Here is a 111,842-nt window from a genome sequence, read left to right as displayed (position 1 = left end):
GGGCGGCTGAGCCAGCAGGGCCAGCTTGGCAAGCAGCCCACGCAGGGCCACACGTGACTGGCCAGGGCCACACAGACAACACCTGCCTGACACAGGCCACGGGCAGCGAGGCTCAGACACTGGAAAAGAGCCCGAGCGTGCAGATGCACATGCAGAGATGGAGACGGGCACAGATGGATGCAGTCGGGCTCAGACACGCACACCGAGGGCATAGTCTGCAGACTCGTACGAGAAGACGGAGGACACGTACACACGAAGCACCATCACGGAGCACGCATATCCAAACACACCACCCTGGAAACAGGGAGCCCGTTGTCCCCGTGTGTCCAGGACGTTTCCATTTCACCAGAGCCCCACATTCTGGAAACCCCCGGGCAGCTGGTGACCCAGGACTGGCCCCGTCCACAGACGAGGACCTGCCACACCCCTTTCTCCGGTCCTGCTTTTCAGCGGAATTGTCCTCTTAGCACCCAGGTGGTCAGAGACCCCAGGAACCCTGGGGCTGACGGGCAGGGGATGAGGGCTCCACCCTGCTCTGCGGTGTGACCTGGGGCCACTCTCTGGGCCTCTAGGTCCCCAGCAGAGAGGGTAAGAACAAAGATCTGGGGTTCCCACTTGGGTCCACCCCCAGTTCTGTCTTTACCAGCTGACTGAGCTTGGGCTGTGTCCTCACCTGTCATGAGGGCCACTCCCAGGGCAGTGGTAAAGGATGGATGGATGGATGGATGGACGGACGGACGAGTGAACACTCGTGAGGCACTTACTACGGCCGGCCTGGCATAGTACAAGCTCAGTAACGTCAGCTACTTGCACGCGTCCTACCATGGGACTGCCTCGAGGGGACCTGCCACTGAGGGGAGCCCGATACAGGGCCCTGCGCGGCCGGCCCTCTGACTCCCAGTCCAGTGCTCCTTCCGTCGCATTAACCTAGAAGCCCTCCCGTAGGGCCCGTGGGCCCCATGCCTCGTCTTCCCCAGGACGCCAGGTCTTCTTTGTCCTGTGCTGCTGACTCCCAGATGGTCCCAGCACAGTGGCCCCAGCCCCCACTACTGTGTCCTGAAGACCCCCACTGGGACCCTCTTCAGAGTCCCCAGCTTTGGGGACTGAACTCTGACCTCCATTCTTCCCACATGAATTCGGCCTGCCTAAGGGCATGGGGCCAGGCCAGCAGGCCCTGGGAGGCTGAGGCCCTGGCGTGCCTCCAGGCAGAAGCAGCAAACCTCAGCAGAAATGCCCCCGACAGGGGGACGGAGGGGAAGCAGGTCAGTGGCCTGGGAGGGGCTGGCAGCATGGGATCTGCAAGGCAAGGCGGGAGCTGCCAGCCAGAGAACAAAGGGGTCTTGGAGAGAGGGCCCAGACCCAGCTCCCACCTCTGAGAAATCCGCATGGGAGTGGGGGGTAACCAGAAATTGCCCATCCCATAGACAACTGCAGTCAGCGGATGCCAGCCGCTCTGGCCTGGACTCCAGCATCCCGGTCCTCAGGGGAGGTACCTGACGCTGAGGGGAGCCCCTTCTACAGGGAGCTCCTTGCAAAGCTGCCCCGTCCTGCGTCCTGGAGCTGTCGGGGGCTCAGGGCCTGCTGGGCTGCAGTCCTCTGCGCTTGTTTCCTGCCCAGAAGGCCCTCCCTCTTTGCCTGCTGAGGTCCCAATCTCCATCCAGAGCCCTGCGTAAGCTTGACATCACCTTCCGGGGGAAGTTCAGACACCCCAAAAGTTAAGGGCCTTGCCCTGGGCTCCCGCAGCGCCTCTCCTTCACAGCACCCGCGCAGAGTCCCAAACGAGCTGGTGCAGCCTGTGAGTTTCGGGGCCACGTCCCTTCACTGCTGAACCCCATGCGTGGCCCAGGGAATTCCCTCCAAAAAACTTGAGCGAGTGAATCTACTCATGGATCTTATGTTCCAGCCCAGACCCAACGGGAACCTTGACCGTAAGCACATGTGTGGGAGTGTAACACACACACAGGGCACCCTGGGAATGTGCTAGAACCACAGGCGGAGAACTGAGTGACGGTGTGTAGCTGCGTCCAGCCAAGAGGCCACCTTTGCCTGCCTGCCTGCCAGTGCCAGCCCAAGGGGCAGGCTGTGACTCCCCTTCTTGGCCACCCAGGCAGGGCACTGCCAACCTCCCTGACCATGGGTCACCACAATTCCATTTGGAACTCTAAGCCCGTCACTAGGCCCCCCGCCGCCCCAGCAGAGCTCCACTCTGAGACCTGAGGTACCCCCAATTCAAATGCGGTCCATATGCCCACATTTCCATCCCATTCCAGGTGCTGTCTCTACTCCCCGGAGCCCCAGACGAGGGCAAACCGACTCCCCTCATCCTCGAGCCTCCTAGACTGCTCGCTCCTTGTCTCACCGAATTTCGCACTCTGAACGGCTGCATGCGTATGTCCCTGTGAAGCTCAAACCTACGGGATCCAGCGTCCCTCCCGTCAAACTTCCCAGCACCTAGGGACTGGTGGGCTCACCTTCCCGGCCACCTCTAAGCTAGAGACCCAGCACAGTACCTCCTTCTGCTTCCGCGCCAAGATCCAGTCGGGCACCTGCCCTACTGACGCTACCAAGTGCAGCTCTCGTGCCCTGCAATGCACCCTCCACCCAGGCCACCAGCGGGATCTGTAGAAAGTGCAATCTGACCAAATCACTGTTTTCCTTAGAAGTGGTCCACGGCTCCCACCGCCTTTCAGTGGAAATGAGCACCGTGGGTCCTGCAGGATACACCAGACACAGACTCACAATCGGGAAAGCTGCCCACCAAACCCCCCTCGAAGATTCATAATGCACATGCGCTTCCTCCTCATCCTGAGCTCGAGGGCCTTCATCTCTCAGCATGCCCGCCTTCCTGCCGGCCTCCCCGGTGCCAACCCACCTACACTCTTCCTTCAACCTCGCAGGACGTCCAGGCCTCAAGCCCCTTCATTTACGCCACACCTACGAAGCCAGAAACCCGGAGTCAAACTGGCCTCTTGCTCCCTCGTCCTCCTCCCCTGCCGCTACAGCCCATCATGGAATATTGTAGGGCCAACCTGGCTGCACGAGGAGAATCATCTGGAAAGCTTGCAAAACAGCTTCCCGGGCCCTACCCCTGACTTAGACTGGGAATCTCCGGGGTTAGGGCCGGGGAGTCTGAATTTAGAGAACACTTGCCCAGGTTGCTATGATGCCTGGTTCAAGCGTTGGGGAACTAGGTGCTCGAACCCGTCGCCTTCCCGCCTCCACTACCAAGAGCACCAGGATTGCCAACGCAGGGCAACGACCCCTCCCTGTGCCCCTGGCATTGTTTGCCCCTCCTGCCCACTCTCCACGCTGAAGCAGTGCCAACTTTACCATCGGACCTAGGGCTCCTAAAATGCCATGGGACGAGGGCTCACCTCTGCTTAAAACCCTTCTAGGTGCCTTCACACCCCTGTGCGCTTAGCGGGTGACTTCCGGTCACCTCCTGTCTCACCCTCTTCAGAGGATGCGCTCCAGCCACACTAAGACGCGTGGTGCCCCCAAACACACAGCTCTGCCTTGGCACAAGCTGCTCCTTCCTCTGCCCTGCCAACGAGGGGCACCCACAGTCTCGCGATGCTGGGTTCCTGCAGAGACGGCCAGGAGGGTGTGGGGGGATGGGGCTTTCCCACTTCTCGCTCCCATCGGTTCTGCGCAGGCGTCAGAGGTAGGGTGGGATCCCCCACTGGGAGCAGACAGGGCCCGCTGGGAGTGAGAGAGCGCGGCTCCCATTCCCTGGGGGCCCCACTACCCATTTTTACTTTATATTTTGGATATTCTCAAACATCACAGAAGTCGAGACAATGGTATAATGCGTCTCCAAATCCCCACCGCCCAGCTTCCACAATTACCCCTCAGGACCAATCTTGTTTCCTCTAACCCTCTCCCACCATCCACTTTAAGAAGGGTGGCCTGGGGGGTGGCAGAAGCACCCCCACCCCCAACTGGAGGAGCGCGGTGCCTGGTCTGCACCCTGGAGACCCGGATGGCGAGCGCGCAGTAGGGGCACAGGGGCTGGGCTCCCGCCGGGCAGGGGCCAAGGAGGCGGGGCCGGGGGCGGGGCTGGAGCGCGCCGGGTGGGGGGCGCTTTCTCGGTGACTCGGGGCGCGCGCTGGGCACAGAGCGCAGTCTCGGCTGTGCAGCTCCGAGTGCGCCCGCCACCTTCCCGCCGCCGTCCCCGCCGCCACCGCCGCCAGCATGCCTAACTTCGCCGGCACCTGGAAGATGCGCAGCAGCGAGAACTTCGACGAGCTCCTGAAGGCCCTGGGTAAGCCCCGGGCCGTAGCGGGTGGGCCATGGGGACGGGGGAGACAGATCGCGGCGCATTCCGAGGCGCACCCCACCTAGGAGCGGCGAGCCGAGCCCGCGCGCGACCCGCGAGTCCGGCGCACGTTGGCCGGACGCTGGGCGCTTTCCCCGACGGCTCCGCCTTTATCTCGGGCTGGGTCATCGCGAGGAGAGATTGCTGGGGTCCGGGGAGGGTCAGGGACTTTACATTTGAGGACTCAGTGTGAGACCGGCCCCTGCCACGAATTCACTGGGTTTCTCGGAGAAAGCCACGCACCCTTTCTGAGTTTCTTATCTGGAAAATCGGGGCGAGGGCAGGGGGAGGAGCGGCTCGGTTTGGAGGCCCCTACCTGCGGTCAGAAGGCGTGGGAGGTGCCCCCAGCCCTGGGACCAGAGCAGGGCGCGCGCGTGCTTCCCGGCAGGTGTGAACGCCATGCTGCGGAAGGTGGCCGTGGCGGCTGCGTCCAAGCCGCACGTGGAGATCCGCCAGGACGGGGACCAGTTCTACATCAAGACATCCACCACTGTGCGCACCACCGAGATCAACTTCAAGGTCGGAGAAGGCTTTGAGGAGGAGACCGTGGACGGACGCAAGTGCAGGGTGAGCCCCAAGCCGGGCAGCGCGCGCCCCGCCCCGAACCGCGCAGCCACGCGCACCCGTTTCCCCCCCGTGCAGCCTGTGGCGCGCTTTCCTGGCAGGGTGTGTGCACCGGCGGTTTGCAGAGATTTGTGCAACTGGGTGCCCTGGGCTCGGGAGAAAGTCCTGCCTCTTACCCCCCAACCCCCTCCCTAAGCCGCCTCCCCAGGTGCTAACTGCCGCGCCGCGTTCCTGGCGGGGCTTCTGCAGCGCTTTGCGGTGACCCGGGCGCGGGCGGCGCGGGCGCAGGAGGTGGCAGAGCCGCCACGTTTCCTGTCGCAGGTAGATCGGCAGCTCTGGTGTCCCGCCCCTGGTCCCTGGGCTCCTGAGGACGCTGTGGGTGCAGTTTCAGCAGTCTAGAGGGCCCCCGCACCTCTCCCGCCCTCCCGCTCGCCTTCAGCCGGGTTCCTTATGGGCAAGGCGGGATCTTTTCAAAAAGCAAGGCAGATTCCGGCCGCGAAATGAACGAGGTGCTCTCTCTGAGTCCTCAAGGGCAAGAGTTTTGTATTTCTCCGTATCTCAGCCCAGGGTGAAGGCGGGGACTGAAGCAGGGAGCTGTGCCCTCCTTTTTCAGATGGGCACGTTAGCATTTGGTTGCTCTCTCTGGATTGGAATTGCAGGGCTGGTTACTGGTGTGTTTTGAGGACAGATGGAAGAACAATCGCTGCTGCTACCGCCTATTTAAAAAGTGACAAAATGTCTCTTTCGCTTCCGCCCATGTTTAAAAAATCAAAAGCTAGCAACATTCCAGAGTGAGAAACTGTTTTCACCTTTCCCCGGTGGGGGCTGTGTGATGCACAGAGTGCGATCTCTGAGCAGGGGGCTTGGGACGAGACACAGTGACGCAGCCCCCGGGAACCCGCGGGCCCTCACAGCAGGATTTGGGCCCCTGAAAGTGATGGCTGTGCTTGGAGCTGGCAGGATGGAGCCCCTATGACAACACTGACTGTTAACACACAGGAGCAGACAGCAGCAGCGTTAGAAGGCAGGGCTGGGAGGCCCAGGGGGAAGCCTGGCAACGGGCAGGGCTCAGTCTGGGGACATCCCATGGTGGCTGCTGCGGGGCGGCAATTCTGATCAAACACCCAAGGCTCGCAGGACGGCTCAGAGAGTGGGGCTCCGTCCCCGCCCTGCTTGATGACCCACCCGCGAGTTAAGTGAGGAGGCACGTCCTCCTGGGTCCCCAGCGCCCCCACCCCCTGCAGCTCTGCGTCCTGTGGACACTGGGAATGCCTCCTTTGCCTCCCACCTCCAACAGCATGAAGGCCCTTCAGATTGGATGGTTTGGTTTTTAGAAACTTTCTAGCGGGGTGTAACCTGGAAAGTGGCGGTTTTTACTCTCAGAACCGGACCCCCAGGTTTATCAGAGTGGGCCGATCAGTGCAAACAGAAGGGAAGGCGTTATCCCCAAACCCACGCACGGAGCAGAGCTCCTGACCTGACGAGGATGTGGTTACTTTTAGCCGCAGTGAAATCTCGTGGCTCTGATGTGAAGCTTCTTGCCACGAAAACCCAGTTGCTTGAGGGGTGGTCCACTGTGCCGTGCACGAATCTGCACGCTCTCAGCTTTATTCCTGCAGATGCACGGTGCTTCGCTGAGTGTGTGTGCGGGCGTGTAACACCAGGTGTATCGATGCCCATGTAATCCGTGACCAGCCCTCTGAATGTGGACGCCATAGGGCGCAGCGGAGAGGCTCTGGGCGCGCTGACAGGGCACATACATTGTTTCCTCGGGGCTGTTGTGTCTGTGCCCGCTGCCAAGGTCGTAACCCATGGTTTTCCCGCCGACAGAGTTTACCCACTTGGGAGAACGAGAACAAGATCCACTGCACACAAACTCTCCTCGAGGGGGACGGCCCCAAAACCTACTGGACCCGGGAGCTGGCCAACGACGAGCTCATCCTGGTGAGGGCCCTGGACCCCGTTCCCTAGATGACGCTCGCAGTGGGCCACACAAATGTCGTCCTCCCTCGCCCATTTGGAGAGGGACACTGCCCTGGGTTAAAATGTGAGCAGAAAACCCGCGATGACAGCTTAGGTCAGAGGACATCGCTGCTCGTTGGTGGGCAGGAGACAGCAGTGGCTCCAAGGGCAGAGGAGGGGTGAGAGGCAGGCTGCACAGCTGCCACCATCCAGACCGACCCATTGTCCCTGCACTAACTTGCTGACTTGTTCTCAGCCAGCCTCCCCTCCCGGCTTGGGATGCTTGCGCTCCGTGAGGTCCCAGGGTTCATTTTGCTCCCTCCCTTCCCATTTTGCTGCCTGGGAAAGATTTCAGCAATTCTAGCACATCAGCACTGGGAGCCCTAGAGAGCATTTCTACCTCTGCACTTAGGAATTCCATTGGCCTTTGGAAGCCGGGCCAGTTGTGCTAATTTGGGAAGTGTCTGAGTGTGACGCAACATGGAGGTGTGGCCTTCAGAACGGGGACGGTGGGCTCTCCCTTAAAAATATTCAGATTAAAACATTCTGAACAGCCCTGGCCACACAACATTTACCTGGAGAGGCCAAGTTGGAACCCCCTGTAGTTTACCAGACACCTCTTCTCCCTTTACTGTAGGTGTGGGAGCAAAGGAAGACGGGGAGGGCAGGACACCCCATGTCACCCTTCCTCTGTGTTCAGAGCCGACCATGCTTTCCCTGCAGCCCCCTTCTCCCCCGCCTAGAAGAGGGAAAAGCTGTCCTGGGTAACCAGGAAACGAAACCCTTTGTGTCATCAGGCGTGTTGTATCATCTCCCCTCGTGGACTGCCTGCCTGCCCCATCCCTGCAATGTCACCTTGAAATGCTGGGATGGGAGACGGTGGGTGCACCAGGCACGACTCGCGTGTGACCTGGCATGGCCTTCCCTTCCCCAGCTATAAGATGAGGGGCTGGGCTGAAGTCTGCTCCCTGAGGTCCCTCTCAGCCCGGAAACAACACGCGGATGCTGCAGGAAGACCCTAGGCTGAGCTGCCTGTGCCTGTAGCCGAGTGTCTTCACGTGCTTCTCCTCTCGGACAGAAAGGACCGGCTTTGCTGGTGACCTGCAGAGTGTTGTTTCCAAGGCGGGAACGCCTGACGGGGTTGGGGAGCAAGTTGAGGCTGCGACATGGACATTTAGGGGCAAAATGCATATATGGTTCGCTGGTACCACAGCGAGCAAAGAGAGAGGAGGTTTTAGAGTTCTTGATTATGGCTGAGTTTGCTCTGTGAGAACGTGGGACTTTATCAAGCTCTGCAGTGTGGGGCAGCCACAGCCCGGCCCAGCTCCGCCACGACGACCATTTCCAGGGGAGGGCCACTCCCCTGGCGCGGCCGAGCACACGGGCCGCAAAGGGAGCTCTGGCTCTGGGCATCTGGCGTCTGACGCGGGCTTGTGTTTCAAGGGTTATCGTCAGGAATCCACACATAGGGAGATGCCGGCTCCACGTGACAAGAGGCAAATTAATTCTAGTGACGGTAAAATAAGCTGTCCCAGTGCCAACAGTATATTGCCCTCAGGCTGTAAGTTGCCTTCTTTTGAAAAACTGAGTATCTGCCCTCCAACCACTCTGGAACATTCTACAGTTTCTTTCCGGAGCCTCCCAGCATAGTTTGCTGGCTGAGAAGGACATTCTAAATGTGGTTGGAAACATGGCAGTTTCTCCTTGTGTCCTGAAGTCATTTGTTGGCCTGGGTGAGATGTCACTACAGGGCAGGTAAGAGGCCAGTCTCCAACGATGGCATTCCAGTTGACACTCCCCGGCTGTAGAGCTCGGAGAGTTTGGGAAAACTGACATGGTTCTGAGCGGTCCGGACGTCTGAGGGGTGAATGTCGGTGGAAACGCCCGCCCCCCGGTACACAGACCGCATGCTTTCCTCACTCATGCAGAGAAAATAGACAGGAGAACAAAGCAGGTACAACTGTGCCTCCTTAGAAGGGCAGCAGGGGTGAGCACGAATGACTTCGTGTTCCCTGGGACGGCGTCCTAGCTCACATTCTCTGACAGCATCCCATGAGCCCCTGAGGGACGCAGCAAGGATCAGAAGAGCCAGATACCTCCAAGCTCAGCCCAGGGCCCTTACCCTCTGAGAATCTGAAAGACAGGGACCCTCTGCGGGGAAGTGTCCGCCTGCACACGAACACCCACGGCAGGCCCACAGACAGGACTGCTTGCTTTTTGGGTTTGCTTTTTAACATGCATCTTGCTTTCCCTGAGAGCACGGGGAGCAGGGCTGTGGAGAACTGCTGGTCTGGGGAGAGTGGAGACAGCTTATTTACGGGCAATACCCTTTCACGGGCCAGAAGAAATCCGTCTTCCTCCATCTGTGGAATGGTTCATGTCCTCCCCACAGCAAATAAACAAAGAGCCGCAGATTTCAGCTGCAAAGAGCCTTTGGGATCATCCTGTTCAATTCTACCCTGCCCTTCCCTGCCCCCCCACCCAGCCACAAACTGTCAGGAGGGGAGCCGAGCCCCTGCTCACCCATTGCGGCTTTGTAGCTGAGACTGGTTTTCTAGCTTATGGGTAGCCTGAGTGTTACTTCTCCAGCATCTCAGACGGTCTCCAGGCTGGACAGCTGCTCCCTGAAAAGCCTCTGCACCCCTCTGAAACGATTCCATCTGGCTGGTCAGTGCTGGAACCCAGGGCTCCAGCTGCCCCACCCCTTGCTCTCTTGAAGTCATTTGAAAAGAAACAAAAACCGCTTCACAAATGGCCAATACGACATTCTCCCTTTCAGTTTAATTTCAAAAGCAAAGCCAGGAAACTTGCATTTCTTATGTCAGCATTCACAGATTCCAGAAGGAAAACTGCGTATAACATAATTCTATACCCTGGTTGCCAATATGGAGCTTAAGGGAGGAAAAAAGAAAGGAAACCCTTAGCACTTAGCATGAGCACATGGCACAGGAAATTGAATGTCTGTTTCAAAGCGTTTTTAATAGGCCAGTAAGTGGCCTTATTAGCGATATGCTTTAAACATTTGTACAGGCATCTGCCCTGATTGGGTTTCCTTCTTTTCTGCAGACATTCGGCGCCGATGACGTGGTCTGCACTAGAATTTATGTTCGGGAGTGAAGGCAGCCGGCCTGCTCCTGCTCCGGGGGTGTGATGCATGTCCCCCCAGGAACGTCACAGGTCCAGGCTGCCAGTGGACGACCCGCCCCCGTGCCGACATTAGGTGATCCCGCTTCTTTCCCCACGCCCCGCCCGTGCTGTAGTGCCTCCCCCGCCCCAGGCCGGCGCTGCAGGCCTTGGCACCTGCTCGCTTTCACTCGTCATTAAACTGGCTGGACGTCTCAGGCGTCTCCCTTCTTTGCCCTGCCTCTTGCTTCCACTCCAGTCTCTGTGTGCCTGCCGTCCTGTCCCGCGCACTGTGCCGGCCTGGGCCATGCGTCCAGCCTCTGCTTACTGCCAGGTGCCATGCTTGGCGCCCCAGCGGAGCTGGCCAGCGGGGCTCTCTCCATCTGGGTCCAGGCTGCAGCTCCAGGTGTGTCTGAACCTCAGTGTGTTGCTTTTCAATGAAATTAGTTGGCATATTGGTTCCCAGTAGGAAAGGGAGGGCACGTTCACAGGCGTAACTGGGGAGTGCTCAGAATGAAGGGACCATTCCATGGACTGGATGGAGGACGAGAGGCAACAAAGGGTGGGAGGCACTCGGACTAGCCGCCGCAGAGCCGTCAGCCCCCAGGCCTGAAGACAGGGTCACCAGCCCACAGGCGCTGCAGCCTGGGAGAGGGACCTCCCCGTGGGAGCTGTGGCAGCACAGACACACAGCCACCACCGAAACACGGCCCCGTGGACGTGTATGTGGGTGGGTGGATGGGGGGCTGTCCGGCTTGGCTTCGAACTAGGGGTGAAGGACCCTGACCTGCCACCTTTCAGTCTCTAATCTACCTATTCTGCCCATCGGCCAAACCCCGGGGGAATCTAGACGGCAAGAGAGTGGGGGCGGGGGGAAGGGTGCTGCCCACAAGAGCCACCTTCCCAGGACACAGCCAGGCAGCGAACGCGTCTAAACATGCAAGCGGACACCCTGCAGTTGCCAACTTTTACTCTTGAAAAACAGATTTCACATGAAAAATCTGGGTTTCTTTAACAGAAAACTTGGGGAATCTGGCAACCCTGGGCCTATATTCCCTCAGAGCAACAACTGGCCTGGTAGGGTCCCCCGTTTAAACACAACTACCCTCAGCTTCCCCACGGCCCCCACCACTGCCCCTGCCCCATTCAGGTTGCCTACCTGCTTGGGCATCTGCCCTGGTCATCCCATGCCCATGTGTTCTTGGCAAAGCCGGAGTCGGCTGACCAGCAGTGTTGGGGCCAGGAGGTGACCCTCAGTGCCTCACTGATGGGGCAGACACCTCAGGCCCAGGCACCAGCACCTGAAAGGAGGGAGGACACGTTTACCTGACTTCTCACACCTCCGCAGCCCAGAGCCCCACTTGAATCATGGGGGACTTCGGAGATATCTCCCCTCATCCACCAGGTGGGCAGCCTGAGGTACAGTGTATATACGGAAGGCGGAATACATCTTTGATTCTTGCCCTGTATTTACGAGTTTTTAAAGTAATGAACTGGTTCTCCTGGCACCCTTCACAAAGGAACAATGCATTTTTGTGGGCTTTTGTTTATTTTCAGTGTTTTTCTTTTTTGAACGTCACTATGAATTTGCGGATGGAGCCGTATTTGATGTGCTTCACCACATTGCAGTTATTACCCTATGGATGTTAGAAGGCGCCCGTCTTTGACCGCTGGGGGCCTCTTCAGAGCGGCCCTGTGTCTTCTGAGAGCCCCTGTCGTCTTTGAGAACTTCCTCGCCATTTGGCACATGATGCTCCAGGCTCATGTTGTACACTTGCGGCTCCGGGCAGAAGCCAGACATTTCTCCAAGGAGCCCAGTCGTTTTCGGAGGCAATGGTATTTACATTCTAGGGGCCAGGAGAGGGGTCTACTTTTGATGCTAAGATAGAACCCAAGAGGCAGCTCACACACCAAAGTTGCACTGTAGCCCTTTGTTCCCTCTCTTTTGCCCAAAGCAATGCTACATAACATTCAAATGTTACCAACACTCTGGTCAGCTATCTGAGAATGACATCTCTTCCTTGTCACTTAGAAATCTGAGCAGTTTCTAACCAGCCCCTTTTGTGGCAGGGGATGGAGGTAGAGGCGGTAACTTGGAAACTTGTCTGCAGCTCAGCACCAAGCTCGCAGGGCAACTGCTTTAAAGAGGATGTGACTTGATGGGCAACAGTCACTTCCAATCAAACCTCTCACCTCACGGGAGATGGGCTTAATGTTCCATCCTTTGGGAAGAATATTAAGCATAATTCTTGGGCAAAGAGCCAATCCTCACAAGGATTCTGCAAGCATTACACGTTACATGTTACAAGTGGGTAATTTATCTTTCTGGGAAAGTTTCCTACAGAACTTGGAGAAATTTACTTAATAAAAAAATAGATGACAGTCACAATTTTACAATTCCATTGGTTTCCACAAGGGAGGAAACTCATCAATTATAGTGAGTGAAGGGGAGGGGTTTGGGGTCTCTAAAGTGGAATTTGACCAAGGTCTCTCAGAATAGTCATACTCAGGGCAAGTGGGATTTCGGGATTCTAGCATAAAAAAAGTTGGCTTCAGAAACAATGTTTAGGAAAAACATATTGAGTCATGAACTCTTACAAAGAGCATAATGAAAAGTGAAAACTCTGAGAAAGTTTGGGGGGAAAAAATCCAATTCTCAGAAACACACAAAATAAAAAACATTTTTTTTCTCTCTTCCCTGCTCTCAGGAATAGGTTCAGAAAAACATTCAGTTCTCTAAAGACAATAAAATAAATGTGGTGGTATGCTTTGATGCAAAGGGCATGCCAGGAGACCAGAGCAGTGAGCCCCGGCTTTGCTACTACCTCGCTCTGTGGCCATGCCCCGCGTGCGTCCCCTCCCTGAGCCTTACCTGCCCACCTGTGCAGAGCAGTGGTGGCCAGATGTGGCCAGAGGCTAGGCGTATGAATGGCTGGGGAAAACCCAAAATGTCCACAGGAAATGGTTAAGTCACCGTGGCCAGGCACCTCCTGGAATTCTCTGCAGCTGTCACAGAGGTGACGGCACATATATTGACATAGAAAGATGTCCAAGCTATATTAATTTTTAAAAAAATGTGTGATGATCTTGTTTAATGGGGAAAAATAAAAACTATATGGTTAGTTTTGTCCAGGAAAAACAAACCCTAGAGGACAGGCACCAAGCTGTTGATAGCCGTTACCTCCGAGAATTGGCTGTTTTTCCTGTCATTATTTCGGTATTGGAATCCATTTAGAATGAGCATGTATTACTTTTGTAATTTACAACAAAATTTCATTTAACAAGTAAGAGATTCTGACAATCTAGGTTTGGTTCGGAGCCCAGGAAATTTTAATTTTGAACCAATGGTTACAAAGGTCTCTCCCAGCTCCAACTCTATGACCCCCCCACGAAGTTTATTTGAATTGTGACTTTGGAAGAGAAGAGAAGGACCAAATAAGAGAAATGAAGGCAGCCAGAAGGAAGGCCCAGGATCAGAAGCATGAATCCTGGTCACCAACGTACATGGCTCTGGGCAGCTTCGTGTCCCTTCATGCATGTCCCCTGTGAGAGGTACAGCAGTCCTGGGCACTGGCAGGCAGGGCAGGTATTATCAATGTCCCCATTTCACAGATGGGGACACTGAGGTTCAGAGAGGTTCAGACCTTGGAGTTTGTAAATGACAGAGTTGGGATTATGATGCTGGCTGGCTGACCCCAGAGCCACAGCTTTTCCTGCTGCCTCAGCCATTACGGACATAAGATGTTTCCTTCACTCTGATCATCGAGGATTGTGTTTATGGTTTAATGGTGTCAAATAGCTTTTCATGGAAAAGCAAGGAGGGAGGAAGCACAATGATGACACTTAATAAGGGCTCACTGTGCTTCAGGTCCTGTGCTAAGTGCTTTTCACACACCATCACCGTGAATCCCACAATAAGCCAACCAAGAAGGTACTGCTGTCACCCCCACTTCACAGGTAACAAAGCCAAGGCTCAGGGAGGTTAAATAACCTTACCCCAAATGAATGGAACTTGGTAATGGGATTGAATGCAGGTCTTATATCTGAAGAAAAGAAGCAAACAAAGGGGAGGAAAGCGGGAAGAAAGTGACAGAGAAGGGGGCGGCTCCTCGGGGCTCGTTTCTCAGGGCTGTCATCACCCCACGTACCAAGGGCTCCTGGGGGCCATTCAGAAGGAAAGCCCAAGCTCACTGCCCCGCCCAGCGCTGCGGGCTGCTGGCCAGCCTGCCTCCCTCTCACAGTACATTTCCTTTGCCTGCGTTGATAGGTATCCAGTTTCATACAAGGCTCCAAGCTCCTGGGTCTGGTTTTCATCAGGAGCTAAGAGCTGGAGTCCTTGGTGAGGCCCAGGTGGAGCCCAGCACCTTCTCTCTCCCTGAGGCCTGGAGAGGTGGCCCTGTGGGGGCGCCACTCAAGGCCCTGTGTTTGGGCAGTGTCTCCAGAGACTGGGTGAGGGGAGACAGAGTTGTACGGACCTGGCCAACAACCTCTCATTGCTCAAGCGCGGGGCTCACATCCCTCTGTACGCGTCTTGGCAGCCACGGCGAGGAGACAGTCTATGCAGCAGAGACCATTCTGTCCCCTCCCTCCCACCAGACACATCCCACCTGGGCACCTTTCCCCACCCCAGCCAGGGAGGGGAGCTTGGACACAACCCTGCCCTCGGGGAGCCGGTCTTAGGCCAGGTGAGGAGACAGACAAGGAACCACGCCTGACTGTATGACTGCCTGAGGCACAATCGTAACCCTGTGGGGTATCTCAGCTAGTTCACGGAGGAGCAGGCACCTGAACGAGGGCATACGCACGAAGAGGGAGTTTCCAGGAAGCACTGAGGCGCGGGGGAGAGGAGAGTGTGGCAGACTCCGCCAGGCCCAGCGTGGCCCACTAGTGTGAATTGCAGAAAGCAGCCCCCTCTGGGCAGACACAGAAGGTACGCCATGCTCCCTTTGTGCAGTGCACAAGCTGTGCAACTGTTCTAGGGGCCCTGGGACTGTGGAAACCACCTTTTGTCTGCCTTCCCATTTCCCTTTCACCTTCCGGGTACAGAACTCCTATTCCTTAAAATGAAGTGATTCTATGTGGTTACTGTGGGGTGAACCCTGAACCCCTCCCTACATGGTCAGTTTCAGTCATAGCCATGGTGATTGGGTCTGGGGAGGGCACGTGATCCAACCCTCTGTGGGACTGCAGCCAGCATGGGAGAGGTGTCCTCTTTTGGCTGGTTTGCTGGCTCTACAGTCAGGTAAGCCTAGCACTTTCAAGCCATCGGGTGTTACTTTTGGGAAGACTCTGCTTGAAAATGAAGCCAACACAGAAAAATGCACAGCTGAGAAATTGAGAAAAAGAGATAAAACTCTTGTATTGTTTAAACTCCAGGATGTGCTCCTAGAACATTCCAGTTACCAGAACCAGTAATTTCCCTTTTGTGTTTAATGTAGTCTGAATTTTTAATGCCTACAATCAAAAGAATTAACCATTACGGAAAGAATTGCTGGGAGTCAAGCCAACGGACACAGAGCCGTTTCTGAAAAACCAAACTGAGAAAGTTTTGGCCGGGCCGCAGGGGTTTCTAAATCAAAAGCTGGAGAGAAAGAACATGCGTGTGGGGAGTGGCTGGACCCTGTTCCCACCTCTCCCAAGTGGCGTCACTCTCTGAGCTCACTAGTGCCCCAGGAGCCAGGTGGGGCCTGAGCAGAGTGACCCTTCGTGGAGGGGCTGGTATCTGAGCTCCAGGCACAGCAGGGCAGTCTGGGGGGGTCAGCAGAGGACGGCCGCCTGGTGAATTGGTACGAAGGATGTCTTTGGGGTGCTCCTAGGGGATCTGATGGGACTTACTTCATGTAACACAATCTGCTCTTGTGCCCTGGCCCTTTGAATAATGCTGGTCCCTCAGCCGGGAGGGCCTCCCCACTTGGACCATCTGCCTTCACAATTGAGCTCAAGGGGTACCTCTCCTGGCAAACCCTCTGTGGCAGTTTTAAAGCGTGGCTGCCTTCTTTTGCCTCTCCTCCAATGAAGAGGTGGAGTCCATGACCATCCCTTGCACGTGCTCGGTCCTATGACTGCTTTGGCCAGTGGGGTACGCTGGAAATCTTGTCTGCTGCATTTCTTCAGAGGCTGACTCACAAAAGGCCAGGCAGCCTCTGTCTTGTTCACTTGGTATCCCCACTCTGGAACCCCGGAGACACCATGTAAAAAGTCCATCAACCCCGAAACCCGCACGCTGGAGAGCCACATGGAGGCAGCGTGGTCGCCAGTCCCAGCTGAGCCCATTCTTCAGCCAGCCCGGCCCACACACCCGAGTCTTCAAGCCCCTGCCCCCCACCCAGCCATGAGTCACCCGGCTGACGCCCCAGCCATCATAGAGCAGAGCCTGTCCAAATTCCTGACCCATCGATTCTGCTACAAGTGTGTTGTCTGATGCCACTGAGGTTTGGGGTGCTTTGTTCTGGAGCAAGAGACGCTAGAGCACGGTCCTGACTCCTGGGCAAACTCCAGTGCTCCTTCCCTTGGTAGTTTTTGCCCAGAGTTCTTTGTGCATCGCCCAGCAGGACCCTGGCCACACAGGGCTGTAACTGTCCCATTATATGCTTGTCTCTTCTGCCCTGACAGGACAGGGGACCATGAGCTGTCTCCTTCCTCCCCGTATTTCCAGGCCCAGGAGCTGCACTGAGCAGATGTTTGCAGATGAAACAGAGAGGATGAGAATGGCTATTTCAGGCCAGGAGAAGTCCACCCAGGCAAGCAGCCACCTGGTCCTATGGGAGTGACAAGACAGGTGAGCACACAGTGAGGCCTACAGCAAGGACGACGCGAAATGAAGCCACTGAGGTGAAGGACAACCTCAGGCTCCTTCCGTCTGTACCAACCATGGAGACTGGCGAGGGGCTGAGGCCGCCATGAGGGTGAAGAGGCCTCCGCCATCCAGAGAGGTGAGCACTGCGGCCAGGAGCCAGGACTGGGACATGCGTCTAGCAACAGAGGCACAACCGCCCCACTGGGTAACGGACCTGGTCGCTTACTGGTCATCCTGACCTGGGGTGCAGGCAGGTAGGGAGGGCTGAGCAGAGCCGCAGAGCAGCGCGCAGTTCATCTGCCAGCGACCTCGATGGCCCTGCCTGGAGGTGGGGGGGCTAAAGCAGAGAAGGCGGCTCCATTTCTCCTTCTCTTAGGAAAATTGGCCAGAACTGGGTTGGGAAAGCAGGCACGGGAATGTTAACAAAAGGGAAAGTCATGCCAACTTGCACTCGCCGCCTTGAGTGAGTGACGGAAACGCACCAAGCAAATCTGGGCCTGGGTTTCGAGCAGCAAGACCCGAGGGCAGAGCCCAGGCCCCAGGCCCCAGGCCAGACTGGCCGGTGGCCGGAATGGGTGGCCCGCGGCTCCTGTAGAGAGCTCAGCATTCTCGTCAGCTGTGATGTCTTGGGATGAGGACACCGAGCGAGGAGGAAGCGGGGCTCAGACTTGAGACCTGTTATGCGCCAGAAGCTTCAGTCGTTCACAAATTTAATCCTCATCACAACCTTTTGATGCGTGTTCGTGATCCCACCACACAGCCAAGAAATCTGAGCCTGAGAGAGTTTCAGGAAGGAACTGCTGCCGTGACCTGGGCTCCCCTGAGAGACAAGGAGGCGACACGGAGGGGCAGAGCCCTGGGCCCACACCTGTGTCCACTTGGTGGCCTGTGTTCCCGTTTGCACAGTGAGGGTTTGGCTCACGACCCCACCGGCCCTGGGTTGAATCCCACCTTTGCTACTTGCTTGCAGTGTGACCTTGGGCAAGTCACTTAACGCCTCCTGTGCTTTGGTTCCCTCTTCATAGAGTTCAAAGGAGCAGGGCTGGCCCTGGACAAATACTGAACACAGACGGTGTCAGTCCAGGGACTCACGGTCCTCCTTCTCCGTGGGCATCAGGGTGGTGGCTGGTGGTGTGCCACCAGCAGGCGCTGCTTCCTTGGGGGACAGGGGGTACAGCCCCAGTGGGAGCAGGCGGCTCGGGCTGCAAGCTGAGGCCTTCCGTCCCCCGGCAGTTCCTAAGTGGCTACAGATGTGCTGTGAGCCCGTCCAGCAGGCCAGCTGCTGCCGAGAGGAACACATCCTCACCCTCACTCGCTCCGCCACCCGCCTCCATGCAGGGAGGGGCAGGGAACGGAGGGGTTTCAAGAGGACACTTGTGAAAGACATGCACAGGAAAAATGCCGCGCTGTCTCTGGGGGTGTAATTACGGAGACTTGGGGGGAGAGATTGTGCTGGCATTTTTTTTTTCCAGGAAGATGTTTTGCAATGAAAAAATGTAACAGCTTTGCCCTTTCTGCTGTACTAAATAGGAATGTCAGGCAAGCATCTTGTGTCAAATGGGCAATATATGCTCACGGTACACAGTGTAAATGTACCAAGGGGCACCTGATACAGATGAGGTCTCCCTCCCAGCCCCCAACTCCTGGAGGCAGGGACCGTTAGGACTCCTCACGTGCCCCCGGGGTTTCTCTGCGCTTCAGCAACACTCTCACTGCGCCCTCACTGTCGTGCGAGCCCTCAGACCTGATCCTTGCCCTCCCCATGCCCTTCTCTGTGCCCAGGACGCTGACCCTCACAGGCTACTCTTTCCTAAGGTCCTGGGTCAGCTGGCTCAGGTGAGCGGAGGCATCGGGCGGAAGTTAAAGGGCAGGCGGGAAATGTCCTCACTTCCCCTCCTGTCTCGGGGGCCCCTCCAGCAGCAGCTTCACGGGGGACGGGGGACGGGTCTGCCAGGGTTCCAGGCCCCGTGGGACTCCAACCCCTGAGCACCCACAGCAGCCTATAGTTTTGTCCTTGTTTATGTGTCCGGTGGCCTCCTTGCCTCCTGGTTTCTATGCTGCTTCACCCCCCACTTGGCAGCTCAGCTCCTGCATCATTCATCCAAACAATTTCCTGAGTTAAATTCTGTCTGAAAAATCTTCCGTGGCCTCTGTTGTTCTAACTGGATGGCCCGGTTCCCTTTTTTAAAGCACTTGCTTAGCTAACAACTTGAGTGGATTCACTTACATATTTTCCCTTTTCGAGGGAACTGTGACGTTCTACGTGGTGCTGTGTCTCCTTCCTTTTTGTCTGTTTACTGACAGGCCTCGGAGGGTTGTGGGGTGCTTTCATGTCAACATCTACAGGCTGCGTTTCATTTTCTCGTGGCAACACGGGGACACGTTGTATGTGCTGCAGTCTGTCCAACCAGTGCCCACTGAGGCCTTTCCCGGATCTGCAGGATCAGTGCCGAGTCAGTACACGCACGATGGTGGCGGACGTCGCCACCTTGCCCTGCACAGAAGCTGGGCAGCACGTGGAGAGGCTTGCAGGAACCTGGACTGTCAGTGGCCCCAGTGCAGGGGCTGGGTCGCTTGTGCTCACTAGGGCATCCCCAGTGCCTGACGTGGTAGGAGACTCGCAATGAATATTTGTCGAGAGCAAGGAATAAACGGAGAGGTGCCACGGACAAGGCCAGGGCAGCGGCCTCCGGGCTTGCTGCTGGCTGTCCGATAACCCGGAACAAGTCCCGTGCATGCCCTGGTCTCAGAGCCCACACCAGCTTTTTCTGCCCAGGACCAAGGGCCTCCAATCTGGCAGAGCATCAGAATCATTGGAGAGCCTTAAAAGTGACAGATCCTGGCCTCCACCCAGGGCTGCAGGGGACTCGGAGCCACCACCCAGCGCCCCCTCAGGCTGGGGGTGCCGCTGGCAGGGGGCTCTCAGCTGTCCGCCTTCTTTTGGAAACGCCGTGGCTGGAGAGAGCAGCTTTGCCCGCAATCACATCCCTTGTCCAGGGTTAATGCATCTCATAACTGGTCAACGCGGGCAGACAAAGGCCAGGCCCCTTCCCCCGCCCAGGACAACTCTGCAGGGTCACTCCAGCTTTAGCACTGCACACAGAGTCCACTGGCACGGGATGGCGACCACGTCTTCTTCCTCTGCTAAATCCTACTTCTACCCTCCCCCTTCCTCAGGTATTGACCCCAAAGGCATTTCCTAAGGACTCTCCAAACTTGAAACTCCATCTCAGACACCCCAGACTGTGACAGAACCCTGGAATCTGTGTTTTAACACCCTCCCCCCCACCACCACCACCATGAGGTGACCTGTAGCCTCTGCTTACTCTGAAGGTTACTTTGGATGCATGAGATCTTCATCTTTTTACTTTCGTGGTGCCATAGACACCTTTCTCAGAGTAAGTACATACAATAAAATGCATTGGATTACAAGCGAAATCAATTTTATTGAAATAGGATTACCAAAATATTGTTTGAACTCTGCTGTAGCAATGTTTCTTCACTGGCCCATCAGTTGAGATCGGGAGTGTGTCTAACAACTGCCCTCGTTTTGAAGCAGCCAGCAGGAGGGCAACCCATCTCCAGATACCTGCAGCCACTGACACGGCAGGACGAGATGGGGGGGTTTCTGCTGGGACAGGACCCCAGCGCTGCTCCCACCTCTGGGGTCCGTCCCTGCACACTCACAAGGGAAGAAAACGCCGACTTTCATTTACACGTTAGGGAAAATAAAGATGTCCTTTTTACTGTCACCCGTCTACGCCCACAGGCCCCTGAATTCTACGAGCAAGTCCCTGCCCTAGTGGATCCCTTCCTTGAGGGAGTGTTCCCACTATAAGTCTCCAGGTAGCCTGTGCTGCCGGCAGGAGGGCAGATGGTTTTGAAACACAGGGTGGTACGATGGCAGGGCCTCTCTAACCTCTGCCCTTCGTGGGAGTAGAGAAAGCTGAGCCCAAGGCTCGCTGAGCAGCACAGGGAGCCCACGCCTCCGTCAGAGCAGGTCTCCAGTTACCCCCAAACAAGGCACCTAATGTCTGTCAAGCCCTCCAATGGGCTGCCTGTCCCTCCTGGTGGCAGGGCTGGAGCTTCATCTGCTTCTGACCCTGAAGCTCCCGTCCTGTGGGATAGCCCTCGGTCTAGACTCACAGCAAAGAGACTGGCCTGTTAAATTAAGGGCAAAATCCACTGAGGGCATATTAACCCCCTCAGTCCCCTGAATAACTAACTGTGATTGATGTGCCCTTACTGTGGCAGCTGATGGAATTATACGGTGGGGAGGAGGCTGGTATTTGCTGAGTGCCCCAGAGGTGCCTCAGAGAAAGACAGTGAGATTCCTGAGGAGGGCATGGGGTGGGGAGTGAGTCGCTCTCTAAAGAGGAGTCTCTCCCAGCAGATGACCAGATGACAGCAGGTGAGCTTCGCCACTAAGATGCATGCCCCATTCCCTGCCCCAGGCCATCTCACACCGAGTGATGTCAGGACAAGGGCAGTTCTATGTCCAGCCCCATCGCCTACTAGTTAGAGGACGCTGGCACATCATTCGTGTCTTTTTGCTTCAGTTTTCTCACCCCTAACACGAGGCAATAATACCACGTGGCCAGCTTCACAGGGTGATTGTAGGACTGAGAGAGGGCATGTGGGGGAAGGCTCTGAGGGTTTGTAATGCTCTGAGCTCTGGTGAAATGAGGTCGCATGTAGAGGGAAGGGCATGGGTGCTGTTGGGAGACAAGGGCTGCTGTGCACAGACGTGCGTGTCGTTCACTGTTCAAGCGAGCCTGCTTGCCAGATATCCAGTTCCCACTCCACAAGCCACTCACCCTGGCACCGGGCTGTGGGAGGCACGACTTTCTATGCCGTACCATCCCTGCCTGTCCTTGCAAACCCAGGTCACGTCAGGGGGAAGGAGGGACATGGACCTTCTGCCTGTTCTCTAATGGGCTTGTGCAGAGCTCTTAGGCTGTAATTATTTAATGGAGAAGTATCTCAACAGTCTTGTTTCTGTTGTTATCTATAAAGATAACCTTTAGAAAACAGCATGTAGGGTGTTTTTCCTCCTTTTTAACAGCTTCATCCCCAGTACAGGCAGATGCAGCCCAGACAGCAGGCTGTCCTCCGCTCAGGAGAGCTGGCTGTGACCTGGCTGTGTGGCAGGGAGATGTCACTCTTGCTCGTGGACCACAGGCAGCTGGCGCATCCAGAGCTGCCTTCACGTCTCCCTCCCGACTCCTTGAATCCCACATATATTACTATTTTCAGTATAAAAGTCCTAGTTTTGGAGGTTTGTAAAACAGCCCCTTGCTCTCTCTGGTGCCCAACACGGAGGACACAGGGGATATGGAGGTTGGGGTTCGAGAGCGGCCATGGGTCATCGAGGCTGGTGCCTTGGATCCCAGAGGCTGAGGGAATGGTGACTGCGCTGGGCTAAATAACGGTCCCCCCAAATATCCTAAACCTCGGAACCTGTGAACGTCACCTTCTACGGCAAAAGGGGTTTTGAAGACGGGTTTACGTTAAGGAGCTTGAGATAGGAAAAGTACCCTGGGTCACCCAAATGGGCCCAGGGTCATCACGAGGTCTCTACTGAACGGAGGCGGAGGCAGGTGATCAGAGCGGGTGGCAGGAGACCACGGGGTCACGAAAGCAGGGAATTGGGGGACGAGGCTGTGACACCCTGAGAAGAGGTTCGTTTGACGTGAACCCCCGAGAAGGACTTTACCTGAGGAGATGGAGTCCCCGTGGTCAACTGAGGTCCCAAATTGTGTAAATAATGAGAGTCTCGCGGCCATCGGCTGAGAGGAGCTCCTCGCGAACACGCCGGGTACCGGGAAGAACCTCTGACTGAACCCTCGGCTTTCCCGCCGTGCCTCACTTCCGGCGCTCTGTGCCCCACTTCCGGCGCTCTGCCCCTCACTTCCGGCGCTCTGTCCTCTGGTTTATACGGTCTGAGTCGCAGGCTCTAAGGGAGTTCCTGCCCGCTTCTTTGCACCTGAGGACGGCCAGGTCCAATCAGAACGGCCCCGTAACAACCGACCAGAACCGAATGCCTGCCAACAAAGGCCGCTCGGTTTGGACGCTCAGAACCGTGTAGTTCGGACACCTCGTTTATGTGAAGTAGACCTTCCTGGGGACCTAGGTGGGAACTTTGCGCCACGGTAGGCGGCCTCCCCTTTGTGTTGGCGGAACACAGTTTCAGTTGCTCCCAGAGTCTGTCTGCGGGGGTGCAGCTCCTTTTGCTGAAGTCCGTGCGTTCTATTCTTTACGGCAGTCTATAAAATTAATTTTGGTTTGCAAGGCCCTGAGCCCAGGAGTGCTGGCAGCACCGGAAGCCGGAAGAGGCCTGTCTTGCGGGGGTGGGGGGGTGTCTCAGGTCCTGCTCCCTGCATTAGAACGCAGGACGTGGTGAGGCCAACAGGAACACCCACAGAGCCATCCATGGGGGAGTCATACCGCCCTGTTCTCAGTGGCGGCTGCTTGAGACACAAAAGCATACATCCTGGAGTACATCAACAGGGGGTCTTCCTGCACCCCAGTCTCGCTGGCGGCCGGGCGAGACACAGGAAGTAGGAGCCACACGCTCTGCAATCTGCCATCCACGCCTGCGAACCAACCAACCCAACCAACCTTCTAACGTAGCCACGGGAGTTGTATTAGTGGCCAAGGGCTAACCGGTAACAGCTGGTGGCCACCCAGCCACAGCGGACGGCCATCTACTTCCCGAGCCAGCATCTTTCCATGGAATGCCGAGAGCCTGGAAACTGCTCTCTGGGGGCTCTGTCCCCACAAGGCTAGGAAAGGATTCTCCTCGGTGCTTGCAGAAGGAACCGACCCTGCTAACGCCTTGATTTTAGGCCGGTGGGACTCATTTCAGACTTCTGAACGCCAGAATGGTAAGAGAATACACTTGTGTTGTTTTAAGCCGTTAGGTTTGTGGTCATTTGTGGCAGCGGTGATCGGTCTGGTACACGGCAACCCCTCGTGACTGAAGAGGCCCCGTGCGGAGTTGGTTTGGTTTCAGGAACCCCTCGGCCAAAGCTCCGCTCCCGCTGTCTGAAGTTGCAAGGCTAATCGGAGTGATGGCCGGCTTTAGGGAACACTTCCCAGGTGCCAGGCTTGCAGCTAAGGCCTGTAACAGAAAGGTTGTCTCCCTTGAGCAGAGAGGTCCTCCATGCTGAATGGTAATTAGAATTCCTTTGGAGTATTAAGAAAAACAAGCCCCTGGGCAGCAGGGCTTCCCCCACGACTCTGTGAATCAGAATGGCAGAGGTAGAGCCAGGGGACCTGTAAGGTTCCATGGCCCCACAGCGATTCTGATGCGTCAAGGTACAAGTTTCAAAAGCCTGAAACGTAGAGCTCTCATACAAATGTCTAGTGAGCGCGTGTCAAAGATTCGTTTAGCAAAGCTGGTTCAAGTGAGAGTACTGGACGCTGAATGATCCGTAGTGAGGGGAGGAAAGAATGCTGGGGTGAGATTGCTAAACAACGTACGAAACTCAGTGATGTTCCACGGGACAGTCCATCCAGAGCCTGTGGTGTGATCTTTTCTTGAATGTCTAGAAATCATTTGCAACTTACCAGTTTTCTACAGTTCACAATTTTTACAAAGTCTAGGCCCTAATTCGTGGTAAATAAGTCAACCAAAGTGATGTCCCTGGTGTCAGGACGTCACCCTTGGGCAACCCTCAGGAAATGCTCTGGGGGACTTGTAAAGGGCACACAGTAATCCTTTTGCCTTATTTTCAAGTTTTGGGTAACATCTCTGCCTTAGGGCACGTGCCCCCGGACCAGGAAAACTTCCCATTGATTTTAGGAGTCCATTCCTGCCTTTGTCAGTCCGATATGCATTCATTGAACACTTGCTGTGTGCATGGCCCCTGAGGGTGTGGAGGACACAGTTGCTGCCCACACACATACAGTGTCCAGACAAAGGGCACACACCCAGATACGCATACTCGAGGCAGCAAGGTAAGGGCCTTAAGAAGGTCTATACAAAATGCTTGGGATGTAACAGAGGGAAGTAGAAGGGAGCCGGGCTTTGAAGGCTGGGTAAGAGAAGATGGGAATGAAAGGCCTTCCGGGCAGAGGGAACAGCGTAACATGGGCACAAGCTCAGAGGCAGGAAAGCAGCAGGTATGCGTAGACGAATGGTGAGCAGTCTCGTTTGATGATTGATGCGCAGAGCTTGTTTAGGAGATCCGTGAGAAAGATGAGGCAGGACAGGTAGTCAGGGATGGGGTCACAGAGCAGCTCGAATGCCAGATTCAGGGCTCTGGACCTCATCAGTGGACAACCCCCCGGCATTGCTGGTGTGGGGACAGAGGGGGCATGTTTAGCCTGTGGAGAAAGGACTGGACGGGAGAACAGGGTGTGGAGGGAAGAACCCCTCTGCCCCAGGATGAGTGTTTGAATGTCACAGTTTTGGGGTTAGCTCTGGGTATGACCTGGCTCTCATTTGGACTCTATCTTTTCTGCACCCACACGGAAGTCCTTCAAGTTCACCCCCTTGAAGTTCACCCTGGTTTTGAGAACAGCAGGCCAGGGACTTGGAAGAGTCTGCAGCGGGGTGCAGAAGGGACTTGGGGAGAGGAGGCCTCTTCCCCCGGGGTCAGAGTGCTGCCTGTTCTCAACCCCGCCTGCCGCAGCCAGGGGGCCAGGGCCAGGTCCTTGCGGGGCCAGCCCCTCATGTAGGATACACTGCTCAGCCAACCTGCTCACTTACCAGGATGCACCCCGAATCCAACTCCACTGTGACTCCCCCACCCTCCTCACGCCTCCATCCTGTCACCTGGAGCACGACAGCCTCTTCCCTGGTCTCCCTGCTTCTGCCCTTTCTCCAAAGGTCACAATCCTTCTCCATAGGCCCCCAGAGTGAGCTGTGACAGTACAGCATCTGCTTGAGGCACAAGCCTTGCAGTGGTTTCCTACTTTGTTTAGAATAAACCCCCTTACCATAGGTCCACATGACCCCCCACCCTTGGAATACCCGCCCCCCAGACCTTCAGGGCCTCTCTCCCTCTCACTGTCTTTAAGGACCCAACGTAAATGTTACTTCCTCCAGGAAGCCCTCCCTGACCATAACCACGCCACTCGACTCCTCATGTCTCCGTTACTTGTGTCCATGTTTATGCCCCACTGGAATGCAAGCCCCTTGAGGACAAGGTCTCTGATTTATTTCGTACTTTTGAACCCCCCAGCACCTAGAACAGTGCCTGGCACACAGGAGGAGCTTAATCAGTGTTTGCTGAAATGGAAGCGCCAGCTTATCAGTGAAGGTCACGGTCTGTAAGGCTGGGAACCCTCCTAGCATAGTCAGTCATGGGTGGTCTCCTTAGAGTTCAAAACCACGCCCAAATGCAGCCCTCCCCGTCAAGCCCACCCGCTAACAGACTTGGCAGATGCCAGAAAGTTGATCCTATTGACGCAGCAGAATTGTCATCCAGCTGCATTATACCTCGGGCCTATGATGGAAGCCCCGTCTCCCCAGCCCTCCCCGGCCCCGCTCCCCATATTTCCCCTGAGACGTCAGGGGAAGCCGTGGAGAAGTGGGACGGACTCACACACTGACTTACCTCCCTCCAGGGAGGTGTAAAATTTGCCCATAAATAAAATACTTTATTATTTAGCTCGAACGTTAAATTTCATCGGCACGTAACGCGTTTCACGATGCCAGACGCGGCCACGTCCTCAGCAGTGGGGCTCTGGAGTGCTGCCCTGGCTTGCGGAAGCCAGTCTGGGAGACGTGCTTGGCCTCCCCTTCCAAGTGGCACTGGGGATCTTGACGTTCGTGTTCACGTGGCACTTTGTGCTGATTAAACGGGAGGCGTCAGAGGTGGCAGAGAGGCTCTAAGCATGCCTCCAGCTGCTTCTGTGTGCTGCAGCTGGAAAATCAAATCCTGCAGCCAGAGCTGTTAGAACTGTCTCCTGACAGTGAGCGCCAACGCGCCCCAAAAGGTGCTGAGCAAATTCCCTGCGAAAATGCAGACTTGCGATAGCTGTTCTCCCTGTCCGCTGGCCTTTTTTCTCTTTCTTCCTTCCTCCTTTGTTCTTGGCTGTGCTCCAGAGAACGGCTGCTCAAATGTTCACGTGCGCAGGAACCACCTGGGATCTCGTTAAAATGCGGCTCGGTGGGTCTGGGTGGGGCTCCATTCTAATGAGCTCTGAGGTGAGGCTGCCAGACCACCCAGCGAGCGGCGGCAGAGCTCTAGAGCCGCACTGTCCAGTGTGACCGCCACAGCCACACCGGCTTGTTCAACTTAGAATGAATTGCAGTAGAGAATTCAGTTCCTCACTGCACCGGCCGTGTTTCAGGCGCTCACAGCCCAGTGTCGTGGGGGCCACCATCCTGGGCAGCACAGATAGAGAACGGAACTGAAGGTGTTGGAAGGGTCACCCCCAGACTGGTGTTACTGCTCCCTGCCCCCGGAGTGGCTCCTTGGGCGCTTACACATAAGCGCCATGCAGAGTAATGTGCAGTGAAGGCCTGAGGCCACTCTGTATCTTGCTCCTCCTCGGGGCTGGGCCCGCCACTGTGGGTGCAGCTTGGTCAGCGATGAGCGTGGCCGTGGCTGCTGGGAAGTGCAGGTCCCGTGGCCCAGTGATTCAGTGCCGGGTGGGGTGGGGTGTTCACAGCCCGGCCCCACTGTCTCCTGCCCTCACTCGCTTTATTTGTTAGGGGCCTGGAATGCAGAGGCAGGTTTCCAGGGAAGCTGTGGGGACCCTGAGGCCCTTTGTCTGCTGCGGCCACTTCTCTGAGCGTCTGTCTTCTTTCCACGACGAGCGGGACAGAAGGAGCTTGCCAGAGAGCCGAGTGGATCCGCACACGTTGGAGCAGTCGAGCTGTGGGGCCCACAGCCTCCTCTCAGCCTGATCCTGGCGGCCAGTGCCGGCCCAGTTCACAGCGCACGGCTCCCCAGCAGGAGGATGGGGACGCTTTCCCAGAATGCCTTTCATGTGGACCCAAAGCTGTGGCGTTCCCAGCAGGCCTGTGAGCCAGGACTGGGGCCGTTCCCCAAAGGGCAGGCGGTGCGCGCAGAGCTTGCAGGCGCAGGGCCCGGGGCCCGGAAACCCGTTTCCCTCAGAGCTCATGGCCCAACAGGCCTGGAGAGCTGCTCGGCCTTAGAGGGCTGGGCCACCTCGCTGTCTGGTAGCTGGTTGCCCCCAGCTAAGCACGAGGGACTGGCCTGGAGCTGAACCCAGGCAGCTTCATGGAGTTGACTGTGTGAAGAGGGTACTAATCACACTCACGTGAAAAAGGCAAATGAGATGCGAGGAGGGGACCTACAGAGTGTAAGGAGGGTCTGTACCAGGGGAGCTGACGGAGTCGGGGGGCAGACTTCTCTGAGGCGGTGATGCTTGAGCTGAGCGCTCAGACGTTGTAGAGGGTAAGGAGGCAAATAAGGGAGGGAAGAACACTAGGCTCAGCGACCAGCATGTGCAAAGGTCCTGGGGCGGGAGCGTGCTTGGCAGTCCACAAGGGAAGACAAAGGACTCACAGCTGAACGGCTATGAATCGGGACACAGGGAAGGAAGAGGGGGAGGGGAACCGAGGAAAAACTGTGCTTCTGCCTCTTGGGCCCCATGTTGGGCATGGAGCTCCAAGCAGTTGTAAATACCTCTGTTTCAAGGAGCTCACACTCTACTGAAACAGGAAAACTGTATAAGTTTCCTGTCAATATTCTTTGTGCGTCAGACCTCTTGCTGCTTCTCACTGCCATGCCCTGTGAGAAGTTAAGATGATGCCACACTCATCCAGTTGGAATTCCTGAAAGCTCTGACCTCTCACACACACACGTAGCCCATGTGCAGGGAAGCACGAAGGGCTCGGACTCGCTTCCCAGACAGGTCCCCGGATGACTATGGGAGAGTGAGTCCAGCCTGACTGGAAATGTCCCTTTTCTGCAGAATGCCCTGCCCTCTCCACACTGACCACTGGCTGCTTGCAAGGGGAGCTGGCATGTCCACGTGCCTCCCACGCGTTTCCTCTTGACTACACGAGTGGTTTGCATTAGTGACCAGAGTGCTTTGCTGCCTCCATTCTTTCCAGATGACTGTGGAGCTGCAGGCGAACTCCAGTGGTTCGGGCCTCCAGCCCCGCCCGCCCGGCCCCGGGAGCCCTGGCCGCTGGACTCACAGCCCCACCCTCACGCCCTTGGGAGCCCTGGACGGAAGGGGAAGAGGAGGCCCAGCGCCCACTAGTGGTGTCTTTGCTCTCGCTTTGGGTGTGGTGGCTACTTTCCTGACCCTTCAGTACGGGGTAGTGGTTGTGACAGGAACGAATCTCAGTGCAGACTCTTCACTAAACTGTAACTGACTAAATGTCACTGATGAGCCAGCCCCGTTCTAGCAGGTACTGGAAATTTAATCTCAGTCCCTTTGGGGTCCCCTCCCTGTTCTATAGGGATTGTGCCTAAGCTCTGGGAGGCTCATGGAGAAAACGGGGCGGCGGGGGCATTCAATCTGACCCTCGAGGGCCCTCACGGGCATCACCCACCAAGGCTGCCGGGTCTCGGCCAGCCATTAAGAGAACAGGTGTGGAGTCAGACTGCCCGGGGTCACGTCCCAGCCAGGCCTCACTGGCCTTGGGCCCTTAGGTAAGTTAGTTAACCCTTACAGCCTCCGTTTCCTCATCCGTAAGATGGGGACAGCAGCAGTGCTGCCTGACGTGTGTTGTGAGCTCCGAGTGAGCCCACACACGTGGGGTGCTTTAGCACAAATACCGTGTGGGGCTCATACGTACACCCCTTTAGATGGGGCTTGACGCCATTCAGCCTCCCTCCCCCGTTACCAGTGGCCTGGCTGCTCTGGTTCCCAGGACACCGGGTCATACCCAGGCCCCTCGAGCACACAGGGCCACAGGGCAATGCCGGCATCCAGCTGGACCCAGACACGTGGGGAAGCTGTCAGACCCGGGCCCGGACCCCCACCGCTTCCCCTCTGCCCCCGGCACCCTGGAAGGGGCAGAGCACAGAGGCCTTCCAGTGGCCCCAGCGTCCAGTCTCCACGTCCGTCTGCCCCGTCGGGGAGCTGGAGCCCCACCCTCACTCATCCCACCAGTATGTCAGGGCCTTGGCATTTGTGACTCTTGTTCCCTGGGCTCTGCTGTTCTCACCAAGTAGCAAGGGAGGAACACTCTGCCTGGTGAAATGGGGGAAGGGTCAAGTGCCTGAAGGAAGTGTGGGCGACTGGGGAAACGGCCCAATTAGTGTCAGGCGTTTTCCCCCCACACTGTGTCATCACCTTACTGAGGTCACAGCAGGGCCAGTGTTGGGCCGTGGGAACAGCGGTAGTGGTGCTGGGGGCCAGCTGCTGCAGTGGGGGGCAGCCCTCCACTGGACCCCACACACCCCAGAGGGAGCCGCCCAGCTCTCGGTCGCAGGCAGGAGCGCCCGAGAGTCCTGCAGCCGGTGTGTCAGGAAGGGTGTTCTCGGCACAGCTGGTCGGTGTGGCCAACCATTGCCCCCGGCACCCTGCCAGCCGCTGTGCCGGCCTCCACAGTGCTTCCTGCAGGCCAGCTCCCTCAAGCTGTTTCTGATTACACAATGGGACTTGCCCTGGCAGAAAGAGGGCAGCCGCATACATCCTAAGAGCCGGTTTCTGGGCAGACCCACTGCTTTGCTTCTCTGTTTCAGACACACGGTCCCCTTCCTGGGCCCTGAACATGCCCAGCTCGCATCCACCCCAGGGCGTTTGCACTTGCTATTCCTTCTGTGCAGACAGCTCTGTCCCAGATGCCCACATGGCTGGCTCCTCACCTCCATCAGATCTGTGACCAGCTGTCACCGTCCCAGTGAGGCCTTCCCTGGTCCTGTTCTAAATTGCTAGCCCATCTTCCTCGTTCTCCACTCCCTGCCCTGGTTTGCTTTGCTCCAAGGCATTTGGCACCGAATGTCCTGTTTCTTGTCCTTCTTCCTACTCCATGAGGGCTGGCACTTTGTCCCTGCTTTCTGAAGGAAGGAGGGGATGAAAGGGGTGTCACAGGAGCTCTCTGCCTTGTCCCCGCTGTACATAAAGCAGTGAAGCCCAGAGAGGTTAAGGGACTTCCGAGACCACACAGCGATTCAGATGGGGTCGCTGCTGCTTAATCTCTAGGGAGCTTGTTCCCTGGACACATCCTGCTTTTTCCAGCTTTCCGGTGGGTCTTGTACACACGGCCGGTTCCTGTAATTCCCTCCTTTCCATCCCAGCTATGGAGTCCCCTCACCCTGGGGACAGCTCATGGTTTCCTTCAGGAAGCCACCTGGGGTGCTGGCTGAGAGTGAGCCGTCCCTCCTGGGAGCTCCCACTGGGCTGTCCCTGCCTCATGGCGACACCTGTCAATCGGCCTTGTAGTGTGGCAGCTGTGTTCTAGGCCTTGCGAGCAGGAGGAGGGGCTTGGTGACAACTTACACCGAGAATGCAGGGCTGTCTCTCCCCGGCTTCTCTCTAGAGCTCTCATTGCTCACGTGCAGGACCTGTGTGTGATGCTTCCTGACGTTCCGCCCCACATGCAGTAAGAGGTCGTCAGCCCCTCTTGACAGAAGGGAAAACAGAAGAAACGGTAGAATGAGACGTCCAGACCCATTTCAAGTTCAGTGCTGGTGTTGTGAACAAGCAGTTAAGTTGTTCTTTCCTGCGGATTCCCCCTTTTAGCCCCTCAGCCCCCCCCAATCGGAGGGTCAGGCCCAAGTCAGAGGCTCCACCAGGGAGCCCAGCGAGGCTGGCAGGCCCTCGCACAGGGCAGGTGCACTCAGAGGGCAGGCCAGTGTCAGCAAGGAGAGGCTGGGGAGGGGCCCAGGCCCGTCTCCCCACAGCCGCTCTAAACAATTCAAGCCCCGCTCGCAGCTGAGGTGGGGGAGGCAGACCCGCTGGGCCTTCCAGCTTGCGTTTCACACTCGGAGCCTCTGGAATCCGGGAGGTGGTTACCAGCCCACTGGGGAGGGACCACCTACAGGTTCAGAGCTGAGCGGTTCCTGCTTCCCCACATGTGGTTGCGTGGATGTGGGCTCCCCAGGAGGCTGCACTTCGATGAGGAAGGAAAACAGACTCCATAGCGCACATGTCAGAAGTGCCGGGCTTGCGAGTTCTGTGATGGAGGCGGGGACACTGGGGGGGGTCCCTGAGGCAAGGCTCTTCGTGCCCAGAAGCACCCCAGCAAGTCCATCTGCAGCCTGGCTGTGATGACGGAGTCGGCTGAGTTCCAGTTTTGAAGTCACGGAGCTGGGAGAACTTGGGCTTCACCGTCAAGCTGCCTCACAGATGAGGCCCCCCCACCCCCGGCAGAGCAGAGGAAAGGTGGGTGGTGGCCTGGTGTCATCCAGGCCGGGAGGGGCTCAGCCAGGCCTAGGTCTCAGGCCCGCCCTGCCGTCCTCACGTGGGTTTGAGCCACGAGGGAGCCCAGCCAGCTCGGAGTCCTGCCCACGCCTTCCTTCCACGTCGTCTGCACAGTCAAGCCACGTGGAGCCTAGCCCCTGAGGGGTGCTAGGTTGGGTGGGGGTGACCAGGGGTGCCCTGTGTGCCGGTTACCGTGCTGGGAACTGATTGATTATGGGAGGAAACAGGAAATAGACAAGTCCACGTCAGAGCTTGGTCATTCAGCACTGCAGTCACTGATTGACAGAACAAGTCACGAGAGAATCAGCAAGGGTACAAATGACCTGAACAACAGTGTCACCACCTGACTGCCCCTTACAGGACAGCCACCTGGAAGACAGCAGACGACAGGAACGTCATGGCTGAAGCCAGCGTAGTTTCCCGGCTGCTTTGTTGAACAACAACAAAAAGGGACGTGAGGAGGTGATTGGTAAAATGGAGGAGAGGCTGGCAAAGAGTAGGTGGCAGTGCCCAGCGGCACCGCCAGGCCCACACAGTGAGTGTGTGTAACAGGCTCCTGGGCGAAACCTGGAGGTGAGCGTACGAGAAGGCTCTGTGTTCTCCTGACAGCGCTTCTGTGCATCTGCAGTTTATTCAGACTGAAAGTTCTTAAAAGATGAAAAGACCCGTCAAAAATACAAGTCCCAAGAACTTCAGAAATACGTACGTGGGAACGCTGTTAAGTCAGTGACGGTTACAACTCTTTATTTGAGGAGACCGTCAAATGGCCATGTAAGGAGCGCCGAGTGTCTCTGTGGTAGCAACACACGAGAAGCCCCTCCCGCGGATCCAGACTTCCTCGCAGCTTACCTTGTGGGGCGCACCGCACCGCCCCAAACTTCACGGATGGGGTGTTTTTTACAAATTGAAGGTAAGACCCTCCACGAGCAAAACGATTGCAGCTCGCTCTATTACGGCGGTCTGGAACCGAGCCCCGATACCTCTGCGGTCTGCCTCGACTTTAGTTTCCCTCATGTGAAGGGTGCAATGTGGTTTCTCAGTAGCATTACCTCGGCCTGTGGGAAACACATATTACGCTTTTCTCAACTTTGTACCAGTATTTTGCTAATTTAATAGTGACATTTTCAAGATCGTGTATTTTTTCAAGCAAATCTATGTGTTTTATTCATTAATAACGTATATCAATTTGTAGGTATGACCCTGAATAACACGTTCTTTCTTAATGATTATACGTAGTGACAGGTGGTATTCCAAAATTATGTTCTTCCGTGTGTATTTCTGTCTCTTCAGTCCCGATAGACAACTATATTTAAACAATGAAAAAGAAGGGCCAGCTTGTAAAACAGAAAGCTTCACGGAGCTGGGGTTTCAGGGAAAGCTCCGAGGGCTTGTCCCCGGCTTCCTGGGGTAGGCCGCGAGTTCAGGGCAGCCCCGGGGGACTAGGCTCGGGAGCAGCAGGCTGGAGGCCAGAGTGCAGCTCAGCCTTGGCCTGGCCCCGACACCAGGGTGTCACACGAGAAGGTCACACTAATGCCCTTCAGCGTTGCCAGGCTGCCGGGCTGAAGGGGGGCACGGAGGACAGGTGCCGATGGGCCTTCGCACCTGTGTCGGTTTAATCAGCTTCACAGCCGCTGCTTCCCATGCTCCTGGCAGACACCTGGTGCCCTCGGAGGAGCCAGGAAAGGGGGGGACAGCCTAGGGCAGTGGTCCACCTGCCCAGGGCAGGCAGTCTGGGGGTGGCAGGGTAGGGTGCAGGGCAAAGGAGCAGGAGAAGCTCCAGGTGGGAGCAGGAAGCCAGCAAGCTTACAGAGTGTGGGCAAGTCAAGGCCACCAGTCCCAGACAGTCGTAAAGAAGGCCAAGGTGTCCTTGGCCAAGTTTGGGGCACTGCCAGCTATCCATCGACAGTCTCGGGGCACTCAGGACTACAGACCGCCAGGGAAAGCCACAGAACTCTCAGAACACTAGCAAAGGCAGTGACAAGGCCGTGAGACGACAACCATGGTTCCAGGGACCAGCATCGTCAGCTCACCGACAGCTTGTTAGAAACGCAGGGTCTCAGGCCTGGCCCCAGGCCTGCTGAGTCAGGCTGCCGTCTAACAAGATCCCAGGGGGTCACATGTACCTCCCATTCTGACAAGGGCACCGCTGAGCTCCATCCCCGGGGCTCTTGTGTCTGAGTGTGGGTGGGTCCACGGGACAGGTAGACATGGGTGGGGAAGTGGGCTACGCAGTTCCAGACGCTGGCAACGGCTGTCCTCAGCGCTTCACGATGAATCCAGGCTACGCCCAGAAAATGTCACCAAGAAAAATAATGGCATCCCCGAGCCTGCCAACATGCCCGGCCTAGCGCGCAGAAAGCAGACTACGGAGGCAACAAGACAAACAGCCTCACGGCCACCATTCATATTCCACAGGGGACAGCTGAGCCCTGTGGATGCAGGCCAGCTCGCAGCCCTCGGCGATGTGGGCGTGATTTAGGGAGAAGCAGCTCGGGGTGGCTGCAAGCGAGCCAGAAACCTGCGGAGGGGCTCCCGAGAAGACAAAGCTGCTGAGACAGGAGGCTGCACCCGGGACCAGCATCGCATCTGCCCAGGTGACCCAGGCTCTCATTCTTTCCAGGGAGGCCAGCGGGGCAGCGCTGATGAATGACAGGACAGGAGCTGGCCTCAGGTGGCTCTAAGGCAGAGTAAGAAAGGCCTTCCCCGATGACCCCAGAAAGAATCCCTTCCTCCCCATGTCTGTGCTGGCTCCTTGGGGCGTGAGATTCTACCAGACTAGCGTCTCCATTCCCTGTACTGACCCGTAGCTGCCAGTGAAGGCTTAGTGAAGGTTTATGTGTGCCGGGCTCTGGACTACACACCCTGCGTTTAATCCTTTCAACAGTTCCATTAGGAAGGTACTACCCTGTCAGGTTTCGCTAATATTTAGGTATTGACTAAATAGTAACAGGTCGTATTGACTGTCCTACAGATGGACGCGTTGAGACTAGACGACGTTAAGTAGCTTTCCCAAAGTCAGCTGGATGGAAAGGTGGCGTGAGGAGCCCAGACCTGCTGTCCCAGCGTGTCCCCACACCTCTGTGTCTGTTATTCCGAGTGTGGTCCTCCAACCAGCAGTTTCAGTTGAGAGCTTGTTGTGCAAGAGTCTCAGCATCCCCCGATTTACACCCAGACTCTGCATTTTAACAAGACCCCCCCGGATCCGTAGGCATATTATACTCTGAGGACCACCTGGTTATAAGTGCTTCCTCCCTCGTAATGCTGCAAACCTCCTTCGCATGAGGCTCACGGCTGCTTTCAGGTACCCTCTGGGGAGCTGGGTGTCAGGGACCTAGTGGGAGCCACCAGGCTCTAGAGGGACACAAGGGACAAAAATGCGTGCCTCTGTGATTGCCACCATTAGGAGCAGGTTGGCCTGGTAGTCAGCCTTCCCACGGTGAAGTACTGTCTGCACTTCTTCCTGCAGAGCCTGAGGACTGCTTCCGAGCTCCTCTTGCCCCGGGGAGGGCGACACTCCTGCCCACCTCGCCCTCGCCCTCGCCCTCGGGGGTGTGCTGTAAGGGTGGTCAGGATGGGAAACGCCTGCAGGCTCCCAGCAGGACACAGTGCAGGGGAGTCCCTGTGGGCCAGGGTCCTGACCCCCGCCCTGCAAAGCCCCCGTGAGACCTCTCCTGGTGCTGCCCCACTCCCTCTGCTCCTCGCAGAAATCAGGCGGCATTCGTGGGCCGGTGCTGTCCTGACACGGGTACTGCACTCAGCCCTCTGGTGATTCCGCTCTTCCTGTTGGGGTGTGTACCTCTGCGGCCTTTGGGGATCAGGCCTGCTGTCACTCGTGGTCACCGATCACGGATTGGATTGTAAGGGGCCTAAGAGGTCAGTGTCGCCTGCGTGTGAGCGTTCAGGATCCTCCGGGGTGAATCCCAGCTGTGTGATGCCAGGTGAGGTTCGTAACCTCTCTGGTTCCTCTTCCTCGTTTGCAAATTGGGACTAACAACAGGCCCTAATTTACAGGGATACCGGGGATAGGAGCTGAAATACTGCATGCTGGATTCTTAGCGATGCCAGGGTTTAGTGGACACCCAGTATGCGTTAGCCTGTCACCTATGGCAGCCACCTGACAGCTTTTGAAGCCCTGACGGTGTTGCTCCTCGCACTCACCCTGAGAGGTCCCAAGGGAAGGGACCACTGCCATCGCAGCCACAGTCCCCACTCCCTGGGTGCAGGCAGGGCTGGAACCAGACCTGACTCCTTGCTTCCTGCTGTTTTCTCAGCTCCCTGAAGACTGTGACTCTAGAGGGGGCAGGTGACCAAGGAAGGTCTGGGGACCCGGGTGGCCAGGGGGCCAGGGCCTGCTGGAGCCAGGAGGTCGGCCGGCGCAGGTGGCTGTGACAGGCTGGCCGCACCTGCTGCCCAGCCAGACGGGCCAAGCTCAGCTTCTCTGCTGGGCTGAGGAGCAGACCAGCTCCTTGGGTTCCATCAACCTGGTCAAGCAGTGGGCTGGCTGTGGGCTCCTCGCTTCACACCTGCCCAGGACGAGGGTGGGCCTCCAGGCTCAGTGTTGCCCCGGCATGGGGACACTGGGCCGCGTTTGTGAGCTCCCCTGGGAAGTCCTTTCATCGCAGCAGTGAACTTGAGTGCTGCTTTGCTTTAAGAGCAGTTTGTGTCCTTGGCTAAGGTGAATTGCCAGGAGGGGTCGATCAGCAGTTCAACTTTTCAACGTCAGAAGGAGGTAGGTGGCCGACCCCGCTGTCCTCCCAGAGCCGGTGACTCCCGGTCTTTCCCTCGAGACCCCAGGATGGACGGTGCTTAGTCATGTGCTTGGTCGGCAGAACTTCTGAAGAAGGCGGCCGAAGTGTTGGAAGCACTCTTACACCTTGCTAGTGAGAATAGACACCCCACAGAGGACAGCTGGGCAGCGCCTGAGGATGTGGGACGTGTGACTTCAGTTCTTTTCCTTTATGGGAAACAGTTCCGTCTACGTACATGCCCACGCAAGGCTCAGCATGTGCACAGGAAATGCGTCCGAGGACACGTACCACAGCACATGGGTCTTCGCACAAAACAGGACAGCTCGGGTGTCCACTGATAGGAGACGGCCCAGTAGGGTAGCGTGTTTCCCCGAAAATAAGACCTACCCCAAAAATAAGCCCCAGTTAAGGTCGTCAGCCAGACGGACGCATTTAGTACATTATGACGATGTTCCAGAAGAAGATGATGTGACTGTATTTGAATAAATGCAGGTTGTTGTACATGAAAAAAGAAGACATCCCCTGAAAATACGCCCTAATGCGTCTTTTGGAGCAGAAATTAGTGTAAGACCCAGTCTTATTTGGGGGGAAACACAGTAGGTATAGTCAGAGAGCAGACTACTTCACGGCAGTTAAGGGCTGCGTGTGTCAGTAGGGATAGATCTCAAAAATGTATTGTTGAGTGAAAACAAAGTGGCTGTATGTTAAAATCCTGTTTATGTAAAGTCTTAAATAGGAAAATCAGTCCTGTGTGTTGACTCTAGGTTCATAGAAGTTTATCAATGAGACATAAAAAACAGACTGCTGGGGTTACTCTTCATCCATGAGAGAGGTGGTCCATGAGAAGGGGGACGAGCAGGGTGGCTTGTGTCTGAAGGACGAGGGGACTTTACGTTCTCTGTGGGGTTGTCATGGCAGCTGCGACGGATGTGTCTGTCGAGTTTCCTCGTCTCCTGGACCTTTGGCTGCTGACTCTGCCTCAGGCCACAGCAACCGAGCTTCTCAGGCTGCAGGGGTGACGCTGTCCAGCTGTACCCCCAGGGTCATGGCTTCTCCCAAGATCTTAGGACCTGAAACGCTCTGCAGCCGGCCTGGAGCTGGCATCCTCAGGGGCTCTCCCCTGGGGTGATTTGGCCCCCAGGGGACATTGGGCCACGTCCAAGACTTTTGGGTTGTTCCACCTGTGTATGCAGGGGGTGCTGGTGTCTAGAAGGCAGAGACCAGGGGTGCTGCTGAGCAGCCGACAGGGCACAGGACAGCCCCACAATGAGGCATCATCTGGCCCAATGTCAACCCTGCCAACGCTGGGGAACAGGCCAGCTGTGTGGCCTCAGGGAAGTCACCTAACCTCTCTGCGCTTCTGCGTCCTCATCTGCAAAATGAGTATGATAAGTATATGTACTTCGTATGGTGCTTGTGAGAATTCAGTGTTCTTTTGTTCATATTTTGCTAGTGAACACATGGAGCCAGCACTGAAGGAATTTCCCCAAGGTCAACAGCTGGTAAGCAGAGCTGGGACTCAAACCAGTTTATCTAGATTCGAAAACCTGGGGGCTGAACGTTTGTATCATGGCTCAGTCAAAGCTTATATCATTTTCCCCAGGGGTTGGCAACTGAGGGCACGGGGAGTCCCGACAGAGAGGAGCTGAGCCGCTGTCCGCCATGGGCCCATGGCCACTTCTTCCCTTGCCCCATTTCTTAGCACCCAGCACAGCGCGTGCACCCGTCCAACGGCACGTACAGCAGTAACTGTGGTCCACATGCAGTGGCCCCCGCTTCCCTAAGGGAGCAGAGTCCACATGCTGGGACCACTGAGGAGGGCTTACAAAAACGGAGATGTTTTACAAGCGTTGGGTACAAGTCACATGTTCCGGGCCGAACCACACCTTTGGGGTTTTTCATTTTCCCCTTTATACTTGTGTTCTGTCTCTGCAGATTCCAGCAAGTTGTGGGACGTGTCAGCCAAGCAGCCAAAGGGCACGTACGCAGCGGTGTCATCGGCACGGAAAAGCTCAACTATGAAGCCAGCCGGTGGGTCCCGCCAGCACCCCCAATCTCCTGTCCCCGCCCAGTGCTGTGGGCCTTCCCCAGTGTCCCGCCGCGTGGGTCGGGGACAGCAGATTGGCTGCCGCAGGGGCACAGGGCAATGGGGAGGCCGTGCTGGGAACCCAGGGCCCTGTTGAGGCCTTGCAGCTCCCGTGGCCTGGAGCAGGACGCTTGGCTGCCTGAGCCTCAGCCACCGCCTTTCAGCGTGTGCGCCTACACTGGCCCCAGGTCCCGCAACTAAGTGACAGCTTGCCCAGTCCTTCCCATCTCTGACTGTAGAATCTGGTTTCCATTCCCCTCCTCTTCCAGGGCCTCCGAGCGAGTTCCGGTGCCCTGTTTCTCTCAACAAAGCTAACTACTTCCACCTGCCTCTGTAATTCGTTCCTGGGACCAGGAAAGCCTCCTGACAGCTGGCTGCCTCGCATGTGTTGGGTGAGTGCTTGAAACGTTCACACCGAGGCCTGGGGTGGGGGGGGTTCATCACTGTCCCATAGCGGCCGCTGGCAGAGCTGGGATGCAAGTCCTGGATGAAAGTCTGACCCCATGTCCCACAAGTGGGAGCAAGGGGTCCAAGGACAATGGGCTGTGGACTCACACCCAGCACCCCGGCTGTGCGTCTCCTCTGCTCCTCGTCCCTGCAGTGGGGACAGTAACAGTCTTGCCTTCCAACCAGGAAAGACCCACGTGACCGCTGGCTGCCGGGGCTTCGCTGAGGGGGGTGGCATTGAAGCCGGTGCAGATGAGGACTAGTGTAAGGTCACACACCGAGCGAGCGGGCAGGACTCTTTCTACTTGAGGGACCTGAGACTCTTCCACCCTGGTGCACAGGAAGAGGTGGAGCCCCCCTTGTTAAAGGGGGTTGTCTGAATCAGAACTGCCCTGGGGGTGACAAGTAACCGATCCCTGACAATGGTAAAGATCAAAAATCCTGCTAACAGATATATGCAACCAATCAAAACTATAAATTAGTGTACAAGAAACATCCTGCTGCCAGATGGGTGTGGGGCACGTGGGGGCCTCCGGGATGCAGCCTCTCAGGGGGTGAGCTGACAAGACTCGTCGAAAGGGACAGTGGCACCGTGGTGGCCAGCTGTGGGCTGTGGCCTTTGAGGGTCCAGTCAGCTGGGCCGGGAGGGCGGAGGGCGGTCCTGCGGGTAAAAGGAGCCTCGCCCACCAGAGGGTGGGGTTCACGTAGACTGGATGGGGGTGTGGTGAGGGGAGCTGATGAATATTCTGAGGGGAAGCAGTTCTGTGCGTGAGAGTCGGCGCGGGGCGGGGGGAACAGCTCCTGACCGGCCCCAGCCTCCTCTCTGCTGAGGTTTTGGGTCGGCTCCCACTCTGGTGCTGGCCTCCTCTTCCTGCCTGTGCAGGCTCCCCCAAGACACATCTCAGGAGAGGAGGTGGGAATCCAGACACTCCGTTGGCCGTATCAACAGCAATGTACTTTTTTAAGAAAAACCTTTTATTTTAAAATAATTATAGACACTGAAACTTGCAAAACTAATGCAGCTGGGGAGAGGGTCCTTTGGACCCTCCTGTGGTGACATTTTAAACGTGTGCTTGGTAGTTGTAAACACGTGGGCCAGGGTCTAGTACAAGGAGACTTGGAGGTTCGCTCCATGTCCTTGCAAACCTGCTGCTCCATCTGTCCCTGAACGACCTGGTCTTTCCTTCCTCCAGAAGTCTTCGTCAGCCAAGGCCTCGGGTTAGCCTTCGCCACGTGGAATTTACTGGAAAGGAACGGAGCTGCACGTGTGTGTGTGTGTGTGTGTGTGTGTGTGTGTGTGTGTGAGAGAGAGAGAGAGACGGCTGAGCAACGGAGCCAGAGCCCAACACAGACAGCATGTGGAACTCCTGGCCAGGCCCTCAGGGTGCTGCCACGGTAAGGAACCGTGCCTTTTCTGTTTCATTTTTCCTGTCCTTTGTCATCTCTTTGCGAAACTTTTCCACATCTTCCAGCCAGAGTGGCTTTATCTTCTTCTGGCCCACACAGACAGCTGGGAAATTTGTTTCTTGGGGGTCAAGTTCTCAGCCTCTGTAGAGTCCATAATATTTACTCAGCATAGGAAACCAAGAAGTACTATGAATAAATAAATTCTGGCCCAGTTCACTTGCTTTACCAAATTCTTTGACGTTTGTTCATGCATCACCAAAATGAGGGGGAAACTGCCTCTTTTCATCTTTGACTCCTCTTCTTAGTGGGGGTGTCAGAGCAGTCCATGAGTGCACAAGGCTTTTAAAATCACCAACAAAGCTTTGAAAGGCTGGGGAGCTCACAAACCACAGCTACAAAAGGTTGTAATTAGAATGATGTGAAAAAATGTCACTTGACCTCTAGGCCCCCTTCTTTAAAAAGTGGGGCCCGTGAGGGTGGCCACTTGCTGTTCATGAATGAAAACCGGTGGTCAGGGGGCTGGAGCTCTTTGGACTTGGCCGTGAGGAACAGTCTCCCCAGCAAGCCCTCCGAAGGGGCACAGCCCAAGATCGCTTGTATCTGAACTCCCTCTGGTGCCGGTTTCGCAGACTGTGCCTGATCTGCTGTGAAGGAGTTGCTTCCTCAGCCTCTCAGAAGCCCCGGAGCTGCCCGATGGCAGTGGTTTTGCGTTTGCTATGACACCATGAACACGTTCTCCTCTTGGCGGAGACAGCTGGTTGCCCTGCGCGGTCTCCATCTCTGCCCTCGCTCCAGTGCGTGGCTCTCCGCAGCCCTTTTTCATCGGAACACCAGCGTTTTGCTCAGCAGCGTGTGGGTAATTCACTGTCACCGTCCTTAGATCCCTGGGGGCAGGGGAAAGGACACAGGCGCCGACTCCTGTTTGTTCCCAGTCAGCACAGCTGGGACTGGTCTCAGCACAGGTTTCAGCTCAGCATCCAGGAGCACTTTTCCCTCGTGTGACTGGAGCACGTCACACGGCATGTCCTGGAGGTCGTGCCGCCCCCGCCGGCCACCAGAGCAGAGCCTGTGTGGGCAGAGTTGGTGCTCTATGATGTCCGAATGTACCCTGGTGAGCTAACAGGAAAGTTGGTGACAGTGGACCCCACCTCCTCCCCGTGCTTCTCCCTCTGCGTGAGCTGGGAAGCGGAAGTCTTTCCCGGACAGACGCCCTAGTAGCAGGGATTCAGACAGGCTTGCACAGAGATGAAGGTGACGGGAGCCACAGCTCTGCTGTGTCTGCTGACTGCCTGGTGGCCCGTGTGGGACCCCAGCATCCAGTCACTGGCCTTGTGAGGACAGGTTGCAGAGCGTGTGGCACCACTGCTGTGGCCTGCAGCGGGCCCCGTGCGACCCTGGAGCTGCGGCTTTGCTGGCTGTGCCAACCATGGGGGTGTCCTGCTGGTGACAGCTGAGAATCACAGAGGCCCCCGGGGTGTAGAGCGCGCTGCACAGCTGGAGACACTGGCCGCCTGGTCACACACAGGTAGCATTCCCCTGAGGCCTCTGGCAGTCCTTCCTGCAGCCTCAGCCCGGACACTGTGTGTTCGGGTCTCCCATTAACTTCCTCGCACCTGTAGAGGCTCATTTTCTGTAAACTGGACTGCCAAGGGTGACAATCGTGAGGCTGTCACCACCTGATCGGCGCCAGCAGACAGATGGCCATGCCCCGCCCCTTTCTCCGCACAGCTCACTTCCGAACCCGAACCCGGGTCCCACACAAGTGCGTTTGGCCAGCAGAATATAAGCCACACCCCGACCTGCAAGGGGTCTTGGAAGTGTTGTCGTTTAGGGTCCAGCCCCTGCAGGTCAGAAAGGACCAGTGCGCAGTGCTGAGCAGGGGATGGCCGGAACTGGCTTCCATGTCTGATGGATGAGAACCCCTCTAGTTGCTGTGCTGAGACCAGCCCCGAAGCTGCTGCCATAACCAAGTGCTATGTCAGCCCAGGGCCGTGTGTCTTTCCTCGAGGAGCAGTGGGGCTCAGGGCACCTGTAATGTGGGGAGGGAAGGTCAGATTTCCACATCATGAACTTTAGAAGAACAGCCCCCTTAGCTGGTCCCGAAGGCCCTTCTGAGTGCGGGGTGTCTGTGGTGTCCTGAGTGGGGCCACCTCATGGGACAGATGGAGCTGGCAGGATGGCGGCTTTGAAAGGGCCACCTGGGTGTCTTAATCCGTTCTTATTGCCCTGTTCGAGGGTCCAGTTGGGCACCACATTCCGCTATTGTCCCTCCGTGTTTCATTAACCTCTGGCACCCAGGCTGCACACTCAGTCCTCCGCAGTGACTGTCTGTGTCACTGGGAAGGACAGTGCCTTGTGCTGCTGCCCCCTAGAGGCCCCTCGCCTGATAGCAGCCCAAGCTGTGCGCCCCAACGTCCCTGTGAAAATTCTGGGCACAAACCAGGGGCTCAGCTGCAGAACAGCCTGGAAGAGCTGCGAACGGAGGAGTGGTTCTAAGAGGGTTCCGCTCACACAGACCTGGGGCCGCTGGCCTGCGTTCCCTGAAGGGGCTGGGACTCCCGGCCGGAATCTGGTTTCCCGTTCCTGCTGTGTTGTCATCTCACCTATAACCCACCACGGAACCTCGGTGAGACCCAGGCCCATCTAGAAAGCCCCTGAACCAGATGGCTTCTTGTGTTCCCTCCTTGCTCTGACATTTTAAAGAGTTGATTAAGTGCAGTGTGTTTTCAATACCATCCCAAATTCCTTTCAGGTCCCCTGCAGCTTTCCCTCTCACTCTCCCCAGAGACCCCTCCTGGCCACCTGGTACCTGGGCGCTGTCTTCTGTCGTCTGCACAGAGCCCCTCCTGGGCCTACCTTTCCTGCCGGTGCCCCGTGTTTTCTGGACCTTTTTGCATCTGTCGCTGTGATCAAAACCGATCTCCGTAGTTCCATCAAGCAGTGAGTTGCTAATGAGGGATCACATCTTTCCACATCCCTGAACCTCAGTTTTTAAATCTACACAACACGGCTACTAATAATATTGATCCTCAGTGTTATTATGAAGGTGACAAATAGGTTATGCACCCATCTGGCACCATGTCTGAAGTATTCGATAGGTGGAAGACATTGTTTTTAAATGGACTCAATGCACACATTGTTTTCTCTAAAAACCTTCGATGCCCGTGTGGGCTTCTGCTCTTCCTCTGTGCTTCAGAGCCCGTGGGAATAATTCACGGAGTCCTGCATATACGTCCACACTGGATAGACTCTGGTGGTCGGCAGGATCACCCCCGCCGTCTGCGGAGATGCCCGCGCCCTGACCGCGGCACCTGCTGTAGGCTCTGTCTCTGGCAGGAGGGAATTAAGGCTGCAGATCATCGGACTGTGAGATGGGAGGTGAGCCTGCATCACCCGCTTGGCCCAGAGTCCTCCCCACCTCCTTAGATGTGAGACGGGGAGGTGGGAAAGTCAGAAAGAGATGTGATGCCAGAAACAGAGGCCGGACGGTACCGCTGCTGCTCTCACGAGCCAAGGAGTGAGTGAGAGCTGCCTCGAGAAGCTGGAAGAGGCCCAGAACTGGCCTCCCCCAACAGCCTTCAGCGCAGTGCGGCCCCGCTGGCACCTCATAGCCCAGTGAGACCCATTTCTGCCTTCTGGTCTCCGGAACTGTAAGATACTACAATTGTGTTGTTTTAAGCCACTAGGTTAGCGGTAATTTGTTAACAGCCACTGCTGGAGACTGTACAACCCCCCACATACACAGTCATTTAAGTAGTCCTTGCCATTTCTGACCACTTTACAACTGAAGAACCTGCAGCTCAGAGAAGTTAAGTAATTTGCCCCAAACTGCACAGCTAGGAAATAGCCATCAGATCTTTTGATGTAAGTTACAAACCACAAACAAACAAAAGTACAAATTGGCTTAAACTATAAAGGGGGTTATTGGCTCACACAACTGAAAACATTTCCAGAGGAAGTTCTTGTGGAGAACAGGCAAGGCTTGGCCCACAGCTGCATGATGACACCAGGGACCCATCATTCCTTTCCCTCCAGCCTCTGTTTCCACAGTCTTGGGTTTATTCTCAGGTTGTACACAGTGGACCTTACAGCTCCAAGCTCATCACTGTGGTGGTAAAAATGACTGTAGTTACAACCTCACTCTCCACAACTCCTAGAGGGAAAAAGAAGGCCTCCCTTTCTCAGGAGGCCCAGCTAACATCTTACAGTGATTTGTTGCTTCTAATTAAGTTATCCCCAATTCCTGAGCCACATACTGCGTCCAATGCTGGGTCTAGGAACGGGGAGCGGGGGACAGTTAAATTGCCAGAAAGAAAATCCAAGTCTTTTGGGCAGGAGAAACAGGAAGTGGGCATCACATATCCACAGTGCTGGCTGGGCAGATCCTGACCACAAAGCTTCTGGGTTCCAACACTCCTGTCTCCCGGTAAGATCGTTTTCTGATTCTTTGGACACATGGTCGTTGTCTTTTTACCTCTCAGCCCCTAACTCCACCCCCCAACTAAGGGACAAACCTAGACTCATCCCAATCTCTGTGTCCCCAGCCCCTAGCAGGGCCTGGCTGAGGTCAGCTGTCAGAGAAATGAGGTGGCCAATTGAAGGGGTTCTGGGGGAGGGCACAATTTAACTCCTAACAGTACTTGGAAAGTTAAGTTCCTCTGTCGTTTTATTGATGGCAGTGCTTTTTCCTGTAGGAATGGAAACACGGGCTTGCGGAGGAAGTCTTTGCTATCATACCACATTTCCAAGGATTGTGTTCTGAACTGCAAACCTGCACTGACCTTCTTAACCACCTCCTAGCAACAGACTGCGGTTTCAGTGAGTTTCTAAAAACTTCTAAAGTGTGGTGTATTCTTATCAGCGAAAAGGAAAGACTCTTACCTGCATTCCACCTGACCAGGTGGGCAGAACACACAGTTACCTGCTTGGAGTACACAATGGATCCCTTTGACTTCCTGTACTGAGGGCGGGCGGCCAACGGCTCTCACTTCACCTACGCCAGTGGCTTCCGTGGAGTGGCAGGTCTCCTTGTTTATCATGGTTTTGATTTTTGAAGATAGGCATTTCTTTGGGAACTATCAATAACCAAATAGGCTTGTCTTGTGTCGAATTAAAACTAGACTGGAAGGACACGGCAGCACTCAGGGCTTAGCTGTTGACAGGCCATACTGAGATTTAGAAAGGTGTGGGCGCCTCCACCCCACCCCTCCTAACAACTTAGACCACGTCCAACCACAAAGCTGTGGATGGGTAAAAACGTGGACTCTACAGTCCCACAGACTTGGCTTGAAACCCCGCTCTGATTTTAGATTAAGACATAGCTCAGTTACCAGAAGGGTAACTGAGTGAAATCTGGTGTCTCCTGACATGGTGCTCTAAAAAGGAACACCAATTACGTAGCATTCCTGCCAGGAGTACACAGTCTAAATGTAATCATGACGACACAGGTCTGACCAAATTAAAGGACATGCTTCAAACCAGCGGATCAGTATTCTTCAAAAATGCCGATGTGAAAGAAAACGAAGGGCAGTGAGTTGTTCCAGTTAATAGGAGACTAGAGACGTGACAGCTAAGGCAATGCTTGATCCTAGATCCGATTCTGGACTGAGGGAAAAGTTTCTAGAAAGGACAATATTGGGACAATTGACAAAATTTGAATATGGATTATAAATTAGATAATTGTACTGTAGCAAAGTTAGGTTTCCTGAATTTGATCATCGCACTGATGGCGTAAGACATTTTCCTGTTCTTAGGAGATGCATGATGATGAATTCAGGGCTGAAAGGGCATAATCTCTGTAATTGACGCTTAAGTGGTTCAAGAAGAAAACTAGAATAAGAAATAATGAGGACTGATGACTATACTTGACGATACTGTATTGATACTTCAAGTCAATCGTAGAAGTTCTCTCCACATACACACGGAAAGGTAACTATGTGAAGTCACAGATAACTAATTTTATCGTAGTAATCATTTCACAATGTTTATCAAGTTGCCACGTTGTCTACCTCAAACTTACACAATGTTGTATGTCAATTATATCTCAATTAAGCTGAAAAATAAGTGCAAACATGAGGATCTTATTATGTAATAGGTAAATATATAGAGATAAAGCAAATGTGGCAAAATGTTAATCCTAAATAAACCTAGGTGAAGTATGTAAGACAGTTTATTGTAATTTTCTCACAATTTTTCTGAATCCTTGAATTTTTTTTTCCAAAATAAAAAAACATAGTCACAAAGGAGGAGATGAACCTGACTGGACATTGCCCAGGACGCTGAAGTAGGGGTGCTGACGTGTCGCTGGGGTGCTGGAACTCTCTCCAGACATGTAACCCGAAAACAAAATATTGGGAAAACTTCCCTTTGGAGAATACCAATGTGGTTGGAAAAACAACCACTTATGATAGGGAGATGAAGTTCCCAAGGGCAAACTGAAGCATCAGTAGACAGTTCTGTCACTTTTTGGCCTCTGAGGGAAGGTCTTCTTTCTCTGCCCTTCCCCTGTGAAGTTCTCAGTCTTGCTTCTAAAAAAACCTGAATATATATATTTAAGAAATTTTTTTTTTTTAGTTTTTCAGTTACATGTGACATACAATATTAACTTCAGGTGTACAATAGTGATTAGATATTTATATACCTTACAAACTGATCATCCAGTTAAATCAAGGAATACGTAGTTTTTAAATGTTTAAAAGAGAACCAAATTGTTAGCCCTTTTTAATCTCGTACTGCCAGTTGTACAATCTTGAACAAATCACTTCATTCATTCATGCAACAAATGTTTATTTGGTACCTACTCTGTGCCAGGTACTGTTTTAGATACCGGGGACATAACAACACACGTATGGCACCTGCCCTCTTGGTGTTTATGGTCTAGTGACATGTGGCAGACATTGGAGGTTGCCAACCTTAGAAGAATTAACTCTTCCTTACTGGACCGAATTATTAATTTTGTCTGAAAAGCAATGTGTGACGGGGAGAAAGTAATGTATGCTACAGGCTGGGAGAAAATATTTGCAAAGCACGTATCTGACCAATTCCAGTGTCCAGCTTTGGAGATTTTGAATGTGAGGTGGCCGTGGGATGTGAAGGTGTCCGGTAGGTTTAACACCCCTGGGTTTAGGCGAAGGGTCTGGGTTACAGGTGGACTGGGAAGCATCAGCATATAACGGGAAACTGAAGCCAAAGCTGAGGGTGAGACAGGTCAGGGAAAATGGAGAGAGGCGCGGGGCCAGAGCTGGGGGGCATGTTCAATACCCAGAGCATTTAAGCTGGTCAGAGGAAGACGCCTGCAGAGGGGACTGAGTGGAGCGCCCTTAAGGGCAGGTAGGAGAAAACAAAGTAGTCTGAGGTCACACAAAACAATACTTAAGACAAATCACTGATGTAAGAGTACCTCTCAACGAGGGAAAAGCGCAAGGACTGAGAAGCGTGGCGTACGGCAGACCTTGAGCACTGGCATTTCTGGAAGGCGGACTGGACGGGATAAGGAGTGGGAGGGGAAGGGCGAGCACAGCCGCTCTGCAAAGCGGCTGCCCGCGGGAGATAAGGCGGTGGGGACGCGGGGGCGAGCACAGCGGAGTGATGGAGGCTGAAGCGTGATGACCCCCCAGTGGGAAGCTCCAGGAGCACAAGGACGCCGCATTCCGTCCACTGTGGCTGGAGCGCCCCCTGCGCGCCCCCCAGCCGGCCACCCTGCCCGAGCGCGCGCATGGGGGTCACGCAGCCCCGGGAACCGAGGAGCGCCCCCGCCCCACGCACAACTGGACACGGGAGGCCACCCTAAGTAACGGACCAGGGACGGTCACGACGCCGCCTCCCGGCGTAGCGACTGCGCGACGCGCGAGGACGCGCCCCCCCGCTAGCTCCGCCCTTGCTCTTTCTTTGTTTCACGTCCGGAGATTCGCGAGAGCTGTCGGCAAATATCGCGAGCACGGGCCCCCGGCGGCGGCTCTCGCGGTGTTTGCGTGAGACTGCGCTCTTCCTTCCTCCCCGGCCCCTCGGCCGCCTGCCTTCCATTCCCCTCCCGGCCTCCCCTCTTTCCCCGCGGTCCCCTCCTCGCGGGCTAATATGGTCTCCAGCGATGGACGCCCCAAGTGCAGGTCAGTTTGCGCCGGTCGCCTGGGGTCTGGAAGCTGCAGACGCGCGCTGTTCGGCGCCGTGTCCCTGCCTCTGTCGCCCGGAGTCGCTCGGCGGCGCCCGGGCCTCCGCGCCCGGGCCGCGAGAGCCCCGGGCCTGACCCTCGGGGCAGTCCGCCCACCTCCGCCTGGGGCTCCCGCCGGCTCCTTAGCGGCACTCGGGTCGCGGTGGCCCACCTCCCCGCCCTGCCCCGTTCGTAAGCGGTTAGGGCGGGGGCCAGGGTCTCCACAGCCTGTTGTTTGTTCCGCTGTCCAGCCTCGAGCCGCTCCCTCGCTTTGCTTCTCTGCAGGCGGGGTGGGAAGCGGTCAAGGCCGAACGCTGCGCCGACAGGTCCCGGACCGCGTATTGCAGCGCTGAGCCTCCTCCCCTGTCCACCGCTCTCTCTTCTCCACAAAGACGAGAGAAAACACTGTGGATTCGGGAAGTGGGCTGTGCTTTTCTCTTCTCTCGTCGGGCCTAAGGCCTGACAGTGTTGAGGGTCCCGCTCACCCACCGCAATGAGTCTGCACAAAAGATGCGAAGGTCTTTTCCCTCGGGGCTGCCTCCCCGCCGCTTCCCCGAGAACGGCAGGAGCCGGGGCACATTCATGTGAGACCCCTAGGTCTTGACTCTGTAGTTTAGCTTCGATTCGTGCAAAACCAGAGACATCTCTTTTAGGAAGAATCTGCTCATTTACCCAAACTATTAAGGTTTTTTTGGTTTGTTTATTTTGGGGAGGGTTGGTTTTGTCTATGTTGTTGAGTCCTCTGTCAGAATCTTGTCTTTTGATTCTTTTTGTTTTTTCTGTTTTAAATCCCTCCAACATAACTGGGTCATTCTCAAATTCTTTTGTTTGTCCTTATGAAGTATCCAGGACATATCTTCCCCAAACATGCCTATAAAGCATTTATCTCATTCTTATTGTTCTTTTCCAGGTGTTTATCACATCTCGGGAGTTAATTATGTTACCAGTTTTTACTTGATAAGAGTCATGGTTTAGAGCCGTACTGTCCAATTCAGGGGACACGTGATATATGACGACTTAAACTAAAATTATTTAAAATTAAATAAAATTAAAAATTCAGTCGCTGTAGCCACATTTCAAATGCTTGGTAGCCACATGTGGCTAATGGCTAACTTACTGGACAGTGTAAACAGACAATATTTTCACCATTGCAGGAAATTCTATTTGAGAAAGCTGATTTCCAGGTATTTTTACTTAGAATAAGATACTTTGTAACTTTTTAAATGAAAGTATTTTCTTTTTTCCCCAGGAGACACCTTTGAGTACCTTATTGAAACATTAAATGACAGTTCACATAAGAAGTTCTTCAATGTACCGAAACTTGGAGGCACCAAGTATGGTAATGTTGCTTAAATTTTCTTGTTTTTTTTTTTGTTTGTTTTGTTTTTTTTAAGTTTCTAACAGTAAAAATGCATTGGTGAAACTGAGCAGAAGAAATTTTAAATCTATTCCCACCATGTCGTAACACGTACACCTACAGGTATCTGTCACATTTTAAAAACTCCTCTTGGAACAACTTGTGTTTGAGAAAGATGTAAGCCCGTATCTTCTCATTTAAAAAACTTAATTAAGCAATGATTTTTTTCCCCCAAAAAAACTACTACTGCGATTTGGGGGGGGAAAAAAAAGCCTGATGATATTCTATGGCTATTAAATGTACTTTTTAATTTTTCAAGTGAACAGTGCCCACAGTTTTTTATCTGCCATCCTTTGAACAGGAATCACCAAGAGGGCCTGCTGATTTGATTTCTTCTCCAGCACTGGGCATGGCTGGCTCGGGCCTGTTCACCAACACTTTTGGCAGACTGGTGCAGGCACCTGATCAGTGTCCAAACTTTCACTGACGTCTCAGAAGAGTGAACTTGGCTGAACCCCTGGGTATTGGGTGGAAGTTTCAGCTTTATTGACCAAGTTGAGTGACTTTGTCATGTAGGCCAATGAAGGGAAGAGTGATTTATTATTTTCAGACTTTTTAGTAAAAACTACTTCAAAAGATAAATGCCAAATATATTGGAGTCAGTTTTGGAGGGAGCTTTTCTTTATCTTGGGTTTTTTCCCCTTCTTGTATTATTTAGTTTAATTAAAATTGCTTTTGTGATTTTCCTGAAGATGTTGATGGATTTGAATATTCTGGACTGCCACTATCATGTTTCCCTGAAAATAAAATCTAGCCGGACCATCAGCTCTAATGCGTCTTTTGGAGCAAAAATTAATAAAAGATCCGATCTTATTTTACTATAAGATGCTTATATAATATCATGTAATACTGGATCTTTATAGTATAACATAATATGATTTAATGTGATATAATATAATACCGGGTCTTATATAAGACTGGGTCTTATATTCATTTTTGCTCCAAAAGACGCATTAGAGCTGATTGTCCAGCTAGGTCGCATTTTCGGGGAAGCAGGGTAGCAGTATTTTCTCATACATGGTGAGAAGAGTTAGGTATTTTGGAGTATCTCAGACGACCCCCATCTTAGAATTATGTTGCCATTTAAAAACAAACAGCTCCCCAAATGAGAGTAGTTTCCTTTACCTGCCTGTGTAACTGCAGTGGTTTGTATTAGTGCTGATGTCCTCGGTCACGTTTATTTTATCCCTTCACTGATGATCAATTTGTATGAACTTTAAAAGGCGAAAAGCTGAACTGATTTTACACAAGAAAGGTTTTTTATTTCCCCTTGCTTCTCCCAAATATCTAGTGACTCTGACCTGGAACTTTCTTGACCCACATTCCATAGCTTAATAAAGTAAAAGAGCATATATAAGGTTGATTTTTAAACTGAGTATGAAAGTTCTTTCTGTGGGTAATTTGTGGAAATGTGCCTACTTGAAGATGGTTTCCCAAGTACAGGAAATCAGTCGGAAACTATCAAAACAACTGAGAAGTGCATTGAAAGAGGATGATAAATAACGTAAAAGCTAAATTATCTCTGGCAAATAACCTGTCATGGGCATCTGAACATGACTGGCTTCCAGGATGGACACCAGGTTTTTATCACCGTGATGTATACAGTAAAGAACACCTGTGAATATCCGTGCCTACAGAACAGAAATTTGGTTTTTATTTCTGTGGGGTTAAAAGCCTGCTTGTTACCACCTTCTCTCTATTTGTAAATAAAGCTGCTGCGTGTATGTAATATTTACCGTTAGACGCAGGCTTATCAGTACATAGAATTGTTGGATTGAAAGTGTGCCCTCCACCCTTTATAGACGCTTTTCTTTTTGTACTTTCCTTGTATACTCTCTGTTCCAGTCTTTACTCTTTAAGTCAGGGGTGTCCAAACTGCGGCCCGCGGGCCAACTGCGGCCCGCAATCCATTGTTAATTGGCCCGCAGCAAATTCCAAAAATATATTTAGTTTACTTACATAAACCAGGCGAGGCAATACGTACTTCACCTCGAGTGAGTGGCCCGGCTGTTGGTGTATTTTACCGCATATGGCCCTTGGTGAAAAACGTTGAAAAAAGTTTGGACACCCCAGCTTTAAGTATAAGAAACAAAGACTCACGTAACTCAGCACTCAAGTAGAGAAGATGTTCCAGTTTCCAGACATCCAAAGACAAAGGAAAACAGCACAATCAAGCCTCGTGGGAACCAGAATTTCTGAGCCAAAGGCTGTTCTGTTGTCACTTGAAGGCTGCCTGGTCTCTCTATCCCTGTTACTTTTTGAATACCCTCCAGTCTTCTGTCTCCAGCCCACTTTACTTCTTTTGGGTAATGCCCAACGTAGCCACTGCTGGCCATTTTTTGTGTGTTACAATTAGCTCGCCAGCCAGTTCACGCTGTACCTCTAGATGACTTTTTACCTGCTAGATGAATCTATTTGGTTGGGCTTATCAGGCGTCTCTTGCTGATCCAGTTATCTTGCTGGAACATGGACACGAGTCCCAGTTTTCTAATCTTATTTCTTCCTTGGACTCTGGAAAGGGCTGTGAGCGGGGCAAGGGATGAAGCAGTATGCTCGTAATGTTTGCACACAGTACGTCACTTTGTAAGGATTACCTTTCTGTGACGCTATTCCCTGTGCTCCATGTGCTCACCACCCTCCACATTTGGTCCAAGGGTCTGTTGGTTTTAACTCTGCTTCTGTTGACAAACCCTGTTCTAGATTAGGGCCTTTGGGTAGCAAAGAATAGACACCCACTAGCTCAAGTGAAGAAAGATTTGTTGTTTGACACACAGCTCCCAGACCAATGAAATGTGGCTGTATCTTAAGAAATGGGGCAGTGGACCCAAATAGAGGAAGCTCTTTATTTTCTGTCTCTGGGCTTCAGATTTCTGCCCCCCTTCTCTATTCTTCTCCCTCTACTTCATTGCAGACCAGCCTCCTCTGCCTGCTCACGTTATACGTGACCCCTGATGGCAGCCTCAGCCCCTGGCTTAGCCTGAACACCTTTCTGCTTCGGGCTGTGTCCTGACTGCAGATTCCTAAGTGATGAAGCTAATTGTCCCAGGGTATTTTTTCTCACCAGACTGTTGCTCATTGACCTGCCAGGGGACTGAGTGGCTCTTGCTTCAGGGGTGTGGCCAGGGGGGTAACGGGACACCGAGGATTGCACAGGCCATGGCAGCAAACAGCCGGTCCCAGGCTCACCAGGACTGAACGAGAAAAGGGTTTCTGCACCTTCATCCACGACAGATACGCTTCTGCTTATTTGCTTTGTTTGTCAGTGAGTGGAAAAACATCTTAGCAGGAATCTGTTTTCTCTTCTGCCTTCTTTGACTCTCTCTGTGGCATTTTCAAAAGCAAAGGTCAGAGCTCCTAGCTGGAGAAGAGTCCGTCCATCCTGATGCGGGGTGGAGACAGAAGCAGTCGGGTCCGGTGGGTGACAGGGCTTTTAGGACAGACAGTATCTTGTCTTTTCTCCAGGCTCCTGGCCGTGAGCAGCGTCCTTGGGTTTACAGGGTAGCTGCTGCAGCCGGGGCCGGCCCCGTCCTCCAGTCCCGCCTGTTTCTGAGTCTGGAATGGGAAGGTGCCCTGGGCTTTAGGCCGGTCTGCAGCTCCGAGTGTCCCCTCCTCAGTCTGGTGTGTTTCTGTCCGACTTAGTTCGTCTAAAGCAGGGGTGTCAAAACTGCGGCCTGCGGGCCAACTGCGGTCGCAATCCATTGTTAATTGGCCCGCAGCAAATTCCAAAAATATATTTAGTTTACTTACATAAACCAGGTGAGGCAATACGTACTTCACCTGAGTGAGTGGCCCGGCTCTTTGTGTATTTTACCGCATATGGCCCTTGGTAAAAAATGCTGGAAAAAGTTTGGACACCCTTGGTCTAAAGCCAGTTGTTAATGCCGAGTTCGCCTGTGGGCCATTTCTTCATTGACTCTTTAAACCTGGAATTTCCACTTTTTATCAATGACAGAACCCTTGTACATTGTCCGTTTGTCTTCACTGCATTGCTTTGTGATAGGCAGGGAGGTAGTCTTACCCGCACTTTATAGAGATGAGGAAAATGAGTGTAAGAATCTAAGTAATTTGCCAAAAGTCCCATATCTTCTAAGTGAGGAATTTGGACTTAGACGCGTATCGTCTGATTTCAGACCGATACTTTTGCCCCCTTAATGCCATTCTGTTTCCCAGCTTAATAATGGCAGTAATAAAACACTAGTGTTTATTGAGTACCTACTATATCCATTTTGTGAGATAAGTTCTGTTATTGTCCACCTGGCCAAGGTCCCACTACCAAGTACCATGGCCTGCTGAGTGGTGGAGGAGAAACGTGCACAGAAATCTGTGATTGTGAAGCCTCTGCTTGTGAATCCTGCCATACAGGGGGGCGGTAAGCTCATGTGTACAAGCTCCCTATGGGCAGCACAGACCTGGGAAGTGGCCCTGGTGGGAATTGTGGGAAACACAGAGGGGTACGTGGTGCTCAGTCCAGCAGAAATGGGAGATGGGAGCTCGGTCCTCTAAAATTCTCTGATGTTTATCTTAAGCCAAACATTTGGATTTTCATGTGATAATTTCCTGGTTTTTTGATGTTGGCAATTAAATCTTAAAATGTTAAAACTCTCTGCAGAACACACACAACGCATCAGCTGGCCAACAGTTCGTGACCTGTGCACCGAGAGGTGCCATGATGCGCAGTCTCGGGGGCAGCCTCAGGGCCTGTGGCCGGGGCTCGGCCTGCCTCGCACCGGTGCCCCTGTGTGAACTTCAGTGTCTTTCCAGAGCCCGAACCACGTGTTGGATCTTCCACCGAGTGGTTGACCAAGAGGTTATTATCAGCTTATTTCAGAAGTGTGATAACACAAGTGGTCGTACTTTCCAGGTTTAGGTTACCAGCTTGTCCGGGTTCCCACGTGTCCTTTTGATTACCTGTCCTTAGAAGAGTAGCTTTCCAGATTCATAGAACCCTAGAAATTCCTGGTTAGAAGAGCGGAATGAACCCGGCCCAGAGTCCTACTTGGTGCATATGAATCTCTCAGCAATACTCATTCGTTCGTTCATTCATTCAGTTAACATCTATTGAGTACTCACGTGTTTCTGGCAAATGAAAGACAGCTAAGATAGCATCTTGGTGCTAAAGAAAGCATCTTGTTGGGGGGGGGGGGGGGTTAGCTCAGTTGATTGGAGCGCAATGCTCACTAGGGTCGCCGGTTCGATCCCCACATGGGCCACCGTGAGCTGCACCCTCCACAACTAGATCAAAATTACTTGACTTGGAGCTGACGGGTCTTAGAAAAACACACTTAAAAATAAATACAATTTTTAAAAACAAAAAACAAACATTGTGTTTAATAACACGGACATAAACAGAATATGTAAGGACAGTGTTTTAGTATGTGTAGCAGTCTCAGTTCAGTCAGAAGGTAGAACAAGGGAAGTTTACTATAAGTAACTGTTGACTGATGCAAGTATAGCAGTGCCTCCTTATCCATGGTTTCTCTTTCACGGTTTCAATTTCAGTTACCTATGGTCAGTTGCAGCTCAAAAAAATTAAATGGAAAATTCCAGAAATAAGCAATTCATAAATTTTAAGTTGCAAGCCATTCTGAGTAGCGTGATGAAATTTTGTGCCCTCCCGCTCATTCCTTCCAGGACGGGAATCACCCTTTGTCCAGTGTCTCTTCACTGTAGCTGCTCCCTGCCCGTCGGTCACTTAGTAGCCATCTCGGTTATACCCTGAATTTTATAATGGTCTCAGAGCACGAGAGTAGTGATGCTGGCGATTCTGAGATGCCAAAGAGACGCTGTAAAGTGCTTCCTTTATGTGAAAAGGTGAAAGTTTTCAATTTAGTAAGGAAAGAAAAAAATTCATTTGCTGAGGTTGCTAAGATGCAGGATAAAAATGAATGGTCTATGCATGAAATTGCCTAATTTACAAATTCAGCTTTGTCATAGGGTGTGTCCGTGTGGGAGAAAACAGTATACATAAGGTTTGGTGCTGACTGCAGTTTCAGGCGTCCACAGGGGGCCCCGGCACGTCACTGCTATGGATAAGGGGTGTGTGACTAAGACGTAAGGGAACCACATGGCGCTGTCAGGCTGCAGGAGGCCCGAGATGCTCAGGCGGAAGGTCCAGACCTCCCTGGAGCAGCTGTGGCTCAGCCCGCCTGCTCACGAGATAGCAGACAAGTTTGCTGCTTTGACCAGACTGGAGGTGGTCTGGAGTGCAGGCCTGGGGCTGGGTGGCCAGCAGTTAGTGAGGAGGGAAGGCCCTGAGAGAACGTATTGGGGCCAGCTGGGGGCCCAGGTGGGCACTCGCAGCAGGAGCCCTGGGTAATGACTGCAGGTGGTGGTGAAGGGGAGAAGAGAACTGTCTCGGTTTTCTATCGCTGCATAACAGATGAAACCAAAGGCTGTGGCTTGCATCCGTAGTACCCCCCTGTTACCGCTCCCAGCTCGGGCTCAGGAACTCGAGAAGGGCTGAGTTGAGAAGCTGTGGTGCAGGGTCTCCCAAGATCATGGCTGGGTGTTGGGCTGCAGTCATCTGAAGGCCTGACCAGGGTGGAGGGCCCGCCTCCATGGCTGCATGGCTGGCGGGGCTTGCTCTCCGCACAAAGGCCTTTGTGACAATAGGCTGCTGGCCTCCCAGAGAGAGGCGTCCAGGGAGGAGGGTGCTGCGAAATGCTTTCATGTCCCGGCCTTGGCAGCCGCACACACCCCAGTGGCCACAGACAGCTGATCTTCAGGGTAGGAAGTCACGTGAGAGCCGGGATGTGAGGGGCACTGCCATCAGCCTGGAGGCTGGCTCCCACAGACAGACAGAGGTCCGCTGTTTCGGGGGAGAGGGTATTTGCCTCTTTCTTTGCAGTAGGCCTCTAGTAGTTACCAACTGAGACAGATTTGTAAGTTAGTGCTTCTTAAGGACAAAAGGTTCAGTTAACACTTTTTTCTTACAGCACTCTCATGTGATAATTGCTTTTTAATTTAACAACGTGCACACGACAGCGTTAAAAGCCTGTAAGACCACCAAGATTACACCAGTGACAGAAGCCCCCTGCCCCGACTTCTCTGCAGAGAACGCTGTTCTCAGTTCTCTGGGACATTTCTTTCATTTCCTCCATACAGTTAATAGGCTTGCTTATACAGCTCTTGCTTGATTTTTCTATTTTAGACTTGACTTTCTTCTCTGGAAAATGAGAATTTGGTGCTTTTCTTCTCTCCTGCATACATCCCATGTACTTCTTCCTAGTATAGTTAACGTAGTTTTTGGTTAAGTCAGAATTCAGTGTTTACGTTGTTATGACTGTAAAAGCTCTCAGACAATCTGTGCAGTAGATGGTTGCATCTCATTTCTTTTACAACTTCATATTGTTTCCTGAAATAAATAATTATCTTTTTTGTTGACTTAGTTTTCTATGCCCTTACCGGTAATTCATCTCCAAACTCTCCAAAAGAACGGAGCTCCTCCTGGTATAAGCAGGTAGTCAGTCCATTCCTCCCCCTCTTGGCAGCGCGCCCTGCACTTGGCCTGCTGCCACCTGACTGCTCGCGCTGGCGTTGGCGCAGCCCTTGTCCTGCGAGGGCCTCTGCCTCTCCCGGCTGAGGCTTGGGCCAGGTTTCCTCATTTTCTACTCCATTTACCTTCTTGTTTTATAGAACATATCCTCCGGTAGCTTCCTCAGAAAGGGTGCCTGGAAAGTGATTTTTGGGGCCTTGCCTGGTGAATTGATTGCCAGTGTGCCTGTGTCTGGTTTCTAGGTCGGCAGTTATTCTCCCTGGAACTCGGCAGGCACTGTTCTCTTGCTGTCTCACTCCTCACCCCTCTACGACATCCCAGGCACCCCGATGCCTAGTCTTTGTCTCAGATGGCCTTGCTCTGTGTAGATGCCTAGTTCCACTTTCTCTATTCTGCTCAGTCCGTTATTAATTCTCCGTGCACTGTCTTCCAGAATTTTGTTAGTTTTGCTTCTCGCCGTCTGTTCCTGTGGGTTTATAACTTAATTTTATTTCTTTGCTATTATCTTAGTGGTTTCAGGAGGAAGTGGAGATAGTTGCTGATGTTTATGTTATCCTGTTTTTCTGGAAATCTGATGAAATGCTTTTTATGAAGATACTCTTAACAAAAATTAATCCTCAGATGGTTTTTCCAGAATAATTAAAATAAAAAGTTAATCTTGTATATTTGCTTCTGTGATATTTTCCTTCTCATTATTTCCAAATGTTCCATTTAAAAATGTCCCCCTGTAATTCCTCTTTGATTGGGGGACTTCATTATGTTTCTGATTGAGGTAAGAGTGGAAACTAACATTCCTTAATACCTCCTATTTGTCATAATGACTGAGGGTTTTACATAGACAGGTGATGAGGTAAGGTGTTCTTCACACCCCTCCCATAAAACCCAGTCCATATTCAGTTTTCTCTGGTTGTCTCAAAAATACATTACTACAGTTGGTTTGTTCAAATAGGATCACATGTAGCATTTGGTTGGTATGTCTCTGAAGTCTCTTATGAAAATCGGTAATACCCTCCTCTCTCCTTTTTCCATGTCATTCATGTCGAAGAAACCGGCTTTTTTATTCTGGTTTGGCTGATTGCTTCTTCGTGATTTCACTTGGCTGTCCCCTGTATTTCCTGTTAACGGGAAGTTAGGCTAGGTGTTTGATTAGATTCAGCTTTACTTACGGGTGTATGTATTTTTGCAAGAACACCTCGTGGTTGGTGCTTATATATCTGGTGCCATCGTGAGGCAAATAATGTCTACAACGTCCACTGTCGGTGACGCTCCGTGCGTGTAGTTGTTCTCAGCTTGGTCCCTCAGTCAGAAGTTCCCCTTTCCCACATCACCTAATGATTTCCGTGTTCACTTACGATCATTGTCTACATGCATCATTTCATTACATGTTGGTGATTTTTAAATTCTGTTGTTTTTCTCTATATTTATTAGCTGTAATTCTTTTACAACGAGGAAGTTTCTCTTAACTATTTCCTTACTTGAAATCAGGAATGACAGGATTAATGATTGACTTCTCTCTTCTTTGTCAGTTTTCAGGGTAATGAGTTGCTGTAGCAACTTCCATTGGTGATCGATGAAGGTTTTTTTTTTAAGAGTCATTATGAACTGAGGGCTATTTATATCCTCGATATATTTCAGTGAATTACAGTCATTATTCATTTTGATGCTCGGGTTGATCCATTAGTGTCCCCATTAGTCTTTGATAACTTCTTCGGTTTCTGACACAAGGTGGTCCAGGTTTTTCTGTACTTACCCTTTCCTAAGCATGGAGCCAGCCATTGCTCCAAGGAGCAGGGTTTCTAAAAATGGGGAATAGCATTTAGCGACAGCACGCTGAGTTGTTAGGGTTATTACTGTTGGGTTGCCATTGTCTTGGGCATTTTCACTGAACACAGCAGGAAATATTTTTAAGAAAGAGAAAAGTAAATCGTTGGTATGTGTGATTGTAACTGAAATATGAGTGTTTTTTTGTAACTTCGCTACTCTGATGTTGTACTCGTACATTGTTCCTGGTGGAAATCTTGGTCCCAGCCCCAGTAACAGAAGTACTTTTTGCTTTTTTCTCATTATATATATGACAGTTTCAAAATTAGAAAATCAGTATTAATGCCTGACTCTTTTGGTCCTTAGTAAACATCCTGCCAGGGAGGTGCAGCCAAAACACTGTCTGGGGTATAGACTACGATTTTCAGTTTATCCTTTCATTGTTCTTTCTGTGGGGAAAAGTGTGTATCGTTCATATATTTGATATTTGAAATATGTGTTAATACATTTTTTACTCCCTTTCTCGCTGGATGGGTTGCACTGTAAGCGCTTTGCACTGCCCTTGCTCTCAGGCCTTCTGGAGGTCTTCATCCCCGGAGACAGCTGCATGTGAGCCAGTGTGTGGGTTCCCATGGTTTGCCCAACCTTCCCTTTAAGTCCCAAGGAAGCACTTTTATGTGGCAATATCTGCCGTGAGAATTTAATATGATGGAAAAATTTAAAATACTCAAATCTGTTTCTCTATGGCATTCTAAAAACTAGTCCTCTAGAGTGAATGACAGTATTCATGAAATGAGTTTTACTCACCTAAGCACCCTGATTTACTTTTAAACTTGAACCATTTTTGATGGAAATTTTTAAAGTCTATTACAAGCTTTTACATAGTTTAACCATTTTTTGCCATAATAGGGATGTCTTCGTTACTGTATTTAATTCTGACTTAAGGTGCTTTTCAATTTTTCTGTCTCCCTGAATGTTAATTTGTATTTGTCAGTGTCACGTGCCCAGGTCAGCGCAGCTCTTGTGTGAAGGTTTTATCTGCTTTTCCAGGCCTGGCTTCCATGCAGGCACGCCGGATTTGTGGAAGTCCAGTGTCGGCAGGAATGTTTTACTCCATGTTTCCTAAATGAAAATGTTCTTAAATGGAGAGAACAGTGCATCTCTGTCTTCATCTAACTTTCTGCTATTGTAATCTTTTACATTGTTGTGACTCTTCCTTATTAATAGTGATATTTTCTCTTGATTCAGATACTCTGCCTTACTCAATACGGGTCCTGTTGGAAGCTGCTGTGCGAAATTGTGATGGCTTTTTCATGAAAAAGGAAGATGTCATGAACATTTTAGACTGGAAAACCAAACAAAGCAATGTTGAAGTGCCCTTTTTCCCTGCCCGTGTTCTTCTTCAAGATTTTACGTGAGTGACAGGTTTCTTTTTCATGAATGAATTTCAGGGTATTCCCTTCTTAAAATTCAGACTCGCAGATGGTTGGCTCCATTGTCTTTTAAGTTTGAAGATTAGCTTACGAATTTTTTTAAATTGCCCTTTCTAACTGAAGCAATTCTTTAAAACTGAGGCGCTTGTTTCTCGTGCCATTTATTCAAAAACGACTTTTGCCTGACCGCCTCCTGTGGTCTCCACCTAGCTGACAGGCTTTTCGGACCTCAGAGACCCAAACCTCGATTGCCCGGTTTACCTCACCGTTCCTCCGCGTCTTTCCCGTCCTGGTCAGTGGCACGGTAGGCTCCTGTTGGTGCAGGACAACAGCTAGGATTTCCCCTGAGCCCTCCCTCCTGCATACAGACGCCAGTGTCTCAGCAGGTACTTTATCACCTGCATCACTGTCGCACTAGTTCAGCCCGTTCTCTGACCTGGACCGCAGCTGTAATCGTGCCCTGACTGACGTCCCTGCTTCCGCACTGGCAACCTATAGTCTTTTCTCAGTAGGTGAAAATGGTAATCAGGGTTACACCACTCCCTCAGGCCAGGTGGCTTCCATCATATTTAGCATAAAACCCACAGTGTCTACCACCTGAAAGGCTCTGCCGACCCAGGTGTCCAGGGAGAGGTCACCCAAAAAGTTAACCTGTAGCTGAGTTTTGAAGGAGGCGGAGGAGTTAGCTAGATAAGCAGGAGGGTCCCCTTCAGCCCCATGCTGTCTGGTTTGTGTGCCACTGCTCCGTGGGCCCTGTGTGTACTGCTGCGGTCGTATTTGCAGTGTCACCCTAATTACTGCTTTGTCCCCTACAAATCCCTGGAGAGCAGGCACTCTCTTATTTGGCCTGTGCCCTTAGTGCTTAGCACACTGAAGGCATGTGGGAAATGCCTACCGCATGCTTGGCTGGAGACAAATACATACCTACCGTGTTTCCCCGAAAATCAGACCTCGCCTGGACCAGCAGCTCTAATGCGTCTTTGGGAGTGAAAATGAATATAAGCCCCGGTCTTATTTTACTATAATGTAAGACTGGGTCTTATATAACATAATATAACCCTGGTCTTATTTAATATAAGACCTGGTATAATATAATATAATACTGGGTCTTATATTAATTTTTGCTCCAAAAGACACATTAGAACTGATGGTCCAGCTAAGTCTGATATTCAGGGAAACACGGTAGACTTTAACAGATAACTTTGGAGTAACAGGAAGGCACTGGGATGGAAGGGGCTGGAGGTAGGGAAAAGGGAGAGGGGATATCATAAAATTGAAAGCAGGAGAAAGAATTCCATAGGCAGTTCCTCTGAAGTTCTCTTACGCCTCTGAAAATTGTCCTGGGTGACTTTTGGCACATCTACCCCTGAGCACTCACGTTCTCATAATGTTTAATTCTCATACCAAGATACATCAAACAGTGGATAACAAGTACATTATCAAGCACTAGTGCAGACTCAAAAGGGGTACTTTTAAAATACAAAAATGAAAAAATGCACATTAATCATTTGAGCATATGTAAAAGAACAATTAGAACTATAATTTGATCATGTTCTATTTTTCAGTGGAATACCGGCAATGGTGGATTTTGCTGCTATGAGGGAGGCAGTGAAAACTCTTGGAGGCGATCCTAAGAAAGTCCATCCTGCCTGTCCAACTGATCTCACGGTTGACCATTCTTTACAGATTGACTTCAATAAATGGTACTTTAATACAGATATTAGTAAAGACAGTCACGCAAGCTGACAACCAACCCACTGGGAGTAGATGGTAGAGAAAAGGAAGTAGAGCTAATTTATGCCACAGCAAAGTATTCTTCCTTTAGTATTAACTAATATGGAAAAAGAAAAACTGGTGGAAAGTTTATGTATTGCAAACTTTTTTTTTTTAATACTTAGTCTGAATTTCATTTCATGTTTGTATATTTCTGCTGGCATTTTCCATAGAAATGTATGAGCCTAGAACCTGCTTTGTGGAGTGACTATCTGAAATCAGTCTTCATTTCCTTTTTATTTATTAACCTCCTTCCCTTCCAGAGAGACTCTAAACATATGAGCCATGAACGTCTTTAATTAATCGGTGATTGAAAACACTGAGCTCAAAATAAATAAGACAACAGATAACAACAAAAAGAAAACACTGAGCTTGCTAAAGCTGTTTTCTTCCCACTGAAGTAAATTTCTTAGATTTAGAAGATACCTTTGACCAAGATCAAACCAGAGAAGACATGATTCTGTTGTCATGCTCCCACTTTTTTTTATGTTCCCTGGAGTGTTGGGATTAGGCTACGATTCATCACAACCTTTGAGAGTGTTTACCCTCCAGATTAAAACTATGGCTCTGAGATTCTTTTAAGTTGTTACATGAAAAAAAAATCTGTATCAGTACTTGCAGCTTCAGTTATTGAAGCTTTTATAGAAGCATATGATTTCATTAGGCACTTAGAATCATGTTTTCATCTCCATCCATTTAAATTACCTGTTTGTTTTTTGTAATCTGTGATTTGCTTTTGAAATCTGAGTTAAATGATATAGTAACATTGAACAGCATTCAGTCACTTCCAGATAGCATTGCTAGTGTGTGTTTTTGGAAGAGCTAAGTCTCTGTCACTTTTAACTGGTCTTGTGTCGTGTTTTGGCATGATAGTGCAATACAGAATGCTCCAAACCCTGGAGGCGGTGACTCGCAGAGAGCAGGAAAGCTCTCTCCACTTAAAGTGCAGCCCAGGAAGCCCCCCTGCAGAGGCCAGACTGCCTGCCGCGGATCCTGTGACTCCGGAGAACTAGGCCGCAGCTCAGGAAGATCGTCCTCACAGATTGAGAACACACCCATTCTGTGTCCTTTTCATCTGCAGCCAGTGCCTGAGTATGAGACTGCTTTTTCTAGTACTAGCCAGGTGGTTTTTCAGTTAGGGAAATCACACTGTTACCCCGCCTCCTGACTCCTGCTGACCCACACTTCCTGTGCTGGATCACATCAGGCATGTATTGCCTGCTGTCCTGACAGAAGCAGTTAATTACAGTGGTGGTCTAAAATACCCACATCAATTTCTGTTCCTTAGCGAGAAAACTTCGATTTTTCTGTCAATATATTTAATTTTCATGACTGATGTAGGAAGAAAAATGGTATCACATCTTAAACTGAATTTCTTTAGTGAATTTGTACCGTTCACGTACTTATTACTCATTCATATTTCTTTTGTGGATTCCCTAGTTATATTTCTAGATTTTCTTTTCCCTACTAGGTGATTTCTTATATTTTTCTTTAAAAAAACTGCATTAAGAATCATATATTAAGAATATTATCATTATTGTGTGTTATAACCTTAAAGACCCTTGTTAAATAAGTGATTGTCTATGTGGTACCATGGGAAAAATGTAAGCTGCCTAGAAAGAACCCTATTCTTAGGAGTTGATTAAATTTCCGAATAGGTAATTTTTCAAAATAAGAAAAAGAGTTCTATGACTTCAATTTTTATATATTATAAAGTTTCCAAAGTTTTTTTCTTCAGTTATGTTGTTTATCCCATTGTTAATAGACTGCCAAAATTTTTTTTTAATTGAATAAAACATGATTTAAACTTTTTAAAGTTAGAATTTAACACATTTAAGATTTAGAATAGCTAAGAATAATATTCACACATATTTCATCCTGTGTACCACATAATACATTATTTCGTTTGTTCCTAAAGTAGATCTTTCAAGTTCTGTCTAGTTCTACAGTTTCTGGCTCAATATTTCTATAAAGCCTCAGGTTATAGTGACCTGAGTTCTTCCTTTCTAAGAATCCAATACAACATGTGGGTCTTTTGCCATCAAATAATGACAGTTTTATGTAATAACTCCTTATTCCTTATACTTAGTTGCCCTGGTTGTTAGGGGCATATTGACTTTGAGATTAACATCTCTTATACAGAAAGTCATTTCCTGAAAAGGAGGATTTATTGATTAAAAAAAATCATTGATTTTCTTGGTTGTCTTTTTATAACTGCCAGAGTAGGAAGTGCTAAGATGATACGATTTTATTTTGAAAAATTCAGTTTGGTGTAACATTTCCCCTCCATTTTGACTCTAAATTATAAAGTAGTAAAATGGGTTATATTGTAGTTCCTGGCTGTATAAAAATAATAACTCTCGTGTGTGCTGTTAATGCATCAATGAAGTATCAGTTATAGACGCCAACAAGAAATAGAGGGGTAGAAAGTTGAGAGCGTGCATTTGGCAGGTGAAATCACAGCCCAGTTGGCAGTCAGGTCGTGTGCTCAGATGTGTGGCTGGCGCTTTACAGCCATACGTGCTGTGTGGGAGGTGAGGTAACTGGTGGCTCGAGAAAGCCATGCTCCCCCAGGCCCTGAGAAAAGTCGCACTAAGAGGTGATGCGGCTTCACATGGTCACTCAGCAATGAATTATTCAAGTAGCCTTTGTTTAAAAAAAAGTTGACAGTTAAGCAACTGTAATTACGTGGACCCCAGAGGATATGTATAATTTAAGTTGTATTGATATTCTAGTCAACACTTAATCAATCAGCAGCTGGCAGGCAAAATAAACAACTTAAAACTGTTAGTAATCATTTTTAAACTATCCATTAGATAAAAACAGCTTCCTAAAAGTGGATCTGTGTTTACTATTTGGAGATGAATTGTTTTTATCTCTTAGTTTAATTCATGAATATACTTATAATCCATATAAAGTAAATTGCTACTTAATAGATAAAATAGACCCTTCCATTTTGGGTGAGGTGAACACAAGATTTTGGCCAAAAGCTTTTTTTAAACTATAAAATGATGTTGCTGTGCAGTGATAACCAGTGTCCTTCTCCCAGTTTAGCTGGCACAAGGGCCAAGTGGGTGGAAGGGTACGTGCTTATTTTTGAGTAAGTTACTACCCTCCTTTTTTCTTGACGTGGGGACTCCAACAAAACTTACCATATTATTTTTGATATGCTTTTAGCCAAATCTCAGAGTGAGGCATGTTAAGTACAGTTTGGGACCCTGGTGTGGACGGGGTTGTAATATATCCAGTAAAATAGTTAAGTCCTTGTAATAGCTTTCTAGTGTGTTATTCAAAGCAGAACTTCCTTGTTGAAAGAAAATAACAGATTCTGAGAAGCCTGGTAAATTGCTGTTCCAAGAATTTAAAAAATGTGTGTGTGTGTGTGTGTGTGTGTGTATGAGAATGAAGACTTGGAAACAAGGCAGGTCTTTTCTGTAATATGTACGTTTAATGCCAGCTCTTCTTCCTTTTAGACCTGAAACAGTGTTAAAAAATCAAGAAGTAGAATTTGGCAGAAATCGAGAGAGGCTTCAATTTTTCAAGGTAGAAATGATTTGGGGGAAATTTTTATATTGAAATTTATAAAATACTGATAGGTACGTTTTTTAATATCTTTAGATCAGTAGTTTTTAAACACTTCATAGCAGTAGAGTCCTTTGTTCCTTCACATAAAATGTTACTGGAAAGGCCAGTGTATAAGGAAAGGTAAAAACAGGCTGTAGTTCAGGTGAGCTGGGGGGGCCGGGGGGGCTTCCCTTCTTCCCATCCCTGTGACTCCTGGGGACATAGTTGGAAATTATCGTTTCTCTGGACTGTTGGAATATTTTTCTTTGACTTAATTCTGATATAATAATCTACAAAATAAATGTGTTTAGGTTTAATGTCTGCAAATTTGTTTTTAAGCATGTACTATAAACTTTGACCATACTGAACATGGGTAAAATATTGTTAGTGTCAATATTTATATCCTGATAGCACAAATTCATGTAATGTACTAACACTTGGATTTCTTAAATTTACACAAAACATAGTGGAGTTCGAGAATGTTTAAGAATGTGGCCGTGATCCCGCCCGGAACTGGAATGGCTCATCAGGTCAACTTGGAGCATTTGTCCAGGGTGGTTTCTGAAGGCAAGGACCTCCTCTTCCCAGACAGTGTCGTGGGCACGGATTCTCACATCACCATGGTGAACGGCCTGGGGATCCTGGGCTGGGGTGAGTAAAGGCAGGAATGCAGGGGAAGGCGGGACATCAGAAAGGAATACCTACAGCGTCTGAGGCTCTTTCATCTCCAACAGCAGTAACAAGTGTTTGCGGACAGTGTGGTGTAAGAGAATTTACGGCGTTTGCACAGTTGCCAGCACAGCACCGCCGTGGGCAGTGGTTAGAGTGAGGCTGATGACATCTGTGAAGGTGACGCGGTTACTCTCCTTTTATAGTGGCTTCTCCTGGCCTCTGATATGAACCCAAGTTCATTTGCATTTTAGTGTATAAAGCCCCTCACAGCTGGTGCCTCTTTGGCCTTTGGTCACAGCGTCTTAAAGACTGGTCATTTATGCTGAGTGGGCTGTGCTCTCACGTGTGGGGCTCTGCCCCGGCTGTTCCACTGGCAGAGTCATGCTGTCACGCGGTGGTTGTCATGACCGTTTTCTTTGCCCTTGGACCAAGCTGCGTTCTGTTCATACTGTATCTGGGACGTAGTCCAGTACTTAGCATAATAAATACTACGTGTTTACTGAATTTAATGCAGAGGTCAGAATCCAGTTTCTTAACCATGTGAGTGAAGTCGTTCTCGTGAGAAGACTCGGGTGCCGTGTCCACAGTGTGCGAAACTGTAAAACGAGCTCACGAAACACCCGACCTACCAGGGTGCCATCACGTTTACATGTGCTGTGCTGATGTGCCCATTTTTTCCTTCTAGGGGTTGGAGGCATTGAGACAGAAGCAGTTATGCTTGGGCTGCCCGTTTCTCTGACTTTACCGGAGGTCGTTGGATGTGAGTTAACTGGCTCATCAAACGCTTTTGTTACATCCATAGATGTTGTTCTTGGCATTACAAAGGTACGTTGGAGCTGCGCGGCTGCGTGACACGGGGGGGCAGGGCTCCGCAAGCCTCCTAGCAGTCCTCGTTCCCATCCTAGTAGTGATAGCAAACACGTAACACCTACTTGGTGCTGGTAAGTACAAGACAGTGGTCGTCATTATCCACTGGACATGTTATCCCATCGATCCTTCATTACCAGCTGTTGTTATCGTCTTACTTCAGTTCTGAGGAAACAGATGTACCCAAGGTAACAGGGCTAAACAGTAAGTGGTAAGACAAGCATTCAAACCCAGGCAGTCAGCTCTAGGAAAAGTGTAATCTTTAATACTTAATTGAATCACTTGCCCTTTAGAAACTATTATCCTACTAGCTAATACTTTAAAAAATATGGACTGTAGAAAGATAGTGTCAGATTTTTCTGTTGGCTGTTCTGACGTTTCTTTGTCATAAAGTATTTTTCTCTGAGTTTTTAAAATACTGGCTGCATGAGTTCAGTACAAGGAGTGTAGGTTTCCTAGCGAACACCATTTGTAACACACCATCCTAAAGTTCTGGTGTCCCTAGCTTCGTTTTACTGATGAAGTCTCATGTTCCATGTGTAATCCCAGTTGGATCCCAGGGTCTCAGCATTTTCCGTTAGGTTGTAGTCCGAAGGCTTTCAGGCTACTCCGCAGGGAAAGAAAATGTAGTATTGATCCTTCTTCCTTGATTAGAAAAACATTTGACATCTTACAGAAATAATTGATTCATTGTACGGGTCTAAAAGATCAAGAAGTTAAATTGAGAATTACAGCATTATTCCTAAAGGAAAAGAAACATCCCATTATGTTTTTAGAGAAATCAATTCTTCAGACATCTGGAAAATGAATGCTGCTTTTTAGACTCTTCTGGTTATATTTTTTAAAAAGCGTTACATGTCAATTTTTTGACATTTTGATTTATTGATACAAAAATTCAATATATGAATGCGTACCTTTATTGAATGTTACATTTGAGGTCCTGTCATATTAGTGATCTTTGTAGGATTAATAATGTATTGTTTTTCAAAATGGATGTTGTGATCCCTCGTTACTTTGGTGAAAGCAGAGTTTGGTCTATCTAATCTGTATTCCTCATCCTCAAAAACATACCTGTGAATATAAGGAGACGTCTTTCTCAGGCTTGAGTTTCTACATCTATAAAAAAGAGTTTGGATTAAGTATTGCCGCGCACTCTGTGTACGGGACTTAACATTCACAGTTTGAAGGTCGTTTCATTCTTAGTCACCTCCCTAGGTTCGCTCTCTACACTAATCTGAGACCATTTTACAATTTAGAATAGGTGAGCAACTGTTTAGTTACTTGGTAATAAGTAAGAAAAATGATTTTAGAAGGAATTAAGTTTGCAGCCACATGTTGAATCCTATCAAATGGAATTTACCTGTAATTAATGTTGTTATAAATATTTGGACCATTAGTTGGAATTTGAAGAATTTTATAGCCAGTGTATAATTTTCTATTTAAATGCACAGTTTGATCAGTGTACTAGTATTTCATTAAGTCTACGATGCCATCAGTGGTTAGAAGCACCATTATTTTATGTACTGCTAAGAAAGAAAGGGCTGCCAGCTAACAACACACCATCAAGTCTAAGCTATACCCCGATTTCAGAAACATTAAAATGGGAATCTCAGCCACTTTGAGCTTGAATCTGAAGCCCTTTTCTACCCTGCCTGTCAGTGACACTGAGCCTGTCTCCTGTTGACTGTTTATCTTAAATACCTGCGAAACTACAGTGCGGTGATGTTTCTTACCTTTACTTTCACCAGTGTTGGCTAAAACGTTAAGTTGTTTAGCTTTCAGAGAATCCATGTTAATATTCCTGCTAATTTTTGTGTGTATTTCTGTGTATCCCTTTCTGTAGCACCTCAGGCAAGTAGGAGTGGCTGGAAAGTTTGTGGAGTTTTTTGGAAGTGGAGTTTCACAGTTATCTGTAGTGGATCGAACTACAATAGCAAACATGTGTCCAGAATATGGTGCTATCCTCAGCTTTTTCCCTGTTGACAATGTGACATTAAAACATTTAGGACATACAGGTAAGAAGACAGAAGCTCATTATGACTTGTGTTATGTTTCCAACGTGTCTGAAGTACTTTATAATAAATCCCTGCCTTGTTTTTTAATCTTCATGAAATTATCTTCTTTTGAAACTGTGGCTTTCAAGTAAACTGCATCAGATGACCTTAAGAGTGTCCTGTCTGCAAACCCGAGTTCCTTGTGACCCACTGACAGCAGCTTAAAGGAATCGCTCAGACTGCTCACCTTTGCCTCACTCTCCCGGTGGTGATGGGGGCCTGGTCTGCGTAGGGGTCAGAGGTGGAGTCGGGCTGGAGCACGTCCTCCTCCAGTCGGAAGAGGCCGAGAACCGGTGCTCTAGCTAAAGAACAGGAAGCACATAATTCTGGGAAAAGCAGCGTAGGGTTACAGGTTCCAGATCTTTTTGTAGCCTGATTGACTGGAAACTTCGGCCACCCTTCTGTTGACTGACTATTCAATGTAAAACAGAAAGTACCTGCAAAACCAGAATGTGTGGATTTTTCATAAGGCCCCACTTAAAAAGCAGGAGCTCTTTTTGATTTGATACAATTCTGTTTTTTTAAGAGATCATTGCTGTAATCAAAGATGTATTTTGGGAACATATTCTAGTATTCTCCAGTTTGGGGCAGAGTGTTGTAATTTAATAAGCCAAATAGCAAAATGGATGACTGGTCATTTGGAGCCTTCAAGGGACAGTCCTCGCAGAACACAGCTTTCCCTAATCTGGGTATTTGGTTGTAGACCATTCAAGAGAGAAATGGTAGAGGTGCCTCGTTTGCACATTAAGATGAGTTAATGCATTAATGACCTATCACTGTGTGACAGGTTATCCTAAAACATAATGGCTCAAAACAGCAGTAATCGTTTATTGTCACATGATTTCAGTGGGTCAGTAATTCCGTAGGGCACAGCTTGGACTGCTTGTCTCCGCCTCCTGGTGTCTGTGAGACTTGAAAGCCAGGCCTGGAGTCCTGAAGTCTTCTCACTGACACACACGCACATTTGGCAGTGAGTGCTGGCCATCCCCTGGGCACTGAGCTGTGTCTGTCAGCATGAGCCCCACGGAGCTTTCTCCATGGGACCTGAGAGAGAGAGAGCCCCCGCCGGCCAGAAGTCACACTGCTCGGGTTCAGGGCAGTGAACGTAGGTTCTGCCTCTTGGCAGAGGAATGTCACCCACATTGTAACTTGGGGTATGTATTGCTGTGGCAATCGTGGGGAAATACAGCCTGCACCGTCATTTACTTCTCACCAGGCTTATAGATAAGTATCCAACGTCACATGGGAAATTTTCATTGTTAACATCTAAATTCTTCTAATTTCTGAAGATCTTGTTAGATCTCTTTATCTTTCTGCTCTGTGAAATGATTTTTAACTTTCATTTACTTGAATCTTTCATTCTTGACTATATTAATGTTGCTTGTTGTTTAGGGAAAGTAATGAATTTATCCTTCTTGGGGGTAGTAATTTATTTATGTTCAATTTTATGGTTTTTCTTTTGCAAGCAGTGTTTTTTTGTAAGTTTTTTAGAACTGGTTCAGTATTTCTGATCTTGTCTGTGATTGAGTAACTTTTAAAGGTGGGGCTACTATGTAGTTTATAGAGTTTTTCATGGAGAGTAAAATTTTTACTACTGTTGAAAATACAAGGAAGTACTAACATAAAGAAAGTGATTCTGAGTACTTAGTAATTTGTCATATTTGTTTCTTGCCCACCATTGGAATTCAGCACTCTTAACACCTGAAGATTTAAAAATTCCTTACTGGATTTTCATTATTGTTCATCTCCTTTTTAGGTTTTGACAAAGCCAAACTCGAGACAATGGAAACATACCTTAAAGCTGTGAAATTGTTTCGAAATGACCAGAATAATTCAGGAGAACCTGAATACTCCCAGGTATATACAGGACAACCCATCTGGTAGTGGGTGTAAATTCTGGAGCCTGAGAACCTGAATTTGAGTCCCGGCTCTGAGATTTATTAGCTACAGAATTCTGGGCAATTTATTTAGACTTTCTCCTCAGTTTCCTGCTCTCTAAAATGTGAAGATAATCTACCTCATAGTATTCTTAAGAGATTAAATGCAAAATTATTAGAACAGTTTCAGGCATATAGTAAGTGCTCAATAAATGATAACTCTTATTATTAGTTAACAAATGTTATTTATGATCCTGCTTTGATTTTATTCATTAATTTTCCGTAGACTTCTATTACAGTGAATTTTATGACATTTTATCAAGTCTAAATTTTTAATATTTGAAACATAAAATTAATCATTCTAATTTTTTCTTACTTTATGATAAGAGTACTATGATATCCTCCCAAAATAACAATTTTAAGATGTCTGCACCTGGTTAACGTCTATATTTTGTAAAAATCCACTTGTGAAAGGGATAAAGGGATTACGGTTATGTGGTCTTAAATGTTAAAGCTATTTAACAACCAAAGCAAATATTTATCTCTTAGAAATTTGTGTTTATATTGAAGTAGGTAGAATTCACATTCAGGAAAGTCTTAATAAAATTCATTTTCTGGGAGTGTGTCAGGGTCTAAAACAATTTGGTGTCATCATAGGTCTGGTTAACTGTTCAGTGATTTTTTTTGTTGTTGAGAAATACATTTTCTCAGCCAGCTTTATTTTTTTTATGGCCTGTATCCCTACCTGACATCATCTGTTAATTTATATGCTTGTTTGCCTGCCTTTCCCCCATCAGAAAACAAGTGAGCTCAGTGAGGACAGAAACAAAAAACAAAGTTTTGTTTGGCATGGTGTTCCCAGCTCCTAGAACAGTGCCTGGCACGTAGTAGATATTCAGTAAAAATGTTGGGCGAATAAATGAATAGGTATATTGAAGGCCAGTATAGAACCCACAGGAATTGAATTTATGTGATACTTTGGGCAAATCTTTGAACTTCTCTGATCGTTCTCTTGTTGCTTTCAGCTCTGTTTATTGAATCTTGTGCTTTGTCCACATCAAAAATAAGACAAAGAGAAAGAATAAGGAAATAAAATGGAAACATTTTGGTGATATAACAGAATAAATTTGCCTACTGAAAACCTGACCAAATTAAGAAATAAAACTGAAATCCATCAGGTGTTGATTTCAAGAGAAACTCATTAAATTTATACATAACTGGCCAAGACTAGGACCACCAGGGCCCATGGAATGGAAATAAGAAAAGCTGATGCTGCAGTTGTTATACTATCAGTCAGAATAAACAGGGCTCTTCTTAGACAGTGGTGAAAGTCACAGTGGCGAGAAACTGAATTTGAATGGATCATGCCCAAATAAAATGCAGAAAGGAAAATGATAGGACTCCAGAGCAATGAATAGAGGCCTAGTTGGGAGGTGGGGTTTTAACACTGATTTTTTAAACCAAGGAGTAAGCATGGTCTGCAGGAGCCTGGCCTCTAGGTGCTCGGGAACCAGGAAAAGATACCCCTTTCCCAGTGTCCCTCCAGCACCCTCTGTTGGCCACACGTCACACATGGAAGCTGAGAAAGGGAAAGGCTTGCGAAGCCACCACCGTGGTCACAGCAGGCACAGCAGGCACAGAATGCAAAGCTGGCACGGGCATCTCCTCCGCGTCAGGCATCTGTAAGACAGTTTATCGTTGTGGGAAAAGAACAGTTGGGAATAAAACAGTTTATATAGGCTGAACAGTTGGTGTTGAGGTGGTTTGCATACCCATCTGCCAGTCTTGCTTTCAGCAAATTTTCATGTTCTGTAAGTTAGGTGGGGTTTTGAAATCTTCCTTTCTGGGAGGGTGTATTTCACCATTAAAACAAGTTGCATTCAAACCAATATAAATACCCCAATCTGTCTCAGAAAGCCGTGCTTGAATTGCAGTGTGTCCTTAGGAATCCTGATTCCCTTTCTTCTACCTCCCATTTCCTAGGTGATCCAGATTAACCTGAATTCAATAGTTCCATCTGTCAGTGGTCCAAAAAGACCACAGGATAGAGTTGCTGTGACAGATATGAAGAGTGACTTCCGAGCTTGCTTAAGTGAAAAGGTAGGTTCCCTCCAGCCTTCGTGGTGAACACAACTCCACCAAGGGGGGAGGGACCAGCAGGTGACCCAGGAACTCAGCGCATGCTGTCTCTCTTTGGGGCGCACACCAGCCGCCCCTCTTCCTCCTTGCCGAGGGCAGGTCCTTGGATGAGCTTTTTCCCAGGTCCTCTCTGGGGATCAGAGGTCGATTGTGGCTGTTCATATTAAAGTTTAAATTAATTAAACTTAAGCTGAAAATTTTAGTTCTGAGTCACAGGAGCCTCGTTGCAAGCGCCGAGGACTTCCTGTGGCTGTGACTTCGTACAGATTTGAGTGTTCACATCAGCACAGAGAGTCTGGTGGACGGCCTGCTCCAGACTGAAACTCTCACGGCCTCAGTCCTGCCACTCCCTCTCTTCTGAGAGCTAGTAGCTGGCTTTCTTTTCAGAGCATTTATTTTTATAATTTCTTGACTTTTTTTATTGTGAAAAATACGTGACTTGTACAGAAAGAAAACAGTGTGATGAATTCCCGTGTACCTCCCTTCAGCAGTTACCAAGTCTAGCCACGCTTGCTTCATGTATTCTGCACACACACAGGATCACTTGAGGCAAATCTTCAGGGCCATTTTTAGCCAAGGAAAAGTTTGTCCCGTCTCTTGAGAATTGCTAGAGAGCACAGAGCCAAGTGAGGTGTGGGTCCCGCATGGCTGGCTGGGCTCTCTTAGCAGAGAGCTGACCGACACAGCAGACTCCTCTCTCCTACTCACATTCATGCCACGACCTTCCACAGCTCTCACAAATGGCACAGTTTTCAGTGTTAAGTCACCAGATGTCAGGAGTCTGCTGTGTTTTCCACCAGTTGTTTTCCTATAGTGTCTAGAATTTTAGTTTATATCTCCTTGCGATTTTGTGTAGGTTGGATTCAAAGGCTTCCAAATTGCAGCTGAAAAGCAGAACGATGCCGTCTCTATTCACTATGAAGGACGTGAGTACCGGCTGTCCCACGGGTCCGTTGTCATCGCCGCCGTCACCAGCTGCACCAATAACTGCAACCCGTCCGCCATGCTGGCCGCAGGTGGGTGGTGGTGTTGGCCGAACGTGCTGCGGCCTAAGTCATCTTACCTTCCTGTCAGATTCGCCACCTGCTTCTCAGACTGTGCATGGGATACCCATGTCTGTTTGACATGGGAGACTTCCTGAGGTTTTCGTTAGGTCTTAAGGGGCCTAAGTGTGATTTACGTTATCAGTTTTGTTTTTATTATATAGGAGGTAAATTATTATAGCTTACATATCTGTTAGATTAAGGCCACATCTGTTTCTTTAGCTAATTTAGAAGGACAGTTAATTAGCAAATTTCTCGGTGAGCTACTAGGAGTTTACTGAGAGTGTGAAGTGAAACATTGATGTCAGTGAGATCAATTGTATGTGCGTGGTGCAATTCACTCATTGTGTGAAGTCATATATAATGTTAAGTTACTGTCGGTTTATTACGATCACGGCGTTTAAAATGGTTCCATGATAACCTAGTATATGTGTGCATGATATTATATATCCTTTTTCTCCATTTGTGTGCATGATACCATGCGATCAGGCTGTACCTTAGTAGTTTACAATGTAAAGGCTAGTATATCTACTGCACTTTTTTGTTTTAAGTGAAACAAATCAGTAGAATAAAGTGGACAAAAGTATGATAGTAAATTCATGGGTTTGGACTTGTCCCCTAACATGAACCAGAGGTCGACCTGTTTAATAAACCCTTTCTTGCTTCCCACTGTAATATGAGGGCAGGAGGGAGAGACACTGCCATTCTAAATCGTTGTTTGTTTACTTTGCAGGCCTTTTGGCTAAAAAAGCTGTTGAAGCTGGTCTGCACGTTAAACCTTATATAAGAACAAGTTTGTCTCCAGGCAGTGGGATGGTTACACATTACCTCAGTTCAAGCGGAGTGCTGCCGTATCTTAGTCAGCTCGGGTAAGTGACGGCTGTCACCCTATTGATACCGGTGTTCAGCAGTGATTGAAGCTGCTTGTGGGGGCCTGTCATATTCAGACAGAAATGTGCTTAGGTCTCCTTGTTCCTTTGCCATTATCACACAGTTTCGGAGGCCTTATTCCTCAGCAAATATTGGTGGGACATATGCAGTGTGCCAGGCAATGCGTTGGTTACAGAGAAAGAGATGTGCTCTCTAGTTTCAGGCTGGAAAGATAAGACAAGTAAAACCAAGAGCAGAGACAGACAGTGAGGGATGAGTTGTGTAGATCAGCTTTCAGAAAAGAATAGAGTCTTCCACGTTGTATTATTACCTAAGTAAATTGTCTTACTTGAGGTTTTATGAGGTTGTTCAGTCTATTAAGTATAGGTTAAGTTGTCCCTAAACTTTGAGGAAAAAACTTTTATATTTCTTACATACTCAAAAAGATAATGTATGCTGGCTGTTTTCAGTGTGTATTTTGGAACATTACCTTAAATAAATCATCAATTCCTTTGCAAGCCTGATAAATTTTATGTATTGGATTTAGAAGAGCAGCTGGAAGTAAATTTGAAGATTACGTATGTAACTTTTTAGTCCTGTCATCTTGGAGTTTTTGTCAGGGACTTTTCCTGGTTTGGTTCATTGGGAGGTGAGAGCTGGACTCCTGTCAGGGTAACTATTGCAGTACCTCTCTGGGCCTTTTGTGCTCTTGATACCTGACAGTTTAAACCCCTTTGGATGGAATACAGCATCAATTTCTTTGAATGGTCGTGTGACATTCCCAGCATGGAGTGCGTGAGGAATTTCCCCGCAGTGTGATAGCTTCTGTGTCAGGGACAGTTAAGCGGGAACAGCCTCTGCATCCAGCCCCTTTAGTGTGAGGCTGCAGCACAGCGACCTCAATGGCTGAGGAGCTGTGACCTGAGCACACTGATGAAGGCTGATCCGTGTGTGGTGTTCTCTGACGTCGTCTGGTGGCAGCGATGGGAATGAGAGGTAGCTCTTGCCTTTTCTTGACATGTGTCATGATGTTCTGTCAATCACATTCGTTCTCCGACATGCAGATTCGAAATAGTGGGCTATGGATGTTCCACGTGCGTGGGGAATACAGCGCCCTTATCGGAAGCAGTTCTGAATGCAGTGAAGCAGGTACAGCGTGGGGCGGGGGACGTGCACGCGGGTTTCTATAATGGTCTTTCGTTATGACGGACAGTAGATGCTGATGTGTATATTTCCGCAGTCCTTGCCCCTCTTGGGAAGAGTAACCTGTCCATCTTAAAGGGATTCAAAGGATCACGTTTAGATTCTTGAAGTGATTCCTTCATAATGTAAGGAATTATTTTAGCTTCTTTACAAGATTGATAGTTCTATACCTAATAATTGGTAATATGCTGTTTGGTTATCTTGCCCTAAGAAATGTAATATTTGACATTGCTGTATGTAATTATCCAAATTGGTACCATCTTTTGAATTGAACGTATTTTTTTTTTCTCAGGGTGATTTGGTTACTTGTGGAGTTTTATCTGGAAACAAAAATTTTGAAGGTCGTCTCTGTGATTGCGTTCGTGCCAATTACCTCGCCTCTCCACCCTTAGTGGTAGCATACGCCATCGCGGGGACAGTGAACATAGATTTCCAGGCAGAGCCTCTAGGTACCTCTTCCTTTGTGTACTCAACCTGCACGCGCTTCTTTCCCCAAAAGTTGGTGTGTTTTGAAATGCTTCTTAGACCTTCTGTTCTTTGAATTATTTCGGGAAATTTTAACCCTAATGCACAGTTACTTCTGTAGGTATTCATATGAAAAATAGAAAATGTACAAGTAATTAATAGTTCTCCCAGCTGCTTAAGCCTGAAGCAATGCACTTGGTTTCTATGATACAAGATATGTCTTTGAAAAGATGTGAACATCTTGAAGGAGTTATTTTTTATACTAAATCTCATACTAAAATTTTTAACCAGGTACTGACCCCACTGGCAAGAGCGTTTACCTGCATGATATTTGGCCTAGTCAAGAAGAAGTTCATCAGATAGAGGAAGAACATGTTATATTATCCATGTTTAAAGCCTTGAAAGAGAAAATGGAGGTCAGAATCTGACTTGTTTCTTAAATAGTTTGATGGCATCAGTGTTTCATGCATCTTTCTGAATAGAATAAAAATTTTAATAACATTATTTTGAACACATTCTTAATGAGTGATAGTCATTTTGTATCTGGAATCTAATATCTAAGAGATTAGCTTGGGTATTAGAATTGATTTTATTACTTATTAGAAACATATAGCAAGCATTTATATTTGGCATTTTGAATATGGGTGTACTTCGTAGAAACTGCCCATGTTTGTCACATTCAAATGGTTCAAAAGAAGTGTAGACAATGAAATCTCCCTCCCTTCCATCCACTTCTCTCCCTTAGAGACAGCCAATGATGTCAGCTTCTTAAGTGTCTACCAGAGATGTTTTGTGTTTTGTGCACATGTAAGCAAATACATATACTTTTTTTAAGCACAGAGAATGTAAAAATGAGGACAGACGAGTTATTTATTCCTTTAACAAATATTTATTGAGCACCTGCTATGTGTGTGGCGTGTATTGATGAACAAAACACAGACTTCTCATGGGGGGAGAGGCCGACAGTGAACAGTACATAGAGTAACTAGGTAAATTATACAGTATGTTAAAAAGTGAGAAGCTCTATGGGAAAAATTAGACCAGGTTAAAGAGACCTGGTTGTGCAAAATCTGGGGAGCAAATTGCAGTTTTATATATGACGGTTGAAAACTCGGCATTTGAGCCAAGTTTTGAAAAAGGTGAACAAGTTAGCCACGTATCTGGACAAAGAGCAGGACTTTCCAGGCGGAAGGAACAGTGTTGAGGCCGTAAGGAGGGAAACTTAACGAGGGCAGTGTGGCTACAGCACAGGAAATAAGGGTGGTGGTAGGAAGTGATAGCTGAGAGAAGTGGAGATCCGGGTGCCGTTAGGGAAGTTCAGTCTTTTACTCTGAATGACGAAGCATGGGGAGCTGCTGAGAGGAGTGTCCTAATCAAAAGCATTGCTCTTTGCGTTGCAAATATATTGGGAAGACAGGGTTGGGTAAGAGGGACAAAAGCAGGAAGACCCGTTGTAGTGCATGGGACAGGGACCAGTGGGATGGCAGCGGCTGGTGAGTAATGGTGAGGTTTGAATATAGTTTGAAGGCAGGACTAATGGGCATGGGACAGTTATAACAAATATATTGCAAAAGAGCAGAGGTTTTTCCCCAGGATCATACTCTTAGAGATTAATTAATAGCATACCTACAACATACTTTATCTCTCTTTAGCAACACGTGTTGATCTTTCTAAATTCTTTAGCTTTTTGTTGGATTCTGTGAAGTCTTTTATGTTCAGTTTACATTGAAACTTAACTCTTAGTGTATTCCTGAAAATCTGGTGCCCAGATTTGATGATTAGATCCTTATTCATTCTGTCCAAAAATGTCATGATTTTTTTAGAATGCACTCTCAGCTTTCTTTCCAAATGGATGACTTTGTTTTTTTCATTCTAACCTAAGTACTATTTTATTTCCTTGATTATTTTCATAAGCCTCTTTTTCTGACTACAGTTTATTTTTCTTTTGGTTTTCAACCGAAACCATATTCACAGATGGGAAATAAACGGTGGAATTCCTTAGAAGCACCGGACTCGGTTTTGTTTCCATGGGACTTAAAGTCCACTTATATAAGATGTCCTTCATTTTTTGATAAGCTTGTGAGTATGGTTTTACTATTCGATCTTTAAAGATTGTTAGGAAATAAAAGTCTCTTGAGTTCAGTGTCTTCCGCTTCTCTGCTTTTCAGACCAAAGAGCCAGTTGCACTGCGGCCGATTGAAAATGCTCATGTGTTACTACACCTGGGAGATTCTGTCACTACAGACCACATATCACCTGCTGGGAGCATCGCCAGGAGTAGTGCTGCAGCCAAGTACCTGACAAACAGAGGGTGTGTGCGTGGGCTCTCGGGGTCTCTGCATCTTCTCTCGGGTTAGGAGGCTCCCACATCCCGTGACACGTGCTGTCACATGGTTCTAACCATCCTCCCATTGTTGGAGCACGAGATTTAAATGTGTGATCTGTGGGCTGAACCCTGTACATACTTGAGGCTCGGCTTGATCGTATCAAATCAGAAGACAAATGTTATCCAGCCCTAGATGTGGCATGTGGTTTATAAGAATACAGGGGGCCGGGCAGTGTGGATGCCGCCAGCACAGCCTGGATACAGAAAGGGGTGGAGCACGGGAGAGGCCAGAGACTGAGAGACCTTGGCTCAGCTGAATGGATTCATGGACCTTGTTTGCATCCTGATTTGAATAAGCCAACAACAAAAGAAGGATGCAGAAAATCAGGAACATTTGAATTTCAGCTGGCTATCTGATATTAAAAAATGGTGATTTTTTTTGTTGTTTTGTTTTTGCTTTTTAGTTATCAAGGTAGCATTTTTTCGGAATCCGTTTCTTTTAGAGAAATATGCTAAAACATACATAGTGAAAATATGACATCTGAGTTTGCTTCGTAATAGTCTAATGGGGGTGATTACAGCAGGAACAGAGTCCATGAGTCACTTAGTATCATTTAGTGACAGGTGCCAGGGCATTCACTGCTCTCTTTGTTCCACTTTTGTACATTTTGAAATTTCACATAATAAAAAAGTGGTTTTAAATAAGCTTTACAATTCAGTAATGTGTGATTATTTTCCATCTGAATTGAAAACTGACTTTCTTAACTCTCGTAGCCTTACCCCTCGTGAATTCAACTCTTACGGAGCCCGAAGAGGTAATGATGCCGTGATGACGAGAGGCACTTTTGCAAATATCAAGCTTTTTAATAAGTTTATTGGAAAACCAGCTCCCAAAACAATTCATTTTCCATCAGGACAGACGGTAAGGATGTATGCAAAGTATATACAAATGCAACTGCTAACTAAATCAAAATTTGCATTAAAGACTTTTGTGTTTCTTTTCATCTACAGCTAGATGTATTTGAGGCTGCAGAGTTGTACCAGAAAGAAGGTATCCCACTGATTATTTTAGCAGGAAAGAAATATGGTTCAGGAAATTCAAGGGACTGGGCTGCCAAAGGACCATATTTGCTGGTATCGATTCTTAAATTTTATTTTCTTAAATGTCAGAGTTTTAAATGTTCCCTTTGTCGGTAATATCCTATCAAAGTTTATTTTACTCATTTGGATCTTTTATGCTTTTTTGGATCTCATAATATTTGGGGGCCTTTTTAAGTGATCGTACATACTTTGTAGTAATCGAGTTGCATTAATACTCTGATTTTGATTGGAAGTACATCAGTCTTTTCTTACTTGAAGAAATCAATATGGTGGAGGGGAAGGAGATTCTGTCTTGAACTATGCTTTATAATAATACTAACTTGTACCCGTTGGTAGTTTTTCTTGCCCCCTTTTAATTTTCTCCGATTTGCTCCATCAGGGGTTAACAGACTCAGAGATAGTGGGCCAAATTTTACTTTTATTTTCCCAAACAGTTTATGGTGGTGTCTGGCTGTCTGCCAGGAAGACATTACTCCTGAGGCTGTTTGTTTGTTAAGAGCAGTAGGGGATCTGCTGGAGAGAACAGTCATGTGACATGTGCCTTCTGCCATCTCAAAGTCACAAGTGCTTCTCTTTGCAGTGTAATTGTAAAACGGCTGGCCAAACACCACCCTCAGAGTTGTCATAATCATACAGACTTCATTCTTTTTGAATCTTTAATCTCCCCCCCCCTTAAAATGTAAATACTCTGAGGAGTTGTAGAAATAAACCGAATTCTCTCGTCTTTCTGAGATAGTAATTAGAAGTATTGGAATATTAATTATAGGTATAGGTTTTCTTTTTTCTTTCCTCACAGCTAGTGATCCTTGGCTGTGTCCATTCAGTTAGAGATAAAAAACTGACTGCAAGGTGTGGGCTGGGTTTTGTCAGTTAGTGAGCCTTCCTAGAGATGATTGGCTGATACGCTACCTTGTTCATTGGGAGAGCCTGTATGTCATCTCTGTTTGTTCTGAGACTGTTCAGTTTCTCCCAGGGAGGAGACCTTTCAGAGCACAGGCTTCAACTTACTGCCTCAGTACGTTTCCAGGGTGTTCTCACCCCAGCCTTCCCTTATGCCCGGTGTTCCTCGCCCGGAGCACCCCTTCTCGACAGGGTGATAGCACTCCCAGGGGTGAAAATTAGTGGGTGGGCATTAAGAAAGCTTCCTCATCTTATGTGTAAAGTACAGATATACACACGTGTGGTATACAAACAGGTATGCAGTATTTATGGCATTAAAATTTCGGGGGTGGGTAATGAGGAAGAAGATGTGATTGGGGGGAATGTCTAATGGCTCCCTGGGGGACAATGATGTTTTAAAAAACAGTTGAAAAACATGGGTCTGCAGCCTCTCTAGCTTATTTTCTCCGGAGAATAAGCCTTTATGTTCTGGAGCTCTTCTGCTGTTCAGGGGTTCTAACCAGTACCGTGTTCTAGGAAGCTCAGGCCTCTTGTAGGTTCTCCGCTGCACATGGACCAGACAGACCTCGGCATTGCTCTCTAGGTTCAGGCGACCATTCTGCATGTCCATCACCTGCTCCTCTTCCAAATACTTAATGCAGTTCGCTTCTCCTGTTCCCTCAGTAGCTATGCATCTCCTCTATCCCGTTATTTTACTGGCGTTTCAAGAGGGCGTGTTGATGAACACGTCCGTTAGCTCTACGGTGATTCAACAGAAAGCTTCCTGAGCCCCCACCGATAGAGCCCTTGCTATGTTGCAGAGGGGCAGCTAGAAGACTTCAGGAAACTACTCACATACAGAAAACTCTAGAAGACTTCTGTAAATTGATACATCACTGACCTTTAGTATGGAGTGTTAGGTTAAAAGCTTTTACAGAGAGACCAAAAGTAGAATTTTTTTTCTTTAAAATGCTGAATCAAGCAACTTTCAGAGGTGATTGGAGTAAATAAAATGCACATTTGTTACAGGGTGTGAAAGCTGTTTTGGCTGAAAGTTATGAAAAAATTCATAAAGATCATTTGATCGGGATGGGCATAGCCCCACTTCAGTTCCTTCCGGGAGAAAATGCAGATTCCGTGGGCCTCTCCGGCAGAGAAACGTTTTCTTTAACATTTCCTGAAGAACTGTCTCCGGGAGTGACGTTAAGTATAAAGGTATGTCTCAAATTCTCAGATACTACGTGGTTGTGTGCTGTGTGTTCCCATGGGTGGTTCTAAGTTGAATAAAAGCAATTGCTGTAAGTTGCATACTAACGTCAGGTAGTGACATGAAGCTGTAGTTTAAGGTGGCTGTTTCCTATGTTAACACAGTTCTCTGAGGAAAAGTAGAACGCACTGGACACTGGTCCAGAAAGGGAAAGACACGCACAGTCACATGTGTAAGCTGCCTTTTCCTGCCTGGCTGGCAGCTCTTTCTTTTCTGATGTACTTTTGACCCGGGCATATGCACCGCTCTAAAGAGACGGCAGAGTCAAGCATTCACGGTTAGAATAACACAGACTTACAAAAGAAAAAAAGGAAAAGAGTAGCGGATATTAATGCACTGCATATTTAATAAAGTGAATATGAGTAGTGAGTGTAACTTCCCTGATTAATAAGAATCTAAATTGCTTAATTTCGTGTTCTAGGTGTTATTACCATTCAGAATTAGGGATGAAAATACCCATTTTCCTACTTAGCTATGAAACCCGTGGTTAGGTATCTCAGATGGTTTTCACGCAGGAGAAAGGCTTCTCAGAGAGAGTATCTGGCCAGTGTAATCACTGGTTATTTCTTAGTTATTTAGGTTGATTTCTTGTCATGGTCTTAACCACTTTGAATATGTTACCACTCACGGGAGATGTTTTTGTTTGTTTAAAGACAAGCACTGGAAAAGTGTTCAGCGTGATCGCTTCATTTGAAAATGATGTGGAAGTAACATTGTTCAAACATGGAGGATTATTAAACTTTGTGGCCCGAAAATTCTCATAGTGTCTGCTCACCTTGGATACTTGCCTAATTGATAACTGCAAACAAAGCCTTTTGTGCTGGACCCAGGAATCGTCCCCAGGAGCTGCAGACAGGCCCGGATGCTCACACATCTCATCCACGGATGTAAATGACTGTGAATCAACATCGTGACAGAAATGAAATCTTCTTGATTCTACATAATACATGAATGGTGCTATTAACATTGCTAAAATCAGCGTGTGGAGTGTGTTGTGGAAGAGACCTGTAAGTATGAGGGGATATTTTATCAGACCGTTTTGTAAATAAAGGCAGAATTTGAACTTGTGTTGAAGATTCTTATATGAATAACCTCCCTGAAGTTGTCTGTTTAGTTTTGCACCTATAAAACTGTATACTACTGTTTGTTGGTTTAAGTAGGAGATTAAAAGAAGCCAGATTAGGCCCTGAAATTGTGGGCATTGCAATCTGATTGATAAGTGGACTTTGAAATAGATGAATTCCTTTTCAGAACTGTGCTGGATGGAGTCGGCATTCTTAGTTTGTAACATAAGCCAGGGTTCCTCTCTGTGTCTGTCTTGACTGCAGGGGATAGGATCTGCCCCAGACACAATCATTCTGTCAAGTTCAGCAAGGTTTCCTCCACTTCTGAAGATGGGCTACGACAGAATACAGCTGATGCTGTAGCACCACATATCAACAGCTGGCCTTATCTTAATTGGGTTAGGTTCTTTTTCTCCCCTGGTGTGGTACTGTAACTTCCCGTAACGAGGCAGCAGTAACCAAAAGTCCACGTTCATTTCGAGTTGCTGAAGAGAACTTTATTTAATCATTAAACACTAAAATGATTTCCTCTAGACTTTTAAATGATCCACCCTACATTATATGGTTGCTCAACCCTAGGCATTTTCAAATGTTGGTTATTTCTTAATTATTTAGGTTGATTTCTTGTCATTTTGAATCATTATTTTACCTAAGGTGCATGATTCTATTAACGGTGTAACGTTTTTGTTTTAACCAAAGCTGCCCATCCGGATAAAACACTTTGTTGTTTCTGAGCACCGTATTTTCTCTAGATGTATGTCTGTTTACCACCGTGAATCTCTTATCAACAAGAAGTTGGGCAACTTCTAAGAAAAAGGTTGGATAATTAAGTCCACAAAGGCCTGTGCCCTTCTTTAATTGAGAAATTAAACTTAGCAGGCAAAAGGTTAATTGTAGGGATTTTTTTCACAAGAAGATCTTCATGTGACTTCATGTGCTGCAATGCAGAATTAGCTCACATTGCACAGAGTAAAGAATGATTTGTTTTAAGCTAAAATGCTGATACTACCAAACCAGTGGGTAAGAACCACTGAGACCTTTGCACATAATCAGTCACACAATCTTTTGAAAATATTCTGCAGATAATATGTTTAGACAATTAGATGGGCAAAATGATTTGACAAAAATTCATTTCCCCTTTTTATTTAAATCTTTAATAAATATTTTCTGTGGTACTTTGAAATCATAGTGTGTTCTTGATATTTTATTATGGTGTATCTGTCAGTGCATGTATTTTTAATTTACATGAAAACATGAGTTAAGGATGGAGAATTTCTAAATGGAATGTTAAAATACCTGTGATATGCTTTCAGGAAACGATAGTTCCAGATTGGGGAGGGGGGCATTGATATTATTTTTAAGCATACTATAATACATAGCCTGTGACATCACAAACAGCTGACCAGGGATGAAGGTGACATAGCCAGCTAGCTATGAATTAAGCACTTAAATTTCCAGTCTGCCTAGTCCAGTAGTAGTACAAGCAAACCTTGTATTTCAGGAACAGAATCAAGGTTCTCTTAATCTCACGTTTATATACAATGAACCAAAAAGCTTGGTAAACATGGTTATCAGTTGGGGAGGAGAGTCGTAGATGTATGTCCCAGCGTATACCTTATAATTCTGCCTTTAGCCAAATAACTGTGTTTGCACAAACGTGGCATCTGTTGGTTGTATTGTTTTCTTTATCTCCTTTGTTAACTATATCTGGGTATTTTGTGTTTAAAAAACAAATATTGGAGTGGAAAGGAGTTCAATGCTTACAAAAGAGAAGAAAAGCAATGCTATAAACTTGGGGTACGCTATACTCCATACAGTTGCCATATTTCATGCCTTTGGGTTTTGTTACCCCTGTAAAGTGAAATCAATGGAAATGTCATCCAGCCACCGAATTGCCATTATTACGCCTGAAAAGTTTCCAGGATGACAGTTACCATCATTTCCTGTTTTGTCTCCAGATATCCAAGGTGATATTTGAATGAGCAGTATTAGAATCTTTTTAGCCAGTTTGCTCAGTTTTTCACTGGTAATCAGACATCAGTGGTACCAAAGGGGGAAAGTACAGCTCAGACCTAAATCAGAATCCTCATCATTTGCATATACTCATTATGTGGTGTCGTGTGCGTCACCTTCTCAGTGATGCATGCGTGACAGGACAGGGAGAAGTTATGTGACTGACACTTGTCTGTTGTTGAAGGAAAAGACACCTTCCTTTCTGCCTTTCGGTTTAGGTGAAGGTACTAAGATCCTGGCTGTTGAGTCTGTCTTAGTTTGATGGGGAGTAATAAGGAGAGGGAAAGAAGAGGGACTTAGGCTTCTTCAGTGGCCTTCACCTAAATTGTGAGTGCCCATGTTTCTATCAATTTTACACGTAACATGTATCTCTCTTAAGTAACTATATATCATTGTCAATTATTTAAAGCCAACCAAACAGTGTAACAGTTTTAAGTTCAATGTTAAGTATTGTATAGAAATATATCGGAGGCAAAGTTTAGTTGATGACAATTGTGTATATGTTATTGATGCTGTAAATTATTTTTTAATAAAGAAAATTGTATTATCACACATTTGACTTATTAGAAAGTAATTTGTAGTAATTGAAAATAAAATACTATAACTTAAAAAGAGAGAGGATGACATCCAGAGATTTCAAACATGTTATCTAAATGTTTGGACATGAGTTATTCCCAATATGACCGTCAAAATGTGGACCATGGTCATTCCCCTCACTACAGTCGCTAGTCCTTTCTGTTGTACGGCCAGTGAGAATGAAAACCAAGGTGTAAGTCTGAAAGACAGCCTTGAGGGAACAAGTACAGTGGAACACAATTCAAGGGTCGTTCCAGCAGGTCTTAGATTCATGGAGTCACTAACCTTTGACCCAAAGCAGATGGATGCCTTGTACAAACAGCATGAAACTGGGCGAACACTTCTTGATTGTTCAGGAGATGGAGACTGCTGTGCTGGGCGCCCAGCCTGGTGACTGAAGTCTGAGTGGTAAGCTAGGCTTCCTTTCAAACTGAAGTCTGCCTGCTGGTAGCTTACACCTACTGATTCTGCTGCTCCTAATTTGTCTTTGCCTCTTAAGGCACTTTGGTACAACTAAGCATTAAGTGCATATTTAGTGACTAAATCGGACACTGCACATAAGCTCCATGCAGTAGACCTATTATGGCAGTAACTTCTGTGAAACTATATGAATTGGTGGTCTCATGCTGTAAGTTGTGTATTCAGGAAAAAATGGCCTTTCTTTGGTGATGCAGAGTGGAGGTGCTGTTTTCAAGAGCCTGTATGCTTTCCGACCAGCTGATGATGCCACCTCCTCCCTCCCTCCATTGGCTCTTCATTGGTGTCCCCATGAAGCGTCACCCAGAGCTAGGAGCCAGGACCCCCGGCCTCCACCCTGAAGTGATATTTTGTAAATACAGTCAGCCGCCCACTGGTCTAAAAATGTCTGCCCTTTCTTCCACTCTTAATAGCAACCTAAATGGGTGATGAAAGTTTATTAAAATTTATTATTCATAAACCAAAATCGATACATTATTAAGTTGTCTAAGGATTGTAAGACGTTTGTCAGCATCACAAAGGCTAATGCCAACATAGGCACATGCTGACAGTTTGAATATCCAGTTTTCGCAGGAACTTAGTGCATCATTGGTGCTGCATTTCATTGGCTATTGTTCACTTGATGCCAGTTTTGCTTTTTAATTATAAATTGGTTTAGTTTCAGCATATTTGTTTGTGCTTGATGCGAGTTGTGTGGCTGGTAAGTTTTCTGAAATATCAGACTATATAAAGTTTGTGTTCAGTATATTTCAAAAATGGGACATCTGTTGCAAAAGCAAACAAACGTATGTATAATGCCCACAAATTCGCCCATACAGTGACAGTGGTATTGTCTGTTAATTTTGTGTCTATAGGATGTTGGCATTGAACTTGTAACATTTTAAACAATCCGCAATATATCGCTAAAGGAAGTATAAAACTACTGGGCTATTGTTTTATAGGATGTTTTATAATACAAAATCATGTATATATCGCACTGTGCAAATTGTTCATTTTGTTTCACTCCAGTTTTTGATGACTGAACTCTGAGAGCCACTACTTAAATGTCCCGGTGGCCAAGTGAGGAAGAAAATAATTGTTAATGTGTCAACATGACATTTCTCGTCCATCAGACTGATGGAGCTTTCCCATCATGACATCCTATACTAGCATTGTTGAGGAGAAACATAATTTAGCAGCAAGTATTAAGAACCTTAGAGATGTTCACTCTTACATCTAGGAACATGACTGAGCATTGTATTTTAAAGACATAATTAAAAATGCACAAAAGATTTATATGTAAGGATATTCTTAAAGACAGGAAATGCTCCTTTAAAGTGAAAAGGGCAAGTTACAAAAAGCAGTCTTTCTAAAGAAAATGCAGTTAAGTGGAAATTTCAAGGCATGTGAACGGAGGCAGTAGTTTGTAGATCTAGGAGCCCTGTCTCCTCAATTGTCACCACAATTTCCAAATTCAATCTTCATTCTCATTCCCTCATCCCAAGAAGAGTAGGGGGGTAAAAACAATCGGAGGGATAGTGAGGGTGGAGAGGATTGAGGTGCTGCCTGAGGGAACAGCTCGCAGAGGGTCCTAACGGGGCCACAGGAGTCAGATTTCGGTTACAGAAAATCCAAATCAAAGTTGGTCTTTAACAACCTGAAGGAATGAGACATGTTAAGAATGTTGCCCTGGGGCTGGAAAAGTCAGCCTGCTACTTCGAGATTAGATAAGAACCAAATCTAAAGGGCGGAAAGAGGCCGTCCCTCAGCAGAGGTATGGGGAACAGCCAACTCAAGGTGACTGTAGATAACCGGAGTGTGCTATGTCCTGACTGGGAAAAATCATGCGGGTGGAACTGGTGGGTAACGTGCATCGACAAAAACCGTGGAGACCGAGTTGCAGACGTGAGTGGAAGGTGTCTAGAACTGTCCCAGTAGAGAGCAATCCTCTTGGCTGCAGACGTGCATCAAGCTGTATGTCAGCCCAGTGCCCTTGGCAACGAGGATGACCCACCTAACCTGGCTGCTACACCGTGATTCCCAGGCCGCTTCCGGAAAACCATGTGGTTCTCAACTTCTCCCTCAGGGAGAGAATCCATCGATTGCACTAACTAAATAAGGGTTCTGACCCAACTACCAGTTCTATTGCTCAGTGTAAATGAACCACTCATTACACCAGACCTATACTTCCCCTCTCCCTTAACACCTAATATAGTGAATTCAATGGCTTGGGAAGAGAGTAGAAAACGGTGCTGTGGCAAGAGCGTCAACCAGAGGTTGGTGAGCAGGTCTGGTGGAGGCTCTGTGTCCCCTGGGCTTCACTTCTTCATCAGCACTAGATGCTTGCGGACCTATTCGGTAAGAAAGACCATTTCAAGTTCTACCTTCCAGCACTCGGCGAGCTCGGTCACGTGCAGAACGCAGCCAGCCTGACTCTCCCTGCCCAAAAGTGCCAATCAGAACTCTGCAGTTCCTGGAGCTGGGTCTCGTGGATGCGTGCTGACAGCAGGAGTGGAAGGAGAAAGAGGGAAGAAAAAAGGATGCGAATTATGCCCAGACACCTGAAATCCGGCGAAACGGTCCACCAAGCCGCCCACGTAGACCGGGCGGACTGCGAGATGCCACTCAAGCGCCAGAAGCCTGCTAGACTGGGGCTCACCAAGGGGCGGGGCGGAATCTCGAAGAGCCAATCAGAAACAACAAGCCCAGTCCTGTGGAAAAACAGCTGGATTCTGACAGGGGTGAACACCGAGAGATGGCGGGGCCGGCTTGCAGAGAGCCAATCAGAAGCCCGATCTCTGAATTCCCGTTCGCAGCCTCTGTAGTCTACGCTGATTGGCGGCGGGGAGTCTGGCTGAGCCAATCAGAAGTCAGGGCTCGCGGGCTCGGAGGAAGGGCGGGCCGAGTATCCTTAGTGGGACGAGACCACTGGGTGCGAGACCTGCCGGCGCGAGCGCAGGACCTGGGCCCGGGTGTGGGAGAGCAGGCGCTACCTGAAGACCGCGCGGGTCGTCGAGGGTGAGCCGGGTGGGGAAGCAGAAGCGAGCCCGGGTCCCCGGGGGCCGCCTCGACAGCAGGGAGGCCCGCTGCGAGCCCGGGCGGGTAGTCAGTGCCCCCGGCTCCGCTCAGACCCACTGGTGCATGACGGTCGGTCCCTCCTCCCTCACCCCCCGTGACCCAGAGGGCTGCCCGAGACTCTCCCACCTGGAGCGTGGAGACCGTGCGGGGGGACCCGGGCCAGGTGTCTGAGGCGCCAGTGCACCTCCCAGGCATCCCAGCGCGGTGAACCGACCCGGTGTGGCGCCTCCCTCACTTTCCTGCCTCTTGGGTCCGCCGCCCGTGGGCAGCCCCTCGCGCACCGCTCTCCGCTCACCCGGCAGGAAGCCCCTCAGAGGGTAACTGCCAGGAGCCTCGAGCGAGGGCACCCTTCTTTCGTCAGCTCCCCCATGCCTAGTAAGAGTCTGGGCCAGGTGCTGGGGTGCGGAGAGCCGGTGTGACCCATGGACACAGGCCGGAGATTGCAGGAGCGGAAGGGGAGAGGGGGCACGTGCTAAGATAGAATGTACTGGACTTGACGACACTTGGGGAGTGAGGCAGAGGAAAGGGTGTACCTTGCACAGAGTGCAGAGTTTACGGTCCACCCCCCTCGTCGTGGGACAAAGGCCTTGAGTTGGTAAACATCGGCTTCCCGAAGGCTTTCTCAGGAGCTAAGGGAGGCAATGTGCAAAACACAGGAAATGCACTCTCAAAAAGGCCCGCTGATCGATACAGGCACTTCAGCCCTCATTCAGGCTTCAGGAGTTTCCATCAACATTTAGTTTGCAAACTCAGGGATGTAGGTAGAGATGCTGCATGAAAGAGAAACACCTGACAGAGTATGGTGTTCAGAAAGCACCAAGATAGCCTTTTAATAATCAGAGAATGTGATTGTTCTCATGGCAAGTTGTCTTGTCAGACCCATTTTTTACACTCTCTCCTCCAGGCTGAGCTGAAGTTCAGGCCCCATGTCCTTCCTGTGCTTCTCTGCATCTCGGTTCTTATCTCTGTGAGCACCTGGTTATCACTCACCCACACAGATAAACATCTCCATTGTGGGCAGGGACTGCAGGTCGCCCCTCTGGGATTTCAGTTCTCTTCCTCGCCCCATCAACACACAGAATTTGGTTGAGCCGGACACCTCTAATACACACGTTTCTCTCTTTGTATTTATTTACTTCCAGAAACTGACTTGATCAGTGCCATTAGTTCCATAACTAGGGTCCTTGTATACAAAGAAAAAAGGCAAATTTATGCTCAAAAAGAACTTTAGAAGCATAGACTGTGAGAGCGAGAAGGAACTTTTAGGGACGATCTAGTCCAACTAACTCCCTTTAAGAGGAAACGTGAATAGTCTAACGTTTCAGAGGCTAGGTAGCAGAGCTGGGACTAAAATATGTTTTATTTCTCCCAAATATAGCAACTTTTTTCCTTCAGTTTTTTTTATTGTGGTAAAATACAGTTACCCAGCACAATTTATATTATACCAGTCTGTCTGTTGATGCCTAGAGCTGCTAACATTGCTTTACACTGATAGAGAAAACTGGACTCTTCAAGCAGAAGTTTAACAAGCCCCATTCAAGGATGTTATAGGAACATTTTCTGGACTGGAAGGGAGACTGGCTTTCACAATTGCTTCTAAGTTTCCTTCCAACTTTAAGGACTTTTAATTCATATCAAATTCAGCATTATTCTGACAGCCTTGCCATTTTATTATTTTAAAAAGTTTTTTTTTTTCTTTACCACTGTGGGATTTGAAAAATTACTCCATGATTTCATCTTGGATTTAAAGCTTTAGTTCACATTACATTCTGAATACCGCCCTTACACCAGTTTATAAATCTCCAGAAGGAATATTAAAATTCCATGTAGTCTTAAGCCCAAATATAGTGTGACAGGATATATTGGTTCCCAGAAGTTTCAGGTACAAAGATTGTTTTGAAACCCTATCAGGCTTTGTCACAATATCTTTACTGAACAAAATCTGAACGACTTAATTTGCTTCTGAAAGCAAATACTGAGGTCAGAAATTAAACATTAGAAGTGGACTGGCAAGAATGCAGTAACTATTACAGGTCGTGGGAACAGACCAGTGGCATAGGTGCTTTGCAAATTTAGGGGTGAAGAAATCACTTTGGGTAGGAGGATCAGGGAAGGTGGGAAGGGAGGGGGGTGGCATTTGAGATTTATGCTCTTAATATCACTTGAGTCATCAGGATGAGGCAGGGAGGGCATCAGATAGGACAGCCCTAGTGTACCTCCCTGAATTCTTACCCTTCCCCTCACTGGAGTAAGGTGGGCTTCGGCTTTCGTAGGTCTGAAGTGACTAGACATTAACAGGCATATGGTCTGGTTTGGGGAGCTCTGACAACGTCCTAAGACCCTACCGCATCCCCTTGTCCCAGCCCGTTTCTCACAGGGCCTTTTTTTTTTTTTTAGGTAAAATTTACATTCAGTGAGATTCACAGATCTTACGGTTATATAAGTTTGAAGCTAAATTTTGACAAACATACACACCCGCGTAACCAAATCCTAGTCAAGATATAGAACATTTTCCTCCCAGAAAGTTCCCTCCTGTCAGAAACTTCCCTGCTGGAAGCAACAGCTGTTTTGATTCCTATTGACAAGGGTTAACTGTTCATGAGGTTCCTTTTACGTAACACTGCATCCCTTGAACAGCAATCAAAATTGTACCCTATAACACAGCTCACCCCCAAGATATTATTAAGTATTTACCATTTAGTATGAAGGAAGGATTGGGGAAAAAAGCTATTTTGGGAAAAGAGGGAAGTGAGATTGAAAGGACCTTAAATATTTGGTTCCTGAAGTAGCAGCGGGTGGCATTACCAAGGGGGAAGAAACAGTCTCCCCTCTCCTATCTATCCGAATCATACTCATTTCAAATCCGTCTTTCCTTAGGCTGTAGTAAGTTCTCTCACCTCTGAAATTCTATCATAGTTTTATTAATTTCGTAGGTCATAAACTCAGATGTAACTTCGTTTTTTGTAACTGACCTTAATTTTTAGTTTATGCCTTTGTTCCATTTAGCAGGATTCTTGACAATTCAGGGTTTTCTTTGGCATTCTATCAGTTTATTCCTTACTGCCTTCTAACTTGTTTTTTTGAACAGCTTTTAAGTTCTTTGTTGCATAGGATACCTGTGACTGTGAGTTAACTCTTCATTTGTTACAGAGCCCTCTAAGTTCACCTGCATGTCTCTCAGAATCCTCACCTGGTGCTTTGCACACCAGTCCCACACTTTAACATTTGAAGTATGTGTGATAAGCTTGATGATGATTCTTACAATTTAACAAAACTTGTGGAGAGAAAAGTAAGATCACTGTATTTGAATTTATATTTTAACCCAAAGTAATGGTAATATAGTCAAAAGGACATAATCATGGGTTAGGATTCTGGAGAGGTGGGTCCTTGCTGTAACTTGGTATGTAATTTTGTGTAAGGCACTTAACCTCTTGGGACCTAAATTTCCCCTGTAAATAAAGTTTATTGGGGTGCGGAGTGTAGGGCAGGAATTACACTAAGTGACACTAAGGTACTTTCTTGCTCTGTGTTCTGTCCCTGGAAACATATCTTCAGTTTATGAAGTGAGTTTAGAAATAATTTATGGTACAAGGCTTTTTATTCCCCTGCCAAAACATCTACTTCTTTATCTCATATGCTGATCGGATTTTTTAACTTTATGAATGAAGATTAGCAATGAGAAGAATTACAGAATTAACGTTATTGGACTATCTTAAGGAAAATCACTTAAATAAATGTATTTCTTGTATGTCCCCTTTCTCGTTTGTTTGCCCTAGACAAAATGTCAAGTGTAGAGGAGCAGCAGTCCCAGGCCTTTACCAAACCCACTTTCAGTGAGGCACAAGCCTGTGCGCTAGTGGAATCGGTATTTGGGTTAAAAGTTTCCAAGATCCAGCCCCTTCCTAGCTATGACGACCAAAACTTTCATATATGCATTTCAAGAGCCGAAGACACAACTGATGGCGCAGCTGAGTACGTCCTCAAAGTGAGCAACACCGAGTCGAGCAAAACTCCAGACCTGATCGAAGTACAGAGTCACATCATCCTGTTTCTGCGAGCGGCTGGATTTCCTACAGCCTCTGTGTGCCGCACTAAAGCAGATAACTTAACCTCGCTCGTGTCCGTAGGTAAGAGCCCAGCCCTCGCCGGCCATCGCCTATCCAGGTGCATGTCTGCATTTTGGCTACAAGTAGAAATACCAAGAACAGGCTCATCCCACCTGGTTATTCTTTTCAGCTGTTGGGAGAAGCCACAGCCTCACCAAAGTGGCGATGGGGCTCAGATTCAGAAGTGGGGAGAGCCAGGATCTGGTTTACACCAGATCTTGTGCTTAGAAAGGACCTGACGGATGGGTAAATAAGAGGACATGTGGAATCGGGAACATTTTTTTGTTGTTTTTTTAGAGCAAAAAAATAATTACATATTTTTATTCATCAGACTGGCTATATATTTCGGTGCTGTGGTATAATAGAAAAAAAATGAAGAAATAGAAATCAAGAATTTTAGGTCCCAGCTGTCATTACTGTATATGTGACCTTGGGCACACCACTTATATCCCTAAGGCTACAAGTCCTCGTTTGTGAGACGGGGTCCCCTTCACCCCTACATGCTAAAATGCTAAGACGTACCTAATAGAGTGCTCCAAGCAGCAGCCTGAAACCAGCTCCTTGGAATTTTATAAAGTTTGAAGTTTTGACTGTTTCTGTCCTGCTTGTTCACCGTTCTTTCTTAATTTGTATTGCTCCAAACAGCTGAGGCCCTTTGCAGTCCCTGAAGAGTAGTTATTGTCCGGTGTGGCAGACACAGACTGTTCTCTACTTTGCACCTAAAGAAGCCTGTGGTTCTGAAACAGGCATTTCTTTGTATCACACTTTCCTCAATTGTAAACTTACGAAAAAAGTGTTTTAGGCATTCATTTACCAGAGCAGATAATAACTATTGCCAGCCGAGGCTGGCAGAGTTGGTGCTGTGATTTTGTTGGGATGTAAGTGGCTGATTGTAGGTTTGTGTGTTCTCTTTCCTGGATCCACTCAGCCCTGCCTCACAGAAGAACCCTACTGATGGTTTTAGGTTAGCGCTCTGTTTTCTCTTGTTCTGTAATTTCTGTTATTCTTTGCAATAATAATTACAAAAGCAGAATCGCCTCTAGGCATTTTTTTCGAGACTACCTGATGGGATATATCCTTCCATCCATCTAGATAGTGGCTCCGAAATCAAAAGCCACTTGGTGAGGCTGATGACTTACCTCCCAGGAAGACCTATAGCCAACATTCCTGTCAGCCCCCAGCTCTTATATGAAATTGGGAGGCTAGCTGCCAAGTTGGATAAGACCCTGGAGGTAAGATTTGGGGTTATTTTTTTATAAGAATTTTTTATTTTTGTATGCTTATGTTATAGGGTCTGACTCTGTTTTTGTGTGTGGTGCCTCCTAAAGTGTTACAAAGGAAACAGGGTCCTAGGTACGTGACTTTGATGACAGTAAGGCTTCCTTCTGCCCAGGTGTGTACTTTACTGGTATATTGGCAAGATCACGTACCTTTTTAGAACTTCATGATACTCTTTGTGCTGCACTTCCAATCGCTCACAGAATCCTGTCCATTCAACCTCTTACATGTCTCTGTAATCCCTCTCTTCCTCTCCATTCCTGCCTCAGCTATCCCAGCTTAGCCCTGGAGCCTCCCTGCATTTAGGGTTTCTCTCTTCCAATGTAAATGTAAAATGTATTTCCTACATGAGAGGTCACATCCAGAAATTTGAAAGCTACTCCACGGGGGGCCACCCAGGTACCTGGTAGCACCCGCTTTGGGAGAGATGTCTGGACTGTGGTCAGCAGACCTGGGGCCTCCCGCAGCCCCATGGCAAGAACTTTTATCCTTCTCTGAACTTCAGTTTCCCCATATGTGCAATGATGGCAAAGCCGTTTGGCACTTTAGATAAAGTGGTCAAAGCCTAAAGGCCCTCCCAATTCTAGAATTTTCTATTCTAAGAACACTCATGTATTCAGCAAACATTGCTTGAGCAGTGCCTTCTGTGTCCCAGGCATTGTTCCACGTGTGGGGACACAGCAGTGGACAAAACAGACCAAAAACAGCTCCTGCCCCTCGTGGGGCTCACCTCTAAGTGAGGACAGAGAGTGAGGCAAGTACGTGGATTGTGGTGCATCTTAGACCGCGATACGTGCTAGGTGCTTAAGAGGGAAAATAAGGAGACAATGATTACAGAATATGGGGCAGAGGGTTCAGAAGGCAAACGGGGCAGCCGGGGAGCTCCCCCACAGAAGGTGATGAGCTACCCCAGGAGGAAGACACAGCACATGCCAAAGCTGGAGGTGGGGATGTGCCTGGACGTTCCCTGAACAACAGGGAGGCTGCTGTGAGCAGAGGACGAGATGGACTCAGGTAACGGGTAGGCAGCCGTGTGAGGGAGAAGACCTCTGAGCTGCCTCCAGTCCCTTCGGTCTGCGGTGGATAAGGCCACCTGACTTCCCCCAGTGAACAGGGTCAAGTGGCCTGGGCACGAGCTCTCAGCCATGAGGGCTTGTGCAGATTGAAGCCATTACCATGTGGGTGAATGTGAACAGACATGTCGGTGTCCAGGGGTCTTCCTGGGGCCCCCCAGACCTGCACTGTGAGGGTGCCGTCTCCTAGCATGGCACATCTCTTGGTCCCGGTTGCTCTGACTGCCAAGATCCTAAGAGTTTCTTCCTTTTGATTTAGAAATTCCATCATCCAAAGTTAAGTAGTCTTCGTCAGGAGAACTTCATCTGGAACCTGAAAAATATTCCTCTTCTGGAGAAATACCTGTATGCCCTGGGCCAGAATCGAAATCGCGAGATTGTCGAACAGGTCATTCAGCTGTTCAAGGAGAAAGTAATGACCAAGTTCCATCATTTCCGGGAATGTGAGTATCCCCCAGGCAGATGAGTCTTTCTCTTCATATTTAAATTTGTCGAACTGCAAAGCATCAGGAAAAGTGCAGAGGTACAACTTAGCTTTTGCAAATCTTACGATTTTGCCCTATTTGCTCCTGTTGCTTTTTAAAGAATAATACTTTTATTTTTCTTAAAATTGCTGCGTTTGAAGCCCTCTCTACACTTGATGATTGCACCTCCCTACTAGATTTGCATAGGTTTTAACATCATTACTACATGTGTGTGTATTCATAAATTATATATAATAATTTCTGCATATTTTCAATTTTAGATAAATGGCATTACCCTGTATGTTATTCTGCAACCTGCTTTTTTTCATTCGACATTATTCAGATTGTTTTAGATTGATCCATTTAATACATGTAGTACTAGTTCATTGAGTTCATTAGTTTTAACTGCTGAATAGTATTCCATGATATGTACATACCGTAATTTATTTGAGCATATTGTAATTTTTTTGGCCTGTTCTATTGTTAAGGGACTTTTCAGTTGGTTCCCTCTTTTTTTGCTATGTAAACGGTGCTCCTGTGAGTACATACGCTACTGCGCATCTCCTTACGTACAGGGACACTTCAGCCTCTTGACCCCACAGGAAATATTTGTCACAGGGCCAGGAACTGAGGCGTCCCTTTGGCCCTTTGCTTTCTGCCTTAGTCAGCTCGGGCGGCCATAACAAAATACGTACCATAGACATTGATTTCTCAGTCTGGAGCCTGGTCAAGGTTGGGGTCTGTTGAGAGGCCTCCTACTGGCTTACAGCTACCTCTACTTTCTTTCTGTGTCCTCACATGGTGGAGAGAGAGAAGCTCTCTGGTGTCTCCTCCCAAAAGGACGCTAATCCCATCATGAGGACCCCACCCTCACGGCCTCATCTAAACCTGATTATCTCCAAATACCATCACATTGGGGGGTAGGGCTTCAGCATAGGAACTGGGGAGGGAAGCCACAATGCAGTCTGTAGCACTTCCTTTGTGTCCACACAGTGTAAGGTGGTAGAATGAAAATAGTTGGTCTTCCCCTCAAACCTATCTTCCCCTCGCCCAGTCACCTTCATTCACTAAAATTGTATTCACCACTCACCTCACTGACCTGGCCAAAAACCCAGGAGTCATGAGTCTTGACTTTCTCCTTTCTCTCACACCTCACATCCAACCTCTATCGATTCTAAAGGTACGCTGCTCTCATTTGTCTCCCTACAGAATAGTTCACCTGTCTTCCAATTTTCTCCCACTTAATAGTACTTTTGTAAGGTTCTCCCAGTTGTTGCACGGGACTATAGTTTATTAACTTTCACTACCGTAGAGTATTCCAGTCGTAAATATACTCTAGCTCTTCTCCTCCTAAAAGATACTGCAGGGTTTCCAATTTGGGTCTGTTAAGAACAGCGCTGCTGTACCTATTCCTGTAGCTCTCGGTGTGTGTGCTCATGAGTTCTGGGCAGGATGCAGGGTCAGAGGCTGTGTCCATATTCAGCTTCGCTAGATAAGGCCGGTTTCCCAAAGTGGTGAATGACTTTATACTGCTCCTGCAGAGTGGAAGCGTTGTCATAGCCCTGTACCCTAGGTATTAGCAGACTGTACAATTTTTGCCACTCTGATGTGTGTGTGATGGTCTCTCATTGTAGTTTTAATATGCATGGCCCTATTTGTTGGCCATTTGGATAAACTGTTATGTACAGTACCTATTCAAGTGTTTGGTGGGTTTTCTCTTGGGATTTTTTTCTTGTTGATATTCCAAGTTCAAAATATTTTCTGGATACAAGTGCTCTATTGGTTATATGTGTTACAAATATTTGTCCCATTCTGTTGCTTGTCTTTTTACTCTAAAACCCTGAAACCTAAAATCCTCCAGGGCGTGAAAACATCCTTCAAGAATGAAGATAAAATAAAAACATTTTTCAGACAAATAAAATCAGAGAGTTCACCATTAGAAAACCGCCTTAAAGGAAACTGCTAAAAGGATGTATTTCAGGCAGGTGATAAATGACTCCAAACAGAATGTTTGAAGTGCTGGAAGATGTGAAACCAATATATGAGTAATTCTAAACAAACTTGACTATAAAACAAAAATAATAATGTCTTTTGAGGTGTAAAAATATAGAATTAAAATTTACTAAAACAACAACATATAAGTTAGGAAAGAAATGCAATTAAATTTTAAAGTCCTTGTATTGTTTTGAATAATATTAGATCTTGGTAAGTTAAAGTCGCACATTAGAATTTCTAGGGTAGCCAAAGAATAGAAAGAATGAATTCACTTTGCCATCTTTATCAGAACTCCTTTTCTTTCTTTAAATCTCAAATTCACCAGCTTATGTCATTCCAAGCATTAAATTGCTGTATCACTTCTTGATAGGCCATTGGATATGAATAGAAGCAGTGAAATGAGAGGTTCCCACGCCTACAGATTGCATTCACTAAGTGACATTTTCATCAATTCCAAAACCCCATTTGATTGTACAAGAGGCATCATTACTCTACTGACCTTCAAGGAAGACAAAACATTGCCTGTAAAAGTATGACACGGCATCACTTGTATGACGCATCCCAAGTTCTGAAGCGTGTAGTTTAGAGTCTGTGGCTTACAGTAATGGTCATTGTTTCTGCATGCCACCCACTGTGCAATGTTTCTTCAGTAGGGCTTACACAGCCCCAAGCCACATAGACAAAATCAGCATATTTAGAAGTTAGTATCACACACTACACAGTTAGTGTAAGTCCACGACGCACTGCTTCCAAGCTCACGGACAGCCCATCTCCTCCCGATCCTGTCAGTGGTTCATATCAGAGTTTCTCAGAGTATCCATGCTAAAACACAACTCTGGGGTTTCCTCCAGCTCACTGCAGCCTGCTGTGTGGTCCTACTGCTCATGCTTAGTTCACAGCTTGTACGGCACCGACTTGCTTTGTGAGTTGACCACACCCGAACTGGTCCGTACTCTGTGAGCTCACACTCTTAGATGATAAATTGCTATAAAGCTTTCTAAACACTCAGTTTCTGTTTTTATCTCACATGGACTTAGTAACAGTTTATGGGCCAGCGCTGACCATAGACCCCCAGTTTGGGTGGTACCGACCTAAAATATCACCCTCTACTCCAATAATCAAAAGACAGGGAATTCAGAATTATTTTGTCACCGGAATTGTTTCTTTGCAAATTCTAGGCTAAAATAAAGACACATCTGGTCCATTCTAGGACACTTTGCTTCTTATAGTAATATGAATATATGTACATTTTTAACGTTTCTAGTTTGAAGCAGGTCTCCTTTTCCCTTTGCTCTTCTGATAGTCAGAATCAGGCGTTTGCAGTAACTATAGTCTCCATCTTATGACCTTGAATTGATGAGAAGCAAAAGCAAACATACCACCAAAATGAACTGCTTTGACCTTTTCAGAGGAAAGAATTTTATTTCAAGGAAAATAAGGTTTGGCTCTTTTATCTCTGACTGCTCATCAAATTGGTTGAATGGCCATACCTCAGAAAGAGAACTGGAACGAGAATTAACGGGGTTATTAAATAACTGTTTTTACATACCTTGATTTTTCTCCTTTCAGGTATCAATCATGGAGATCTCAATGACCATAACATTTTGATAGAGTCCAGCAAGTCAGCCTTGGGAGATACTGTTTATCAAGTGTCTGGGATTTTAGACTTTGATGACATGAGCTATGGCTACTATGTGTTTGAAGTGGCAATCACCATCATGTACATGATGATTGAAAGCAAGAATCCTATACAAGTAGGTGGTCATGTCCTTGCAGGATTTGAAAGTGTAATCCCACTGACGCCTATAGAGAGGGGTGTGTTGTTTCTACTTGTGTGCAGTCGTTTTTGTCAGTCCCTAGTCATGGCTGCATACTCTTGCCAGCTATACCCAGAGAACAAAGAATATCTTATGATTACTGCAAAAACCGGGTGGAAGCACCTACAGCAAATGCTTGACATGGGCCAGGGCGCTGTAGAAAAAATTTGGTTTGATACGGCCAGGTCCTACGAATCTGGGGTCTCCATGTGACTGGATAAAACTTCACATTAACTTGGATAATTAAAAACTTAGTAGGACCAAATCTAATTCTATGAGGGGTCTTCCTGCACAGTTAAAAATGAATTGATGGAACAGATCAATGCATGTGAAGCCAGTAAGGTCTTTAATCTCTTGACGATTGTTTTATTGTAAGAAAAACTAAGAGTCATGTAGTCATGTGTTTCTGTGGGTCTCACTTGCCTTGTGTACAAACACACAGAATGATTATTTTGAATCAGATAATCGCTCTAGGTCTGTTCCAGACCTAGTCAACTATCTAGCCCAAAGAATTTTAAAATATGAATAGTAGATAGTTTACCTAGGGACTGAAGCTGGATGAGAAAAAGGGTGGGACGGAGAGATGGAAAATGAACACATTAAACACGTGACAGTTTCAGTAAAGAAGAGAAATGCTGTGTGTGTGGTGATGGTTCGTATTCTTTAACTAGGGGAACCCTTCCTGACGAGAGAAAAGGCAGAGGAGACCAAGGTGCAAGTTCTCCCGACGGTGGGAGTCTGATGTACTGGGGACCACTCTGAGAACAGGGCAGGAGCAGTCAGGAATGAACCGGAGTCCACACTAGTGCTATCCCAGGTCCAGGACTTACCAGTGCGGAAGGGAAAGTAAAAACAGCGCGAAGGCAGGATAGGAGAGTGAGCTATAACTCCATTCTCTCCTTGGCTGGGGTCGTCCTGCCCTCCCCGTACCCTGTGGCGCCCCCTCCTTGAGCTGAGAACCCCGCCAGAGCTGCTACCGCCCCATCTCCGCTCCCACGGGGCAGCGGCCCCGCCCCCTGGAGGACTTCCGCGTCCTGGGCCACGCCTCCCGGGGATTTCCGCCTTCTCGGCTCCGCCCCGATAGCTCTGCGCACGCGCGGGGGCCATATTGGCAGCGGACCCTCGGACGGCGGCGGCGGCGGTCGTTTTCTTTTGAGGCGTGAAACGCTCACCGTACCTCGACTTCAGGGTCTCCCCTCCGGTGAGTCCGTGACCCCCGGCACCACAGACGCTTGGCCGCGGTCCCCGCGTGCGAGGGTCGTGGGCGCCAAGGCAGAACGGGCCCCGGCCTGCCGCTGCGGCGCGATGACTGTGCGCCGCTCCTGGGTGACCCGCTGGTCCCTGCCGGCCGCCGTCGGGCTCTGCGCAGAGCGGGCATGAGGAGCTGGGAGCGGGGCTTCCTTCCTGGGGAGACCCCGCACACGAACACGAGGGCTGCAAAGGAGCGGGCGAGCCGCGGCGTCGGGCGTGGGGCTGAGAAAGCCCGGCGGGCCGCCTCCACCCGCGGCCTCTCACCTGCCTGTTGCGGGGTCGTCCCAAAATGCCAGTCAGGCCCCGAGGCTCCCCAGCCCACAGGCATCCAGTGGCGCCCTTTTGCTTAATTAAGAGGGAAAACACGGTTTTTATCTGGTCACGCGGGCCCATCAGGTTAGGTTCCTGACTTTACCTGTATTTGGGAAATGGGCTCTGGAGCCGACGGTCTGGCTTTTCCCCTACGTCCCGCGAGTCCCCGCGTTGTCTTCTGCGGGAATGGTCCTGATGTCAGAGATTGCCGCCCGCCCCCTTCCGTAGTTCAGGACCCCATCGTTCTCGGAGATACCCTAACCCTCTACTGAACGTGTCATTCTCTGCTCGACGCGATCTGGGTACTCGCTTAGCTCTCTAGCTTCTTCATATTCTTTAACTTCAGCAGTCCCTTGCCCATTTAGCTTTCCTGCCTCAGTGTCCTTTGCTTAAGCTTCCTAAACGGCCTGGAATCCCCTTCTCTTCTCCTTAACTCTATTCATTCTTCTTAGACTGGAGAAGGGGTCTTAACCTTCTTTCTGCCTCTAATCTCTAATTTGGGCTGTTTTCTGTGTTGGTTTCTCAAAGAACAGTTTCTTGATTTTGTCCCATTTCTCTTCCCACTCCACTCTCCGTGCCTCCATTTCCACGTGGCTTTGTAATTGCCTGTGTCTGCCTCCCTCACCTGCTCACCAGACTATGAGTTCTTAAGGGGTTGGTCTTACCCACCCACCTCTAGAATAGTCCCTGCTGCGCTTTGCAGGTGCACTGAACATTAGCCGAATGAACGCAGTGAGAAAAACAATTTTTTCTTAAGTCGGGAAATGCTTTTTAAGTTGTAAATGTCATTTTAATAAGGATCCTATTTTCTTTTTACAGGAACTCTAAAGTTCAGAAAACATGGTGAGTTAATACACATGTCAGTAAGCTATTGCCTGATAAAGTGTATTGCTTGTATTCAGCTTACAGACTTGCATGAGAAAATTGGAATGGAAGGAAAAAGATGGAATGGTGTTTTCTTCCTTATCAGTTTCCTCCCCCACACTGAACTTTGTGTACCAGGATGTGTTTTATGAGGTGATTTGTGGGTTTGCACGAATTACTTTCAATGAATAGAGATCACTTGTATGTTTTTCCTTTGCAGTCTCGAAGATATGACTCTAGGACCACTATATTTTCTCCAGAAGGTAAGACAGAAATTGTTCATAATCAGTCTCCAATAAAAAAAAAAAATTAAAGTGTTTGACTTTCAGGGGGGAATCTAGAAACGTTTATTACAGTTGCTAAGTTGTTCATTCATTTTGTACTTGGAAGTAATTGTCACCAGGTTGATTACATGCAACATGGAAGAGTGAAGTGAAAGTGGGTCTCCTGTTTGTAGCCTGCTAGGGTCTCCGCTGATTTTCTTGGACCAGTGATGCAAGCGCCCAGTGGAGAAGCTTGGTTTCTCAATGCTTGTGTTTTGCAGGTCGCTTGTACCAAGTTGAATATGCAATGGAGGCGATTGGACATGCAGGCACCTGTTTGGGAATCTTAGCAAACGATGGTGTTTTGCTTGCAGCAGAGAGACGCAACATCCACAAGCTTCTGGATGAAGTCTTTTTTTCTGAAAAAATTTATAAGCTCAATGAGTAAGTGAGCTCTTAGGGAGAAGAGTTTAAAATGCCACTTGTGCTGTGCCACATAAGTGGGATCTTACATTTTGGGAGGGCTGTTCCATGTGACATAGAATTGTAGTGAATAGTTTATTGTGTTTTTACTGGTAGAAATTTTTGCTTTTAATTTATTTTGCTTGAAGCTCCTTGAGGCTTAGGAACATGAGGTGTTTCTTTTAAGTGCAGGGCCCAGCACTTAGTGGAGAAACTGCATTTTGTGGTGATAAGATTATAGGCTTGGAAGTTGCAGATCTGGGTTAAATCCAGGCTGCACTGGTACAAACTGTGACCTTGCACCAATGGTTTAACTTCTCTGGGCTTCAGAGTCTACTTGAGTGGCCGTGACAGTTTAATGAAATAGAATGAATGAAATCAACCAGCACAGTGTCTGGCATGTAGCAGGTTCTCAGAATGGGTTCTTGGGAGTTTTACTGAATTATGCTGAATCTTACTTCCTGGAGGTCTGGGAACAGTTTAGATGAGCCCGGTTAGTTCCCGAGAGTTGGGTGTGCAGGACTTCGTAGCTAGTGGAGAGCTGGTTTGCCCATTGGAGACTTTCCCTTCAGTGGTGGGCAAGGTGAAGTTTGGTTTTGGGGCCTTTTGATACCCTTGTCCCAGGAAGTCTTATCCCTCCAGAGTCACTGCTGGACCTACTCAGCAGCTGGTAGGCTTGATAAGGCCCAGTGACAGCAGGTGTTGGCTATAGGGGAGCCAGGGCAGCCCTCAGGGCACGGGGGCAGAGGAAGGAAATGCAGCCTTCGTGTGACCCCAGTCCTGGGACCCCCACCCTGCCAGGTCTTAGAAGGTGAGAATACTTACTACTCAGGAGCACGGGCAGTCTGTCTTCCTGTCTGGCAAAACCTGCTCGGTTGCTGAGTCTTCTCCGGATTTCCTTTAACTTCTTAGTGTCCATTCTCTCGTCCTAATCAAAGTATGGTGATGATAAATGCATCCATCGAAGAACAAGGGGTGCAGTTGTTTTCTCTTGCATGTGAAGTGACAGATTTAAAGTCTCCTCCAAAGATGAACTTGTGTAGTTGTTGTGTGAAGGGTGTAGCAGCTTTGAAGCAAGCATGGTACATTTCTAACAGACCGTGGTGCTTTGGGAAACTGTAAGGCCCCTGGCAGACATCTGCCCTGCTTATGTGCCAATACATTTCTTTTCCTCCAGGGACATGGCTTGCAGTGTGGCGGGCATTACTTCTGATGCTAACGTGCTGACTAATGAACTGCGGCTCATTGCCCAGAGGTATGCTCTTAAATACAGTCAGCACCGCTGATGATGTTTCCGAGGAGAACTCATTTTTGCAAAGATTAAAGTCATTAAAAATCTAGTCATTGAAAATTACAGTGTTGTTGTTTTTTTTTTTAAAAAACAAACTTGTAAAATGTTATTTACAATAAGAATGTTAGGATGTTGACATGCCCTTGCTCCACCACTTTTAAATTACAAGTGACTGTTCTGTTGTCCCCATGGCTAGATTTCTTTGTAGAGGTTATTTTGCTTAGAGTGTGTATGTTTTAGAGAGAACTATTAATGTGCCTGCCTCTCGCCCCCAGGTACTTACTACAGTATCAGGAGCCAATTCCTTGTGAGCAGTTGGTTACCGCGCTGTGTGATATCAAACAAGCTTATACACAGTTTGGAGGTACTAGATTGTTTGCAAATTTTATTCCAGAAAGTGAAAACATTTTATGGGTATTGATGTTTTTGAGACGGTAAAAAGAAATTGAAAATTAAATAAGTAAGTGAATACTTTTCGTACATTCCTGCTTCATGAAGTAACTGGCTCCGTGACGATTGTGTGTTTTATTAATAGACTATTGAAAGGCCAAAATAACATTTCAAATCTGAAAACACATTGCTTTTTACATAATAATGGAATTTAGCACTGGTCTGCAGTGTCTTTATTTCATCTCCTGTTTGTATCCAAATCTTAGAAACAAAAGAGAGCATTTTGGTAGAGCTTATCTGCAGTGAGCAGAACACAAAGCTGTTTATGAAAGCATAGTTTTATGGAAGCTCATTAATTCCCTTCACTGAGCACGTGTAACTGCCGTGATACCAAATTCAGATTGTTAACGCATGTGCCTATTTTTCTTTGTTAAAGGGAAACGTCCCTTTGGTGTCTCACTGCTGTATATCGGCTGGGATAAGCACTACGGCTTTCAGCTCTACCAGAGCGACCCGAGCGGGAATTACGGAGGATGGAAAGCCACATGCATTGGCAATAACAGCGCTGTGAGTATTTTGTGTTGTTCTGAGAGCTAGTACAAGGTCTCATGTCTCATGACTATCGTAATTTTGAAATAACGCTGAATGTCACCAGTATTGTAACATAGCTGCAACAACTTTAATATTTGTGATTTCTGTTGGTGGTGAAGTCACAACTTCTGCAAATAAATACCATTGGGGGTTATTGCCTGCATTTATGATGAAAGGAAATGCTGGTTTCCAATTTGAAGTTGTGAGAATAAGGTGTAATTTTTTTTACATCCTGGTCGCAGACCCTCAGAAGTCTGTCACGGATCCTTGGAGGTCCGAGGCCCCAGGTTGAAAACTCTGTTCAGTGTCAGAACCCTCCCCCCACCCCCATCCCACGTCTACCCTCCCTGCCATCACAGTTGTTTGCATTGTTTATGTGCCAGTAATACTCCAGGCATTATTCTGCCCAGCCCAGAGTCCTTAAATATGCAAAAATTTAAAGCGAGTTCTCTCTGTTGATTTTTTTCACATTTCATAGGCAGCTGTGTCAATGTTAAAACAAGACTACAAAGAAGGAGAAATGACTCTGAAGTCAGCACTTGCTTTAGCTGTCAAAGTCCTCAATAAGACCATGGATGTTAGCAAACTCTCTGCTGAAAAAGGTAATTTGTGTCCTTCCTCTAGTTTGTTCGCTTTCATGTGGGAATTGATGGAGCGGCTCCTGTGTTAGGCCTTTAACGTGTTAGCACAGATCATGAAACCACAGCCTTAGGACCTAGGTGGCCTTGTACGGCTGGCTTCCTAATAGGGTAGGTGACTGGACCACGGTCAGCACTGGTAAGTTGTGGAGCCACAGCCCACACTGCATCCCAGGTTCCAGGGTTTGAGCCTGAGTGTCCCGAATGTCAGGGTTGGAGACCTCAGCCAAGCTGCTTTCATTAATAACTGTCTTACCGACTTGTTGACAGTGGTATCTGTGCTCGTGTGCTCATGATAGAGCGTGTGTGTGGTGACATGTAAGGTGTACTTTGTCAGAGGTGTAACGTTTACAGGTGTTGTGGTACCTCTGTTCTTCTGAATCTGCTGATGTTGTGTGTTAAGCCCATGTTTGCAACTTCAGATGCTTTATCTAGCCTAAGTTATATCTTGATATAAAACAATTTTTGAAAAACAATTTCTAAACAGTGTTTTTCAAAAATTGTAAGTGAGCATGTTGATTTAGTTTAGGATAACTTCGCTCTTACTGCTTCTTAGAAAATGCTGTTTATTTGCAAATTACCGTGGTTGGCTACATTTATGCCTAATTTCAATTTCTACTCAATTTTCTCCTGCTCACCTTTTGATATCAGTCCATTTTTCTGTCCATAGTCATGGAAGCTGCTTTTCATGCCTTTGTTTTGAAAAGAGATTTGAAAAATCCGTGAAAAACAGTTGTAATTACTGGTTAAAGATTCTGGCTGAGCCATTAGAGGCTCCAACAGGGAAATCGTGGTTCCTTCTGGTCAGCATAGCCAATAACAGGCCGGCTCGAGCAATTGGCTGATTGGCTTTTTCCAAAGAAAGTGACAAAACAATAGCTCAGAAAGTTGGAATGGATAGGGAGAAGGAAGTCAAGTAAAGTGTTAATAAAAACATTATGAGATTGAAGGTATTTTATTCCATGAAAGTATGCATAACTCATGTTAAGCATAAATCGTGGAAGAGTGGTGAGCGAAGGCTGAAATGTGAAGAGGTTAAACTGATTGCCTTTAAGTGTGTTTGCAAGTGTTCCTGCCTGTAATACAAATGTGTGTGTTTGCCTTTAGTGGAAATCGCCACACTGACCAGAGAGAGTGGAAAGACTGTCATCAGAGTTCTCAAACAAAAGGAAGTGGAACAGTTGATCAAAAAACATGAGGAAGAAGAAGCTAAGGCTGAGCGTGAGAAGAAAGAAAAAGAACAAAAAGAAAAGGATAAATAGAAGACAAAATCAGGGATTCTGTAACTCATTTGGGACACCATTTCAGTGTAAAAGCAAGCTGTCCTCATCTACATTGAGAAAACGACCTTTTTTAGCTCGTGTAGTGGGAACATAGGACGGTGCCAACTGAACTGGGTCCTCGATATTTCTGTCCATTTGAGTATTGTCATGATGATTCCTCTTCGTGGACATCTTAGTCCCTTTACCCCCTTTTGGGAATAAAACTTGGAAAAAATGGAAATGGTGAAGGGAGAAGTTCTCTGTAGTAATTGTTAAATCACTGGGACTAATAGGTCTGTGATCTTCTTTTGTGCCTGAGTATACTGTGGCTGCCCTTGCAGTTGCTTTTACGTAAGATTCAAAGTGACAAAAATATGAGCATCATAAAAGGAGAAAGATGGGAATCGAACCCTGAAGGTTTCCTTTGCTGTTGCTCCCCTGCCATCTTGGGGAACCGTAGCCCTGGGCCTCTGCGGCAATGTCGGGTGAGGCCCATTCCTCCCCTGGGTGTAGCCAGCTTTTGATATTGATGGACATTCCTACTGGACTTGAAGGCCTGTGTGCGCATGTGTACATACGTGTACATATAGATAACCATTACAACCTGAGAGGCACAACGAAAGTGAGAGCCCTGTCTCAGAAACAAATTGATTGGTACTTTTGAAGTCCCTGTTTGTCCCTTTCACATCTCATCTCTTTTCTCCTCTACCCCCAAGAGATAATCCTTACCGAGTTTGTTTCTCCTCTTAGCTACGGTTTTTACACTCTGGCTTTCCGCCCTTCTGCTCCAGGTGGGCACATCCCTCAGGCTGGCTAGGTGACCCATCTCTGTCTCCAGGGGCTGGTTCGAAAAGGAACCTGTGGGCCGAGCCAAGCCAGAAGGGTGTGGACCCTGCAGGTAGGACAGGCACACAGCAGGTGGCCAAGCCACACAAAAGTGCTGTGCCTGAGAGATGAAGGCCAGAGAAGTGGAAGCAGAAATGCAAGTAGTTCAGTCCCGGCTGAAGGGCGCTCCACTGCCGAGCTGTGCCCAGCCTGGGTTCGCTTAGGGTCCTGGTGGCCATGCCCAGACCCGCAGCATCACGTGGGGATTTGCTATCAGTGCAGTTTCTGGCGTCCCTTCCAGATCTCCTGCATACGGATCTCGGAGTAGAATCCAGTCACCTGTTTTAACAAGCTCTGCATGCATTTCTGATATGCACTGCAGTTTGAGACATGCTTTGCTGTTTGATAACCTCCCTGAGAGCTTTTAATCTCATACCCAGACCACCGCTGCCAATTAAATCGGCCGGTGGAGGAGGGGTGGCAGGGACCCTGCCTGGCATTAGCATTTCTTTAACTGCCCAGGTGACACTGGGCAGGGATGCTAGCTGTGCCCTGAGCCATAGCTGGTCCTTCCAGCCTAGTCCCTCGTGCAGGTGCTCCGAGGAGAAGTAAGGCCTTGCTGTTTTCTGTACCCCCAGACGCACAGGATGTTCCACTAAGGGATTCCCAAGCCCCTTTGCCAGTGCTTTGGGAATCTGCTGCATTTTTCTCTTACTCTAGTTTGTACTGTTGATTCTGGTTATTCGTTGAGGCTGTGTTCTATAAAGTCACCATGAGCACTGAATTAGCCACTGCTGAAAACCATTGTTCCCAGGGAAATACAGGGTGAGGTTCCTTTGAGCCTTAAGTCACAACACTTGTCACCAATACAGAACCTTGTAGTTTCTGTTGAAAGGCATCTTATTTAATATACAGTGTTTCCCCAAAAATAAGACCTAACCGGAAAATAAGCCCCAGCATGGTTTTTCAGAATGACATCCCCTGAACATAAGCCCTAATGCGTCTTTTGGAGCAAAAATTAATATAAGACCCGGTCTTATTTTCGGGGAAACACGGTACGTTGGTAATTCATGAATATGGAACCCATGGGCAAGAGCATTCTGCAGCCTAACTGAAGCTTCTCTGACACGTGTATTTTCTCTGTAGGGCACATCACAGCCTTCTTGCACTGTGCTTAGGGGGCATTTTAAAAACCGATATCACCACAAAGTATGGAAAACAAGTCACAGAACAGACCAAAGAACACTAAAAAGGCAGTAAGTGAACATGATGCAGAGTTCTTAAAGTTTCCTGCCGTCTTGTTTTCTCCAGAGACCAGGTACAGACTAATTGCTGGGGGGGAGAATGCTGTAAATAGCACTGCACGTGGCACAGGGAGTAAAACCATGTCAAACACTTGAAAAATTTCCAGATATTGTTCAGATATATTCTTTTGTGCACTGTCTGTGCATCTTCTTTGCCCAACTTTCTGTCAGAGCACTTTTTGAAGTTCAGTTCTGAGCTCTGCTTCTGTTACAAATGTTTTCCCATTTTAGCATTTGCATTTTTGTCTTTCATGCTGAAATACTGAAGGTTTTGTGTTTATAGACAAAGCTGTTAATCATTTGCAGTTCTCAGTATGACATATAAAGGTCTCCCCTATGCCCAAGTCCACAAACATCATTCTAGTAAATTTGTGGTGTTACCATCTTTATTAGGCACAATTTAAAGAATATAATTGGTATCTTTAAAACGCAATATTTAAATTAATCATGCAACTTAAATGCATTGTCCAGACTAATTAAGAATTGTCCATTCTTTAATGAATTCCAAGTTCCATGAAATAAGACAGTTATTTACCTTTCTCGGTTTATTTATTCATTTTTATTTTTTATTTTTGTTAACAACTGTATTGAATTTGTACACCCTACAATTCACCCATTTAAATTCTTCCCACTTTAGTGACTTTTAGTATATTCACAGAGTTGTGCAACCATAAATCAATTTTAGAACATTTTCATCACCCCAAAAAGAAACCCTACAACACAGCCAAATCCCACCCCCACCGCACCCCCTGCCTCAAGTCTCCTGCAGCCCTACGAAACCACTAATCTTTCTGTCTATGCAAATTTGCCTGTTTTGGACTTTTTATATAAATGAAATCACATACTACGTGGTCCCTTGTGACTGGCGTCTTAGTGTCATGTTTTCAAGCTTCTTCCGTGTTGTAGCATGAATTGGTAATTCATTTCTTTGTTTTCTAGATGAGAGAAATAGCACAGAATCATACCTTTTTATTACTGAATAGTCTGTGTGACTGGGCAGTCTGTGTGACTGTCACATTGGTTTAATTGTTCAGCAGTTGACGGACATTAGGGTTTTCATTTCTCTTGGATATGTACCGAGAACGGGAATTGCTGGGTAAGACCTTGGTTTATTTTTAATCCATCTTTATATCCTACATTCACATTAGCAGTGCAGATTTTAAAAGGAGGCTACTTTCCCCTATTTTAGCAGCCCATACAAATGTAAACTGGATTGACTATTTTAGTAAATGTATCTGAATTTGTTAGTTATCATTGAAGTAGGTCGCACAGTTGGAAAGGATTTCCAGTTCCTTTCATCTTGGCAGGAAGGACCTGTTCTGAGTTCCTTCGTGCCTAAGTCTGTGATTCTGTACCCAAG

The 111,842-nt window shown here is 48.4% G+C and overlaps 4 protein-coding genes and 2 long non-coding RNA genes across 6 annotated transcripts; all 6 read left to right on the top strand.

The window, feature by feature from the left end:
* The first annotated feature begins 4,089 nt into the window (after positions 1-4,089).
* On the top strand, positions 4,090-10,208 carry CRABP1 (cellular retinoic acid binding protein 1). The gene is made up of 4 exons (XM_033099986.1): positions 4,090-4,264; positions 4,707-4,885; positions 6,713-6,826; positions 9,911-10,208. Exons 1-4 carry the CDS (start codon positions 4,195-4,197, stop codon positions 9,959-9,961), a joined length of 414 nt encoding a protein of 137 aa, XP_032955877.1. The 5' UTR covers positions 4,090-4,194; the 3' UTR covers positions 9,962-10,208.
* A 27,978-nt stretch (positions 10,209-38,186) lies between these two features.
* On the top strand, positions 38,187-39,260 carry LOC117018995 (uncharacterized). The gene is made up of 3 exons (XR_004422386.1): positions 38,187-38,319; positions 38,753-38,848; positions 39,173-39,260. It is a non-coding gene; the product is annotated as an uncharacterized LOC117018995 (long non-coding RNA).
* Positions 39,261-43,538: 4,278 nt separating this feature from the next.
* LOC117018944 (uncharacterized) lies at positions 43,539-46,723 on the top strand. The gene is made up of 3 exons (XR_004422375.1): positions 43,539-44,135; positions 45,093-45,183; positions 45,452-46,723. It is a non-coding gene; the product is annotated as an uncharacterized LOC117018944 (long non-coding RNA).
* A 1,984-nt stretch (positions 46,724-48,707) lies between these two features.
* On the top strand, positions 48,708-84,372 carry IREB2 (iron responsive element binding protein 2). The gene is made up of 22 exons (XM_033100075.1): positions 48,708-48,862; positions 50,153-50,242; positions 60,825-60,990; positions 62,575-62,712; positions 63,656-63,874; positions 66,256-66,325; positions 66,814-66,997; positions 67,704-67,843; positions 69,729-69,900; positions 71,696-71,796; positions 73,800-73,916; positions 74,812-74,971; positions 75,732-75,867; positions 76,933-77,017; positions 77,364-77,520; positions 77,828-77,952; positions 79,511-79,615; positions 79,705-79,847; positions 80,637-80,784; positions 80,874-80,996; positions 82,872-83,057; positions 83,763-84,372. The coding sequence occupies exons 1-22, from the start codon at positions 48,844-48,846 to the stop codon at positions 83,871-83,873; spliced, it is 2,895 nt and encodes a 964-aa protein (XP_032955966.1). The 5' UTR covers positions 48,708-48,843; the 3' UTR covers positions 83,874-84,372.
* Positions 84,373-90,104: 5,732 nt separating this feature from the next.
* HYKK (hydroxylysine kinase) lies at positions 90,105-103,426 on the top strand. The gene is made up of 6 exons (XM_033100186.1): positions 90,105-90,236; positions 94,073-94,423; positions 95,495-95,634; positions 97,013-97,196; positions 100,782-102,230; positions 103,412-103,426. The coding sequence occupies exons 2-5, from the start codon at positions 94,078-94,080 to the stop codon at positions 101,240-101,242; spliced, it is 1,131 nt and encodes a 376-aa protein (XP_032956077.1). The 5' UTR covers positions 90,105-90,236; positions 94,073-94,077; the 3' UTR covers positions 101,243-102,230; positions 103,412-103,426.
* PSMA4 (proteasome 20S subunit alpha 4) lies at positions 102,113-108,596 on the top strand. The gene is made up of 9 exons (XM_033100187.1): positions 102,113-102,230; positions 103,412-103,435; positions 103,677-103,719; positions 104,001-104,163; positions 105,359-105,436; positions 105,748-105,836; positions 106,299-106,429; positions 106,932-107,055; positions 108,199-108,596. Exons 2-9 carry the CDS (start codon positions 103,433-103,435, stop codon positions 108,351-108,353), a joined length of 786 nt encoding a protein of 261 aa, XP_032956078.1. The 5' UTR covers positions 102,113-102,230; positions 103,412-103,432; the 3' UTR covers positions 108,354-108,596.
* The last annotated feature ends 3,246 nt before the right edge of the window (positions 108,597-111,842 follow it).

This window comes from Rhinolophus ferrumequinum, chromosome 28, assembly GCF_004115265.2.
Source record: "Rhinolophus ferrumequinum isolate MPI-CBG mRhiFer1 chromosome 28, mRhiFer1_v1.p, whole genome shotgun sequence".
NCBI classification, from domain to species: Eukaryota; Metazoa; Chordata; class Mammalia; order Chiroptera; family Rhinolophidae; genus Rhinolophus; species Rhinolophus ferrumequinum.
The sequence above is the reverse complement of the archived record's forward strand: the minus strand, read 5'-3'. Positions and strand labels throughout refer to the sequence as shown.

What these genes read in the sequence shown, in the direction of transcription:
- HYKK (XM_033100186.1), top strand. Translation starts at nt 94,078, where the DNA reads ATGTCAAGTGTAGAGGAGCAGCAGTCCCAGGCCTTTACCAAACCCACT. An exon ending in AACCTCGCTCGTGTCCGTAG is followed by an intron (nt 94,424 to 95,494) that starts GTAAGAGCCCAG and finishes CCATCCATCTAG; the next exon opens with ATAGTGGCTCCGAAATCAAA. An exon ending in GTTCCATCATTTCCGGGAAT is followed by an intron (nt 97,197 to 100,781) that starts GTGAGTATCCCC and finishes TTCTCCTTTCAG; the next exon opens with GTATCAATCATGGAGATCTC.
- IREB2 (XM_033100075.1), top strand. An exon ending in AGAGGCTTCAATTTTTCAAG is followed by an intron (nt 66,326 to 66,813) that starts GTAGAAATGATT and finishes CACAAAACATAG; the next exon opens with TGGAGTTCGAGAATGTTTAA. An exon ending in AAAACATTTAGGACATACAG is followed by an intron (nt 69,901 to 71,695) that starts GTAAGAAGACAG and finishes TCTCCTTTTTAG; the next exon opens with GTTTTGACAAAGCCAAACTC.
- PSMA4 (XM_033100187.1), top strand. An exon ending in AAAATTTATAAGCTCAATGA is followed by an intron (nt 104,164 to 105,358) that starts GTAAGTGAGCTC and finishes CTTTTCCTCCAG; the next exon opens with GGACATGGCTTGCAGTGTGG. An exon ending in AGCTTATACACAGTTTGGAG is followed by an intron (nt 105,837 to 106,298) that starts GTACTAGATTGT and finishes TCTTTGTTAAAG; the next exon opens with GGAAACGTCCCTTTGGTGTC.
- CRABP1 (XM_033099986.1), top strand. Translation starts at nt 4,195, where the DNA reads ATGCCTAACTTCGCCGGCACCTGGAAGATGCGCAGCAGCGAGAACTTC. An exon ending in CGAGCTCCTGAAGGCCCTGG is followed by an intron (nt 4,265 to 4,706) that starts GTAAGCCCCGGG and finishes GCTTCCCGGCAG; the next exon opens with GTGTGAACGCCATGCTGCGG. An exon ending in CCAACGACGAGCTCATCCTG is followed by an intron (nt 6,827 to 9,910) that starts GTGAGGGCCCTG and finishes TCTTTTCTGCAG; the next exon opens with ACATTCGGCGCCGATGACGT.